This window comes from Elgaria multicarinata, chromosome 7 (assembly GCF_023053635.1).
Source record: "Elgaria multicarinata webbii isolate HBS135686 ecotype San Diego chromosome 7, rElgMul1.1.pri, whole genome shotgun sequence".
Lineage (NCBI taxonomy): Eukaryota > Metazoa > Chordata > Lepidosauria > Squamata > Anguidae > Elgaria > Elgaria multicarinata.
Window position 1 is genome coordinate 28,621,933 of NC_086177.1, and position 144,179 is coordinate 28,766,111.

Sequence of the window (144,179 nt, forward strand, 5' to 3'; positions counted from 1 at the left end):
CATCCTCCAAGCTTCCCTCGGAATAGGCACCCGGAGGAGGACCTTAGATATTGAGCATAGCATATGGGTAGGTTCATGTCAGGAGAGGTGTTCCATCAGGTATTGTGGTCCCAAGCCGTGTAAGGCTTTCTAGGTTAAAACCAGCACCTTGAATCGGGGCTCAGCCAATGCAACCGGGCCAGAGTCAGTCTTATATGTTTGAACCTTCTGGTCCCTGTTACCAATCTGGCCGCTGCATTTTGCACAAGCTGCAGCTTCTGAAACATCTTCAAAGGCAGCCCCACATAGAGTGCATTGCAGTAATCTAATTTGGAGGTTACAAGAGCATAGACGACTGAAGCCAGGTTATCCCTGTCCAAATAGGGTGTAGCTGGGCCACCAACCAAAGTTGGAAGAAGGCACTCCATACCACCGAGGTTACCTGAGACTCACGTGACAGAGATGGTTCTAGGAGAACCCCAAAGCCATGAACCTGCTCCTTCAGGGGAGTGCAACCCCATCCAGAATAGGTTGAACACCCTCCCTCCAGTCAACAGAACCACCCACTAGCAGCGTCTCAGTCTTGTCTGGACTGAGTTTCAGTTTATTAGCTCTCAGCCTGTCAATTGTCGAGGCCAAGCACCAGTTCAGCACATCCACAGCCTCACCTGATGAAAATGAGAAGGAGAAGTAGAGCTGTGTGTCATAAGTGCACTGATGACAACCCACTCCAAAACTATGGATGACCGCACCCAACGGTCTCATGTAGATGTTGAATAGAATGGGAGACAAGACTGACCCCTGCGGAACCCCATACTGGAGAATCCATGGGGCTGAGCAGTGTTCCCCAAGCTGACCCTCTGGAGCCGACCCTCGAAGTAGGAATGGAACCACTGCAATGCAGTAACTCCCCATCCAAACTCAGACAGTCGTCCCAGAAGGATACCATGGTCGATGGTATCGAAAGCCACTGAGAGATCAAAGAAGAATCAACAGAGTCACACTCCCCCTGTTTTTCTCCTGACACAGGTCATCATACAGGGCAACCAAGGCTGTTTCCATGCCAAAACGAGGCCTGAAACCCGACTGAAATGTTACACACCAAGCCCTGTTTTGTGATCACAAAGGGAATGAGTCTATTTGTCTTAATAAACTGCATGATTTTGGAGATTAGATAATCCATATTTAAGAGTGAATATTGCATGGTTGACTGGATTGATTTGTAAGGACTTGATTCAAGAGTGATGACAGTCCTTGCAACAACACAGATGTCATTATGGAACAATTGACCACATTCAGCTCTCTTGCAGCTCTATGGTAAAACCGCTGTGTCAACATGGAGTTTAACAAGCACAACCTCTATGCACAACCTTTATGCCAGTACAACCATACATCGCTTTTGCCAGCAGCCACAAATAAATCTTGAATGCCAAGGCTTATAATCTCTACTTCACAGCCATGCCAGATGAGAAAAGGGAGGGGAATGCATGAACCCAATGGTTTCACGTTATGTATGAATGCAACCAAAGTAAAAGGAAACAATCCTAAAAGACTACAGTAGGGAAGTAATCCATACGATGATTTTTATTGCTTGACCCTAAGCAGTCTCTAGCTCTTTTCTGCTTTTTCCCATGCCCAGAAGCTCTGTGTGAAGACAGGGGCAGAGGAAACACTGTGCTGGCCCTGACTGCAATATCATATAAAGCACTTAGAATTATAGAATTGGGAGGGACCTTGGTTACCACATGTATTGGTGCAGCCAAAGAAATCTGCAATGGGAACCCAATGCACCTGAAATGTGCTCCCACCCCACATGCTATTGCTAGGGTCCCAATCCAGACCATTTCCTCCCATGCCTACCCTATCCTAAAAATGAAGGGTAGGGTGGAAAGGGATAGAATGAAAGTAATGCCCATTTTATCTCTCAATAGGGCTTCTTCTCCTAAGAAGTTGCTGATGAGAATGTAACTTGTACGTTATTTCATGGGTGTAGAAGGCATGACTGACAGGTTATAGGAAATATCACAAATACCTTGACCTTTGCTCATCCATCTTTCCTCATTTGTCCTTATTTTAAAAGACTGATCCAGGCTAACAGTGAAATGAACCTGTTGTTTTTCTGTCTCAGGTATCATCAGTTCCATCATGACTACCCTCATTGATGCAAACAATGAATTTAGTATGGATCTTTTTAAAAAAATCATGAAAGAGTATCATAGGGAAAACATCTTCATCTCCCCACTAAGTGCCTCGGCAGGTTTGGCCATGGTCTTACTTGGTGCCGCAGGTGACACTGCCAAGCAGATGGAGAAGGTAGGAAACCAGCCACAATGGGGCTTATGGAAGGTGTCCTATTATCCTAATTGTATTGTTGTACGGGGCTTAATATTAACCAGCCACAATGGGGCTTATGAAAAGTGTTTTAAGGGACACACATTCTCCTAGCAGTGTGAAAATTACCAGGAAATACATCCAATTGATAGCTTTTCATGTGAGAATCTGAGCTATTGCCCCTGAATATTGTGGAATTTCTCTTGGAAGGACCTCCTCTTCCTGGATCGCCTTTCCAATAAAAATACCTGTATGTGCCTGCACCCCACCTCTGAACAGAGAGAGCTTTCAGGGTTTCCACCTCTCACCCAGGATTCAGTTTCCTTAGAACAGGAGTGCAAAACAGTTTGGCTGTGTGGGCAACATCTCTTGTTGGCGGGACCCCGGGAGATGCACATGAGTGCATGCACACGCCGTCACCCATGCACATATGGTTGGGGGAAGGCTTTAACCTTGCCCCAATTGCATCAGTCCTGCACAAATTCACTGGGATAGGAGTGAGGGGCTGCTTTTTCGGGGAGCCAGAGGCTTTTCACAGCTGCCCTGATTGGCATCACTGCTTCATGCTGCCAGTAAAGTACAAAAATGAAAAACATGACTCTGAAGCTCATCCATTGCAATTTCTGTACAAGCAGAGAAATGTGTCTTGGGAAGGGGAGGAGAATGGCCCTAAGCCCCAAGCTCAGTAAAACAGAGCAGTACTATGGTGTGTTTTTAAACCTTGTGTTCTGGAGGACTCAGTAAATGTCTCAGTGGCTTTAGAAGTATTGACTTAGGATAAGAGACCGTCACAACTACACAGGTCACAACACTTGTCTCTCATTCCATATTCTGTATTGCAGGTCCTTCACTTCAATGAGATCACTGGATCTGGAGGCCCTAAGGACTTGCCTGTAAGAAGATGATCCAACATATCCCATCTACATCATTCATTTAATTGGGGAGGGAACATAAAGGCCTTGTCAAATTATCCTTCCAAAATGTTAGATAATCCCAAACTGTAATTGTTTCCAATAGTGAGGTTCACTTATCTTGTAACTCACCCAGCTTGGTGTAGCATAGTGAAGAAAAATCTGAGTCACCAAGTCCAATCTAAGATCCAAATCTCCCCTTGGTTAAGAACACCAAAACTCAAGAATGCCCCTAAATCATTTTCTTTTCCTAAACTTTATATTCCAAACTAAATTTGGATGGGCATAAAATATATGACAAAACTCAAGGATGCTCCTAAATCTTTTTCTTTCCCTTCTATCTAGCAACCCTTCTTTAGGTTTAGTCATTTTACAAACAGTTTCTTGTCCAAAGCACTGAGGCATACAGGGCAATGGAAGGAAAAGTTTGTCCCCCAGAATCATGTCTGAGCTCCTGTTCTAGCTCCCTTTGCTGTATTTATAAGAATATATGTCTTATAAACTATGAATGGTTTAACGCTCTGTGCTGTTTGAAGGTTTCAGGGACTCAATGCGATAAACCTGGAGGACCTCAAGCCCAGTTCAAGGCACTCTTATCAGCCATCAACCATCATACCAAAAATTATGCACTGAGTGTTGCCAGTAGGCTGTATGGTTCAGACCAATATGAATTCCATCAGGTGAGAAGTAATGCTTTTATTTGTTTTATTTATTGAAAATATTTTTCTCTGCTTTTAGGACAGAAGCCTTCCTGAGGGAGCTCACAAAAAATAAAATGCATAAAAAGAGTAAAAATATTTAAGGCAATAAAAACATAAACACAATAAAATAGCAACAAAAACCATAATCCATGACTGACACACTATTCAAGCAAATGGGCAATTTAGTCACAACTGACTTGTTCTGTTGGCATAAAAGGGAAATTAATTTTACCTGGATTGGTGTTTTGATGTTCAAGATTGCAGATGATCAAGAGTCAACATCTTACCTTTCCCCCATTTGTTTTTAATTCTGGGCAGCAATATTTACAATGCACAAAAGAGCTCTACAATGCTGAGTTGGAAAGAGTTGACTTTTTGCACGCAGCTGAGGAAGCCAGAAAGAAGATTAATTCCTGGGTTGAAAGCCAGACAAATGGTAAGGGGACATCGGTTAATTCCCACTTTGTTTCCAAGTTATCAGCTAGGAATAATCAAAGATTTCAATGGAAAGGTTTCAGGCTATACTGTACAATATTCGCCTTACAGTTACACAGAGATAAAAGGCATGAGCATCTACTCTTTTGTAGTTTACTGCTAATTATGTATTGTTTTCATGTTTTCTGTGCTCTTCTTTAATACTGTTCAACATTACAGTACAGAACTAATTGAAAATGCAGAGCCATCTCAACGTACATTTTCCCTTGAATTCATTTTTGAAAAGGTAAAATCAAGGACCTGTTTCCTAGCAAGTCTCTTGATCCATCAGCCATCTTGGTCCTAGTGAATGCTATATACTTCAAAGGAAAATGGCAGCTGAAATTTAAAGAAGACTACACCCATGAAGCACCTTTTTATACTGACCAGGTACTGTACATCTAAAACCTTGTGGGTATGGAAAGTTATCTACAACAGCCACCAATCCATCCAAAAAACCCAACTGCCCTCTTGTACATGGTGGGACACACATCATTTTTCCTGGCTTGGCAGAAGGTGGTCTGGACTAACAACTTAAAACATTGGTAACTGTAGAAACTGGCCAACCACACTCAACACCTGCCAAAGTCTTTCTCTAGCCAACCGGAACAGAGTGCTGTCTCTGAGCCCACAGAAGCCTTGAGGCATCACAGAAATTTAAACTGCCTTACCATGGTGGCAACATAACCATGGTTTAAACATAATCACTAACCATTTGCTGCAAAAGGTTTTGCAGTCTAAGCATGGCTTAGCATGTTGTCTCAACAGGGCTATAGAGTATATTGCCACTTTTTCTTGTAACACTGCTATTTTACATTTGACTGCTCCTCTATTTATTACAGATTCACTTCAAAAATGTAGAACTGATGTTTCAGGAGGGTGAATTTAAACTGGCTAAAATACCAAGCCTCCCAATGCAAGTCCTTGAGCTTCCATATGACAACGATGAGATAAGTATGATAATCCTTCTGCCAGAACTGAAAGGACCTTTATGCCAGGTAATTTGGTTCAATTTCTGAAATATTTAACAGAGAGATTTAAATGAACTGTTAAAACTTTGCAAGTAATAATATATATGTTTCTGTTAATCTGTTCACTGAGGAGAAGAATGGGGTAAATCATTCAATTGATCCTCTCTCAACTGCCCCAGCTTTAAAAAAATAATAATACTGTAAACCCCTAGAGATGTTTGAACATTAGTTCCTGTTATTAAATGGGTCTTGAATATCGATTCGGTTTTAGTTTTATTGTACTACTAATGATACTGCAGGTGTTAAAAGTATCTAGGGCATTTTTCATTGACCCTCAGTTTCTTCTTGCTGCGTTCACATGCCACTGTAACAAGTACCATGAATGAACTACAGCAGGAATGAACCAAAGATCGCCTCGGGTTCACACACTGTGTGGCATCTTCCTTCTTATTCCCATCATGCTAAACTATTGTCTAGCATGACCTGAAAATTCAGCCATTGTGTTTTAAAAGATTTTCATTTGCAAATGCAAATAATAATAATAATGGCGGAATTTGCTATTGAACATTTTTTGAAATAAGTCGTATTTCCACAGATAAACCTAGTAATACTGTGTTTTGCAAGCAACAGTTTGTTGCAAATGATTTTGCAGCTATGGAGAAATATCATTGTCTTTTCATTAATGAATGAATCTTCCTCTTTCTCTCTCACGATATACCTTTCACTCACATTGGCACTGATTTCTCTGTTTTTACTTGCCAGCTTGAAAGGGAACTCACCTATGCAAAATTAAAAGAATGGACCAGTTCTGCAAACATGCGAAAACAAAAAGTGAGGGTTTTTCTACCAAAGTTCAAGCTGGAAGAGAAGTATCAACTCAAACCAGCTTTAAGTGATCTTGGGATGACAGACGTGTTTACTCAAGGAAAGGCTGATTTATCTGGCATGTCAGGAAGCCGTGACCTGGTAGTGTCCAAGGTCATTCATCAATCTTATATCGAAGTCGATGAAGAAGGCACAGAGGCAGCAGCTGCCACTGGTGTGGGAATACGTATAACGAGCATGCCGCTTCTTTCTGAGTTTAGAGCTGATCACTCATTCCTGTTCTTTATAAGACATAATGAAACAGGCAGCATCCTCTTCAGTGGCAAATATTTCTCACCACAATAGGTGTTTAAAAAATAACAAGCAACTTAATATTAGTTGTGAACCCAAGATGTTACAGTCTTGAAAAAAACAAATATATAATTAGTTCTATTTTAATCTACGCCAAGCAGGAAATTGCACCATGAAAGTGGTACAAAAGCAGTATATAAAAGGCAGGAGCCACACTACTGCTTTATAGCGGTATTGAAGTACAATGACAATTGATGGGGGCCACTGATACATGCCATACACCACTTTCATACTGCTCTATCTCTGCTTGGTGTGGCTCCTGCCTTTTATATACCACTTTCATACTGCTTTCGTAGTGCAGTGTTCTGCTTGTTGTAGATTAGGCTTCCATCTTCTATTTGGCTAACATTTCTGCTTTTTGCCCTCTTAAAAAAAGCACAAAATCCCAAGATTGATCTCTCTTTTGCTTACCTAGGCAAACTCACTAACAAACTAACTCCTTTGTGGGCCTGTCTTCTTCTCTGCAGTGAGAAGGGAATTGTTGCGCACAATAAAGCATTCCCCACTCTCCTCAGAGAAGAGAAGACTTTGTACATCTGGGCTTTAATCAGAATAACTGGAGTGAAGAGAGGAGTGGGCAGCACCAATTCTAAACCCCCTCAAAAAACAAACAAACAACACCCTTCCAAAATAGGGGTGGTTGAAGAAAATGGTGTGATTGATTTAAGAAATTGCTCCAATTTTCTCTTGTTACGCACAACGTGTTTCAAGTAAACCAAAATTTCATCATTCACACTAGTCACCCTTGGTCTCCTGAGGGAGGAATTCCTCCTTGTAGCATCTTAAAGAAAACCATACCATTGTCTCCAGTACCTTCTGAGGCTGTCTCATTACTACAATTATTGTTATTATGCTTAGCCGGAAGGCAACCATTGTCTAAATCTAGGGTGGGAAACTGGCCGTCTGGGGTTTACCCAGTTGGCCCCATCCCTTTTCCTCCACCACCAACTCCTTGGTCTACACCTTCCTCTCTTTTGTGCAGTTTCTCCCTCATTCTAAAGAATTGAAACGCCTCTCGTACGGCTTTGTTCCTGCCAGTAAGAGCTTCAACATGCTATTTTTGATGTTTCTGACTGTATCTTCCAAACCTCTGGTTGTTTAATGGATTTCTAGTTTTTATGCATATTTACTTCATTCTAATGGTTTGAAATGCCTCTCCTGAAACTTAATGACCGTCACTAAAAGCATTAAGCTAAAATGTTCTGGCATGTTTGGCCCTCGTTCCTTTTTGTCTTTGGCCCAACCCACCATTGAAATTAGGCCCTGGACAGCTTTCGCCACATTTGGCCCTCAGACCTAAATAGGCTCAACACTACTGTTTTCAGGAATCTGGTTGGGAATTACTAGACTCTGCTATGATCCCACAAGGCCCCTTTCATGTGCTGCTGGATATGCAATATCCCTCCTGCAATGCCTCCACCCCTTCTGCTACCTCAGCACCTGTGAAGTGAAACATTTTCTGTTTCTGAAAGTCTGGAATGAGATGAGATTAACATACTTTGGCAATGGCTCTGAAGATCACAGTAACGAAAAGTGTATCCCCAGACTTTCTGAGCTGCATGTCATGCAGAGGCTTCTGTTGATATTCCAAGTTCGTCTGCATATGCTTCCTTTTCAGTCTTTGGTTTCATGTCCCTAAAGATGTTTTGTGAAGTTGCCGAGCCTAATCGGTTCTGTGAAAAGTCTTGAAAGCTGCAATATCGCAATAACAGGACATTAAAATAAAGCAGGACATTAAAATACTGGTGTTTGTATTGATTAACACTCAAGAAGTGAATTCCTAGAAGTAGAGTACAATTTGCATCCTTTTCAGCCAAAGGACAGCAAAAATTACAATGGGTGATTAACCCACCACCACCACCCATTTTCCCTTGGTGGTGTATCAAGTAGAATTTGACTTTCAGTTTCTTTCTGCTTCTTGCACTGGGGTAGAGAAACCATTTTCTATAGGGGGAATTGACTCACAGAGGAGTGGGGAATCAATCTTTTGTGGATGTAATAGAAGGTAGTCTTGAAGGTTCACTTAAAGAGGGTTCTGCAGCCATGACATGTTTTTTTTCCTTCCCTTGCCCTAGGCCAGATCTACACCTTCCGTCAAATCATTACAATTCCATCATGGCAATGCTACATCTCCCTTGTGCATTTACACACAGTAACAGAATGGCAATGTTGTGGCATTTTGGATAATTTTTGATAGGAAACTATGAAAGCGGTCTATGGAATGTGGATTGTGCCCCAACAGTTATCAGTGCACTTCAATACTGCTATAAAGTAGTAGTGTAGATCTAGCCATGGTCTGGAGGCCTCTTTCCTTCCTGCTCCACTTCCCGGCTTATTGAGAATGGAAAGTTAGGCTGGGCTGCAGGTTGCCTTCACACATTCTGCATCACCTGTTCAAAGAAAAAAATGAGGAGGGGGTTCTTGTGAAGAGTGGTTTTTCTTGCGATGTGCATGAACTGATTTGGGGTCATGGATTTATGCAGCATTCAGTTTATTGTAAACATGTGCAATGAATTATGGCAATGAAAGGTTTTACTGACGTGTGCCTTGCCTCAACGAAGTCAGCTTCTGACATCCTACCATTCACCTTCCCCCACTCTCCCCCATTCTCTTCTCTGTTTGGGTGGGGGTTTTGTCCACATTTTCTTGTTGTGGAAGTGTTTTGTAATGATGCAATCAAATCCTATGACTGGATGGGTCTTCCTTTCTGATTTGTTTCCTGTCTCACCAGAACTTCATGGGAAGTCTAACCTTCTAATCGATGTGTAAGTTCAGCTGTTATAAGTGTTTCTAACAGTGCTGGAGGCTTCGAAGCTGCAATGCTTTTTATGGTTTTAACTTTTGTTTATTTGTTTTTAAAGTTCACTGTTTTTAACTTTTGTTAACCACCCAGAGAGTTTTGGCTACGGGGCGGTATATAAATGTAATAAATAAAAGCAGCTGGACCAAACCTAGATACCAGCAGGTGTTGCACTTTTTTGTATCTGGTCACTATAGTACAGAGGTAGTTCCACCAGGTGCTGCATGCATATAAATGTCACCTACTAAAATTCCCCTTTCTATACAACTGTTAAAGATACAGGAGCCCTGTCCGCCTTTCCATATGGTCACCCTAATTACATGACATGACATTGATAAAATTATGCATTTCACATCGATAAAATCATGCATTTAGTAGCCCAGTGTGGCTAAATTAAATGCTAAGAGGTGGGGTGGGAGAGGTGTACCAGAATTTGTTTGCTGAGTTGATTGTACTGAGTGAACACAGAGAGAATCTGTGAACTGGCAATGTCCCAACTGATCACTCAGGTTTTTAACCACTCAGAGCGTTTTCACCCTCCAGTTATGATTCCAGTGAAAATCATGCACAATAAGGCTGCTTTTAGGCTTAGGAAGGGAAATCCATTCATGCAGAAGAGCAGGGTAGCACCTGGGGAAGTTAAATCTCCTCTATTTGTACATTGCTGTCCCTCCAGCCTGTTGTTAATTCAAAGTAAACGAACAGCTCATACAGTTTCTAATGGTGCATTTAGTATCACATGTAATTCGGCCATCAGGCAGAACTTTGTGCCTTGAAAACAAAACCAAGGAGAGATACTTAGTATTACCATTTTGGACATATATTAGTCTTTTATAAATGTACAAACACCTATATATTGGCCATGACACAGATCTAGTTCTACATGACTAGTCATAGTCAATTCCTAGAAGCCACAGATGCAGACACCTAGACTGAGTGGCATATTAAATATTAAAAAAGCAGGATCTATCACTACTAGATGGTGCTGCCTCAGTATAAGGGAGGGGAAGTATTCAATTCAAACCAGACAGGTTTTGCATATTTCTAATATTCCACCCATCCACCAATACACTGAATAATCACTTTATGTTTTCATTTAAATATGCATGCATATATTGGCTTTCATTATCCAATCATGGTACCTTCATTATCCTGGTTATGCTTTTATATTGTATTTTATACCATGGTTTTATACTGTTGTTTTATACTTTGAATGGTTTTAATTTTTGTGAACCGCCCAGAGAGCTTCGGCTATTGGGCAGTATAAAAATTGGAATCAATCAATAAATAAAACCACAAAAATTATAATCAAGGGAAAGTTTGTCTTTAAAAAATGTGTTTTCAGGAGGCGTTTGAAAGGTTATATTTTCTGCCTCCCAAACTGCACAGGGTTTTCCAGAGGGTGGGTGCTGATACAGAGAAGGCCCCCGGTCGAGGTTCTTCATGATGACATTCTGTTCATCTTGGAATGACGAGCAGGACCTTCTCTGATGATCGTAAATGTCATCTGGGTGTGTATAAGGGAAGGCAGTCTTCTAGGTATCCTGGTCCCAAGTTGTTTAGGGCTTTATAGGATAATAACATAACTTTGTACATGGCTCGGTAGCTAACAGGCAGCCAGTGCAGTTCTTTTAGTACAGGGTTTATGTGGACAGACCTAGGTATCCCGGTGAGTACCCTAGCTGCTGCATTCTGCACAAGCTGCAGCTTCTGAACCACCCACAAGGGTAGCCCCACATAGAGCACATTACAGTAGTCTAATTGTGAGGTTACCAGTGTATAAATGACAGTGGCTAGGCTATCCCTATCCAGGAATGGACATAACGGCCATACCAACCGAAGTTGATTCTGATCTACAGTCCTTCCCAGACTGAAGGTCCAGGATAGGTAATTACGTTATAAACATCACATTAAAATATAATTCAGCTGCCTGGGAAACTGCTACCTGGCACCTTCTGCATACAAGACGTGTACTCTACCGCTGAGCAATGGCCACACCCTGCGAGTCAAAGATTCTGAGCCATGTAATACATGGCTCCTGTAGATATATTGTTTGTATTATTCATGCTATACATTGCTTTTTCATATGCTTCCAAGCATCAGATTCAATTCATAACTTTATTTTGACTAAACGTACCCTATACCTATTCTCACCATTTAAATACTGCAGAAGGTGAGAAGTACTCCCTGCAAAGTAATTGCTGAATCACAGTGAGCCAATCCAAAAAAACCTGACTCAGGAAGTTTATTCTCGTACAGTGAGAGTGATACAGAGCGTGGCCTGGAATATAATTACTTTCATTGATGAAGTATTGAAACATACAACACAATCCAGAGTTGTCGTCTATTATTTACTGAGCAGCTCTGTACTTATTTATTTATTTATTGCATTTTTATACCGCCCAATAGCCGAAGCTGTCGGGGCGGGTCACAAAAATATAAAAGTATAAAAACATGATATAAAGTACAATATAAAAGCACAACCAGGATAAAATCAGCATCAGTGCAGAAATACAAATTTAGAATACAAATTTAAAACAGCAAATTTAAAATTAATTTATAGACTGTTAAAATACTGAGAGAATAAAAAGGTCTTCACCTGGCGTCTGAAAGAATACAGTGTAGGTGCAAACCAACTTAGGGAGCTCATTCCACAGCCAGGGTACCACAGCAGAGAAAGCCCTTCTCCTGGTAGCCACCTGCCTCACTTCCTTTGGCAGGGGCTCACGGAGAAGGACCCCTGAGGATGTGACCTTAGGGTCTGGGCAGGTACATATGGGAGGAGGCATTCCTTCAGATAGCCTGGCCCCAAGCCGTTTAGGGCTTTAAATGTTAATACCAGCACTTTGAATTGGGCCCGGACCTGGACTGCAGCCAATGAAGCTGGAAGCGGACTGGCGTGATGTGGTCTCATTGGCCAGTCCCTGTTAGTAAACATAGTGCCCTTTTTTTTTTTGTAACAGTTAAACTTTCTGGACCGTTTTCAAAAGCAGCCCCTGTAAACTTATAACAATTAATTGCAGTGTTGTAATCAATTTTCTTTCCACAACATTTGGGCTTATCATATGCCCATTTGTATATCCTCAGCTGTGTTCATACTAGGGATGTTCTCCGCTTCTAATCGGACCGGAGAAGCAGTAGCGGAGCGGGGGGCTTCGCCTGCCCTTAAGGCGGAGGCGAAGAGGATTGGGGGGCCGGCGGAGCGTGGCGAAGAGGATCGAGGTGAAGGCGGATCCTTCGCCTCGATCCAGAGCTCTGCCGGAAAGGTAAGTGGGGTTTACCGGGCCCTGCCGCTGTCGCTGTCACCCATGCGGCGACAGCAGCAGGGCCCGGTAACGCCCCCCGCCCTCCTCTCCCTTACCTGCCTCCGTCCGCGGTCCGTCAGCATCTCCAATTGAGCCCGTGGTTCCAGCAGGAAGTCTGGGCCGCACTTGCGGCCCAGACTTCCTGGTGGAACCACGGGCTCAATTGAAGACGGTGACGGACCGCGGACGGAGGCAGGTAAGGCCCCCCTCCCCCTTGGTCCCTTACCGGGCTCTGCCGCTGTCGCCGCATGGGCGGCAATGGCGGCAGAGCCCGGTAACCCCCCCGCCCTCCTCTCCCTTACCTGCCTCCGTCCGCGGTCCGTCAGCATCTCCAATTGAGCCCGTGGTTCCAGCAGCAAGTGCGGCCCAGACTTCCTGGTGGAACCACGGGCTCAATTGAAGACGGCGACGGACCACGGATGGAGGCAGGTAAGGCCCCCCTCCTCCTTACCGGGCTCTGCCGCCGTCGCCGCATGGGCGGCGATGGTGGCAGGGCCCGGTACCCCCCCCCTATGGGGGGGGACCGGAGCTCCGATCCGGATCCAGAGCTCCGAGCGGAGCGGAGTGGGCACAGGCGGAGTGGGGGCGGGGCGGAGCAGGCCGATCCGAAAATGGCGGATCTTAAAGTGAAGCGGAGTGGGGGGTCCGTGCACACCCCTAGTTCATACTGCTCATTATTTTGTTTATTCAGAATATAAGATAGTATCAACTGCATTCATACTGTTCATTATTTTGTATATCTTTTATATTGTGTAACCCATAGGGCACATTTATTAAGTAAGCAAGTGTGCACAGCATTTAGCTTTCATTGCACAATGTTCCAGCTCTATTCAGTTGGGTAATTACTCAGAGGTCCTCTTCTGTTTGTTTGCTTCAACAATACCAAAACATATAGACATGCTATGGTGTTACCTCACAATTGATTATCTTGTATATTTTTAGATTAGTATGTCTGGTAAGGATGGACTGTTAGAACTGAGTGGGTGTGGTTTATGATGTCATAGATGGGGAGGAAGGAGTATATGAGGAGAGTGTTGGGAATTCGTGAGGTGTTTGAATGTGTGAGGAGAGTTGTTTAGTTGTTGAGTAAGAAGAGATTGGATTCTAGGGACTTAGGATTGGTGTGAAGAGGGTGAGGTGGTTGGTTTGTGAAGACTTTAGATCAGGCAGGACTGAAAGTATTATATTTTGATTTAAAGCTTTTAACAATAAACTTATTTTTATTTTGTTAGCTACCAAATACTACATGTCAGCTTGGCATTATTTACCTGCCTTACAGTTATTAAACACCCACACCAGTGTATTCCCACATCCTATATTAAACCTGTTTCCCTCAGAGCTAGGGGAAAGGTTTTATTTAACCTTCCTTCAGGTTTTCAGGTGGTGGTGCTTGGCCTGAGTTTATGTGATGGGCCTAGTGTAAGGGGCTGGTGACGTCACACAGGCTCTTATGCTGCCTTTTTATCTTCATTTTAAAAACTGATTCACCAAACTCAGCATAGTCATGGTAGGAAACTGTGAGTGTGTTTCATTGATTAGACTGCTTCCAGTAGTCAAGCAAGCAAGAGCAAATCTACCACATTTATCTCTAGAGAAATTGCACAGCTTTGCTATACCTACCCAACCCAACAAACATGTTTAGCAAACTAGACCTCTGGCGGTTTTCAGGCATCTGCTTTTTAGTTCATGGAAAGTAATACACAAAATAGGTGAGCGCAAGGTCTCTACTGCAAATGGCTGCATTTTGATGATCGTATTGTGGCTTAAGAAGCTGATAGATGAATGAGCTTTTACCCTTGTACATAGACCCTTCTCTTCCCTTCTCATGATACACTTCCAGTAACCAGGAAGTCTCTAATGTGCCATCTGAACTGGGAAATTACGTTTACCAGCTATGTAACAAGTCAGGACATTAAACCACAGATTGAAGATGGTTTAAGATAGTGGCTGTTCTGAAGCTGGTAATCAGAGTTTCCTGGTTTGGATGTAATGAGAAACTATAGTTAAATAAATATGTCTTGGTTTAGCAAGGCACATTGTGTGGGCATTGCACGTATACAATGTTTAAAATACCAAAATATCAGTGCTGAAAATTTGTGTGTGTGTGCGTGTGTGTGTGTTTCTTAGTAGTGCATTTACATGGTTCATCATGGCTCCCAGGTCCATGTGTTTTACCACTATGGCCTTAGCTAGACCAGGCTATATCCTGAGGCGAACCCTGGGATTGTCCCTGTGCGTCCACATGATGCACAGGGGATCCCAGGATCAGGGAGGGATCATCCTTCCCTTGTCCCGGGATACAGCCCTACAGTTTGGGCCCGCTTTTTGAGCCCGGGGCTGTGGAATGTGTGGCCTGTTGCCGCGGCTTGATCCAGCTCCGTGCAATTACTCACTCAGAGCTGCACCCATCAGTGTTGGGGGGGGGGGAGCGGGGAAACCAAATTAAATTTTTAAAAAACTTACCTTCAGCGCACGAGCGTTCGTGCACTGCTGTCGCTTTAAAAATAAAAACAAATGGTGGGCGCGACATCTCTCTTCCTGAGGTCATCGTGCCTTATGTGTAAATGGGGGAGAGATCTCGCGTTAATCCCAACGCTAGATCTCCCCTCCTCTCTCCTGAAACAAAAGGTAGGTCTAGCTAAGGCCTAAATCTTCTTTCTCCTCACTTTAAGCAATATGAGATCAGAAACGCTTGTGTAAATGCAGCAAATGTGCTGCATCCTGTATGGATTGTCGTTGGAGTCCCGAAATAATCTGACTGCCCTTCATGAGCATTTGCTTGACAGAACCAAAGTTCTTCACAATGCATAAGAAGATATATTGGAAACCGTTCTTAATAAACAAGGGATTTCTGTTTGGAGATTAGGCAGATTGCAAGTTCTTGTGCAAGACAAGGTTGCATATGTACATGCCCTCATGTTACACACTGTGTCCCGTTTTGTGCTCACAAACGGAACTAGAGTAATTGTTTTAATACGCTGCAAGATTTCGGAGATTAGGAAATTCTTTTGGAAAAGGAAGTTGCACATCCTCACCTTATAAACAATATCCTGGATTGTGCACACATCTGTTGTGACAGATGAAGAGATGGAAACCACAGGTCAAAACAAGTTTCAAAATATCAATATTTCTAGATCCACAGTAGTTCCAATATGTTCATGTGAAGGATGTTGTTTATATATTGACAGGGTGGAAAGCTCGCCTCACATTTTTCATTATTTCAAAATCAACAAGGTCAGCTCTGTTAAGGCCACCTTGCTTATGAGGGTTCTGCAACTGTGTTTTTCCTTCTCTTGCCATGATCTGTAGACTCCTGGGCAGGATCTACACTATTCATTGCACCGTTGTTTAAGTGCATTGTTGCATCCTCCCTTGCTACGTTACAAAATGCAACTTGAGCCCAGTCAATCGAAATACCTTTTCTTCTATCGTTTTACCCCGGCACACTCTTCTTTAGAATGTTCTTCATTATGCTCATACTGGCTCTGAAGTAAACCTCCTTCTTCCGGTGACTCTGAGCTAGACCTGCCGGGATAAGCCGGCAGGGAGGCGGGGCGATGCGTAGGGACGAGGGAAGCCCTGCAGCGTCTTAAAGGGGCCACGTGCGCCCCGAAAGATAAGCAGTTTTTTTAAAAAATTAAGCCTCTGTCCCCTCTTTCACCGCCCTCCCTCCCCCTCCCCCTCCCCCTCATCGCGTTGTGCCAGCTCTCCCTCCCCTCGTCTAGAAAAGCCCTCACTTGTCCTAATCAGGAAGCAAAGACCATGGTCACGAGACATGACTTTGAAAGACGGCATTGAAAACAACGAAAGGTTGGGGCACATTGTTAGTTTTAAAACGATTTTAACAGAAAGTGGAACGGTTTTAAAAGTCAGAAGAAACGTAACAACAACAGCATCACGTGACTGCTGACGTCATCTCTGCCAACTTGTTACGTTTCATCTAGACAAGTGTAGACGGGCCCCTGCTCTACTTCCTTGCTTATTGAGAATGAAAAAGTGACTTACTACATGCTATTCCTCTGGGCTGCAGGTTGCCTTCATACAGTCTTGCATCACCTATTCCTTTTTTCTCAGAAGAGTGGGTGGTTGTTGTGAAGGGTGAGTTTTGTTGTGATGCTCATGAACTTATTTTGAGTCATGGACTTAGGTTGTGTTCAGTTAACTATTGATCTTTATTATAATTAATTATAGTGAATTACTGCAATCAAAGATTTTGTTGTGACATGAGCTCTTTCCTCTTGTGACCTCCTTCCCTCTCCCATTTTCTTCCCTGTTTGGGTGGGGTTCGTATCTATGTTTTCATGTTGCGGAAGTTTCTATCAACGGAGAAGCTAATCTGTTCCTGTTGGGCCAGAAGTTCGTGGGAAGTCTAATTTTCTGTTTGCTCCACAGAAGGAAGTAGAAGTGCAGATCAAAGAGATGGGGGTGGGGGGTCACTGGGCTGGTAATGGGGGCTGGTAAGCCACCCACTTGCAGAGGACTTGGCCCACCATCAGTCCCATCTCTCTTTGCACCTTAGAGTTACCTTAGTACCACTCTTGCTAGTCAAGGAAGTGGAGGTGGCAGCAATAGATGTATGAAGGCAAAGTGTTCATGGGGTCTTGAATCTGGTTCTGCTATGAGGGAAGGAGCAGTGAGTTTCTTTGAGAAGCAGGAATAGTAGAAGGCTTATTTGAGCTTAGCTGCTTTTGATTGTCAGAGTCATGCCGGAGTGACATTGAAATTGTCTCCAAAGTTTTTTCCTGAACTGGCTCTACTCTTTCTTATCTGCCACGTACCTATCTGGATCATGACCTCAGCTCCTTGCCTCCTGCAACTTGCTACTTGCTGCATTGTTGGCCAAGGGTGGGCAGCTTGTGGCTCTCCAGATGTTTTGGCTTACAACTCCTGTCATTCCTTGCCATTGGCTAAGCTGGCTAGGACTGATGGGAGTTGTAGGCCAAAACATCTGGAGTGCAAAAGTTATACGCACCTTTTCTAAATGTTCAAATAGAGGAGGAGCTATGTGTGCTACTTTGATTTACTCTCCTACAATTACACATGGTCCCTATTTGGAGTGGGGCTGTGATACTTCAGGAGAGGAGGCTCAATGTTTCCTCACCCCACCCCGTTTTCATCCCAGGGAGTGGAAAATGTGTGTGCACATGCAGGATGTGTTAAAGCCTCCTCTTCTGAAATGCCACAGTCCCAGTTCAAATTGGGGGAACACATACTTGCAGGAGCATAAATAAAAGTTGAAACATTTAGATTGAGGGAGATTTAGGAACGTTTTTGGCCCTTAGAGGAACAAAGGGACATTTAGTTTGGCCCTTAAAGAGCTCAATGGTCAGGAAACTCAAAAAGAATGTTATTGTATTTCTCAAACAAAAACAGAATAGCAACAAGAACTCCTGCTTGTACCTAGCTAGAACTAGTCCAGTGCCATGTAGTGCCTAAAAGTATATAATGACATTGTGCGTGCACATACAGGGCCTGTTCAGATGACACCTCAGGCTCTGTGGTTAGAGAAACTGTGGTTCTCTGCACACAACACTTTAAGCCACAGTTAGAGCCACTAACCCTGCAGCAGGCAGTCTGACTGTGGTTAGTGAGTGAGCAAAACGCCTCACACAAGACACCTTAAACCCTACTGCTTGACCAAAAGCCTTAATGAGCACAGTTTAAGGCGTCTTCTGAACAGGCCTATTGTGTTGCATCTTCTGGAACATTCTTTTTATCACCTTTCCTGCATGGTTGCAAAGGGGAAAAGCCAATACACAATGTTTGAAATATTTAAAATGTGGATTCCTTGAAATTTGATCACACATGAGTTTTGTTTTTCTTTTTTAATTGGGGGAATGCCCTATTTAAAGGGAAGTTTCTTCATGAGATAATTACGGTTTCTCTGACCTCAGACTGTAAGCTTCCAAAACAGATACCTGTGCCTGCTAGTCACTGCTGCTAGTTCTGAAACAAAAGAGGAGCCTTCACGACTGGTTAAAGCAAACAAACAGAAGAGGATGTGTGAATAAATTAGCCTACTGAATAGAGCTGGAACATTGTGCAATGAAAGCTGAATGCTGTACATACTTTCTTACTTATAAATGTGCCCTATAAGTTTCATAACATAAAAGATATACAAAATAATGAGCAGTATGAACACAATTTCTGTCTAAATGGGCATATGATAAACCCAATTGTTGTAGAAAGAAAACTGATTACAACACTGCAATTAATTGTTTTAAGTTTACAGATAGTGTAGCTGACTAAATAGCAGGGCAGTTCTTACGGAGGTTCAATAAAGCTGTAACCATATTAACAAGATCCAATATGTGAGGGCATAGAATTGGCTGATAGACTTAAACAATTAACACGGTAGAACGACGCATTGAAAATTTACAACAGGGTATTAATTACTTGCCTAAGTGTACTTGTTAACAACAAAATCACAACACACACACACACACACACACACACACACACACACACATATATATATATATATATATATATATATATATATATATATATATGGAATTTATACCATAAATTTAAAGAATCGAAAGGAAACAAATTCTTTATAGAGTGTTTACAGAAAAGGTGATAGATCTAATTTGTCATTGAGATGACTTGGAGACTATTTATTTAATTTATATATCCAGAAAGCATCCGTCTTGGACAAAACTTCTGAGAGCATGATGTGTTTGAATGGCATCTGTTGTATGTGTTCCGGTACTTTTTTAAAAAATGAGTCACATGGATAGTGAAATTGTAGGAAATGTGTAGTCAATGGAGTTTCCATGGGCATGTCTACACCTTAAGAGTGTAGAGGGAGGGGGGAGGATCACAGACTTACCTGCTTCCATGATCCTCCCCCAGTATCTTGATGGCTGCACAACATCCCGGAAGGAAAGATGGATGTTGTGGCTGCCTTTTTTTTTTCTTTAAAGATGAGCTGTACATGTAAAGTGAAAAACAAAAGTTTAAAAATACCCAAACCCATGCCCAAACCCTCCCCGCCATCCCTGGAATGGCAAATTTGCTGTGCCTCCACCCCCAGCAGCATGGAGCCACCACGCATGACTCCGTTCCCATTTCAGGCCCTGGGAGCATGCAGTACATGAGCTGCGGTTCTCAGAATGGTCTTGGGATAACAGGGCAACCAGTTATCCCAGGAAAATGCAGGGGGTCATCCCTGCCTGCCCCCGGGATCCCTGTCATTTGGATGCACAGGGACAACTGCAGAAAACAGGCCTGGGGTAGACATGCCCCATGTTTAGGGTGCGTATTCTACTCTTGTGTTCAGAAATTCTTATCCTGAGTGGTCTGAAGGTTTGATCCACATATCATTTTAGACACAGACACTTTATGATATAAATCACATTTTGTGTGCCACAATTAGTAAATGATCTTAATTGGCATTTCTTGTTGTCGACAGGATTATAATTCCTTGCTTTGAAGGGATTGTGGACAACAAGTACAAGGACTACAGTTGTGATGGCCAGTGATTTGCATACCAGGCTGCAACAGTCTCCCCATGGTGGGGTTACGCAGGACTCCAACCCTGGGCGATAAATTGGTCCATACGGATGTTCTTCAAAGCAATTTTTCTACTCTACAAATCACTGGCCATCACAAATGTGATCATTGTACTTGTTGTCCACAATCCTTTCAAATCAAGGAATGTTATAATCCTGTCGACAAGAAATATCAATTAAGATCGTTCACTAATTGTGGCACACAAAATATCATTTATATCATTAAGTGCCCATGTCCAAAATGATATGTGGGTTAAACCTCAAGACCACTCAGGATAAGAATTTCTGAACACAAGAGTAGAATTCGCACCCTAAACATGGAAGCTCCATTGACTACCCATTTCCTACAATTTCACCATCCAGCTGTCTCATAATTTTGTGTGTGTAATGGAACACATACAACACATGCCATGGAAATACATGGGCGCAAAAGAGACAAGCTCTGGTGCTAAGAGAATTCTTATACATATATTTTAATTTGTATCCAAAGGTGCTCAAAGTTTCAGACTGGGAGTCCTTCGTCAGGAGCTGGAAAAAAGATAATTAACTGCCAAGAAGCTACTGTAGTGCAAAGTTTTACAGATTGTGGTCTGCAGTTTCTAATACTGTAGTTTTCAGGACCTTGACTTGCCAACATGGCTCTTTAAAATTTACAAATGCAGCTCCAGCACAGAATGCTGAAATCTACAGTATTAGAAACTGCTGACCGCAATCTGTAAAACCTTGCACTACAGTAGCTTCTTGGCAGTTCATTATCTTTTTCCAGCTCCTGACGAAGGATTCCCAGTCTAAAACGTTGAGCACCTTTGGATATATAAAAAAATTTATATACGAATTCTCTTAGCACCAGAGCTTGTCTCTTTTGCACCCACGCTATTTGGTGCATTTCCCCCCTCACAGAACCAGCATTTAAATGCATCATGTCAGAAGTTCTGTCTGGATACATAAGTTAAATAATAAATAAATTAAATACATTGTTCCCAATGACAAATTAGATCTATCACCTTTTCTACTAATTAGTTGGCACCTCTAACACAGCTGCTTTCATTATATATAAACTTTTGAGCTCCATCACACGTCATTTTCCCCCTGCTTTCCCTCCGCTTTTTTTTTTTTTACCTCCAATGCATAAGTGTGTCAAGTTTATGGTCCCTTTCACCTGAATACGCTGCTCTTTGGATTGTTTGCTCTTCCACTCCACCCCATCCTGCCCCTTCCCTTTCTCCCTCCAGTTCACTGGTTGCTCCTCCCCACTTTCAGAAGACATATACAAACAGGTCCTGTCATATGAGTGCTTCTACCAGACCACCTTTCTGCCGAGCAAAAATGGGACGGCCCTTTGGTCTGGCTCTCTGGGGGCACCGAGGGAGTACAATCCTGTCTCTGCAGAAATTCAGACTTTGTGTGTTTTTAAAAAATGCTTTCGAACCTGGGATGGAGGGTTTGGGTTTTATATTGAGGCTTGGAGCCGGCTGCTGGGAGAGATTACTTTTCCCTGCCAGGACCTGATGCAATCCATTCAAGCCAACATCAAGTCTCCCATCACAGCACATGCCCCCAACAAAGGAAAACATGAGTACAGCACTACATGGAGGCTTAAGGGCACATTAGGGAAATAATCCAGACTTTAGGTGTTCTAGGAAAGGCTGGGGAAGAGGCAGGGTGTCAGCATGGCGTCATGTGAGTACCATGCTGCAAATCTGCACACCAGGCATGGTGAGAGTGCACTAAATCGCTGGTGTGATGGAGCTCTTTATCTATTGGCATTTTTCATGCTCGAGCCATATCATTCCTCCAGATGTTAGACACTGAATAGGATAGCATAAGGAGGTCTTTGAAGTTTTACAGGCAAGTAAGCTATTTATTGTTTATTGGTATATGTTCATAACTTTATTTTGACTAAACATAGCCTATACCTATTCTCATCATTTAAATATTGTAGAAGGTGAGAAGTACTCCCTGCAAAGTAATTGCTGAGGCATGGTGAGACAATCCAAAAAATTCCTGACTCAGGAAGGTAACACCATCATTTACCTCATTAATTTTTTAAAAAATTGTAATTTGTGCAGAAGCATTTATCTCCCTCCGCTCTTTATTTTATAGTTTATTCTCCTACATCAATGTGGAGCGAGAGTGATACACAGCATGGCCTGGAATATAATTAGTTTCACTGATGAAGTATTGAAACACACAACACAATCCGGAGTTGTCATCTATATCAAACTTATCAAAATTAATAGCAGTGTTGTAATCAGTTTTCTTTCTACAACAATTGGGTTTATCATATGCCCATTTAGTTCATACTGTCTTTTATTTTGTTTATTCAGAATATAAGGTAGGATCAACTCTGTTCATACTGCTCATTATTTTGTATATCTTTTATATTGTGTAACATAGAGGGCACATTTATTAAGTAATGAAACGTGTACAGAATTTACACAATGTTTCAGCTCTATTCAGTTGGCTAATTTACTCACAGGTCCTCTTCTGTTAGTTATGAAACAATGACAGACATCAATTAAGGGTTGTCACTTGATCTCACCATAGAGCATTGGATTTTCCATCATGATAGAGACTTTGTCTGATGATCAACAGCTCGCAAAATTAATAATAAGTAATTTTAAAATATAACCGTCTTCCACATTTGAAAAAGAGATTTGCTGAAGCCTTTGATTCTAGTTAGAAATGTATTGCTGGAATACAAACAACCAGCGAGTGCCAAAGTCATACAACTACTGTAATATACAATATTCCAAATACTAAACAATATTAACAAAGGGAGCGATAGAAACTCTCAATAATGTTTTTTTTTAATTTGACATAAACTTCTCATAAACTTCTTTGTTTAAAAAACAAAAAATATATTGAGATTTTCTATCGCCCCCTTTATTAATATTGTTTAGTATTTAGAATATTGTATATTATTGCACAATATTTTGCACTCGTAGGTTGCTATTATTCACATCAACTACTGCCTTCTCTAATTTTGTGCATGTTGCTGGAATACAGACATATTTCATTCAGCTGTGCCAGAATTCCAGACTACATTGCAGAAGCCAGAATGGAATCCGCTTTGAGCCTGTGTAGCAAGACCTCTCTCGTGTATCTTCACCTGGTGTACTCTAGATGTTATCTCGCTCATAAATTTATTGCCAATTCATGAACCTGGTTTTTGTAACTTCGTTCTGTTATGTATACATGCACACTGACGTCATAGTGATATGATGTTGCATGTTTCTTTTGAAATCTTATAAATTATCAGTTCTTTTATCTCAGTGTTTTGCTTGTCATCCTGATTATTGTACAGTTGTGTGATATTTAGCATTGTTCTGCTGGGTGTCTTCCTTTTCCTACAGTCCTTTTACCTCAGGACGATACAGGCTGAGGGGCATCCTGTATAGTGACCATATGAAAAGGAGGACAGGGATCCTGTATCTTTAACAGTTGCACAGAAAAAGGAATTTCAGCAGGTGTCATTTGTATGCATGCAGCACCTGGTGAAATTCCCTCTTCGTCACAACAGTTAAAGCTGCAGGAGCCCTGCCCTCTTTTGTATCTGGCCACTCTAGTACAGAGGGAATTTCTAGTATAGCAGCCCTGTCCTCTTTTTCATATGGTCACACTATTTCTGACAAGATGGTAATGGTGAGAGGTGTAGGACTTTTTTTCTGTCTAAACATGCATAGGATTGCACCCTAATGTATTAATTCTGTCCTGGTCTACACATGCAACTGAATACACTGGCAGAGCCCTGCATCGGTAGCACAGATTATTCAATTTCATAATGGAACGGGGAAGAGAGGGTGTCACATTTTTGAATGCTCTGCTATAAAAGAAAAACACTCCAGATAGGAATTTGACTATACTATTATCCCAGCTGGATTGAGCCTTGATAGCTGAGAACCCCATGTCTACCCTACAAAACTATTACTTCTGACAGAACCTTGAACCCTGTTTCCATGGAGAAAAGTTGAGCCTACCAAAGCAATGCATCTGTATCTGCTGTCCACACATGAAACAAGAGATTCTTGTGACATATGAAATGATGGAAACCACAACTTAAAACCCATTTCAAAAGTCACACTGTCAACATGTTCTATTGCTAATATTTCCAGTAGGATAGTGCAAACTGATTGGAATTCCACATCAACTGTGCACATTAAAATGTGCTTCAGCATGGATGGGAGCATGTGCCTTCAAATTATGAGTAATGCTAAGTCACCAGAATCTATTATTTTCAGGAATTGCTTTTTAAACTTAGTAATAGGCATGGACTCCAGCAAAGGAGATTGTTACCTTGTCGTGGTGCTGGAGCTTGAGCACCTCAAGGATGCCATGAGCTAAACCGTGAAGGGACACCCAAGACGGGAAGGTCATGGTAGAGAGGTCAGACTAAATACGATCCCTGGGGAAGGTAATGGCAACCCACCCCAGTATTCTTGCCATGAAAACTAAATGGATCAGTACAACCAGAGATATGTCGGTATACCATTGGAAGATAGGACCCCCAGGTTGGAAGATGGTCAAAATGCTACTGGGGAGGAACAGAGGATAAGTTCAACTAGCCCCAGACGTGATGACGCAGCTAGCTCAAAGCCGAAAGGACGGCTAGCGGCCGATGGTGCTGGTGGTGAACGACGAATCCGATGTTCTAAAGGTCAACACACCATAGGAACCTGGAATGTAAGATCTATGAGCCAGGGCAAATTGGACGTGGTTATTGGCGAGATGTCAAAATTAAATATAGATATATTGGGTGTCAGTGAACTGAAATGGACCGGAATGGGCCACTTCACATCAGATCAGCACCAGATCTACTACTGTGGACAAGAGGATCACAGAAGAAATGGAGTAGCCTTCATAATTAACAATAAAGTGGCTAAAGCAGTGCTTGGATACAATCCAAAAAACGATAGAATGATCTCAATTCGAATTCAGGGTAAGCCATTTAACATCACAGTGATCCAAATATATGCCCCAACCACAGATGCTGAAGAAGCAGAAGTAGATCAGTTCTATGAGGATCTGCAGCACCTACTGGATAATACACCAAAAAGAGATGTTATTTTCGTTACAGGAGACTGGAACGCTAAGGTGGGCAGTCAAATGACATCTGGAATTACAGGTAAGCATGGTCTAGGAGAACAAAATGAAGCGGGACATAGGCTGATAAAATTCTGCCAGGACAACTCACTGTGCATAACAAACACTCTCTTCCAACAACCAAAAAGACGGCTTTATACATGGACTTCACCAGATGGCCGACACCGAAATCAGATTGACTACATCCTTTGCAGCCAAAGGTGGCGGACATCTATACAGACAGTAAAAACAAGACCTGGAGCTGACTGTAGTTCAGACCACGAACTTCTTATTGCACAATTAAGAATCAAACTAAAGAGAATAGGGAAGACCTACAGATCAGTTAGATATGAGCTCACTAATATTCCTAATGAATATGCAGTGGAAGTGAAGAACAGATTTAAGGGACTAGATTTAGTAGATAGGGTCCCGGAAGAACTATGGACAGAAGTTCGCAACATTGTCCAAGAGGTGGCAACAAAAAACATCCCAAAGAAAAAGAAAACCAAGAAGGCAAGATGGCTGTCTGCTGAGACACTGGAAGTAGCCCAAGAAAGAAGGAAAGCAAAAGGCAACAGTGATAGGGGGAGATATGCGCAATTAAATGCAAAATTCCAGTGGTTAGCCAGAAGAGATAAGGAATTATTTTTAAACAAGCAATGTGCGGAAGTGGAAGAAGACAATAGAATAGGAAGGACAAGAGACCTCTTCCAGAAAATTAGAAACATCGGTGGTAAATTCCAGGCAAAAATGGGTATGATCAAAAACAAAGATGGCAAGGACCTAACAGAAACAGAAGAGATCAAGAAAAGGTGGCAAGAATATACGGAAGATCTGTATAGGAAGGATAATAATATCGGGGATAGCTCAGACGGTGTGGTCAGTGAGTTAGAGCCAGACATCCTGAAGAGTGAGGTTGAATGGGCCTTAAGAAGCATTGCCAATAACAAGGCAGCAGGAGACGATGGTATCCCAGCTGAACTGTTTAAAATATTGCAAGATGATGCTGTCAAGGTGATGCATGCCATATGCCAGCAAATTTGGAAAACACAAGAATGGCCATCGGACTGGAAAAAATCAACTTATATCCCCATACCAAAAAAGGGAAACACTAAAGAATGTTCAAACTATCGGACAGTGGCACTTATTTCACATGCCAGCAAGGTAATGCTCAAGATCCTGCAAGGTAGACTCCAGCAATTCATGGAGCGAGAATTGCCAGATGTTCAAGCTGGGTTTAGAAAAGGCAGAGGAACTAGAGACCAAATTGCCAATATCCGCTGGATAATGGAGAAAGCCAGGGAGTTCCAGAAAAACATCTATTTCTGTTTTATTGACTACTCTAAAGCCTTTGACTGTGTGGATCATAACAAACTGTGGCAAGTTCTTGGTGGTATGGGGATACCAAGTCATCTGGTCTGCCTCCTGAGGAATCTGTATAACGAACAAGTAGCAACGGTAAGAACAGACCGCGGAACAATGGACTGGTTTAAGATTGGGAAAGGAGTATGGCAGGGTTGTATACTCTCACCTTATCTATTCAACTTGTATGCAGAACACATCATGCGACGTGCTGGGCTTGACGAATCCAAGGCTGGAGTTAAAATTGCAGGAAGAAACATTAACAATCTCAGATATGCAGATGACACCACTTTGATGGCTGAAAGCGAGGAGGAGCTGAGGAGCCTTATGACAAAGGTGAAAGAAGAAAGTGCAAAAGCCGGGTTGCAGTTAAACCTCAAAAAAACCAAGATTATGGCAACTAGCTTGATTGATAACTGGCAAATAGAGGGAGAAAACGTGGAGGCAGTGACAGACTTTGTATTTCTGGGCGCAAAGATTACTGCAGACGCTGACTGCAGCCAGGAAATCAGAAGACGTTTACTTCTTGGGAGGAGAGCAATGACAAATCTTGATAAAATAGTTAAGAGCAGAGACACCACACTGACAACAAAGGTCCGCATAGTTAAAGCAATGGTATTCCCCGTAGTAACCTATGGCTGCGAGAGCTGGACCATAAGGAAAGCTGAGCGAAGGAAGAGAGATGCTTTTGAACTGTGGTGCTGGAGGAAAATTCTGAGAGTGCCTTGGACTGCAAGAAGATCAAACCAGTCCATACTCCAGGAAATAAAGCCAGACTGCTCACTTGAGGGAATGGTATTAAAGGCAAAACTGAAGTACTTGGGCCACATAATGAGAAGACGGGATACCCTGGAGAAGAGGCTGATGCTAGCGAAAGTGGAAGGCAAAAGGAAGAGGGGCCGACCAAGGGCAAGATGGATGGATGATATTCTGGAGGTGACAGACTTGACCTTGGGGGAGCTAGGGGTGGCGACAGCCGACAGAAAGCTCTGGCGTGGGCTGGTCCATGAAGTCACGAAGAGTCGGAAACGACTGAACGAATAAACAACAACAATAGGCATGGAAGACTCCAGTTTTAATCAGAACTGTGCAGGATGGGGTGATTTAACCCTCCCCTCCCCAGTGATGATTACAACAAAAAGCACATGCATGCATGCACATACACACACACTGCTTTTAGTTTTAAGAGGGAAAATCCATTGGTGCAGGGGGAGCACCTGGCGAAGTTTAATTTCCTCTCCTTCAACATCCCTCCAGCCTACTCTTAATTCAAATGAAACAAACAGCTCAGTTTCTAATTTAGTATCCTATGTAATTTGGCCATCAGGCAGAACCTCATGCCTTGAAAACAAAACCATGGAGAGCTCCTTAGCGGTATTACCTTTAGGATGTATATTAATCTTCTATGAGTGTGCAAACATAAATATGAGCCCTGACACAGCTCTAGTTGTGCATGGCTCGCCGTGGTTAGTTACAAGCAGCCGCAGATGTGGACGCCTATCCCGATTGGCATCAAAGGCACCTCTAGTCAGTTCACTTGGGATCAGAAGAGCACTGCAACGTGAATCTGCTGTACTAGACTGCTCTCCCTTGCAATAGAAGGCTAAGTAGATTTTGCGTATTTCTGATGTTCATTTGGCATTTTAGTAACACTCTCTCCCACCCACCAAAACAGTGAATTATAATTTGATTTATTTATTTAAATTATGTATATATTGGCCTTCATTATCCAATCACTGGGGGACGTACAAAATGCACAAAAACAATAAAGGCCCTGCCACTCTGGATTTTGCCACCAATGCTGATTATTTAGTTCCAGCTAGTCCACTATATAGATTAGCAGGGAATAGTGATAGATAGATGGCCAATACTGGGGAGAGAATTGGATGCACGAATCAGTGGATTTGTGCTTCAAGAACAACAAAAACATATGGGCATGCAATTATGTTGCCCTTTTAACCCTCATTTACAAAATTTGTTCAACCAACTCAGCATAGAGATAACAGGAAACCGTGAGTATGTTTCATTGATCAGACTGCCTGCTATGATTAAGCCAGCAAGAATGGGTCTATCACCTGTATCCCTGCAGAAATTGCACAACTGCAAGGTCCCTTCTCCAAATGGCTGCATTTTGACAATCATATTTTGGCTTACAAAGACAAGAGATGAATGAGCTTTTGGCCATTGCATATAACCCCTTCACTCTTCTTTTCGTGATGCACCTCCATTAGCCAGGAAGTCTCTAATTCACCATAGATTCCTGCACTACATTTTCAAGCTGTATAAGTCAGGACCTTAAACTATACTTTAAGATGCTGGCTGTTCTGAAGCTGGTAATCTTAGTTTCCTGGTTTTGATAGAATTAGAAGCTAAAGTTAACTAAACAAGCCTTGGCTTAGCAAGGCATGTTGTGAGGGCATTGCATGGTATACAGTGTTTAAAATATTAAAATATCAGCGCTGAAAGCAAGTGTGTGTGTGTTTCTTAGTAGTGCATTTACATTGTTCATCATGGCTCCTATGTCCATGTGTTTTATCGGTATATCTCCTTTTCCCACACTGTAAGGAATATGCAACTGGAAACGCTTGTGTCAATGCAGAAAATGCATTGCATCCTGCATGGATTGTCATCAGAGTCCTGAAATAATCAGACTGCCATCCATGAGCATTTGCTTGACAGAACCATAGTTCTTCACAATGCATAAGAGATGCATTGGAAGCAGTTCTTAATAAACAAGGGATTTCTATATGGAGATTAGGCAGCTTACACGTTCTTGTGCAAGACAAGGTTGCATATGTACATGCCCTCATGTTACACACCACTTCCTGTGCTGTCCTCAAACAGGGAACTAGAGTAACTGTCTGAATAAGCTGCATAATTTCTGTTTTGGAGGTTAGCTAATTTGTTTGGCTAATGAAGTTGCACATCCTCACCTTACAAACAATATCCTGGATTTTGCATACATCTGTTATGACAGATGAAGAGATGGAAACCACATGTAATGATCAGAGGCATGGGTGGCAGGAATCTAAGGCTAGGCTGCCAGGACCTGGGAGAGCTAGGTGTAACAGAGCTCCACACCTGCAAGGTAATCTGGAAAGGTCTTACTTTTAATAACACAAACAAGATATGGCAGGGCAAAAGCAACACTCCTGGAGGAAGTAAGGTTCAGGGCTCACACTCCAAGCAGGGCCAGAGGCTAAGGCAAAGTCCAGGGACAGGCAGGAGTCAGAGTCCAAAAGCAAACCTAAGTCTGAGTGGGGCCAGAGGCAGGAGACATGGTCTAACGATAAGCAGGGTCCAGGATCCAAAAGCAGCAAGGTTCCAACAGGGCCAGAGTCAAGGGACATAGTCACAGCAAAGATCCAGGCAAGGCAGGGGCCAGGAAGTACCAGGAGCAGGCTACAGCAGATCCAGAAGACCATGTTGCTGTGGCAAAGGCTGGAGCAGAAATGCTGGTCTTACATAGCCCTTACCCTAGCTGCTCCCAGCTGATCCACATTAGCCCACCCTGGAGTGCTGCTGGCAAGGGGTCTGAGTCCTGCGAGCACTCTGAAGCAGAACAGCCCCTGACCGTAGACCTGGGTCCTGCGAATACTCAGCACCGGCACAGATCCTGACACCACAGGCCAAAACAAGTTTCAAACTATCAACATTTCTAGATTCACAGTAGTTCCAGTATCTTCATTGAAGGATGCTGATTATATTTAGATTGAGTGGAAATCTAATGTGACACTGAAAGTCCAGAGTTACCCATTCTTGAAGATGGTAGTTTTTTCCATAGAGCAGCAGAGCAAGACCATTTCTTTCACCTGCGACATCAGTTTTACAAGGAGCTGTGCTTTGAGTTGGGAACATAGGATCTGCCTCAAATTGAATCAAACCACCAGTCCATCTAACCCAATATTGTCAACAATGACTAGCAGTGGCTCTCCATGTTTTCAGTCAAGATTCTTTCATAGCCCAACCTGGAGTTGGCAGGGATTGAACCTGGGACCTTCTGCATGCAAAGCAAGTTCCCTACCACTGAGTTACGCTTCTTCCTCATAAAATCAAAGGGTTACAGTATACTTCTTGGTTCTGAGTACAGCCAGCTCAAAGCAAGAGAAGATAATCCACATTTAAGAGCCTTCATTATCCTATCACAGGGGGTGTACAAAATGCATAAAAACACTTAATATAAAATGACAGTAATGCTAGGTATTCTATTCAGCAAATGCCTGAATATACAGAAACATTTTTAGAAGCTGGGGCACCTACTGGGAGGAGAAAATTCCAAAAGTGGCGTGCCACAACAGTAAAGGCCCTGCCACACATGGATTTTGCCATCCATGCTGATCATTTAGTTCCAAAAAAAAAAAGAGCAAAGGCAGAGCCCTCACACTGGTTAAAGCAAACAAATGGAAGAGGGCCTCTGAGTAACTGAATAGAGCTGGAATGTTGTGCAATGAAAGGGAAATGCTGTACACACTTTATTACTAAGTAAATGTGCCCTATGGGTTACACAATATAAAAGATATATAAATTAATGAAGAGTCTGAACACATCTGATTCTATCTTATATTCTGTATAAACAAAATAATGAGCAGTATGGACACAGAAGAAAGAAAACTGATTACAACACTGCAATTAATTAGGAGTTTACAGATAGTGCTCTATAAGTAATAGACAACAACTCCAAATTGTATTGTGTATTTCAATACTTCATCAGTGAAACTAATTATGTTCCAGGCCACACTCTGTATCAATTTCATTCCAAACTGATGTAGGAGAATAAACTATAAAATAAAGAGTGAAGGGGATAAATGCTTCTGCTCAAATTACAGATTTTTTTTTAATTAATGAGGTAAATCAGGGTGTTAACTTTCAGAGTCAGGAGTACTTTGGATTGTGCCTCAGCAATTACTTTGCAGGGAGTACTTCTCACCTTCTACAATATTTAAATGGTGAGAATAGGTATAGGCTAGGTTTAGTTAAAATAAAGTTATGAACATATACCAATAAACAATATATAGCTTACTTGCCTGTAAAACTTCAAAGACCCGCTTATGCTATCCTATTCAATGTCCAATGTGTGGAAGGAAGGGTATAGTTCAAGTGTGAAAGACGCTGGGAGATAAGCTTTATATAATGAAGGCAGCTGTGTTAGTGTAGCTGACTAACTAGTGGGGCTGTTCTAACAGAGGTTCAATACAGCTGTAACTGTCTTAACAAGGTCCAATATGTGAGGGCATAGAATTGGCTGACAGATATAAACGTTTAACACAGTAGAACAACGCGTTGAAAATCTGCAATAGGGTATTAATGAATTGCCTTAAAAAGTGTACCTTTGATTACAATATCGCAATATATATATATATATATATATATATATATATATATATATGAGGTAGCAATTTATACCATAAATTTAAGGAGTGGAGAGGAAACAAATACTTCATAGAATGTTTACAGAAAAAGTGATAGATCTAATTTGTCATTGAGACCACTTGGGGGCAATGTATGTAACTTATACGTATATCCAGAAAGCATCTCTCTTGGACAAAACTTCTGACATCATGATGCATTTAAATGGCACCTGTTGTACGTGTGCCAGTACATTTTTTTTTAAATGAGTCAGATGGATGGTGAAATTGTAGGAAATGGGTAATCAATGGAACCTTCTACAAGTATATGAAAGTGGTCCATGCCATCCTCCCCTGACTGGGAGTTGGCAGGATCACCTTATAGTTCAGGGCCACCACCCAAGTGGGAAATGCCACCTTCACTGCTCACTCTGGGAATCCAGCCAGACCACCTACTCACCATCCCAGGCCAATGCTGGAGGGGATCTACACTACTACATGAAACGTTGTTTTTACAGACATTGAACGTTTTGTTTTTGAACAATTTAAAACGTAGCAGTTTTTAAAACGTTTACCTTCTTTTCTCTTTCCATGGGAATGCATTCCTTTTGGCCACACTAAGAAAAGAAATCCATTTGTTCTTTTTCCCCATCTGCCAATTTCCCCTCCCACTTCCTCTTCTCTCCACTGGCAAACAAACCAGGAAGCAGCCTCTCGAAACTGAAACTAAAAAAAATGTCTGCAAAAAAGAGGCTTAAAAAAAAACACGACTCCAACTTTGGGCATGGAAATTACATAAACAGCCGTTGGGAGCAGTCATTAGGGGATTTGGAGCTAAATGCCATCAATATGCTGATGACACGCAGCTCTATCTCCCTGTGACAACTGAATCAGGTGAGGCTGTGCAGGTCCTGGACCAGTGCCTAGACTCAGTAATGGGCTGGATGAGGGCCAATAAACTGAGACTGAATCTTGGCAAGACGGAAGCCCTGTGAGTGAGTGGTTCCCGAGTCCGGGAGACAGGCTCATTGCCTGTTCTGGATGGGGTTGCACTGCCTCTGAAAGAACAGGTTCGTAGTTTGGGGGTACTCTTAGACCCATTTCTGTCATTGGAGGCTCAAGTAGCTGCCATGGCTTTTACAGTGCCTTTTACCATCTTTGGTTGGTTCGCCAACTCTCCTGGACAGGGATAGCTTGACCACGGTTATACAGGCATTGGTAACCTCAAGATTGGATTACTGCAATGTGCTCTATGTGGGGCTGCCCTTGAAGCTGCTCCGGAAGCTGGAGCTAGTGCAGAATGCTGCAGCTCGGCTGTTGTCTGGAGCTGCCCCTTTCCAGCATGTAACTCCTCTGCTGAGGGAACTGCACTGGCTGCCTATTCGCTACCGGGCGAGGTTTAAGGTTCTTGTACTTGTGTACAAAGCCCTAAACAACTTGGGACCAGGATACCTGAGAGAGCGCCTTCTCCCTTACCAACCTGCCCGGTCACTGAGGTCATCCGAGGGCCTGCTTCTGGTGGTTCCACCTAGATCCATCCTCCGATTGGAATCCACCAGGGGAAGAGCCTTCAGCGTGGTGGCGCCCCTCCTGTGGAATTCCCTGCCTCTGGAGGTCAGGCAGGTGCCAACCTTGTACTCCTTTCGGCGCCTCCTGAAAACATCTTTATTCCAAGAAGCCTTTCTTTAACATGCAGCCTTGGATTTCTGTTTTTGCTTCTTTTTAAATTTTTGTTTTAACTGTTTTATTCTGTTTTTATTTTCATTTTACCTTGTACACCGCTCTGAAATTTTTCAATGAGGAGCGGTATATAAATATTCTAAATTAATAAATAAATAATAAACATGCCCCTAGGAATGCGATTGGCTAATTAAGAACTATAGGAAACCCATTTAATACGATGAAATCGGCCACATCATACCAAATAGAATGACTTATTTCAGAGAAGTTCAACATAAAAACCGGAAAACAGACAACAATAAAACGTCTCAAACTGAATGTCATGTGGCGAAATACTACCAAATGCACACTTAAAAACGGTAAGACATGTTCTAACTTGACTAGTGTAGATCCCCTCCTGGTGAGTCTCTTGGAAACAGCAAAATTCTGTAACTCCCAGATAGTTGCAACTTGCAGGCCACATAGCAAGGGACTCCACATGAGGAGTGGGGGAGGGTTGGCAGCCTGAAATCAATTTGTGGGGAAATTAGGGTCCCTGTCCAACCATGCCATAATTTTGAGTTCACCTGAAATATTATGTAAACCCATGTCCCAGGACAAAATTCCAGAGTTTACCAGGGATTACGTAGGTGGAAAAGCTTCACTTGAGACTGCGCCCCAACAGACACCTCCCTGTTCTTAAACAATGCCCAGGCTGTCCCACCCACCCGGGATCATTCAGGCAAAAGCCTCTGTTGTGTGGCTGCATCTTCATGTACTACTGCTCCCACATAAGACCCAGGCTGCCATCTTGCAGGTAAATTGCGAGAAAATTCTCTTTTATGAGATGGTATTTTCTGGCACTACCACCCCCAAAACTTGGTCCAAGAGGCCAGAGCGGCACCTTGCTAGCGACAGCCACATTTGTGAGACCCACACTGAAAGACAACAAAAGGTCTATGGGAATAGGCCAATACTGCATTAATATCTGCCCCCTGGAGGCATGGTTGCCTGCTTATTTAAAGTCAGGGGGCCTGGTGCTGGTGGCTTCAGCTCACAATTTCCCCTCTTGCTCCTGGCTGGTCTCTGGATATGCCCTTACCTGTGGAGGGAGGCACACAAACCCTTGTACAGGCTGTTGCAACCCGGCATTGCCACGTTAAATAAAGCCAGTCTTTTATATAACAACCAGATGCTATCCTGCAAGAAAAAATGTCATCATCCTTGCCTGAACTGTTACAATTGTCGCAGCAAAATACCCAACAAAATCAGAGGACTGGTTTCTGTGTAGTTAAAGCTGCAACTAAGAGAAACTCCAAATGAAGGAGGCCCCTCTGCATCCTTGCAAAGTTTAGATGCCAAAGCATAATGCCCTTAGAAAACTCCTGGCGGCTGTGCAATCAGGCCACCATGATGCACACCAAACACTAAGACCACACACCCTTGAATGCCAGCCAATTGCATCAAGGAGGCGGAAACTCCATCTAAAATATGTTATCCTAATCCTAGATGTGACCGCCCCAAGTCTAAAATGATAAAAACAAACAATATCATCAACATCTAACAGAATGTGGAGTTTGACCCTGTGAGTACAATAAATGTGGTTTAAACCTTAAAATGAGAGATTAACACTGTGTGGTCAGCTGTAGTGGTTAATTGTATCAGCCCTGTAATTAGCTTACCACTAGTGAATAATACTGCTAGAACCTGTAGGTTGAAGGCCCCAAAGATTTCTGCATTATCATAGAGATGATGCTTGGACTGGATTCTAAAACTGAGAAAACCTTGTTCCAGGTAAATAAATCACTATGTTCTAGTCACTCCATAAAAGTTAAACTATTAACTTTTCTCTGGGCCCTCTACCAGGGCCCGGAGTTTGCTGACGACCTTCAAATTAAGCATGAAAATAAATGGGGCCAGACAGCTGAGACTCTAGGCTGACATTGCCAAGTTATATGACAGTTGGCAAGGCTTGCAATATGAGGGATTTCCTTTAAGCAAACTGAATCTTTGTCACCCTGATGAATGAGTGAAGCCTGAGGGAGGAAGCTAATGGGTGCATCAAAATTAAGGTGAGTAGAAGTGCTCAGGATGCATGCCGCAACTGCCCAACCATTATAAATTTGTGTATCGGTCAATCCAAGCTGTTACCCAGACGGCCCTCTGTCCAACCCAGCGAAACACGTATGGGTTCATGACCAGACAGATATCCCAATCCATGGTAATGTTGTTCGCTGTTCTAAAGCTGGTTATGTGACCCAAATGAAAATGGTGATCTACTACCTGCAAGTGGTTGTGTTACCATAATCACAGCCATCGTGCAAGCAGAATTCTGGGAAGCTTCCACTGTGTGCAAGTAGGCTTGCGATTCCGCAAAATCTCGAAGCAATGTCTTTGGATATCTGATCCTGGGTCCAAACACCTGGTGCCTCCTGGTTCTGTATAACTGCCTTTCCCTAATGTAACAAACTCCCAGGCCACAGCTAGACCTAAGGTTTCTCCTGGGATCATCCAGGGTTCGCCCCTGCCTGAGCACTGGATCCCCTGTGTGTCACCTAGATGAACAGGTTTGACCCCTGGACGATCCAGGGATAAACCTTAGGTCTAGCTATGGCCCTCAAGACCTAAAATTTCAGCAAGGTATGCTGAAACAGACAACAATATCATGCCACTTGCCCCCTCTTAGCACTGTGGCAGAGTATACACTTTCTTGAGGTTCTGATTTGGTGGGGGTTATCTGTATTATTATTCTCAACCGCCTTTGGTCTGGCTAGTATTAAGGATAAATCAGGATTCACCACATCATCTGAGGATGATACCAGTCAGCAAGACTGCCTTATTGGTGAGGATCAGGGAGATTAAACCACTCTTCCTTCTTTGCATCAAACTGGCTGAACAAATGTAGCTGCAGCAGGCAGCACTGAAATATGTGCCCCCGGTTTGACTGTTGATGCAGACAGAATGAACACTACTGCAGTTTTGTAAAAAATATCTAGAAGATTTTAAATTTATAATTACGTCAAAAAGTAATTTATTTCGTTGTACAGCTCCTGACGAAGGATCTCCGGATCCAAAACGATGAGAGTTGTACAAGTTTGATTGAAAGTTGTTTTGAACATTTTTGAATTTTTATATTTCTGATAAAAATAATGACATTTCTTTTGACATTTCTTAGCACCTGAGCTACTAGCCCCTTTTTCTCATAGTACATATTATTAACCAGCCACACTGGTGTTAATGAAAAGTGTTTTAAGGGACACACATTCTCCCAACATTGTTTTCTTTTCGGCACCAGGTCAAAACTTTTCTCTTCTCCCAGGCAGTTAACAACATATGCTGAGTTTTAAACTGACTCCAGAATAGTTGTTTTAAATGGATATTATCTGTTTTAATGCTTTTTATGGTTTTAAATTTTTATATTTGTTTTTAATATTCACTATTTTTAAACCTTGCAAACTGCCTAGAGAGCTTCGGCTATGGGGTTACATTTATTACTAAATGTAATAAATAAATAAATACCCTGAAAGCCCATGGGTTCTAGGTCGCTTGTCATCCACCCTAATAACCCCTCCTTGCTGGAGTCACATATAATGGAAAGTCACAGCAGTGAGGGCTTGGATTGGCAACCCGGCAACCCTGTTCGACACAACTCGCTAATAAGCCACAATGGGCTGCAGTGATCAGGTCTCTGTGTCTCCCTGCGATCCACACTAAAACAGGCTAAAAAGAACCATGATAAATAATACAGTAAAGAACATCTAAATAAAGAGGTCTAAAATCTCCATTAACTTTGAAAAGCAGGAAGACTGACTTTGGAGAACTCATATTTAGGATGAGGGCATTCATGTGAAACGTACCACTATTTCTCTTTGAGAAATCTAACTTGTGGGACAAAGCTTGCAGTGCCTCCTGCCCCGCACTTTGCTCCCTCCAGGTCATCCTCGATGTGTTGTTGTTTTTCCTGGTGCCACCACTGCCATGTTCATTAGCGATGCTTCTTCTGGGATGTGCCTAGAAGTCCCCATAAAGCAGCCCTTTCCAGAAACTGGGAGGAAGGTCTGCTTCATTTTTAATCACAACTTACAACATGTGTCTGTCAGCGGTTGTAGGTGTCTGCAATAACTGGAAGTGGCTTGACTTGCTCTTGCACAAATTCCTTAGCATCATCACAATCGTGAAAACAAACTCCAGGAACTTCCGGAGTTGCAAATGTGTGCAACACACTAAACTGTATGCATATTTACAGCTTTAAATATCAGTGACTCAGTAGGACGGCACCATATCAGAAATACTTGTCAAGCAGTGTTAGAATCGCTTTCACAGGAGAAAAGGTATGTTTCATATAAGTGTTGCTCTCTTGAATAAATGGGGAAGGTTTCTTTTTTCTTTTCTTTTTTAATGTTTTCCATTTGGTTTAGCAACTTGTAAAGCAGTAGTAGTAGTAGCAGTAACAAAGCTTTATTGTTCCAACCCATGGTTACAACAAGTACAATAAAAACAATACGAAAACAAATCATACATATAAGGTCAGAAATTTTGCTCTACACATTTGAGCTGCCAGAGCGAAGTTGGCCAATGCCAATATGACAGTCTTGTTGTCGCATGTAAACAGAAAGTGTATTCTTTTTGAATCAGACCAGCTGGACTTTTTCTCAAAAAAACCAATCTAAATATTTAGAATGAATTTGAGAATAGATAGGGCAGCAGAACAAATAGTAAGGCAGATCCTCCACTTTGCCACTATGGCAAGGGCAAAGTCCCGAGGCATACGGGATTTTATTACAACGCCCTTCTAACACTGCTGTTTTCATTTGTTGCATTGTTGATCGTGGGAGGGCGAGAGCAGAAGTATTCAAATGTAACATCAAGTGGTGGCTGCGTATCCTGGCCAAATTGTTTGACCAACTTGTAAAGTAGGACATTGTGTTTCCAGAAAATAGGGCCTTTTACAAATACTATAGAACAATTGTGTTTATAATGAAGATTGGCATAATAGACAGAATATTCTACAATGTAGGTGTATCATGCGAAAAGCCCCAGCTGAAATGAATGGGTCTTGCACTTGAAGAGCGTTCTGTTGATGGCACTTAAACTTCACATCTATGGATGCCTTCCTTTTCCTGCAGTCCTTTTACCTGAGAAAGACACAGGATGACGGGCATCCAGTCAGGTTTCAGTGGTGGTGAACAAGATTCTCAGCAAAAGTTTAAAACTTTTTTCTTGCATTCACTCAGGATTCAGTGTATATAAAATGGACTTATAGCTTATAAATCTATGGCAGTTTTATCAATACAGGACAAAAAAGTCATACTTAAGAAACAGATAAATGGATTTATTTCTTTGACACAAATACATAGCACAGGCTGATTTAGGCAGGATCTACACTACTGCTTTGTAATGATATAAATGTGCACTGACAACTGTTTTCAAACCGCTTTCATAGTTTTATATCCTGATTGGTGTAGATCTGGCTGTAACCTTTTATAACAATCGAAACACTGAATTGCTAAAATCTATAGATACTTCTGAGGAGCCATCATGTAAAGTCTCATGATGTACATGAGGAGGGCATAACCACCCCCTCCTTCGTCCCGTGCACAGGTTGGCTACTAGTCATTTCCTACAGAAGACTGTGTGTAAAGACATTAAAATTTGAGCCTGCCAGTGCTTTTCTTGCGCAAGGCAATGCATTTGTAACTGCCGTCCGCATATGAAACAAGAGCCTTTTGTGACATATTGAAAGATGGAAACCACAACTTAAAACCCATTTCAAAAGTCACACTGTGAACAATTTCTCTTGCTAATATTTCCAGCAGGATCATGCAAACTGATTGGAATTCTGCATCTGCAACAACTGTGCACATTGAAATGTGCTTCGGTGTGGATTGGGGCATATGCCTTCAAGCTCAGGGGGAAATTCCATGTGACGCTAAATAAGTCACTAGAATATACTGTTTTCAGGAATTACTTTTTAAACTTAGTAATAGGCATAGAAGATGCCAGTTTTAATCAGAACTGCAATGTGCAAGGTGGGGTGATGTAACCTTTCCCTCCCCAGTTATGATTCCAACAAAAATCACACACACACACACACACACATATGTTGCTTTTAGCCTTAGGAGGGGAAACACATTCAGGGGGAGCGGAAGGATGGGGGGCACCTGGCGAAATTAAATCTCCTCTCCTTTCAGGACTCCTTCATATGTCTAACCCAGTATTGTTGACACTGACTGGCAGTGGCTTTCCAGGGTTTCAGGCAGTATTCTTTCCTAGCCGGCAGGGATTGAACCTGGTGCCTTCCTCATGCAATGCAGGGGCTCTACCACTGAGGTGTGCCTCTTCCGTATATACTAATGGGTTATATCTCTTGGTTCTGAGCACAGCCAACTCAAAGCAAGAGAAGATAACCCACATTTAAATGTGAATATTGCTTCATTGACTGGATGAACTTGTAAGGATTTGATTCAAAAGGGATGACAGTCCTTGCAGCAACCCAGATGTAGGGAAGTAATCCATTGGTTTTTTTATTTGTTCGGATGAGTTTTATTGCTTGACCCTAAACAGCCTGTAGCTCTTTTCTGCTTTTCCCCATGCCCAGAAGCTCTGTGTGAAGACAGGGGCAGAGGGACCACTGTGCTGTCCCTGTCCCCAATATCATATAAAGCGCTTAGGATTATAGAATTGGGAGGGACCTTGGTTACCATCTGTTCTAAGCCAATGCTAAATACAGGTTTTGAAGTGCAGCTACAGCCTCCCTGACAGAAGTCTGACAGGTTATTAGGAAATAACACAAATACCTCCCAATCCTTGACCTGATATTAAAGGCACACAATACCGTCCAACTTTCCTCATTTGTCTTTATTTTAAAAGACTGAGCAGGGTAACAGAGGAATGATTCTGTCATTTTTTGTCTCAGGTATCATCAGTTCCATCATGACTACCCTCATTGATGCAATCAATGAATTTGGTTTGGATTTAATTAAAAAAATCATGAAAGAGGATCATAGGGAAAACCTCTTCATCTCCCCACTAAGTGTCGCGGCAGCTTTGGCCATGGTCTTATATGGAGCCGCAGGTAACACTGCTCAGCAGTTGGAGAAGGTAGGAAACCAGCCACAATGGGGCTTATGTCCTATTATCCTAATCGTATTGTTGTATGGGTCATATTATTAACCAGCCAAGATAGGTTTTATGAAAAGTGTTTTAAGGGACACACATTCTCCCAGCAGTGTGAAATTACCAGGAAATATATTCAATTGATAGCTTTTCATGCGAGCATCTGAGCTATTGCCCCTGAATATTGTGGAATCTCTCCTTGGAAGGACCTCCTCTTCCTGGATCGCCTTTCCAATAAAAATTCCAGGATGTGCCTGCACTCCACCTCTGCGCAGAGAGAGTTTTCAGAGTTTCCACCTCTTACCCAGAATTCAGTTTCCTTAGAACAGGAGTGCAAAGCCATTTTGGCTGTGTGGGCAACATCTGTTGGCCGGGACCAAGGGAGACGTACATTTGTGTATTCACACACCCTCACCCATGCACATAAGATTGGGGAAAGGCTTTAACCTCACCCCAATTGTAGCAATCCTGCACTAATTCACTGGGATAGGGTGGATGGGCCTGTTTTACGGGGAGGCAGATGCTTTTCCCAGCTGCCCTGATTGGCATCACTGCTGCCATTAATATGCAAAACTGAAAGACAAGACTTTGAGGTATATCAATGGCATATGCTGTACAAGCAGAGAAAAGTGTCTTGGGAATTGCAGGAGAATGGCCCTAATCCCAAAGTTCAGCAAAACAGAGTAGTGATATGATGTGGTTTAAAATGTTGTGTTCTGTGGCATTCATTAAAAGTCTCAGTAAAAATGAATAGCTTTAGCAGTATTGAGTTAAGATGAAAGGGGACGTCCCAATTACACAGGTCTCTCATTCCATCTTTTGTATTGCAGGTCCTTCACTTCAATGAGATCACTGGATATGGAGGCCCTAAAGACTTGCCTGTAAGAAGACGATCCAACTTATCCCACATCATTTATTCAATTGGGGAGGGAGCATAAAGGCCTTGTCAAATTACCCTTCCAAAATGTTAGATATTCCCAAGCCATAATAATTTCCAATAGTGAGGTTCAATTATCTTGTAACTCACCCAGCTTGGTGTAGCACAGTGAAGAAGAATCTGTGTCACCAAATCCAAAGTCCAATCTGAGGTCCAAATCTCCCCTCCGTAAAGAACCAAAGATGTGTCTAAGGCCCCCAGCCATTCTCCCCCCAACCCCAATTGCCCCTATGTGCAATACTAACTGACCTCACAAGGCAGCTGGTGGCATTCCTGAAATAATGTATGCATAGTACCTGGGGCATATGAAATGGGCCACACAAAAGCTAGATAGCAGTGAAGAGTTTATTTCCCAGTTTTAAATGACTTGGCATTCTAGGGTGACCATATTTTGGAAACCAAAAAGGAGGACAACATGGTCGCCATGTTAAAATTATTTTAAAAAAATAATTTTAAAACCTCAAACTTTAAAAAAATCCTAAAACTCAATGGATGGACAGATCTGTTTAAAACTTGGCATAGATAAAGTCCTTGTTAAGAGCAATCATGGCTCTTAAAGCTAAAGCTCTACCTAAAAGCTATCATGGTGCCAACTTTCATCTCTTTACCTTTAAAAATGGCGATTTTAAAAATAATAATTTTAAAACCTCAATTTTAAAAAATTCCTTAAAAATCAGTGGATGAACTGATCTGCTTCAAATTTGGTATGACTAAAGCCCTTCCTAAGAGCTACCATCGTGCCAAGTTTCATGTCTTTATCTTAAAAAATGATGGAGTTATAAGCATTTTTGTTAATTCCCGTTAGAGCTGCCCTCTGGAAAAATCCGGATTTTCCCTCCCCTCCCTGATTTGTCACCAAAAAACTCAGACAAATCTGGGCAAATCCGGTCATATGGTCACCTAAACTTTATATTCTAAGCTAAATATGTATGGGCATAAAATATACACCAAAACTCAAGGATGCCCCTAAATCTCCCCCACCCCTTCTATCTAGCAACCCTTCTTTAGATTTTGTTACTTTACAACCAGTTTGTTGAGACAGTTCTAAAAAGAAATAGTTTCTTGCCCAAAGCACTGAGGCATACAGGGCAATAGAAGGGAAAGTTTGTCCCCAGAATCATGTCTGAGCTCCTGTTCTAGCTGCCTATGCCGTACTTACAAGAATGTACGTGTTTATTATTATTATTATTATTATTTATTTATTTATTTATTTATTTATTTATTTATATAGCACCATCAATGTACATGACTGGTTTAATCTTCTTTGCTATTTGAAGGTTTCAGGGACTCAATGCGATAAACCCGGAGGACCTCATGCCCAGTTCAGGGCACTCTTATCAGCCATCAACCAGCATACCAAAAATTATGCACTGAGTATTGCCAATAGGCTGTATGGGTCAGATCAATATGAATTCCATCAGGTGAGAAGTAATGCTTTCATTTGTTTTATTCATTTGAAATATTTTTTCTCTGCTTTTCAGGGCAGAAGCCCTCCTAAGTCTGCTCACAACGATAAAATACATAAAAAGAATTAAAACATTTAAAGCAATAAAAACATGAGCACAATAAAGTAGCAATAAAGCAATAATAAAAGCCAACAATAAACCAGCAGCAGCAACAATAACAATGGCAATAACAGCAGCAACAGCAGTCATATCCAAAGGAAGCCGCAGTAAAATAATATGATTTCAATGCCTTTTTAAAAGCCTGCAATGATGCATCAGTTGCTGGGGAACATGGGTGGGAGGGTGCTGTTGCACCATGTCCTGCTTGTTCATCCCTGGCCGATGGCTGGTTGGCCACTGTGTGAACAGAGTGCTGCACTAGATGGACCCTTGGTCTGATCCAGCATCAGGGCACTTCTTATGTTCTTATGGAGAATGGCGCACCTCTGAGGGCAACTTATTCCAAAAGTGAGGGGCCACTGTTGAGAAGGCCCTGTCATCCACCTAACTGCTCTCATGGGCGGCAAATGAGAACGGCCTCCCTTTATGATCTTAAAGCCAGTGAGGCTGATATGGGTGAAGTTGTCCTTTAGCTAACTTGACCCAAAATCATTTAAGGCTTTAAAAGTCAAAACCAGCACATTGAATCAGGCCCGAAAATGCACCAGTGCAGCTGGCGCATGTAGGCGTTATGTGAATGAAATCGGCTCGCCTTCACCAATACTCAGGCAACCACCTTTGGAACCAACTGAAGTTTTGAACCATCCTCAAATGCAGCCCCACATATAACAAATTACAGTAGTCCAGTATGGACGTGACTAGTGCATAGTTAATTGAGGCAAGGTCCATCCTCATGAGAAAGGGCTACAGCTGGCTTCCGCCGTTAGCCCCGAGTCCAGGAGGACTCCCAGACTGCATACTTGGTATTTTAGGGGGTGAAGGTAACCCAATCTACGATACTGGATCAAGACTTCCACAGCCTCCCTGGGATGTGCAGATGGAAACGAGAGGTAGAGCTGAGTATCATCCACATACTGATGACACTTCAGCCCAAACTGCCAGATGATGTCCCCCACCGGTTTCATGTAGCTGTGAAAAAGCATCGGGGACAAGACAGAACCATGCGGCACCCCACAGTCTAATGGCCATGGGTGGAGCACCACCTTCAGAACCACTCTTCCAGAAAGGACTGGAATGAATTTAAAACTGTGCCTTGCAGGTCTATTATTATTATTATTATTATTATTATTATTATTATTATTATTATTATTAATTTATTTATTTATTTATTTATATAGCACCATCAATGTACATGGTGCTGTACAGATAACACAGTATCTAATTAAACAGGTCTAATTAAAAAAGATACCATGGTTGATGGTATCAAAAGGTTTTCACACCTCTTCCCATCACATGAACAGCTTGGACCACATCAATTTAGAAATGCTGTTTCCCGTAATAGTCAATGGTCCCGATCCAGTGTTCCTGATCCATGACTGACATGTCATTAGACCAAAAAGACATTTTTTTTATTTATTTAAAGCATTTTTATAGCGCCGCCTCACCATTTCTGGCATCGAGGTGCTTTACAATAACATATAGAACAATTCCATTAAAACCCTCAACCCACATTAAAACAATTCCATTAAAACCCTCAACCTCAAACCATTAAAAGCCCTCAACCCCCAATTTAAACCACCCCCTCATAACTGTCTTGTTCTGTTGGTTTAAGTGGGACTTAGTGAAAATAATTTCATTGGTTTAGAGCCTTTTTGTTCTACTTTACAGCTGATCAAGAGCTAATGTATTATCTTTCCCCCCTCTCTTTTTAATTCTTGGCAGCGATATTTACAATGCACAAAAGAGCTGTACAATGCTGAGTTGGAAAGAGTTGACTTTTTGCATGCGACTGAGGAAGCCAGAAAGAAGATTAATTCCTGGGTTGAAAGCCAGACAAATGGTAAGGGGACATGGAAAGGTTGCAGACAGTACTGTCTACGCCTTACAGTGTAGAAAGATAAAAGACATAAACTTCTACTCTTTGGTTGTTTGCTGCTAATTCTGGATTCGTTTGACTTTTCTGTTCACCTCTTTATTTATTTATTTATTTATTACACTTATACACTGCCCCCATAGCCAGGGCTCTCTGGGTGGTACTGTTCAACATTACAGAACAAAAATAAGTAACTAATTGAAAATGCAGACCCATCTCAAGGTAATATTTTCCCTTGAACTCCTTTTTGAAAAGGTAAAATCAAGGAACTATTTCCTAATGGATCAATTAGTCCATCAGCCATCTTGGTCCTAGTGAATGCTATATACTTCAAAGGGAAGTGGCAACAGAATTTTAAAGAAGAAGACACCCGTGAAGCACCTTTTTATACTGATGAGGTACTGTATATCTACAACCTTGGGGGGTATGGGAAGTTATATACACCAGCTGTCACTCCATCCAAAAATCCTAGCTGCCTTCTTGTACATGGTGGGGCATACATCATTTTCCTGGCATGGCAGAAAGTGGTCTGGACTCTCTCTCGTGCAAGCACTGAGTCATTACTGACTCTTGGAGGGACGCCAGCTTTCACTGACGTTTTCTTGGCAGGCCTTATAGCGGGGTGGTTTGCCGTTGCCTTCCCCGGCCGTTATTACCTTTCCCCCAGCTAGCTGGGTACTCATTTTACCGACCTCGGGAGGATGGAAGGCTGAGTCCACCCGAGCCGGCTGCCTGAAACCAGCTTCCGCTGGGATCGAACTCAGGCCATGGGGAGAGTTTCAGCTGCAGAAACTGCTGCTTTACCGCACTGCACCACACGAGGCCTTGGTCTGGACCAAGAACTTAAAACATTGGTAATTTTTGCAACTGGCCAACCACATTGTTTTGCCAATGTTTTTCTCTAGCAAACTGGGACAGAGTGCTGTCTCTGAGCCCACAGAGGCCTTGAAGCATCACAGAGATTTAAGCTGGCAGAGGTGGTTCTTGAGGAACTCCCTGCCACTAGACATCAAGCAGGCACCAACGTTTTATTGTTTTCGGTGCCTCCTGGAACTATTGTTCCAAGAAGCTTTCCCGGAATGACCAGCCGTGGTTTAATCTGCACCTGTTCTTTTAAAATTAATATTTTAATTTTTTAATTATTCTTTTACCTCATTTGTTTACTGCTCTGAAAACCCTATATAGGGAGCAGTATAGAATTATTGTAAATAAATACATAAATAAATATTTGATAGAACCTGCTCTGAAGACACACTAAGCCACAGTGCTTAAGCACTTTGAGCTAAACATTTCTCTTATTCCTTACCAAGGTGGCAACATAACCAGGGTTTAAACATGTTCAACAACCATTTGCTGCAAAAGGGTTAGTGGCCTAAGCAAGGCTTAGCGCATTGTCACAACAGGGCTATAGAGCAGGCTGCTATTTTTTCTGGTAACACTGCTACTTTACCTTTAACTGCTGCTTCGTTTATTACAGACTCACAGCAAAAATGTACAAATGATGTTTCAGCAGGGTAAATTTAAACTGGCTAAAATAACAAACCCAGCAATGCAAATCCTTGAGCTTCCCTATGACAACGATGAGCTAAGTATGATAATCCTTCTGCCAGATGTCAAAGGACCTCTGTGCCAGGTAATTTGGTTCAATTTCTGAAATAGTTAACAAAGGAATTTAAATGAACTGTTAAAACTTTGTCTGTTCACCAAGAAGAAAAATGGGATATATCATTCAATTGATCCTCTCTCAACTGCCCCAGCTTTAAAAAACAACTTCACTGTAAACTCCTAGGGCCTTGCTAGACCTGCCGGCTTAACGTTAGCGCGCCTCCCGCAGGCTACCACACGGCGTACGCGTAGGGACGTCGCGTCCCTGCGCCGTCCGCCATTTTTTTTTTTTTTTAAAGGGGCTGGGTGCAGCCCGAAGACGGCGGACAAGGTAAGTGGTTTTTTTTTTTTACGGGGGGGGGGCGAAGGATGACAGGGTGGGTGGCAGGGTGGGTGGCACGGGGAGAGGGCTGGTGCGATCGCGCCGCGCACCGCCCGAGCCCGGGCAATGCCTGGCATGGGGCGGCATTGCCCGGGCAAGCGCCGCCCCATGCCAGGCAATGCCCGGGCGGCGCACGGCGCGATCGCACCCGGCCTCCCCCCGTGCCACCCACCCTGTCATCCTTCCCCCCCCCCCCCGCCGATGGGCACAGCGCTCCTATGAGCGCTGTGCCAGGTCCGCAGCTTTTCGCGGTTCCTCGCGAGTAAGCGAGGAGCTGCGAAAAGCCGCAGAACTCTCCACACTTTCCCCAGCCCCGGCCTGAGGCCAGAGCTGGGAAAAAAGCGCGCCATAAGCGCATTGGCTTATGGCGCGTTGGAGGAGGCCTCAGCGCGGCCTGTCTCCGGATTCCCCTGTGCGTCATCTGGACGCACAGCAGGGAAGCCGGGTCAGAAGGCACGCTAAGGCCTCGTCTAGGAAGGCCCCTAGAGATATTTGAACAGTAGTTTCTATTATTAAATGGCTCTTGAATATCAATTTGGGTTTAGTTTTATAATGTTAACATTCGGCACAGTAATCCTATAGGCCCAGTATGCCAGTATCTGTTAAGGCTGGCATATCTTTGGATGCAGGTAGTAAAAGTGGATTGTACTACTAAAGATACTGCAGATGTTAAAAATATGTAGTGCATTTTTCAATCACCCAGAGTTTCTTCTTGCTGCATTCACATGTGACTGTAATAAGTATCATGAATAAACTACAGTAGGAATGAACTACAGATCGCCTCGGGTTCACACACTGTGGCATCTTCCTTCTCATTCCCATCATGCTAAACTATGGTCCCACATGACCTGCAAATGCAGCCATTATGTTTTAAAGCATTTTCATTTACAAATGCAAATACAAAGAGAAAGAGAGAGAGAGAGAGAGAGAGAGAGAAGTGGGGGGCCTTGGTATTGAATATTTTTGACAAAATCATATTTCCCCAGAAAAACCTAGTGATACAGCGTTTTACAAGCAAAAGTTTGTTGCAAATGATTTTGCAGTTTTGGAGAATTATGATTGGCCTTACTTTAATGAATGAATCTTCCTCTTTGTCTCACACAATATACCTTTCACTGACGTTGACATTGGTTTCTCTGTTTTTCCCTGCCAGCTCCAAAGGGAGCTCACCTATGCAAAATTAAAAGAATGGACCAGTTCAGCAAACATGCGACAACAAACAGTGAGGCTTTTTCTACCAAAGTTCAAGCTGGAAGAAAAGTATGAGCTCATAGAAGCTTTAAGTGATCTTGGAATAACTGACCTGTTTACTCGAGGAAAGGCTGATTTATCTGGCATGTCAGGAAGCCCTGACCTGGTTGTGTCCACAGTCATTCAAAAGTCTTATATTGAAGTCACTGAGGAAGGCACAGAGGCAGCAGCTGCCACTGGTGTGGAAATAGTTCCTACGAGCATGCCGCTTCTTCTTGAGTTTAGAGCTGATCACTCATTCCTGTTCTTTATAAGAGATAATAAAACAGGCTGCTTCCCCTTCAGTGGCAAATATTTCTCACCACAATAGGTGTTTAAATAACAACAAGCACCTTAATATTTGCTGTGAACCCAAGATGTTACAGAAATCTTAATTTTACTTGGCTAATGGTTCCACTTTTTGCCCTCTTAAGAAAAAGCACAAAATCCCAAGATTGATCTCTCTTTTGCTTACCTAGACAAACTCACTAGCACATGAAGGCTTTGTGGGCCTGTCTTCTTCTCGGCAGTGAGGAGGGGAGCATTGTTGTGCACAGTAAAGCATTCCCCACTGGAGACAATGAAGCTCTTCTCCGCAGAGAAGAGAAGACCTTGTGCATCTGGGCTTTAACCAGAATAAATGTCTGTGAGGGGAGGAGAGGGCAACACCAATTCTAACCCCCCTCAAGAAAACAACAAAACCCCACCCCAAATAGGGGGGATGAAGAAAATGGTAGGATTGATTTAAGAAATTGCTCCAATTTTCTCTTCTTATGCACAACGTGATTCAAGTAAACCAAAATTTTATAATGCACACTAGTCAGCCTTGGTCTCCTGAGGGAGGAATTCCTTCTTGTACCATCTTAAAGAAAACCACACCATTGTCTTCAGCACTTCCTGAGGCTGTCTCATCATTACCATTATTGTTATTATGCTTAGACAGAAGGCAACCATTGTCTAAATGTGTGGTGGGGAACCGGCCCTCTGGGGTTTATCCAGTTGGCCCCATCCCTTTTCCTCCACCACCAACTCCTTGGTCTACACCTTCCTCTCTTTTGTGCAGTTCCTCCCTCATTCTAAAGAATTGAAACGCCTCTCGTACGGCTTTGTTCCTGCCAGTAAGAGCTTCAACAATCTGCTATTTTTGATGTTTCTGACTGTATCTTCCAAACCTCTGGTTGTTTAATGGGTTTCTAGTTTTTATGCATATTTACTCCATTCTAATGGTTTGAAATGCCTCTCCTGAACTTTAATGACCAGCACTAAAAACTTTAAGCTAAAATGTTCTGGGATTTTTGGCCCCCGTTCCTTTTTGCCTTTGGCCCAACCCACCACTGAAATGAGGCCCTTGAGAGCTTTCCCCACATTTAGCCCTCAGACCTAAATAGGCTCAACACTGCTGTTTTTGGGAATCTGGTTGGGAATTACTAGACTCTGCTATGATCCCAAATGGCCCCTTTCATGTGCTGCTGGATTTGCAAGTTCCCTCCTGCAATGCCTCCACCCCTTCTGCTGCCTCAGCACCCATGAAGCGAAACATTTTCTGTTCATGGAAGTCTGCAATGAGATGAGATTAACATGCTTTGGCAATGGCTCTGAACATCACTGTAACTAAAAATGTATCCCCAGACTTTCTGAGCTGCATGTCATGCAGACGGTTCTGTTGACATTCCAAGTTCGTCTAAATATGCTTCCTTTTCAGTCTTTGGTTTAATGTCCCTAAAGATGTTTTGTGAGTTTGCCGAGTTTAATGTGAAAATTCTTGAAAGCTGCAATATAGCAACAACAGTATCTCAATAAAGCAGGACATTAAAATACTGGTGTTTGTATTGATTAACACACAAAAACAATTCAATTTGCATCCTTTTCAGCTGCACCCTTTACAATGGGTGATTTCCCAACTCCCCCATTTTCCCATGGTGATGAACCGAGTGGATGTTGACTTTCTGCTTCTTTCTGGTTCATGCACAGGGGTGAAAACCCATTTAATATCAGAGAGAATTGACCCACAAGGTGGGGTGGGGGAGGAATCAATCTAATATAATAGAAAGTGTTCTTGAAGTATGTTCTTCTACTTTGGGCGAGTTCTCTTCAGCTTCCATCTGATTGGCTTGGAAATGCACAGTGGTATTTAGCCCAAAATCAGTAAGTACTGAACCAATTCTGAATGACACTTAGCAAATCCCAAAAAATGTTTCCCTCCTGCCAATTTTCAAAAGGTGAGCTCTTAAACCTACCGAACAAGCAAAACAATACTGTTTCTCTTGCTTTGCTAGGACTCTGGTATGAAGAGCTGCCCATGGGAGAAATGGAGAAGGGGGAACTGTCCACTCCCCAATGGGGGACCCTTGGGCTATGAATAACCCTTGTGGGTGTGGGCCTTTGCCTCCAGCTCCAGTTTTCCTAGGAGATGGTCTGCAGCAAAGAAGACTTTTCTAGCTCTGATATTAATCAAGCTGGAGAATTCAGTGATTTCTAAGGCTTGCCCATCCCTTAATCCGATCCTGATTTAGTGTTCATCCCTAACTTAAACTCTGTTTTCCATAGGACAGAGGGGATTGTCCTTCTTGACTTCTCACCCAAACTATGGAACAAAATTAGGATCTATTTACAATGATCTGGGGAGAACAGACACTGGCAGCTTTTCAGTGTTGTAAAGGGCAGCTGCCAGGGGCAATGGGATAAACAGCCCCATCATTAGTGTATGGGTCCTGCTCAATGGATACTCCTGGGCAGGATGGAATGCAGAGGAGCTTCCTTTTTCATTAAAGCCTTGCTTGAGGAACAGGATCTTTGAGAGTTCTCAACTCTTCCTGTATCTTTTGGTCCTGTCATATGGCTTCCTTCTCATTCCTGCCTCCTGATTGGTGATGATTGGATCACCTCAAAACATCTGACCATGCTTCAGCCATGATGCATGGAGTGTCGTTCATCCATAGGGATCATTGCTCACTTGGTACATGGACCAACTATTTCTGCAGCTCTGCCACATTTGAGCACATTTGTAGGCCGCTACTTGTACCCCTCTCTCCACATTTTTACGTTATTTCAAAATCAACAAGGTCAGCTCTTTGAAGGCCTTCTTCCTTATGAGGGTCCTGCAACTGTGACATCATCATCATCATCATCATCATCATCATCATCATCATCATCATATATTTATTACCCACCTCTCCCTCTGGATCGAGGGGGGCAACAATACTAAATACAATATAATACATAAAATTAGTTAAAAGAGCATATAAAACCAATACAATATTAAAATAAGAATTACAGCATCTTAAAATTCTTAGGTTTAAAATTCATCGGGATAGGCCTGCCGGCTAGTCTTTACAGCTCTCTTAAACTCAGAGACAGCATTAAGCTGACAAATCTCCTCCAGTAGGCCATTCCACTGTCTGGGGGCAGCAGAAGAAAAGGTCCTCTGGGTAACAGTTGCCACGCTTGTTGTGGCTGACTGGAGTAAACCCTTCCCAGAGAACCTGAGTGTGCAGGGTGAAGGCGGTCCTGGACTCAAACCATGTAGGGCTTTAATGGTAATAACCAAGACTTTATACTTCGTCTGGAAACTAATTGGCAGCCAGTGAAGTGATTTTAAAGTTGGTATAATATGCTCAACCCTAGGTGTACTGGTGACCAACCTATTTTGAACTAGTTGAAGTTTCTTGACTAGGCACAAAGGTAGCCCTATGTAGGGGGCATTACAGAAGTTGAGCCTCAACATTTCCAGTGCGTGCACTACCATCTTTAGGTCTTCTAATTCTAGGAAGGGGTGCAGCTAATGTGTTGGCTGAAGCTGATAGTGGTCACTCCTGGCCATCACATCTATCTGGGCTGTCATTTGGAGTGACAGATCCAGAAACACCCCAAAGCTGCAAATGCAGTCTTTCAGGGAGAGTGTAACCTCATCCATAACTAGTTGACACACCTCCAAACCCAGGTTAGGGCCCTTGAGAGTATGCACCTCCATCTTGTCTGGATTCAGCTTCAGTTTGTTTTTCTTCAGAGGAAACACACTATCCTTCGCTGACACTGTTGTCAAAGGCACAGAGAAATATATTTGGGTGTCGTCAGCACACTGATAGCACCCCGCCCCATGCCTCCGGATGATCTCTCCCAGCGGTTCCATGTAATTATTAAATAGCATTAGGGAAAGGATGGCACCATGTGGTACACCCACATAGCAGCTCCTTCTTTGAGGAGCAGCTATCCCCAAGCATCACCATCTGGAACCTGCCCAAGAGGTAGGACTGGAACCACTGAAGCACAGTGACCCTGATTCCCAGTTCCCTCAGGCAATCCAGAAGGATACCATGGTCGATGGTATCGAAAGCTACTGAGAGGTCCAAAAGTACCAGCAGGGACACACTCAGGCGTAGATCATCCGCTAAGGTGACTGTAGATGTCTCAACTCCATATCCTGCTCTGAAGTCAGTTTGAAATGGGTCTAGAAAATCTGTATCATCCAAGACTGCTTGATGTTGGAAGGCAACTACCCTCTCGATCACTTTGCCCAAAAATGGAAGATTTTATACTGGTCTGTAATTATTAAGGTCCAGGGTGTCCAGAGAAGGCTTTTTAAAAAGTGGCCGTAGGACCACCTCTTTTCAGCATGATGGAAAACTCCCCTCTCTGAGAGATGCATTAATAATATGCTGTAGCTGTTGTCTAACTGCATCTCCGCCCTGGACGACCAGCCATGAAGGACAGGGATCGAGAGGGCAAGTTGTCCTCACTCATCCTCAGTACTCACCAACTGAAACTGATCCAGTGTAATCCTATTCGTGGAGTTGCTGGACACTCCATTGTCAGTTTCTGCTATAATGATAGTATCTAAGTTGGCTCTTATCTGAGAGATTTTATCTGTGAAATGATCATTAAAGACATCACAGCGAACTACCGAAGGCTCTAAAATCGGTTTCAGGGAAGAAGGTGTCTGAGTTAGACCTCTCACCACCCTGCTGGACACAAATTCACAGATGCAATGTGTGCAGAGAAGAAAGCTTTCTTCGCTGAATGTATTGCTACCATATAGGAATGAAGATGTTCTCTATGTTGTGTCTTGTCAGATATGAGTTGAGATTTCCACCATCGGCGCTCTAGTTGTCGTTCTTCCCACTTCACCTCCCTGAGATCTTCTGTATACCAAGGTGCCCGGTTAGAAGCAGGTCGGAGAGGATGTTTGGGGGAGATCGTGTTGATAGCTCCAATTAGGTCTTGAGTATGCACCTCCATCTTGTCTGGATTCAGCTTCAGTTTGTTTTTCCTCATCCAGCCCATTACCGCCTCTAAGCATTCATTTAGCGGAAACACACTATCCTTAGCTGACGCTGTTGTTGAAGGCACAGAGAAATATATTTGGGTGTCGTCAGCATACTGATAGCACCCCGCCCCATGCCTCCGGATGATCTATCCCAGCGGTTTCATGTACTTATTAAATAGCATTAGGGAAAGGATGGCACCATGTGGTACATCCACACAGCAGCTCCTTCTTTGAGGAGCAGCTATCCCCAAGCATCACCAACTGGAACCTGCCCGAGAGGTAGGACTGGAACCACTGAAGCACAATGACCCTAATTCCCAGTTCCTTCAGGTGTTCCAGAAGGATACCATGGTTGATGGTATTGAAAGCCACTGAGAGGTCCAAAAGTACCAGCAGGGACCCACTTCCCCTGTCAATACCCAGGCGTAGATCATCCGCTGAGGCGATCATAGTGGTCTCAACTCCATATCCTGCTCTGAAGTCAGTTCGAAATGGGTCTAGAAAATCTGTATCCTCCAAGACTGCTTGGAGCTGGGAGGAAATTGCCCTCTCAATCACTTTGCCCCAAAATGGAATATATCATACTGGTCTGTAATTATTAAGGTCCAGGGTGTCCAGGGAGGGCTTTTTTAAAAGTGGCTGTACTACCACCTCTTTGAAGCATGATGGAAAACTCCCCTCTCTAAGAGATGCATTAATAATATGCTATAGTTGTTGTCTAACTGCATCTCCTCCCTTGACGACCAGCCATGAAGGACAGGGATCGAGAGGGCAAGTTATCCTCCTCACTCGTCTAAGCAGCTTGTCCACATCTTCGGTATTCCCAAACTGAAACTGATCCAGTGTAATCCTACTCACAGAGTTGTTGGACACTCCATTGTCAGCTTCTGTTATAATGACGACATCTAAGTTGGCTCTTATCCGAGAGATTTTATCTGTGAAATGATCGTTAAAGACAGACTGGCACAAATTAACAAGACTTTGACACCCTCACGCTGGAGAGGGTGTAAGGAAAATGGAACTCACATACATATGTGGTGGGATTGTGGGAAAGTAAAGACATTTGGGGTTAGGGTCTTCAGGGAAATGGAGAAAATTACGGATCAAAAATATATAAAAAGCCAGAGTTGGCATTATTGAATATTTTTGCCAAAGAAAATAAAGAGATAAAAGAAAAACCTCTAATAGGTTATATGCTGACAGCCGCAAGACAATGAATAGCAAGCAATTGGAAAACTGCAAAGATGCTGACAGTAGCTGATCGGAAAAGGAAAATTTGGGAAATAGCAATTAGTGAAAAATTGACACAGAAATTACAAGTACAAAGAGGAATAAAACAAAAAGACAACTTTAAGAGAGATTGGCAAAAATATATTGAATCCATGAAGAAAGGAACGAATAGAACAACTATGGCAGAGGCTTATAAGATGCTCTGGGACTCATAAAAAAGAAGTAGAGTTTTAGGAAAATAACAAAGGAAAAGACAAATAGAAGTGATATAACATGCCAGAAGAAGAGATGGAAAAATCTGTGAGAAAGTCTTCCAGGTGGGGGAGGAGGAGCGAAGAGGTAAAAAAGGGTTAAAAGTTAAAACTTGAAATGAAAAGTAATTATTTTTATAAATTTAGGAGGAGAAAAGGGTTGCTGTATAATGAACATGTACCTATTTATGAATATTTGTTTAAATGTATATAGTGGAAAAATAAATAAAGCAATTTATTTATTTATTTATTTATTTAAAATATTTATATCCCACCCTATATCACTAAGATCTCAGGGCAGCATACAGTATTAAACAATAAATATAAGTTAAAAACAAATTAAACCATGATCCAAGTTAAAACAATATATAATTTAAAAGCAATGGATACAGTTAAAACAGTTATAATTTATAAAACAATCATAAATTTATAAAACAATTATAATTTATAAACAATTTATAAACCCCACCCCCCAAAAGACATCACAGGGAACTACCGAAGGCTCTAAAATCGGTTTCAGGGGGGAAGGTGTCTGAGTTAGACCTCTCACCACCCTGAACAGTTCTGCTGGATGCAAATTTGCAGATGCAATGCGTGCAAAGAAGAAAGCTTTCTTCGCTGAATGTATTGCCACCTCATAGGAACGAAGATGTTCTCTATGTTGTGTCTTGTCAGATATGAGTTGAGATTTCCACCATCGGTGCTCTAGTCGTCGTCCTTCCTGCTTCAACTTCCTGAGATCTTCTGTATACCAAGGTACCCAGTTAGAAGCAGATTGTAGAGGATGTTTGGGGGCGATCATGTCAATAGCTCTTGTTAGGTCTTGATTCCATCTATTAGCCAGAGCTTCAACAGGATCATCAATGCTACCAGCCATAGAACCCTCTAAGGCTATCTGGAATCCAAGAGGATCCATCAGCCTTCGAGGGCGGACCATCTTAATAGGTCCGCCACCCCTGCAGGGATGGATAGTAGCTGTGATGCTAACCCTAACCAATCAATTTACTGAAGGCAACCAAATACAGGTTTTAGCCAATTACATATACAAAATTATACACAGAGTATAAAAGTGTGTCATATACAAAAAAATAGATAAAATGTTATAAAATGTTAAAACGTACATGCACATAGAACTAAAACTTTACATGTTAAAATATTAAAACAGACATGTGCATACAACTAAAACCTTACATCTCAAGGCAGGCCACATGACTTTGTCTAAGCTGAGCAGCCTTCACAGCAAATTTGGCTGTGCTAAATATTACAAACCTGTCTCTACTGGACAGTAGATATTTGACCTTGGCAGGATCTACACTACTGCTTATAACAGTTTATAATGGTTATTATGACAACTGTTCAGGCCCAGGACACATTACATGTACTGTTTTCAAAACGTTTTTAAAGTGTTGTATCCTGCTTGGTGTAGATTGGTGTGGATTATCCATATCACTGAGGGTAGAAATGTCCCTTAAGAGCGTCTCTAAATATTTTCCCCTAGGTGTTTCATACAGTTTACAGTGTAGCATATAGTGTATGGTGTCCTCTACCCATTGGTTGCCACAGATGCATAGGCGCTGATCTCTAACTAGAAAATGATCTGTCCTTGACAGATCACCTCCACCCACAGATCCATCTGTTCGGAGCTGAAAACAACATCGAGGGTGTGATCTGTGGAATCTGCGGACATGTTTCCCCTTCCCTGCCCTGATTTGGAGACTCTTGCTCCACTTCCTCGCTTATTTGAGAATAGGATGTTAGACTTACCATGAGCCGTTCCTCTGGGCTGCAGGTTGCCTTCTTACATTCTTGCATCACCTATTTGATTTTATCTCGTAAGTGTGGGATGTGATGAAGGGTAAGTTTTGTTGTAATGCTTATCCTATCCTATGACTGGGTGGATCTTCCTTTCTTGGAAGAACATTTCATTTATTTTTGGCCCTGCTTTCTACCAACAGAGAAACTAATTGCTTCCTGTCTGAGCAGAAGTTCGTGGTAAGTCTATTTTTTATTTTATTTTTTTGCTCCACAGAACGAAGTAGAAGTGCAAATCAAAGAGAAGGGAATGAGGGGTCACTGGGGGTGGTAAATGGGGGCTGGTAATTCATGCAGTGGCAAAGGACAGGTCTTGGCCCATCTTCAGTCCCTTCTCTCTTTCCACCTTAGAGTTCACATAATACCACTCTTTGCTAGTCAAGGAAATGGGGTTGCACCAATAGAAAAATGAAGGCAAGATGTCCATGGGATCTTAAATCCGGCTCTGCTAAGAGGGAAGGAGCAGTGAGTTTCTTTGAGAAGCAGGAATAGTTGAAGGCTTATTTGAGCCTTGCTGCTTCTGATTGTCGGAGTCATGCCAGAGTGACACTGAAATTGTCTCCAATTTTTTTCCAGGAACTGGTTCTACTCTTTCTTATCTGCCACATACCTATCTGGATCATGTCCTCAGCTCCTTTCCTCCTGCAACTTGCTGCCATGAGCAAAAACATCAGAGAACTGTATGTGTTACATATGTGATTCCACTTTCCCTAACTGTAACCGAGTACAGTGATGGTGGGAACCATGTATTCATGCACTGCTGGGATGGATGAGGCGGAAAAGTGCTAGCTTAAAAATAGTGTGTGGTGCTTCCAGGGCACCAGGTCCTCATTTCTCTAAGGGTGATAGGGAGAAAACCAGTGAGAAACTTACTGGACAAGAACTGGAATTTATTTCATAGGAGGAAAAGATGGGTGATGGAAGTAAAAGAACATTCAAATTATAAAGACTTTATCCTAAAGCCAGGGGTCTATAAGCCAGGGGTGGCTCTCCAGATGTTTTGGCTAACAACTCCTGTCATTCTTTGCCATTGGCTAAGCTAGCTAGGACTGATGGGAGTTGTAGGCCAAAACATCTGGAGTGCAAAAAGTTATACACACCTTTTCTAAATGTTCAAATAGAGGAGGAGCTATGTGTGCTACTTTGATTTACTCTCCTACAATTACACATGGTCCCTATTTGGAGTGGGGCTGTGATACTTCAAGAGAGGAGGCTCAATGTTTCCTCACCCCACCCCGTTTTCATCCCAGGGAGTGGAAAATGTGTGTGTGTGCGCGGGGTGTGTGTTAAAGCCTCCTCTTCTGAAATGCCACAGTCGTGGTTCAAATTGGAACACATAACTGCAGGAGAGTAAATAAAAGTTGAATCATTTAGTTTGAGGAAGATTTAGGAACGTTTTGGCCCTTAGAGGAACAAAGGAACATTTAGTTTGGCCCTTAAAGAGCTCAATGGTCAGGAAACTCAAAAAGAATGTTATTTTATTTCTCAAACAAAAACAGAATAGCAACAGGAACTCCTGCTTGTACCTAGCTAGAACTAGTCCAGCGCCATGTAGTGTCTAAAGTATGTAATGACACTGTGCGTGCACATACAGGGCCTGTTCAGATGACACCTCAGGCTCTGTGGTTAGAGAAACTGTGGTTCTCTGCACACAACACTTTAAGCCACAGTTAGAGCCACTAACCCTGCAGCAAGCAGTCTGACTGTGGTTAGTGAGTGAGCAAAATGCCTCACACAAGACACCTTAAACCCTACTGCTTGACTAAAAGCCTTAACCAGCAGGGTTTAAGGCTTCTTCTGAACAGGCCTATTGTGTTGCATCCTCTGGGACATTCTTGTTATCACCTGTCCTGCATGGTTGCAAAGGGGAAAAGCCGATGCACATTGTGGAGTGTAGGTGGATAAATAACGAGACAGACAGCATAGCTGGGTTTAAAAAGGGCCACTTATTTATTTAGCGATCTGCAAAAGGGGGTTGCAACCTATCGGGCATCCATTTTGGTCTGTTTACAGGCCACTTCAATCGGGTGAGTCATTCATGGCCCGTGGACAGGCGCTACGCCAGTCGTCTCCCCACGGGCCTCCCCTCGCAGGGTAGGGGAGCCTTCCTTTGTCACCCCCAACTCAGACCACCCGGTTCAGAGTGGGTGAGTAGGGTTGGCCCCAAAGGTCGGCCTTATCTCCCTACCTAGGCCGCTGGGCTCAAAACTGGGAGCCTCGGACTTACCAATAACTTTAAAGAGCGCCCGTAAATGCTCACCAATTCAGAATCCTTATGGATGCCCATACCTAGCGCCAAATAAATGTGACCAAATTAGCAAAATAACCTATTTAAACTCCCAAACTGTCTTACAGTGCGAAGTAGGCGAAAAAACTCATATACAGTTCAGTATATGAGTAAAAAATTCCTACTAGGCCCCCAACAAGGCAACCAGCAAGCCCACACTGTTTACAGGGAGGGAGGGAGGGAGGGAGGGAGCTGCGCAGCAAAAGAGGAGGTGGGAGGGGGTAGACTACCACATATAGCCACTGCACTCTCTCCCACCAAGGCCCGGATGTGTCCATCAATAGGAGATGGGCACGCCCTTGTGGAGTGTAGGTGGATAAATAAGGAGACAGACAACATAGCTGGGTTTAAACAGGGCCACTTATTTATTTAGTGATCTGCAAAAGGGGGTTGCAACCTATCGGGCATCCATTTTGGCCTGTTTACAGGCCGCTTCAATCGGGCGAGTCATTCATGGCCCGTGGACAGGCACTACACCAGTCGTCTCCCCACGGGCCTCCCCTCGCAGGGTAGGGGAGCCTTCCTTTGTCACCCCCAACTCAGATCGCCCGGTTCAGAGTGGGTGAGTAGGGTTGGCTCCAAAGGTAGGTCTTATCTCCCTACCTAAGCCGCTGGGCTCAAAACTGGGAGCCTCGGACTTACCAATAACTTTAAAGAGTGCCCATAAATGCTCACTAATTCGGAATCCCTATGGATGCCCGTACCAAGCGCCACAGGGTGCGACAAGCCACTTGAATAGTCTCTGCCCCCCCCTAGCCGAAATTGCACTAGTGATACCCTCTTGCAGATCTTTCAAGAATATGTCATTCCCTATATCGGATAAGTGTACCCCATCCTGTCTGTATAGCTCCCTCCGGCTCAAATCAATTGAAAGGTGCTGAATGCTGATATCTCCGTGCTTGCACAGTTCTCTGTAAATTTCTGTATTAACTTTTTTGCAGGCTCTTTCCATGGCCCTGTGGTCGTGAGCATTCCGCCAGACGAATCTGGGGAGTATGCAAGACCATATGATCACCACCCCGGGCCAATGCTGCCTGATAACACGGAAATCAGCAATGGCTTGCCAAATGAGAGCCTTACCCTTGACCAGCCCCAAATCATTCCCTCCCAGGTGTAACAGCAGCACCTGCGGGGATGGACCAACCATCTCCTGAAACAAAGTGGGCAGGAGGCACTCCCACCGCATTCCATGTCAGCCCCACCATTGTAGGTTGGTGCAATGACTCATGCCCACCTGGGTTCCAAAAGAAGAATGAGACGCCCTCCTGCTGGCCCAGACAGGACTCCTGCTTGTACCTAGCTAGAACTAGTCCAGCGCCATGTAGTGTCGAAAGTATATAATGACACTGTGCATGCATATACAGGGCCTGTTCAGATGACACTTCAGGCTCTGTGGTTAGAGAAACTGTGGTTCTCTGCACACAACACTTTAAGCCACAGTTAGAGCCACTAACCCTGCAGCAAGCAGTCTGACTGTGGTTCGTGAGTGAGCAAAATGCCTCACACAAGACACCTTAAACCCTACTGCTTGACTAAAAGCCTTAACCAGCAGGTTTTAAGGCTTCTTCTGAACAGGCCTATTGTGTTGCATTCTCTGGGACATTCTTGTTATCACCTGTCCTGCATGGTTGCAAAGGAGGAAAGCCGATACACACTGTTTGAAATATTTAAAATGTGGATTCCTTGAAATTTTATCACACATGAGTTTTGTTTTTTAATTGGGGGAATGCCCTATTTAAAGGGAAGTTTTTTCATGAGATAATTACGGTTTCTCTGACCTCAGGCTGTGAGCTTCTGAAACAGACACACTGCTGCTAGTTCTGAAACAAAGGAGGAGCCCTCACAACTGGTTAGAGTAAACAGACAGAAGGGGACATGTGAGTAAATTAGCCTACTGAATAGAGCTGGAACATTGTGTAATGAAAGCTAAATGCTGTACACGCTTTCTTACTTGTAAATGTGCCCTATAGGTTACACAATATAAAAGATATGCAAAATAAATGCTCTAAATGTTAAAATAGAAAGAAATGGATTCCAAATATTATATTAGCTACACGTGTGGGCTTTTCATTTAACACCTGTTCTCTGGTTATGCAGTCCGGGCCTGTAGGCCTCAGTCCCTGACCCTTGCTTGTATAACTGTGAAGGGTAACTGTGGGCGGGCAGAATTATTATTATTATTAATAATAATATTTATTTTTAAAGCGCCATCAATTTTCATGACTCTGTACAGAATAAAACAAAACAAGACAATCTGCCATATGGCTTACAATCTAAAATCACCGTAACACACAAGGGAGGGAGGGGAAAAACCAATAGGGGTAGGGGACATTAAAACTAAATTTAGACAAGTATGACCACGCTATGGTTAGAAAGCTTTCAAGAAAAGAAATGTTTTCAAGTGAGATTTAAAAACAGAAATTGACGTCGTGGTCCGCACATGCACTGGAAGAGAGTTCCAGGCATAGGGGGCAGCGAGTGAGAATGGTCGAAGACGAGCGAGAGATGTGGAAACTCTTGGGCAGGTAAGAGACATGGTGTTATTGGAGCGGAGGGCACGAGCAGGGTGATGAAGTGAAATAAGGGACGAAAGATAGGGAGGAGTCAGATTATGACAGGCTTTAAAAGTAAGAAGAAGAAGCTTGTGTTGGATTCTATAAGAGACTGGGGTGACATGATCAAAACGACCAGCCAAGAAAATAATCCTACCGCCGAATGATGAATGGAGACCAGTGGAGACAAATGAGAAGAGGGAAGACCGGTCAACAAAAGATTACAATAATCCAGGCTAGAAATAACCAAAGCATGAACAAGGGGCTTGGCGGAAGAGACTGATAAGAATGGTCGAATTCTAGTGATGTTATACAAGAACAAACGACAAGACTTAGCTACAGCCTTGATATGTGACGAAAAGGAAAGTGAAGAATTAAAAATAAAACCAAGGCTATGAGCTTCCTCAACAGGATGGAGCATAACATTATTAATGGTGATGGAGAAGGAAGAGATTTAGGAGGAAAAACTAGCAATTCTGTTATGATACCGCTGCTGACACTCCCCTTGCCTGTCTTCTCTCAGCACACCTCAGATTTATCCTCTCTGCCTCTGTGTCTCTCACCCTCTTCAGAACTCCCTCCTTTAAAGAGCACAATGATCAGGAAACTAGAAAAGAATGTGTTTGTCTCTCTCAAACAAAAACAGAATAGCAACAGGAACTCTTGCATCTACCTAGCTAGAACTAGTCCAATACCATGCAGTGCCTAAAGTATAGAAGGACACTGTGTGCGTGCCCATGTGTGCACACACAAACACACACACATGGCCCGTTCAGACAACACTTCAGGTTCTGTGGTTAGCGAAGTTGTGGTTCTCTGAGGTTAGCACTAACCATAAGTGTTGCTGTCACACGCAACACATTAAGCCACAGTTAACCTGCTGCAGATGGTCTGACTGTGGTTAGTGAGTGAGCAGGGTTTAGCAAAATGCATCACACAAGGCACCTTAAACCCTGCTGCTTAACCAAAAGCCTTAACAAGCAGGGTTTAAGGTGTCTTCTGAACAGGCCTATTGTGTAGCATCCTCTGGGACATTCTTTGTATCACCTGTCCCTTCATGATTGAAAAGGGCAAAAGCTGATGCACAAGGTTTGAAATATTTGAAGTGTGAATTCCTTGAAATTAGATCACACATGATTTTTTTTAAAGAAAGGATTGGGGAAATGCCCTATTTAAGGGGACATTTCTTCATAGGATAATTCTGTTTTCTCTGACCTCAGACTGTAAACTTCCAGAACAAAGACCTGTGCCTTCTAGTCACTGCTGGCAGTTCTGAAACAATGACAGACAGTAATTAAGGGTTGTCATAGAATCATAGAATAGCAGAGTTGGAAGGGGCCTATAAGGCCATCGAGTTCAACCCCCTGCTCAATGCAGGAATCCACCCTAAAGCATACTTGACAGATGTTTGTCCAGCTGCCTCTTGAATGCCTCTAGTGTGGGAGAGCCCACAACCTCCCTAGGTAACTGGTTCCATTGTCCAGCCGAAATCTGGCTTCCTGTAACTTCAGCCCATTATTCCATGTCCTGCACTCTGGGATGATCAAGAAGAGTTCCTGGCCCTCCTCTGTGTGACAACCTTTTAAGTATTTGAAGAGTGCTACCATGTCTCCCCTCAATCTTCTCTTCTCAGGCTAAACATGCCCAGTTGTTTCAGTCTCTCTTTATAGGACTTTGTTTCCAGACCCCTGATCATCCTGGTTGCCCTCCTCTGAACATGCTCCAACTTGTCTGAATCCTTCTTGAATGATGGAACCCAGAATTCAAGAAGGACACAGACAAGCTGGAGCATGTTCAGAGGAGGGCAACCAGGATGATCTCACCATGGAACACTGGATTTTCCATCATGAGAGAGACTTTGTCTGATGATCACAAAATTAATAATGAATAAATAGCAATTTTAAAATCTAACACTCTTCCACAGTTGAAAAAGAGATGAGCAGAACCCTTTGATTCCAGTTAGAATTGTATTGCTGGAATACAGACATATTTCATTCAGCTGTGCCAAAATTCCAGACTACTGTACATTGCAGAAGCCAGAATGCAATCTGCTTTGAGCCTGTGTAGCGAGGCCTCTCTCATGCCTTTGGCTGCCAACAATACAAAGTGTGGCCTAGAATACAAGATGTAGCTCTGGGGGTAATGTCGCCCATCTGGCACAGTGGAGGCCTCACATCTAGGGCTGTGCATGGACCCCCGATTCAGACCTTCTGAACTGGGCCCAATTTGATTTGGGTTGATTTGGACCTCCCCGATTTGGTTTGGATCCAAATCCGAAGTGAGATTTGTGTGTCCGAATCTTTCCCATTGACTTGCACTGGAAAAATAAATGCCTATAACTTTTTTTATTTTTTAAGATAGAAATGTGAAACTTGGTGAGCTTACAGATAGCATTGAGCTAGTCATGTGTTCCAAATTTCAGACACATATGTCCAGCAGTTTTCTCGCAATGAATTTTTAAAAATGTGATTTTTCAGGCAATCCAGTCAATTCAACGGGCTATAACTTTCTCATTTTTCATGAGATGGACATGTATTTTTGTCAACTTACATATGCCCTAATTATCATCATGTGTTGAAAATTTCAGACACATATGTCCAGTGGTTTTCTCACAATGAATTTTTAAAAATGTGATTTTTCAAGGAAACAAAGCAGCCACTCGCAAAAAGCAATTTCAGAAGGTGTCTATCTAATCAACAATCAGCACACACTGTCCCTTCCCTAATCTCTGTGTGTTTTGAAGTGCAAATCTCACCTACTTGTGAAGCTAACACATCTGGCTCTTCCCATTCAAATAAGAAACAGGGAAATGTTACCTGCAATACACACACTACCTGGCTGGGAGCAATATGGGGAGAGGAATGGTTGAGGGGGAGATATTTTTAAAAAATCCTAAAAATAGGGGATGAACCGATATGCTTCAAACTTGGCAAGCCTAAAGCCCTACATAGGTGCTATCATGTTGCCAAGTTATATGTCTTTATCTTTTAAAATGATAGCGTATTTTAAATAAATAATTTTAAAACCTCAAAATTATGTGTCTTTGGCCTGGTTCACATGTAATAATAAGCCAATGTAGGAGAATTTCTCCATAAGAGTTCTCATTGAGGTAGCCCCTGTGATGTCCTGCCTTCACCTGTGTCATCTTGGCTTCACTTGAGACACTCACAATCTACCTGTCAGGACTATCCATTCCACTAGCACTTAGGACCACTTCAATCCCCCCTGTGCTAATGATGTGAGTGAGTGTTTTGGCCTACTGCTGCTGCTCCTGCTTCACGTTTACTCTTTAGGCCCCACAGCTCCACAGCCTAGAAACCTAGCCCTCAGTTTCCCATTCCGTCACCACAAGTATTATTTTTCTCCACAGACCACACCAGTTGTTTTTAAATGTAATTAGAATTTATTAACTTAAGTAAGTACATGTACATAAGCTTATTGGTTTCCTCAGTTCAAATTAGGGGTGTGCACGGACCCCCCGCTCCGCTTCACTTGCAGATCCGCCATTTTCCGGATCGGGCCACTCCACCCCGCCCCCGCCCCGCCCACTTCCGCTCCGCTCCGCTCGGAGCTCCGGATCCAGATCCGGAGCTCCGTTCCCCCCCCCCATAGGCTTGCATTGAAAGCTAAAAAATTATACAACTTTTTTTCTGTTCAAGTTAGAAACCTCACGTTTGGCACCATGACACCTCATGGGGGTATACACACGCACGCCAAGTTTCAAAGCAATCCCATCATCCCCTGATTTTTGGGGAATTTTTGAAAATCGGGCACCCCATTCACACCCCTTTCCATAGCTCCATCAATTTGCACGTTAGAAACCTCAAACACGCCACCTTGAAAGCTTATCCAGGGATACATACGCACGCCCAGACTCAAGGCAGTCCCATCATCCCCTGATTTTGGGGGAATTTATGAAAATTCAACACCCCTTTCCATAGCTCCGTCAATTTTGCACGTTAAAAAAAAACCTCAAACTCACCACCATGACAGCTTATCCAAGGCAGTCCCATCATCCCCTGTTTTTTGGCGGGGCTTAAACCTGCAAAATTTGGAACTTCCAAAACTCCAAGTGAGCGCAGGAAGGACTTCTCCCCTGAGTCAAAGCCACACACACACAACATCCCTGCGAGGTGGGCAGGGGAGGAGGGAGGGAAGGCAGGCAGGCATGCAGCTGGCATTTCTGGGGGCATAAGGAAGTGAGCCAAGGATAAGCCAGTAATGCATATAAAATGGAATAAATCAATAAATAATCAAAGGAGGGGTGGAATTAAAAGCAGCAGTGTTGCTCAATAAACAGCAAGAAGAATTTTTTTAAAAAGGCTATATCTGTCTTTTACCAGCAATAGGGGGACGTGCCCGGGGGAGGGGGAAGTAGCTGCCAGTTCAACTCAAGACAGCCATTGCTTCACCACGAGAGCTCTAAGAAGCAAACGCTCACTTCAACTCATAACAGGCATCGCTCCACCACTAAGAAATGAACGCTCACTTCGACTCATGATAGGCATTGCTCCACCGTTTTACTCTCTTTGGAAGGCTCTAATGGCCTTCCAGTGCAGGAGAGAGTGGGGGCACGTCCACGATGAGATGCCCTAGGGGAGCTCATCCCCTTGCACCACATCTTTTCAGTTGTTCCCCAAAGTTAGGGTGGGTAGCAGTGCTGTGTTTCTATCTCTTATTCTTGGCTTAGTATATGATTTCAGGTTGTGTTTGTGCATTTGGTGGGGCTACTGTTTTAAAAAACACTGGGAAAAGCCCGTTCAGATGAAGAAAGAGAAGTTTCCCAGAATCCCAAGTTACCTGTTTTGCCTATGCCCTCCTCTAACTTTGGGATCATCATGACCGGGAGCTGACTCTGCCCCTCAGCCCTTTGAAAAAGGTATTTTTCCCGCCGATTTTTTAAAAACTTCTAGCGCGCGACCCGCACGACGCAGAAAGTTGAGAGTAGTCTCAAAATGACCCCCATCCACGACTCTCTGTGCACAAGAATTTTTGGAACGATAGCTTAAAAACCAACCCAGTTATGCCCGAGTCTTTCCCTCAATGCAATCCTATGGGCGAAAAGCCGAAAACGCCGTTTGAGCCGCGCGGTTGACCCGATTTTCAAACAAATATAGCACGCGACCCGCACGTCGCAGAGAGGTGAGAGTGGTCTCAAAATGACCCCCATCCACGACTCTCTGAGCACAAGAATTTCCAGAACGATAGCTTCAAAAAGAACATAGTTATCCGCGATTATTTGCCACAATGCAATCCTATGGCGAAATGTTTTCAAGATGGCGACCGGAGCGCTCCACCTGAACTCGGAGCTCCGAAAAATGGTCGCTTCTCTTCGCCTTGCTTCTAGGGGGTCCACGGTCCGCTCCTACTCCGCCTCTGGGTAAGGCGGAGCAGGCCAATCCGCTACTGCTTCTACGCTCCTAATCGGAGCGGATCACACCCCTAGTTCAAATGCGTATGGTTACAAGGTTCCTAAGCGAATTGGTTTCTGTCAGTTTGATCTCATACAAGATCGAACTGTATTAAAAAAAATTGCTCGACGCTACTATAATGTGCCCTATGAGAATTCAATTATGACCGTTATAGAGATAATGAATACAAACACTCATTCTCCCATAAAAGTCTGTAAAGCGTTGTGTCCATTAGGAGTGCTACATAAATAATGAATAAGCGAAGGCTTCCAGATCTTTGGGGGCTGGACATGTTGGTGGACACGCTCCCTTGGGGGTGGCCATGTTGTCCTCCTTTTTGGTTTCCAAAATATGGTCAAAATAAGGGGAGGGGCAGCAGGAGTGTGACTTTCTCAAACATTTGAAGGGAGTTTAAAATCTCCCCCTGGAACCCAGTTGGGGGGCAGGATTTCTGGACCTGGTTGGGCACAACCGGACATTTGGTCACCTATCTGTAGCTTCTAGTTACTATATGTGTGAACTGGGCAAGGATGAGTTGTTGGAGTGGTTGGCAACCCACTGACAACCCTGAAAGCCCATGGGTTCTGGGTCGCTTGTCATCCACCCTAATAACCCCTCCTTGCTGGAGTCACATATAATGAGAAGTCACAGCAGTGAGGGCTTGGATTGGCAACCTGGCACCCCTGTTCGACGCAACTCGCTAATAAGCCACAATGGGCTGCAGTGATCAGGTTTCTTGTCTCCCTGTGATATACAATAGAACGGACTAATAAGAACCATGATAAATAATACAGTAAAGAACTTCTAAATAAAGAAGTCTAAAGTCTCCATTGACTTTGAAAAGCAGGAAGACTGACTTTGGAGAACTCATATTTAGGATGAGGGCATTCATGTGAAATGTACCACTATTTCTCTTTGAGAAATCTAACTTGTGGGACAAAGCTTGCAGTGCCTCCTGCCCCGCACTTTGCTCCCTCCAGGTCATCCTCGATGTGTTGTTGTTTTTCCTGGTGCCACTACTGCCATGTTCATTAGCGATGGTACTTCTGGGATGTACCTGGAAGTCCCACAAAGCAACCCACTCCAGAAACTGGGAGGAAAGTCTGCCTCATTTTTAATCACAACTTACAACATGTGTCAGTCAGCTGTTGTAGGTGTCTGCAATAACTGAAAGTGGCTTGACTTGCTCTTGCACAAATTCCTTAGCATCTCCACGATCATGAATGCAGGTCCCAGGAAGTTCCGGAATTGCACATGTATGCAAAACACTAAACTGTATGCAAATTTACAGCTTTAAATATCAGTGACTCGGTAGGATGGCACCATATCAGAAATACCTGTCAAGCATCGCTTCCACAGGGGAAAAGGTATGTTTCATATAAGTGTTGCTCTCTTGAGTAAAATGAAGGTTTCTTTTTTTTTAATGTTTTTCATTTGGTTTAGCAACTTGTAAAGTAGGACATTGTGTTTCCAGAAAATAGGGCCTTTTACAAATACTATAGAACAATTGTATTTATAAAGAAGATTGACATAATAGATAGAATATTCTACAATGTAGGTGTATCATGCAAAAAGCCCCAGCTGAAATGAATGGGTCTTGCACTTGAAGAGCGTTGCCAGAGGAGAAGAGAGAGGGGAGAGCATGAGCCCAATGGTTTCGGGTTATGTGTGAATGCAACCAAAGTAAAAGGAAACAATCCTAAGACCACAGTAGGGAAGTAATCCATAGGATGAGTTTTATTGCTTGACCCTAAACAGCCTGTAGCTCTTTTCTGCTTTTCCCCATGCCCAGAAGCTCTGTGTGAAGACAGGGGCAGAGGGACCACTGTGCTGTCCCTGTCCCCAATGTCATATATAGCACTTATGATTATAGAATTGGGAGGGACCTTGGTTACCATCTGTTCTAAGCCAATGCTAAATACAGGCTTTGAAGTGCAGCTACAGCCTCCCTGACAGAAGTCTGACAGGTTATTAGGAAATAACACAAATACCTCCCAATCCTTGACCTGATATTGAAGGCACACAATACCGTCCAACTTTCCTCATTTGTCTTTATTTTAAAAGACTGAGCAGGGTAACAGAGGAATGATTCTGTCATTTTTTGTCTCAGGTATCATCAGTTCCATCATGACTACCCTCATTGATGCAATCAATGAATTTGGTTTGGATTTAATTAAAAAAATCATGAAAGAGGACCATAGGGAAAACCTCTTCATCTCCCCACTAAGTGTCGCGGCAGCTTTGGCCATGGTCTCATATGGAGCCGCAGGTGACACTGCTCAGCAGTTGGAGAAGGTAGGAAACCAGCCACAATGGGGCTTATGGAAAGTGTCCTATTATCCTAATCGTATTGTTGTATGGGTCATATTATTAACCAGCCAAGATAGGTTTTATGAAAAGTGTTTTAAGGGACACACATTCTCCCAGCAGTGTGAAATTACCAGGAAATATATTCAATTGATAGCTTTTCATGCGAGCATCTGAGCTATTGCTCCTGAATATTGTGGAATCTCTCCTAGGAAGGACCTCCTCTTCCTGGATCACCTTTCCAATAAAAATTCCAGGATGTGCCTGCACTCCACCTCTGCGCAGAGAGAGCTTTCAGTGTTTCCACCTCTCACCCAGGATTCAGTTTCCTTCGAACAGGAGTGCAAAGCCATTTTGGCTGTGCGGGCAACATCTGTTGGCTGGGACCAAGGGAGACGTACATTTGTGTATTCACACACCCTCACCCATGCACATAAGATTGGGGAAAGGCTTTAACCTCACCCCAATTGCAGCAATCCTGCACTAATACGCTGGGATAGGGGTGAGGGCCCCGTTTTGTGGGGAGAAAGATGCTTCACTGCTTCATGCTGCAAGTAATGTGCAAAACTGAAAGACAAGACTCTGAGGCACATCCATTGCAAATCCTGTACAAGCAAAGAAAAGTGTCTTGGGAATTGCAGGAGAATGGCCCTAAGCCCCAAGTTCAGCAAAACAGAGTAGTGGTATGATGTGGTTTAAAATGTTGTGTTCTGTGGCATTCATTAAAAGTCTCAGTAAAAATGAACAGCTTTAGCAGTATTGAGTTAAGATGAAAGAGGACGTCCCAATTACACAGGTAACAACACTAGTCTCTCATTCCATCTTTTGTATTGCAGGCCCTTCACTTCAATAAGATCACTGGATATGGAGGCCCTAAAGACTTGCCCGTAAGAAGACGATCCAACTTATCCCACCTACATCATTCATTCAATTGGGGAGGGAGCATAAAGGCCTTGTCAAATTACCCTTCCAAAATATTAGATATTCCCAAGCCATAATCATTTCCAATAGTGAGGTTCAATTATCTTGTAACTCACCGAGCTTGGTGTAGCACAGTGAAGAAGAATCTGAGTCACCAAATCCAAAGTCCAAACTGAGGTCCAAATCTCCCCTGGTAAAGAACCAAAGATGTGGCTCAGCCTCCCAGCCATTCTCCCCCCAACCCCAATTGACCCTATGTGCAATACTAACTGACCTCACAAGGCAGCTGGAGGCATTCCTGAAATAATGTATGCAAAGTACCTGGGGCATATGAAATGGGCCACACAAAAGCTAGATAGCAGTGAAGAGTTTATTTCCAAGTTTTAAATGATTTGACATTCTAAACTTTATATTCTAACCTAAATAAGGATGGGCATAAAATATTAGGGCTGTGCACGGACACCCCCGATCCTCTTCTCTTCCCAATTCGCAACTTCTGGATCGGGCCCACTCTGCCCCGCCTTGCTCCGCCTAGGGCCTGCTCCACTGCGGAGCTCCGGCTCCGAATCGGAGCTCCGCAGTGGCGGGGGGTGGTGCCAGGTAAGGCTAACCTCCACCTTACCTGGTTCCATCCTGGCCCATTGCCAGCTTCACTAGAGCCCGTGGCTCAACCAGAAAATGTAGGCCCCACTTGCAGCCTACACTTCCAGGTTGAGCCGTGGGCTCTAGTGAAAACGGCGACAGGCCAGGATGGATGCAGGTAAGACCCCCCTCCCCTTGCCCCCTTACCTGGCTCTGCCACTGTCGCCGCACGGGCGGCGGCAGTGGCAGAGCCAGGTAAACCTTCCTCCCTCCTCCCCCTTACCTCCGTCCATCCGTGGTCCCACGGCTGCTTCAACTGAGCCCGAGGACTCAAACAGGAAGTCTGGACCGCAGTTGAGTGCTGGTCTTCCTTTTTGAGTCCTCGGGCTCAATTGACGCAGCCGTGAGACTGCGGACGGATGCAAGTAAGAACACCCCTCTCCCTTGCCCCCTTACCTGGCTCTGCCGCTTTCACCGCAAGGGCGGTGGCGGCGGCAGGGCCAGGTAACCCCCCTTACCTTTTTTGCAGAGCTCCGGATCGAGGCGAAGGATCCGCCTTCACCTTGATCTGCTCTGCGATGCTCCACTGCTAACCCGATCCTCTTTGCCTCTGCCTTAAGGGGAGGTGAAGCCCCCCCAATCCTCTTCTGCTTCTCCGGTCTGAGGGTGAGGGCCCCGTTTTGCGGGGAGGAAGGTGCTTCACTGCTTCATGCTGAAAGTAATGTGGAAAACTGAAAGCCAAGACTCTGAGGCGCATCCATTGCAAATCCTGTACAAGCAGAGAGAAGTGTCTTGGGAATTGCAGGAGAATGGCCCTAAGCCCCAAATTCAGCAAAACAGAGCAGTGGTATGATGTGGTTTAAAATGTTGTGTTCTGTGGCATTCATTAAAAATCTCAGTAAAAATGAATAGCTTTAGCAGTATTAAGTTAAGATGAAAGGGGACGTCCCAATTACACAGGTAACAACACTAGTCTCTCATTCCATCTTTTGTATTGCAGGTCCTTCACTTCAATGAGATCAATGGAACTGGAGCCCCTACGCACTTGCCTGTAAGAAGACGATCCAACTTATCCCACCTACATCATTAATTCAATTGGGAGGGAGCATAAAGGCCTTGTCAAATTACCCTTCCAAAATGTTAGATATTCCCAAGCCATAATCATTTCCAAGAGTGAGGTTCAATTATCTTGTAACTCACCCAGCTTGGTGTAGCACAGTGAAGAAGAATCTGAGTCACCAAATCCAAAGTCCAATCTGAGGTCCAAATCTGCCCTCGGTAAAGAACTAAAGATGTGTCTAAGGCCCCCAGCCATTCTCCCCCCAACCCCAATTGCCCCTATGTGCAATACTAACTGACCTCACAAGACAGCTGGAGGCATTCCTGAAATAATGTATGCAAAGTACCTGGGGCATATGAAATGGGCCAAACAAAAGCTAGATAGAGTTTATTTCCAAGTTTTAAATTATTTGACATTCTAAACTTTATATTCTTAGCTAAATATGGATGGGCATAAAATATTAGGGCTGTGCATGGAACCCCCCCCCCCCCCCCGTTCCTCTTCTCTTCCTGATTCGCAACTTCCGGATCGGGCCCACTCCGCCCCGCCTTGCTTCCCCTAGGCTCCGCTCCGCTGCGGAGCTCCGGCTCCGAATCGGAGCTCCACAGCGGCGTGGGGAGGCGCCAGGTAATGCTCCCCTCCCTCTTCCCCCTTACCTGTGTCCGTCCCGGCACGTTGCCAGCTTCACTAGAGCCCGCGGCTCAACCCGAAAGTGTAGGCCCCGCTTGCATTCTACACTTCTGGGTTGAGCCGCGAGCTCTAGTGAAGCCAGTGACAGGCCGGGATGGACGCAGGTAAGACCCCCTCCCCCTTGCCCCCTTACCTGGCTCTGCCACCGTCGCCGCATGGACCAGGTAAACCCTCCTCCCTCCTCCCCCTTACCTGCAACCGTCCGCGGTCCCACGGCTGCTTCAACTTCGCCCGAGGACTCAAACAGGAAGTCTGGGCCCTGTCTTCCTGTTTGAGTCCTCGGGCTCAACTGAAGCAGCCGCGGGACCACAGACGAATGCAGGTAAGACCCCCCCTTGTCCCCTTACCTAGGGTTACCTAGCAACCCTTCCTTAGATTTAGATCCTCCTGTTCTAGCTGCCTATGCTGTACTTACAAGAATGTACGTTTTTAACCATGACTGGTTTAACTTTCTTTGCTATTTGAAGGTTTCAGGGACTCAGTGTGATAAACCCGGAGGACATCATGCCCAGTTCAAGGCACTCTTATCAGCCATCAACCAGCATACCAAAAATTATGCACTGAGTATTGCCAATAGGTTGTTTGTGTCAGACAGATATGTATTCCATCAGGTAAGAAGTAATGCTTTCATATGTTTTATTTATTTGTAAAAAAAAAAGTCTGCTTTTCAGGGCTGACACCCTCCTAAGGTCAGCTCACAACAATAAAATACATAAAAAGAGTTAAAAATTTAAAGCAATAAAAACATGAGCACAATAAAATAACAACAAAGCAATAATAAAAGCCAACAATAAACCACCACCAGCAACAATAACAATGGCAATAACAGCAGCAACAGCAGTCATATCCAAAGAAAGCCGCAGTAAAATAATATGATTTCAATGCCTTTTTAAAAGCTTGCAATGATGCATCAGTTGCTGGGGAACATGGGTGGGAGGGTGCTGTTGCACCATGTCCTGCTTGTTCATCCCTGGCCGATGGCTGGTTGGCCACTGTGTGAGCAGAGTGCTGCACTAGATGGACCCTTGGTCTGATCCAGCAGGGCACTTCTTATGTTCTTATGGAGAATGGCGCACCTCTGAGGGCAACTTATTCCAAAAGTGAGGGGCCACTGTTGAGAAGGCCCTGTCATGTGTGATCACCCACCTAACTGCTCTTATGGGCGCGCAAATGAGAAAGGCCTCCCTTTATGATCTTAAAGCCAGGGAGGCTGATGATATGGGTGAAGACATCCTTCAAGTAACTTGGCCCCAAACCATTTAAGGCTTTAAAAGTCAAAACCAGCACATTGAATCAGGCCCGAAAATGCACCAGTGCAGCTGGCGCATGTAGGCGTTATGTGAATGAAATCGGCTCGCCTTCACCAATACTCAGGCAACCACCTTTGGAACCAACTGAAGTTTTGAACCATCCTCAAATGCAGCCCCACATATAACAAATTACAGTAGTCCAGTATGGACGTGACTAGTGCATAGTTAATTGAGGCAAGGTCCTTCCTCTCCAGGTAGGGCTACAGCTGGCATATCAGCCTAAGCTGGTAGAATGCTCTCCTTGACACCTCAGCCACCTGGGCTTCTACCGTTAGCCCCGAGTCCAGGAGGACTCCCAGACTGCACACTTGGTATTTTAGGGGGTGAAGGTAACCCACTCTACGATACTGGATCAAGACTTCCACAGCCTCCCTGGGAAGTGAAGATGAAAACGAGAGGTAGAGCTGAGTATCATTCACATACTGATGACACTTCAGCCCAAACTGCCTGATGATGTCCCCCACCGGTTTCATGTAGCTGTGAAAAAGCATCGGGGACAAGACAGAACCATGCGGCACCCCACAGTCTAATGGCCATGGGTGAAGCACCACCTTCAGAACCACTCTTCTTCTTCTTCTTGACTTTTAATACTTTTATTATTTTCTACAAAAGCAAAACACATACGGAAGGGAGGAAACAATACAGAATACGTAACAACTTATACAATACATCTAATAAAAAACCATATATATACATAAGGCTATATTCCATTTGAAGCGATCTTCATATCAGACGATGACCATAAATTATTTCAATTCAGCCAGCGCAAAATTACATAAAAAAGAAATAATGAAATAAAGGGGGAAAATAAAAAAAAGAAAGAAAGAAAGAAGAAAAAAACACCAATTAAATATAAAATTCACATACAAAGAAATAATTCTTTTTCAGTTTTTGTATATACTCAATCCAAAGTTTCCAGTCCTTTACAAATGAAGTTATTGATTTTTCATTTATTAGCACCGTTAATTTCGCCAGCTCCGCCAGCTACAACACCTTGAGAAGCCGTTCTTCCATTGTTGGTACTTGGGTTTTCTTCCAGAATTGAGCATATAGTAATCTCGCCGCTACTGCCATATATTGAAGTAGTAGACTTTTTTCTTTTAATTGATCATCCATAAGTCCAAGCAAAAATACTTCTGGTTTCATTTTTTTATTTGTCTTTAAGATTTTTTGCATTAATGAGTGTATTTTAACCCAATAGGTTTTTGCTTTTTTACAAGACCATCACATGTGGTAAAAGGTTCCTTCTTGTTCTTCACATTTCCAACACTTCATCCCAAACCGCCTGATGATGTCCCCCAACAGTTTCATGTAGCCATGAAAAAGCATCGGGGACAAGACAGAACCATGCGGCACCCCACAGTCTAATGGCCGTAGGTGGAGTACCACCTTCAGAACCACTCTTCTAGAAAGGACTGGAACGAATTTAACACTGTGCCTCCCAGGCCTAATCAAAAAGATACCCTGGTTGATGGTATCAAAAGCTTTTCACACCTCTTCCCATCACATGAACAGCTTGGACCACATCAATTTAGAAATGCTGTTTCCCCTAATAATCAATGGTTCCAATCCAGTGTCCCTGATCCACGACTGACATGTCATTAGACCAAAAAGACATTTTAGTGACAACTGGCTTGTTCTGTTGGTTTAAATGGGACTTAGTGAAAATAATTTCATCTGGTTTGGTGCTTTTTTGTTCTACATTACAGCTGATCAAGAGCTAATATATTATATTTCCCCCCTTTCTTTTTAATTCTGGGCAGCGATATTTACAATGCACAAAAGAGCTGTACAATGCTGAGTTGGAAAGAGTTGACTTTTTGCATGCAACTGAGGAAGCCAGTAAGAAGATTCATTCCTGGGTTGAAAGCCAGACAAATGGTAAGGGGACATAGAAAGGTTGCAGACAGTACTGTCTACGCCTTACAGTGTAGAAAGATAAAAGACATAAACTTCTACTCTTTGGTTGTTTGCTGCTAATTCTGGATTAGTTTGACATTTTCTGTGCACCTTTCTAACTCTGTTCAACATTACAGTACAAAAATCAGTAACTAATTGAAAATGCAGACCCATCTCAAGGTAATATTTTCCCTTGAATTCATTTTTGAAAAGGTAAAATCAAACCTCATCGATCATTTAGTCCATCAGACGTCTTGGTCCTAGTGAATGCTATATACTTCAAAGGGAAGTGGCAGCAGGGATTTAAAGAAGAAGACACATGTGAAGCACCTTTTTATACTGATGAGGTACTGTATATCTACAACCTGGGGGGGGGGGATATGGGAAGTTAAATACACGAGCCGTCAGTCCATCCAAAAATCCCAGCTGCCTTCTTGTACATGGTGGGGCACACATCATTTTTCCTGGCATGGCAGAAAGTGGTCTGGACTAAGAACTTAAAACATTGGTATTTTTTGCAACTGGCCAACCACATTGTTTTGCCAACATTTTTCTCTAGCAAACTGGGACAGAGTGCTGTCTCTAAGCCCACAGAGGCCTTGAGGCATCACAAAGATTTGAACTGCCCTGCTAATGGTGGGTGTTCCTGGAAGAGGTGTCCCCAAAGGGGGGCGCCCCATCGGTATGCCCCTTTGGGATGCCATGAGGGCGAGGATGTTTCTTTCTCTCTCTTCCTGGGGCTGTTTTACTCCTTGCTTGTTTATTGATCAGCTGGTTAGTGTGAGGGAGGTGTCCCTGAGTGGGAGCTGGGACCTCCTCCCAGCAGATTTATTTACTTCTATTGATTACCCCTCCAGAGTGAGAGGTTCATGGGTTAGAGCTGCCTCATCTGCCCAGGGTGGGAGCCTTTGATGGTTGAAGTAGGGGCTTCCCTTGAGTAAGGGCTAGGGGGAAAAGTATGTTTACACTCCAGGTGGCAACTGGAATGAGCATGAACTAACTGGAAGGAGAGTGTTGGCTGGGAAACAAGCACTTTATCTATTCTTTCTGTTACTTGCTTGGTTGGCAGGCCTGATGTCCCAGATGTGAACAGCAGCTGGTTAAACACAAGCTACAACTGTCACAGTGTTAGTTTGACTAGTGGGTGACTGTTGGATGAGTAGAGTGTATGTGTTGAATGGTTGACGATACATTTGAATAGTGAGTGGGTGTTGAGAATTTATGGTTCTAGTGTGGTAAGGATGTTCCTGGGAAATCCTGATGGAGGGAGTGCCTCTATTCCAGTGACATGTGGTAGAAGGAGATATGGCAGGAGGAAGGGGTTGTGACATCAAAGTAGACCACAGGTGTCTTTGCACTGGTCCCCTTCTACCACCTCCTTAAATTCTCATCTACCTGGTAGCTCATCCACTGAGCCCTCCTGTCTTGCGGTGCTGCTGTTTAACGCCAGATCAGTCTGCAATAAGACCCCACTTGTTCATGATCTAATCCTAGATGAGAAGGCTGACCTAGTGTGCCTTACTGAGATTTGGGTGCGTGAGCTGGCCGGGGTTCATCTGACACAGCTCTGCCCACCTGGGTTCTCAGTGCAGCACCAACATAGATTGGAGGGCCAGGAAGGGTAGAGGTGACCATGATTCACAGAACCTCCATCTCTATCACCAGGAAACCACTTTACCTTGGAGCAGGCCTGGAGGGGTGGTACCCGCTATTGGGCCATACGGGCAGATTAGGGATGCTGCTGGTGTACCACCCACTCTGATGCCCAGCATCCTCCCTGACCAAGCTGGCAGAGGTGGTTCTTGAGGAACTCCCTGCCATTAGACATCAAGCAGGCACCAATGTTTTATTGTTTTCGGCACCTCCTGAAAACATTATTGTTCCAAGAAGCCTTCCTAGAATGACCAGCCGTGGTTTAATCTGCACCTGTTCTTTTAAAATTAATATTTTAATTTTTGATTATTCTTTTACCTCATTTGTTCACTGCTCCGAAAACCCAGGATAGGGAGCTGTATAGAAATACTGTAAGTAAATAATTAAATAAATATTTCATCTGAAGACATGGTAAGCCACAGTGCTTAAGCACTTTGAGCTAAACATTTTTATTATTCCTTACCATGGTGGCAACATAACCAGGGTTTAAACATGTTCAACAACCATTTGCTGCAAAAGGGTTAGTGGCCTAAGCAAGGCTTAGCGCATTGTCACAACAGGTCTATACTGCCACTTTTTTTGTAACACTGCTACTTTACCTTTAACTGCTGCTTCATTTATTACAGACACACAGCAAAAATGTACGAATGATGTTTCAGCAGGGTAAATTTAAACTGGCTAAAATAACAAACCCAGCAATGCAAATCCTTGACCTTCCATATGACAATGGTGTGCTAAGTATGATAATCCTTCTGCCAGATGTCAAAGGACCTCTGTGCCAGGTAATTTGGTTCAATATCTGAAATAGTTAACAAAGGAATTTAAATGAACTGTTAAAACTTTGTCTGTTCACCAAGAAGAAAAATGGGATAAATCATTCAAAATATCCTCTCTCATCTACCCCATCTTCAAAAAAAAAAAAAAAAAAAAAAAACCATTGTAAACTCCTAGGGATATCTGAACAATAGTTTCTATTATTAAATGGCTCTTGAATATCAATTTGGGTTTAGTTTTATAATTTTAACATTCGGCACAGTAATCCTATAGGTCCAGTACGCCAGTACCTGTTAAGGCTGGCATATCTTTGGATGCAGGTAGTAAAAGTGGATTGTACTACTAAAGATACTGCAGATGTTAAAAATATTTAGTGCATTTTTCAATCATCCGGAGTTTCTTCTTGCTGCATTCACATGTGACTGTAACAAGTATCATGAATGAACTACAGCAGGAATGAACCACAGATCGCCTCAGGTTCACACACTGTATGGCATCTTCCTTCTCATTCCCATCATGCTAAACTATGGTCCCACATGTCCTGCAAATGCAGCCATTATGTTTTAAAGCATTTTCATTTACAAATGCAAATACAAAGAGAGAGAGAGAGAGAGAGAGAGAGAGAGAGAGAGAGAGAGAAGTGGGGGGGGGGGCTTGGTATTGAATATTTTTGACAAAATCATATTTCCCCAGAAAAACCTAGTGATACAGCATTTTACAAGCAAAAGTTTGTTGCAAATTATTTTGCAGCTTTGGAGAATTATGATTGGCCTTACTGTAATGAATGAATCTTCCTCTTTGTCTCACACAATATACCTTTCACTGACGTTGACATTGGTTTCTCTGTTTTTCCCTGCCAGCTCCAAAGGGAGCTCACCTATGCAAAATTAAAAGAATGGACCAGTTCAGCAAACATGCGACAACAAACAGTGAGGCTTTTTCTACCAAAGTTCAAGCTGGAAGAAAAGTATGAGCTCATAGAAGCTTTAAGTGATCTTGGGATGACTGACCTGTTTACTCGAGGAAAGGCTGATTTATCTGGCATGTCAGGAAGCCCTGACCTGTTTGCATCCATGGCCATTCAAACGTCTTGTATTGAAGTCACTGAGGAAGGCACAGGGGCAACAGCTGCCTCTGGTGTGGGAATAGTTACAATGAGCGTGCCGCTTCCTTCTGAGTTTAGAGGTGATCACTCATTTCTATTCTTTATAAGACACAATCCAACAGGCTGCTTCCTCTTCACTGGCAAATATTTCTCACCAAAATAGGTGTTCAAATAACAACAAGCACCTTAATATTTGCTGTGAACCCAAGATGTTACAGAATTGAAAGAAATGAATATGTTCTTAATTCAATCTTCTATCTGGCTTATGTTACCACTTTCTGCCCTCTTAAGAAAAAGCACAAAATCCCAAGATTGATCTCTCTTTTGCTTACCTCGGAAAACTCACTAACACACGAGTCCTTTGTGGGTCAGTCTTCTTCTGCTCTGCAGTGAGAAGGGAAAGACCATGTACATCTGGGCTTTAACCAGATGAACACATCTGTGAGGGGAGGAGAGAGCAGCACCAATTCTAACCCCACCCTTAAAAAAGAACAGAAAAAACACCCCAAATAAGAGAGTTGAAGAAAATGGTGTGATTGATTTAAGAAATTGCTCCAGTTTTCTCTTCTTATGCACAACATGTTTCAAGTAAACCAAAATTTCATCATTCACACTAGTCAGCCTTGGTCTCCTGAGCGAGGAATTCCTCCTTGTAGCACCTTAAAGAAAACCATACCATTGTCTTCAGCACTTTCTGAGGCTGTCTCATTATTACCATTATTGTTATTATGCTTAGCTGGAAGGCAACCATTGTCTAAATCTGGGGTGGGGAACTGGCGTTCTGGGGTTTACCCAATTGGCCCCATGCCTTTTCCTCCACCATCAACTCCTTGGTGCTTTCCTCTCTTTTGAGCAGTTTCTCTCTCTTCTAAAGAATTGAAACGCCTCTCGTACGGCTTTGTACAGTTGCCAAGTCTAATGTGAAAATTCTTGAAAGCTGCAATATAGCAACAACAGTATCTCAATAAAGCAGAACATTAAAAAAAACTGGTGTTTGTATTGATTAACATACAAGAACAATTCAATTTGCATCCTTTTCAGCTGAAGGACTGCAAAAAATACAATGGGTGATACAATGGGATCAATCTAATATCATAGAAAGTGGTCTTGAAGTATTTTCTGCTACTCTGGACAAGTTCTCTTCAACTTCCATTTGATTGGTTTAGAATTGCACAGTACTATTTACCCCCAAATCGGTAAGTAGCTTGGTTCATTGCTGAACCAATTGTGGATGACATCTAGCAAACCCCACAGAACTTTTCCCACTCACCAATTTTCAAAAGGTGATCTCTTAAACCCACCGAACAAGCAAAACAATACTGTTTCTCTTGCTTTGCTAGGACTCTGGTATGAAGAGCTGCCCATAGGGAAAATGCAGATGTGGTTATTGTCCACTCCCCAATAGGGGACCCTTGGGCTATGAGTATCCCTTGTGTGTGTGTGCCTTTGCCTCCAGCCCCGGTTTTCCTAGGAGATGGTCTGCAGCAAAGAAGACTTCTCTAGCTCTGATATTAATCAAGCTGGAGAATTCAGTGATTTCTAAGGCTTGCCCATCCCTTAATCCGATCCTGATGTAGTGTTCATCCCTAACTTAAACTCTGTTTTCCATAGGTCCGAGGGGATGGTCCTTCTTGACTTCTCACCCAATCCTTCTCACTCTAGGGAGAAGCTATGAAACAAAATTAGGATCTATTTACAATGCTTTGGGGAGAGCAGACACTCACATCTTTTCAGTGTTGTAAAGGGCAGCTGCCAAGGGCAATAGGATAAACAGCCCCATCATTAGTGTATGGGTCCTGCTCAATGGATCCTCCTGAACAGGATGGAATGTAGAGGAGCTTCCTTTTTCATTAAAGCCTTGCTTGAGAAACAGGATCTTTGAGAGTTCTCAACTCTTTCTGTATCTTTTGGTCCTGACATATGGCTTCCTTCTCATTCTTGCCTCCTGATTGGTCCTGACTTGCTCACCTCAAAACATCTCCCCATGCTTCACCTATGATGCATGAGTGTCACCCATTCATAGGAATCATTGCTCACTTGGTACATGGACCAGCTATTTCTGCAGTCCTGCCACATTTGAGCACATTTGTAGGCTGCTACTTGTACCCCTCTCTCCACATTTTTACATTATTTCAAAATCAACAAGGTCAGCTCTTTGAAGGCCTTCTTCCGTATGAGGGTCCTGCAAATGTGACATCATCATCATCATCATCATCATCATCATCATCATCATCAACATATATTTATTACCCGCCTTTCAGGAAGAGGCTAGACTTTATGGCTCTCTTAAAGTCGGAGAGAGCATTAAGCTGACAAATCTCCTCCAGTAGGCCATTCCACAGTCTGGGGGTGGCAGAAGAAAAGGTCCTCTGGGTAACAGTTGCCAGGCTAGTTGTGGCTGACTAGAGTAAACCCTTGCCAGAGGACATGAATGTGCAGGGCAGATTGTATGGGAGAAGGCGATCCTGCAGGTAACCTGGACTCAAACCATGTAGGGCTTTAATGGTAATAACCAACACTTTATACTTCGCCTAAAAATTAATTGGCAGCCAGTGAAATGATTTTAAAGTTGGTGTAATATGGTCATCCAAGGTGTACTGGTGACCAACCTATTTTGAACTAGTTGAAGTTTCTGGACTAGGTACGAAGGTAGCTCTATGTAGAGCACATTGCAGAAGTTGAGCCTCAAAGTTACCAGTGCATGCACTACCGTCTTTAGGTCCTCCAACTCTAGGAAGGGGTGCAGCTGGTGTATTGGCCGAAGCTGAGAGTAGGCACTCCTGGACATCACATCTATCTGGGCTGTTATTTGGAGTGACAGATCCAGAAGCACCCCCAAACTGCAAATGCAGTCTTTCAGGGAGAGTGTAACCTCATCCATAACTGATTGACACACCGCTAAACACAGGTTAGGGCCCTTGAGATTATGCACCTCCGTCTTGTCTGGATTCAGCTTCAGTTTGTTTTTCCCCATCCAGCCCATTACCACCTCTAAGCATTCATTCAGAGGAAACACACTATCCTTTGCTGACGCTGTTGTCGAAGGTACAGAGAAATATATTTGGGTGTCGTCAGCATACTGATAGCACCCCGCCCCATGCCTCCGGATGATCTATCCCAGCGGTTTCATGTAATTATTAAATAGCATTAGGGAAAGGATGGCACCATGTGGTACACCCACACAGCAGCTCCTTCTTTGAGGAGCAGCTATCCCCAAGCATCACCATTTGGAATCTGCCTGAGAGGTAGGACTGGAACCACTGAAGCATAGTGACCCTGATTCCCAGTTCCCTCAGGCAATCCAGAAGGATACCATGGTCGATGGTATCGAAAGCCACTGAGAGGTCCAAAAGTACCAGCAGGGACACACTCAGGTGTAGATCATCTGCTAATGTGACTGTAGTTGTCTCAACTCCATATCCTGCTCTGAAGTCGGTTTGAAATGGGTCTAGAAAATCTGTATCACCCAAGACTGCTTGGAGTTGGAAGGCAATTGCCTTCTCGATCACTTTGCCCAAAACTGGAAGATTTTATACTGGTCTGTAATTATTAAGGTCCAGGGTGTCCAGAGAAGGCTTTTTAAAAAGTGGTCATACTACCGCCTCTTTTAAGCATGATGGAAAACTCCCCTCTCTAAGAGATGCATTAATAATATGTTGTAATTGTTGTCTAACTGCATCTTCTTCCTGGACGACCAGCCATGAAGGATAGGGAACAAGAGGGCAAGTTCTCTTCACTCCTACAAGCAGCTTGTCCACATCCTTGGTACTCACCAACTGAAACTGATCTAGTGTAATCCTACTTGCGGAGTTGCTGGACACTCCATTGTCAACTTCTGCTATAATGATGGCATCTATGTTGGTTCTTATCCAAGAGATTTTATCTGTGAAATGATCATTAAAGACATCACAGCAAACTACCGAAGGCTCTAAAATTGGTTTCAGGGGGGAAGGTGTCTGAGTTAGACCTCTCACCACCCTGAACAGTCCTGCTGGATGCAAATTCACAGATGCAATGTGTGCAGAGGAGAAAGCTTTCTTTGCTGAATTTATTGGCACCACATAGGAACGAAGATGTTTTCTATGTTGTGTCTTGTCAGATATGAGTCGAGATTTCCACCATCGGCACTCTAGTCATCATCCTTCCCGCTTCAACTCTCTGAGATCTTCTGTATACCAGGGTGCCCAGTTAGAAGTGGATTGTAGAGGATGTTTGAGGATGTTAGCTCTAGTTAGGTCTTGATTCCATCTATTGACCAGAGCTTCAACAGTTATACGCACCTTTTCTAAATGTTCAAATAGAGGAGGAGCTATGTGTTCTACTTTGATTTATTCTCCTACAATTACACATTGATCCTATTTAGAGTGGGGCTGTGATACTTCAGGAGAGAAGGCTTGATGTTTCCTCACTCCACCCCATTCTCATCTCAGGGAGTGGAATTTTGGAATGAAAATGTGTGTGTGTGCGTGTGCGGGGTGTGTGTTAAAGCCTCCTTTTCTGAAATGCCACAGTCCTGGTTCAATCTGGGGGAACACATCCTTGTAGGAGACTAAATAAAAGTTGAAACATTTAGATTGAGGAAGATTTAGGAACGTTTTTGGCCCTTAGAGGAACAAAGGGACATTTAGTTTGGCCCTTAAAGAGCTCATTGGTCAGGAAACTCAAAAAGAATGTTATTGTCAAACAAAAACAGAATAGCAACAGGAACTCCTGCTTGTACCTAGCTAGAACTAGTCTAGTACCATGTAGTGCCTAAAGTATATACTGACACTGTGCATGCACATACAGGGCCTGTTCAGATGACACTTCAGGCTCTGTGGTTAGCAAAACTGTGGTTCTCTGCACACAACACTTTAAGCCACAGTTATAGCCACTAACCCTGCAGCAGGTAGTCTGACTGTGGTTAGTGAGTGAGCAAAACGCCTTGCACAAGACACCTTAAACCCTACTGCTTGATTAAAAGCCTTAACCAGCAGGGTTTAAGGCATCTTCTGTACAGGCCTATTGTGTTGCATCCTCTGGGACATTCTTGTTATCACCTGTCCTGCATGATTGCAAAGGGGGAAAGCCGATACACACTGTTTGAAATATTTAAAATGTGAATTCCTTGAAATCTGATCACACATGAGTTTTGTTTTTTAATTGGGGGAATGCCCTATTTAAAGGGAAGTTTCTTCGTGAGATAATTCTGGTTTCTCTGACCTCAGGCTGTGAGCTTCCGAAACAGACACACTGCTGCTAGTTCTGAAACAAAGGAGGAGCCCTCACAACTGGTTAGAGCAAACAAACAAAAGAGGACGTGTGAGTAAATTAGCCTACTGAATAGAGCTGGAACATTGTGTAATGAAAGCTAAAAGCTGTACATGCTTTCTTACTTGTAAATGTGCCCTATAGGTTACACAATATAAAAGATATGCAAAATAAATGCTCTAAATGTTAAAATAGAAAGAAATGGATTCCAAATATTATATGAGCCACATGTGTGGGCTTCTCATTTAACACTTATTTTCTGGTTATGCAGTCCGGGCCTGTAGGCCTCAGTCCCTGACCCTTGATGGTGGAGCACCTGCTGAAGGGTAACTGTGGGCAGGCAGAATGATACCGCTGCTGACACTCCCCTTGCCTGTCTTCTCTCAGCACACCTCAGATTTATCCTCTCTGCTTCTGTGTCTGTCTCCCTCTTCAGAACTCCCTCCTTTAAACAGCACAATGGTCAGGAATCTAGAAAAGAATGTGTTTGTCTCTCTCAAACAAAAACAGAACAGCAACAGGAACTCTTGCAACTACCTAGCTAGAACTAGTCCAATATCACGCAGTGCCTAAAGTATATAAGGAAACTGTGCGTGCCCGTGCATGAACACACAAACACACACACCGGGCCTGTTCAGGCGACATTTCAGGCTCTGTGGTTAGCGAAACTGTGGTTCTCTGGGGTTAGCACTTAACCACAAGACTTGCTGTCACATGCAACACTTTAAGCCACAGTTAGAGCCGCTAACCCTGCTGCAGATCATCTGACTGTGGTTAGTGAGTGAGCAGGGTTTAGCAAAATGCATCGAACAAAACACCTTAAACCCTTCTGCTTAACCAAAACCAACAGGGTTTAAGGTGTGTTCTGAACAGGGCCATTGTGTAGCATCCCCTAGGACATTCTTTTTATCACCTGTCCCTACATGATTGAAAAGGGCAAAAGCTGCACAGTGTTTGAAATATGTGAATTCCTTGAAATTAGATCACACATGAAAATTATTTTTTAAAAAAAGGATTGGGGGAATGCCCTATTTAAGGGGATGTTTCTTCATAGGATAATTCTGTTTCTCTGACCTCAGGCTGTAAACTTCCGGAACAAAGATGTGTGCCTGCTAGTCACTGCTGGCAGTTCTGAAGCAATGACAGACAATAATTAAGGATTGTCACCTGATCTCACCACAGAGCATGGGTTTTTCCATCATGAGAGAGACTTTGTCTGATGAACAACAGCTTGCAAAATTAATAATGAATAAATAGCAATTTTAAAATCTAACCCTCTTCCACAGTTGAAAAAGAGAAGAGCAGAACCCTTTGATTCCAGTTAGAATTGTATTGCTGGAATACAGGCATATTTCATTCAGCTGTGCCAGAATTCCAGAGTACTGTACATTGTAGAAGCCAGAATGGAATCTGCTTCGAGCCTGTGTAGCAAGGCCTAACTCATGTATCTTCACCTGGCCTTTGGCTGCCAACAATACAAAGTGTGGCCTACAAAGTGTAGCTCTGGGGATAATGTCGCCCATTTGGCACAGTGGAGGCCTCACATCTAGAGCTGTGCATGGACCCCTCATTTCGGTTCGGACCTTGATTTGGACCTTCCAAATTGGGCCAATTTGGTTCAAGTCGATTTGGTTTGGATATGAATCCGAAGCGAGATTCATATGTTCAAATCTTTCCCCCTGACTTGCATTGGAAAAAATAAACGCCTATAACTTTTTTAGTTTTCAAGATAGAAATGTGAAACTTGGTTAGCTTACAGATGGCATTGAGCTAGTCATGTGTTCCAAATTTCAGACACATATGTCCAGCGGTTGTCTCGCAATGAATTTTTTAAAATGTGATTTTTCAGGCAATCCAGTCAATTCAAAGGGCTATAACTTTCTCATTTTTCATGAGACAAACATGTATTTTTGTCAACTTACATATGCCCTAATGATCATCATGTGTTGAAAATTTCAGACACATATGTCCAGTGGTTTTCTCGCAATGAATTTTTAAAAATGTTGTTTTTCAAGGAAACAAAGCAGCCACTCGCAAAAAGCAATTTCAGAAGATGTCTATCTAATCAACAATCAGCACACACTGTCCCTTCCCTAGTCTCTGTGTGTTTTGAAGTGCAAATCTCCCCTACTTGAGTCTTGTGAAGCTCACACATCTGGCCCTTCTCATTCAAATAAGAAACAGGGTAATAAAACCTACGGGATATCTGGGTTCTAGTCCCCACTCAGCCATGGAAACCCACTGGGTGACTTTGGGCCAGTCACACACTCTTAGCCCAACCCACCTCACAGGGTTATTATTTATTAGATTGTAAGCCTATGCGGCAGGGTCTTGCTATTTACTGTGTAATCTGTACAGCACCATGTACATTGATGGTGCTATATAAATAAATAATAATAATAATAATTGTGAAGATAAAATGGAGATGTACACCGCCTTGGGTTCCTTGGAGGAAAAAAAGGTGGGATATAAATGCAATAATAATAATAATAATAATAATAATAATAATAATAATAATAATAATTCTGTAACTGCTGTCCACGTATGAAACAAGAACCTGTTGTGCCATATGAAAAGATGGAAACCACAACTTAAAACCCATTTCAAAAGTCACACTGTGAACATTTTATTTCCAGTAGGATCGTGCAAACTGATTGGAATTCTGCATCTGCAACAACCGTGCACATTAAAATGTGCTTCAGTGTGGATTGGGCCAAATTTATTTATTTATTACATTTTTATACTGCCCATCAGCCAAAGCTCTCTGGGCTGTGCACATATTTTTAAAATTAAGAAGTTTAAAAAGCAGTATAAAACCAGCTACATTAAAGGCCAGGGAAAGCCTGTGTAAAAAGATATGTCTTCAGGAGACATTTAAAATATATTATGTATTCCGCCTCCTTAACCGCACGAGGGAGGGTCCCCCAGAGGGTATGTTATGTGGGTGTTGCATGGTACGCAATGTTTAAAATATGAAAATATCAGTGCTGAAAGCAAGTGTGTGTGTGCGTGCGTGCGTGTGTGCATTTGTGTGTTTCTTAGCAGTGCAGTTACATTGTTCATCATGGCTTCCAGGTCCATGTGTATCTCCTTTCTCCACCTTTTAAGGTACATGCAACTGGAAATTATTGTGTGAATGCAGCAAATGAGTGGCAGCCTGTATGAATTGTTGTTGGAGAACCTGAAATAATCTGACTGTCCTTCATGAGCATTTGCTTGACAGAACCATAGTTCTTCAGAATCTATAAGAGATGTATTGGAAACTGTTCTTAGTAAACAAGGGATTTCTCTTTGGCCATTAGGCAGCTGACACAGGTTCTTGTGCAAGACAAGGTTGCATATGTACATGCCCTCATATTACACACCACGCCCTGTGCTGTGCTCACACGGGGAACTAGTGTAACTGTCTGAATAAGCTGCATAATTTCTGTTTTGGAGATTAGCTAATTCCTTTGTCAAACGAAGTTGCACATCCTCACCTTACAAACAATATCCTGGATTATGCATACATCTGTTAAGACAGATGAAGAGATAGTGTCCACAGGGCAAAACAAGTTCCAAACTATCAATATTTCTAGATCCACAGTAGTTCCAGCCTGTTCATGTGAAGGATGCTGATTATATATTGGCAGAGTGGAAAAATAACATGACACTGAAAGTCCAGAGACATCCATTCTTGAAGAGGGGAAGCTTGCTTTTTTCCATGGACCTATTGCAGTGGAGCAAGACCATTTCTTTCACCTGTGTCATCAGTTTTACAAAGAACAGTGCTTAGGCTCAAGAACACAAGACCTGCTTTAAATTGAGTCAGACCACCAGTCCATCTAACCCAGTATTGTTGACACTGACTGGAAGTGGCTCTCCAGGGTTTCAGGCAGGATACTTTCCCATCCCGACCTGGAGTTGGCAGGGGTTGAACTTGGTACCTTCCTCATGCAATGCAGGGGCTCTACCACTGAGCTGTGCCTCTTCCTTATACTCTCAGCCCAACCTACCTCACAGGGTTGTTGTTTTGAGGATAACGTGGAGAGGAGGAAGATTATGGAGGTGTACGCCGCTTTGGGTTCCTTGGAGGAAAAAGGGATATAAATGTAATAAAATAAATGAATAAATATCTCTTGGCTGAGGGTACTGCCAACTCAAAGCAAAAGAAGATAACCCACATTTATATGTGAATATTGCATAATTGACTGGATGGACTTGTAAGGGTTTGATTCAAAAGGGATGACAGTCCTTGCAGCAACCCTGATGTCATTCTGGAACAATTGGCCACATTCAGCCCTTTGTAGCCCTGTGTTAAAACTGTTTGTCAACATGGTGTGTAACTACTACAACTTCTGTGCCAGTAAAATTATGCATTGCTTTTGCCAGCAGCAGCAGCAAATAAATCAGAAAGCCAAGGCTTATGATCTCCCCTTCACAGCCATGCCAGAGGAGAAGAGAGAGGGGAGTGCATGAGCCCAATGGTTTTGTGTTATGTGTGAATGCAACCAAAGTAAAAGGAAACTGTCCTAAAAGACTACAGTAGGGAAGTAATCCATAGGATGAGTTTTACTGCTTGACCCTAAACAGCCTCTAGCTCTTTTCTACTTTTCCCCATGCCCAGAAGCTCTGAGTGAAGAGCGTGGCAGAGGAACCACTGTGCTGTCCCTGTCCCCAATATTAAGGCTTCGGATCAGAGTAGCGATAGCAAGGTGGCCTAATTCACCTCCGACAAAGGCGGAGACGGATCGGGTCGGGGAGCTGTGGATCGAGACAAAGTGGATCCTTCACCTTGATCTGGAGCTCCAAAAAAAAAGTAAGTGGGGGCTTACCTGGCACTGCCGCAGTCTGTGCAGTGATGGCGGCAGAGCCAGGTAAGGGGGCAGGGGGAGGGCGGCTTACCTGGCTCCATCGCAGTCTGGCAGTGGCTTCAACTGAGGCCGAGGATTCAAACCAGAAGACCAGGCCGCGACTATGGCCTGGTCTTCCTGTTTGAGTCCTTGGCCTCAGTTGAAGCCACCGCCTGACCATGATGGAGGCAGGTAAGTTGTGAGAGGGTAGGGGAGCCTTACCTGCCACCGCCACGGAGCTCTGATTCAGATCCTGAGCTCCGCAGCTGAGCGGACCATAGGCAGATTGACGCAGGGTGGAGCAGACCCGATCCGGAAGTTGCGGATCGGGGGTCCGTGCACAGCCCTACCCAATATCATATAAAGCACTTAGAATTATAGAATTGGGAGGGACCTTGTTTATCACATAGTCTAACCCACTGCTAATTGCAGGATTTGAAGTGCAGCTACAGCCTCCCTGACAGAAGTCAGTCTGCTTAAATGCCTCCACTAAAGAAGACCCCTCCACCTCCCAAGGCAGGCTGTCCCCTAGCCAAACAGCCCTCAATAATAGGAGATCTGCTTCCCTTCAACTTCCAGACACTGGTTCCACTTTTTGCATGACAGCCTCTCTGATATCCTTTTTAAAATGTGGCCCATAATCTAAATTGAGGCAGTACAGAGCAGACTATTACTTCTCATGATTTCCTAAGCCTAAGATTGCATTACACTACTGGTTCATATTCAGCTTGGGATGAACTAAGAAGACCTAGGCCCTTTTTACATGTGCAGCTGCAAGCCAGTTTTCCCTTTGATTTCTTTTTGCCTAACTGCAAAAATTGTCTTCTCCCCTGGGTGTTCATGTGTTGGTGCAGCCACAGCAATCAGCAATGGGAAGCCAATGCCCCTGGGACACGCTCCCACCCAACATGCTAGGGTCCCAATCCAGACCACGTCCTCCCATGCTTTAGGGTGGATTCCTGCATTAAGCAGGGGGTTGGACTAGATGGCCTTATAGGCACCTTCTAACTCTACTATTCTATGATTCTATGCCTACTCTATCCTAAAAATGAAGGGGAGGATGGAAAGGGACAGAATGAAAGTAATGTCCACTTTAGCTCTTAATACAGCTTCTGTTCCTAAGAAATTGTTGAGGAGAATGAAAGTTGTATGTTACTTCACGTGTGTAGAAGGCATACCTGACAGGTTATTAGGAAATATCACAAATACCCCCCAATCCTTGACCTGATATTAAAGGCACACAACCGTCCAACTTTCCTTATTTGTCCTTATTTTAAAAGACTGAGCAGGGTAACAGAGGAATGATTCTGTCATTTTTTGTCTCAGGTATCATCAGTTCCATCATGACTACCCTCATTGATGCAATGAGACATAATTTAGTTGTGTCTAATGTATTTTAAAAGACAGAGCCAGGCTAACAGATGAATGAATCTGGGTGGTGGTGGTTGTTTTTTGTAGTAGTCATCAGTTTCATCATTGATGCAATCAATGCATTTGGTTTGGATCTAATAAAAAAAAACCATGAAAGAGGATCATAGGGAAAACCTCTTAATCTCCTGACTAAGTGCATCGGCAGCTTTGGGCATGGTCTTATTTGGAGCTGCAGGTGCCACTGCTCAGCAGATGCAGAAGGTAGTAAACAGCCACAATGGGGCTTATGGAAGGTGTCCTATTATCCTAATCGTATTGTTGTATGTATTATGTGTGTTTGTATGATGTGTGGTGTTTGTTCAGATGTTGTTGGAAAAAATAAAAATGATGAATGACACACACAAAAAGTACCCTTCCCAGCAGCCAACCTACAAGACCAAAAAAATATAAGAATTACCTACCTGCTATGCATTACATTGGAATATCTTGTTCCAAATCCTCACCACAGATCTCAAAAATAGATGTTTTAGATGTAATTAATGTAGGCAAGCCCTGTCAGAATCCCTAACGCCGTGAGTCAGGTACACCTACTGTGAGTTAGTTACACCTACTCTGTCGGGAAGCTCATCCCAGAGGATGGGAGTGTTCTGTTATTATTATTATGAAAATACTTATTTCTGCCTACCATCATGAGGTGTTGAAAGTAAATCAAAACAAAGACATGGGCCCTTCCCTCAAGCTTAAAAAATGAGGCACATAAGGGAAGGGGAGTGGAAAGTAATCCTAGAGGTGAAAGTGCAAGAATGCCAGAATAAGAGGTGGCCCAATTCGTGCCAGACTGATCTGAGAAAGAGGTGACATCGGTCCTCTGGCCAGGGACCGGAGCCATAGTGCCCTTCCCCATACTTCTTCAGTTGTAGGACAAGTGACAGGTTGAAGCACAATTATTTCTTGATCCCTTGTAGACTAGGAGTAGACAGGCGGGTAAAAAGTGCTAGCAGCGACTAGGAGATTTGTCATTTTAACACAAACAATATTTATCCACAAAACTTTATGTAGCAGAACCTTGTCAAAAGCTATACCAGCACAGAATACCAGCACACAATCTGCAGCTGGCAGTAAATGGAATCAGACAAGTCAACAGACAAGAGTGGTAGAGGCAATGAATAAAGCCTAAAGGCCTAAAGACGCACACTCAGATATATAGTATCCAACGTTACGGCAATGTAGAGTAGCCCATTAAACGAGTAAGACTTACATTAGACACAACTAAATTATGTCTCATTCATTTGAATGGGTCTACTCTACAGAGGAATAACATGCATATGACTAAACAGCAGGATGGCCAGTGGTCCTACTTTACAGAGGACAGTCCTCTATTTGATGAGCTGCCAGAGGATAGTGGTCTATTTGAAGGTGTCCTAAATTTGAAGGGCTGTCCAGTTTAAAGGTAAAGAACCATCAGAATGGAGAGCAAGCAAGACCTTGAAGTTGCATCATGACAACAAACTGAGTGCCTGTCTACTTAAGTTCATTTAACCAGCATCCTGGCTTGCATGGAGAGCCTCCACAGATGGAGGAGGCTCTCCTCTTTAAACCAGTATTGTCCATGAGTAGTGCGTGACGAATACAATGACAGAAAGGGGCAGAGCTGTAGTGCTCTCCCTCCTTGCATGGTTGATCTATCCCAGGAGAGAATGCCTGAATAGGGCTGGGTTCGCTATGTATGATTGGGTGCACTCTAGCCTAGGGTGACCATATGAAAAGGAGGGCAGGGCTCCTGTATCTTTAACAGTTGTATTGAAAAGGAAATTTCAGCAGGTGTCATTTGTATATATGGAGAACCTGGTGAAATTTCCTCTTCATCACAACAGTTAAAGCTGCACGTGCCCTGCCCTCTTTTAAATCTGGTTACTCTAATATAGCTCCTGCACTTTAACTGTTGTGATGAAGAGAGAATTTTACCAGGTTCTCCATATATACAAATGACACCTGCTGAAATTCCCTTTTCTATGCAACTGTTAAAGATACAGGAGCCCTGTCCTTTTCATATGGTCACCCTACCCTAGTGTGAGGCCCAATCCCTGCACATCCTTTCCAGACCACACAGAACTGAGCCCTCATACTATATTTCTACCTTCAGAATGGCAGCACAAAGACCCCAATCCCCACATTTCCTTTTCCCACCACATGCGGGGGGGGGGGGGGGAGCACGGATTGGAGTCTTTGTATAGCATTCCTACTTTCAGAAAGGTAATGTGAGGCCCTGTTTCTTCTGTTTCCCACACTGTGCATTCAGTGCCTCTTCTCCAACTTCCTGAAGTTCAAAGCACATGTTATTTTAATTATTTTAACTGACTTCCTTAAGATTAAGAAGTACAAGCCTACAAGGAAGAGAGTCACGCTTCAAATTATATGATTTGTGTCTTCTCATAAAGATAAAATGACTGTTGGCAGAACAGCAAAAAACTGGAAAAACCTGAGCTGTGGGGAATCCTACCTGAAGGAGTACACTCTGCCCTGGATAAATCACCCTGGAAACTCTGGATCAAAGAAATAATAAAGCTTGCATTTATTGCAGGAAATACATGTTGTAGAGAAAGGTCCCTATTTCTGGCTAACTAAAATTTCTTAACTCATGATGGAAGGAGAACCAAAATCTCCTCTCTGAGAGGTAAAAGCAAGAATTAGAAAGAAGTAGGGAGGTCAGCAACCCTAAGAGAATCTATCTAGCAGCAAAAGGAAAGGTCAAAACAGATTAGAGGACAGTCTAGGAAGCTTGGCGTTCCTCTCACTATCTATTCTCTCTCCATGCAGACAAATCAGCCTTTTTTTCCTTCTCTTTTTGTAGCTAGCTGAGTTGCACCCACATTTCCAAAAGAATTTTCATTCTGAGATGTCCTAAGTGTTGCTTGTCATGACAGGAATTATAGCTAGATTATGCCACCATAGGCCTATCATAGTTGATGGATAGAAATGAAAGGGCCTAGAAAGAAAGAGAAGAAGAGAAAGGAGCAAAAATGATTATGGACCTACACTGAACTTGTTGGAGAAGAAAGATGTCCAGATCTAGAGCACATTAATCAAACTTAGGTAACATTGATATCAATTATAGCAGGTGGACACGTGGGATTGGTTCAGGAGGATTACATGACTCAAGTACCCTGCTGGCATTTGCTGTGTAGTGTCATGGTTCCTCTTGAGGAATTTTCGTCTGAGGAGGAAACGGACTTACCAGAGGCTATAGACTCTCCTTCCTCTGAGGACATACCAGAGGCAGAGTTGCAGGGAGAAAGGGGCCGTACAGCTGAGGAGGATGCAGGCCCCTTGGAAGAGCTCCATGAAGGCCATACTTCCCCCCCCTCCCCCCGTCTCCAGCGAAGCAGATTCTGAGCCTGAAGTAAGTCATCCACCCAGCCCTCAGGAACGAAGAAAATTGAAGCGTGCAGTACAAGTCCGGCCAGAAAGAAGAAGTCTGCGTCTACAAAAACGTAACTCTGTGAACGTTGCACTTAAATAACTGGCTGAGACGGAAGGCTCAGTAATGAGCCACAGCTCTTTGGACTTTGATGCTGCATCTCTGCTGCCAGGATTCGCTTATCTCTGCCTGTTCCTCCTGGTAGCAAGGAGTTTTGCTGCTGGCCGGCTTCCCAGACAGTCCTGATAAAGACTCTGTATTTGTAAATACGACAGATAGTGTTTGTATTCTGACATAAAATGCATGCAGTTTCTTTCAACTGCCTCTTCTATTTCCCTCACTGCAAGGGAACTACATGATCTCCAGGGCTCCCAATGAGTTCTGCAGTGTCTTACAGACCTACCATGAGACTGGAATGCCCTTAGCATATAGTGGCAAATGATTAGCAGAGGCACCAGTGCTTCAACTTTGTAGTACAGCAGGTAGCCTGGGTTTGTTAATCCATGCCCATCTATGTTTACTACTTATGACAATACAGCTCTGTGTGTGTGTGTGTTTTCTTTCTTTTTCTGGAAGGCATATTAGTCTTTTGATCTTACTAAGAAAGGCTGTCTTTAAGGTGTGCATGTGGTATTTACATTAATTTACACTCTTTAGTGTTATTATGTATGCTGTAGCTGGAGTAACCCCCAAGCTAAATCATTGGACATAATGTTATAAGTTAACTATGTCAAAATTTAATTTAATTAATGCTTAGTTTTGGTAATAGTAAAGACTTTATATGACAACACCCCACAAACTGCACCACATCAAAGACAGCTACACACTAGTAAAATCTGCTCCAAATTAGTTAAAACACCTGCACAGTCTTTCATGCATCAATAGCCTGGAGGCTTGCAAACCATGGCTGCTCGCAAAGGCTTCTGGGTGAATGGCTGCTTCTGCTTCTAAGCTAGCAAACTGTTATTTTCCTTCTGTACCAGTCAGCAACAATCCTTTGTGTTATGGGAAAGATGGGTCAAAAGCAGAATTACAGTGATCTCATGAGAACATCAGGTGTCTTATCTATGTAGCCTGGTACTGTATCTGGAGGCTCTAACAAGCTAACATTCCAGTCTTGCCATCCAATTAGTAAGTACACCTGGGTGAAGGAGATGCTTATGTGTGCCAAAGAAATGCCAAGAAATGCCTTGTTTATCAACAACAATGTAGACTTACGCTATAGATTCTTTTGATGAGAAGAGCTGCTTTGTTATTAATTCCATGCAATTAATCACTTGCTTAACTTGGCAACAATGCTAAATTCAGTTATGCTATAATTGTTCTTGTGCCCAGAGGTAGGTGGGAGGGTGGTCCAGATTTTGCTGAAGGGTCTTTTCTGCAGGAAGCTTTTGCAGTCTAGTCCACTTTATTGGGATATGCCTAAATATGCTGAAATATGCCAATAAATTAGACTCCTTGTAAGCAAACCTGTGAGTTTGGCTACTTTTGTCTCCTTGGTAACCCTGAAAACAACCTGAAGCTCACAGCTGGAGCTGGAAGGATTGAAACCATTAGTGTCATTATTAGAGGCTAGGATTGGCAAACTCATTCAGGTCTGCCTTGTCGGATGCTAGCCCTGGTGTCACCGCCGTCTGCCCCCGCTCATCAGCCATGCAAGCATTTGGCAGCCATCCACCCTTGCTGTGGAAATTGCGCAATTCCTCCCGCTGCAGCAATGGAGCCTTTAAGGCTGCCATAAATGCAGCAGAGGGAAATGCGCAACTTGCAGAGCCTCCATTATGTGCCCTCTTCATCACAGAATCTGTTTTAGCTATGCATATCTTGGCTGTTGTAAATGCAAGTGTGTATTATTTATCACACTAAAGGCATAAAATGTATCCCTAAGAATGAAACTACATATGATGCTCAGATCTATGATTGTTTCTCTCAAATGACTCTCTCTTTTTTACCCTTAAGAAGCTACAATCTAGATGGGAAAGAGCATTTTAGTTTTTTATCAGGTCCTGGTGGTTTTATTGTTAATTGGTTTTTACTTGTTTTTAAACTGTTTTAAATTCTGGGGCATGGCTAGACAGAGCAATATGCCGGGGATCACCCTGGGATCATCTCTGTGCGTCCACATGATGCACGGGGGATCCCAGGAGGGATGATCCCTCCCTATCCCCAGGATATTGCCCTACCCTTCTGTCCCAACTTTTCCTACAGTCCCAGGATGATCCTGAGACCAGGGGATGTGTGGCCGGGCATCCCGTTTTCATCCCGACTTCTTGCGAGTAAACACGAGGAGCCGGAAATGGGGCACGGAGCTCTGCAAGCACTCCATGCCCATTGGGGTTGGGGGGAGCGGGGTTGGGGGTTCTTCTTTTTTTAAAAAAACTTACCTTTGCACTAGTGGCTCCAGCTCCTATTCCTTTAAAAAAAATGGTGGGCGTGACATCCTCTTCCTCCTGGGACATGTCGTGGAAATTAAACTGGTTCTTTTGCCTAATGCCCACAGATATAAGAAACTAGCTTTATAACACATACATCATAAAGTTTATATCTTCTTGCTTAATTAAAACCTATTTTTTTATTGTTACACTTGCTGTACTAGCTGATGTTGAAACATGTCGTAAGGTAGTTAAACAGTTAAGACATATTTCTTAAGGCAAGCTAACCACAACTAGGAAAAAGATGGAGATGTAGTTCCTGTAGCTATTACAATACCCATTATGGTATTTTAGTCAGCGAAGTACCTGAACTCTGTATATGCCTAGGTGCTTTGCTATTTCATTGGTTGTTGTGTTGCTAAGCTGTATGATTTGATGTATTATGATTGGTAGGAAGGTTCTGCCATTGTATCTGAAGGGACCTATAAAAATGTTAACCTTTCCTGAAATTGTTGGGCAGTTCCTCAAGTCTTCTGAGACTGTCACCTTGCAGCACTGCAGGCTGCTCGTAATAAACCTTCTAAGGAAAGAGAAATTGTGTCTTGAGAGTCTTTGACCACCACTCAGCGAACCACAGGAACCCGTGGTTTTGGGTTCCACCACAGACATCGCACACCGCGTGTAGACGAGGGGGATGATCTCATGATCATTATATCACGAGATTATCCCCCTCCACTCCCCTCATCTAGCCATGACCTTAGAACGTTAAAGGTTTTATGTGATGTTTTATCACAGTGTAGCTATTGGGTGGTATAGAAATACAATGAATGAATGAATGAAGAGTTTGTGCAGGAGCAGAGAAGGTGCTGTTTTTCTTATCAGAACTGCCTTAAGTCCGATTTTTACCTCAAAAAGAAAAGAATAAAGATACTTCTATCTTTTGCCCAAGGGCAAAAAGCAACTTCGAGGAGGTTAATTTTTGTTTAAAAGAATCTGCACAGAAAGGGTTGAGCACTTGCCTCTCCTTTGCATGTATAACCACTCTACAATGTGGCTGTTGGCAGCTGCTTTTTTGGGTTCAAAACAAAACAAAACTTAGGGAAAACATTCAGTTTCCATGACTGACTTGCATTCATGACCAAATGTCACATGTAACATCATTCTGAGGCACATACAGAATATTCTAGTGTTTTACAATCAATTGTTTTCAGACCTTAATTAATACATAGCATTTCTATAGAGCATCTGACTGGTTAAAAATAAGTCTGTTCTCAAATGTATCTCCACCCATCTCAGTTTCATGACCTGATTTTCGGGGGGGGGGGGCATTCTGGTAATTTCAAAAGCATGTAAGGGGAGGACAACTGTCGAGAGCTCAGTTTTTATGATAGCTACCATTTTATTTTCTCTAGAATATTCTGTTCAGAAGGGGAAAAATAGCAGCCCACAGCCATTCGGAACTGTGAGGAGCTCTGCTGTGTTCCCTCCAACACTACACAACCCATAAGACCAGCTCCATAATTAGGCAAAGTGGGACAGCCATCTCAGGTGGCAAATGCTGAGGTGCAGTGATAGCAGCCCCCTGGCCTTTTCCCTCCTTTGGAGGTCACAGCTCTGTGTGCCACATGGACTGTGCTGGATCATGTAAACTAGCCTGTTGCCCTTGGATGAGGCTCCAATCCCATTGCCAGTATCAAGTGCCAATCCAGATGGCTTCTGTACATGGAATGGAAGGGGGTGCCATCTTGTCCTTATGCAGCAAAATGCCCTGGGCCTGACAAACCACACCTCAAAATGAAAAAATGGGGAGGTGGTTTTATACACACACACACACACACACACACACACTTCCCCTGAACCCTTCAAATTCTGGCTGAATTTTCAATCTATCAAAAATTTGGCCCAATCCTAGTTTGGAGTGCTTCACATGTATTATCTCAATCATCAATATACCAGCCATATAAAGTTGATCAGTATTTTATCCCTGTACTTCTTATGCTTAGAGAAGAGTAGTTTGCTAATGCAACCAAGTGCATTCATGACTAAAACAAGATTTGAACTGCAGAATTCCATACTACAAACACACATTCTTCGGGCTCATCTATACCTGCAGCCCTTTGGGGAGTGGGGAGGGACGAGTGTGGAGTTTTCCACTTCTGGGATCATCCTTTAGGGGCCACACACCAGCAAGTTATCCCGGAAGTAAAGAGGGATGTTCCAGGGCAACATTTTTTAAAGCTTTTTTTAAAAAAGATATTTGCGCAGGCACGATCCTGCATGAAGGAACATTTTAAAAAGGACACACACACAACAAACTCGGTGCTGGAAGACGGTGAGCGCCATCCCAAAGATGGCAAAATTGCTCACCCCTGATGCTCACGGACTCCCCCCCCCCACAGCTCTGTGCCCATTTCCTGAGCCCCACTACTCATAGGGAAGAGGGAGGACCCTAGGAAGGAGAGCCACACCACCTGCGGAGCTCAGGGTGGTCCTGAAATGACAGAAAAAATGGGGAAAAGATGTCCCAGCTACCCCGAGAGAACTGAGTGCTCATCCCTGGTTCACCCCGGGATCAGCTGTGCAACATCTGGACACGCAGGGATGACCTTGTGACCACGCTGGGACAAATGGCACTTGTAAACAGGCCCTTAGCTACTACACCATATGTAGAAAGGTGTTTTGTTTTGTTTTTTTACTCTGTTGCCTTGAAGAAATGAAGTGGGCAGGATTCTGTTTCTGACTTTCTTAAAAATATCTATCTGGCGCAACTGAATTGCATCATTTTGAATATATTATATTTAATCATATGTATGCAAGATAAAATAAGATTCATGAATTACTTAATCTAGTTAGGGGAGATCACACCCATAATTGAATCTTATGCTTGGAAGCATATGAAAAAACTATGTATAGAATGAGTAATACAAACAATATGTCTACAGGAGCCATGTAGTACATGGCTCAGAATCTTTGACTCGCAGGGTGTGGCCATTGCTCAGCGGTAGAGCACACGTCTTGTATGCAGAAGGTGCCAGGTAGCAGTTTCCAAGGCAGCTGAATTATATTTTAATGTGATGTTTATAACGTGATTACCTATCCTGGACCTTCAGTCTGGGAAGGACTGTAGATCAGAATCAACTTCGGTTGGTATGGCAGTTATGTCCATTCCTGGATAGAGATAGCCTAGCCTCTGTCATTTATGCACTGGTAACCTCACAATTAGACTACTGTAATGTGCTCTATGTGGGGCTACCCTTGGGGGTGGTTCGGAAGCTGCAGCTTGTGCAGAATGCAGCAGCTAGAGTACTCACCGGGATACCTAGGTCTGCCCACATAAACCCTGTACTAAAAGAACTGCACTGGCTGCCTGTTAGCTACCGAGCCATGTACAAAGTTATGTTATGATCCTATAAAACCCTAAATGACTTGGAACCAGGATACCTAGAAGACTGCCTTCCCTTATACACACCCAGATGACATTTACGATCATCAGAGAAGGTCCTGCTCGTCATTCCAAGATGAACAGAATGTCATCATGAAGAACCTCGACCGGGGGCCTTCTCTGTATCAGCACCCACCCTCTGGAAAACCCTGTGCGGTTTGGGAGGCAGAAAATGTAACCTTTCAAACACCTCCTGAAAACACATCTTTTAAGGCAAGCATTCCCTAGATTATAACTTTTTGTGGTTTTATTTATTTATTTATTACATTTTTATACAGCCCAATAGCTGAAGCTCTCTGGGCGGTTCACAAAAATTAAAACCATTCAAAGTATAAAACAAACAGTATAAAAACATAATATAAAATACAATATAAAGGCACAACCAGGATAAAATCAGCAGCAATGCAGAAATACAAATTTAAAATACAAATTTAAAAACATTCAATTTTAAATGTGACATTTTAAAAATTATTATAGTTTTAAACTTTGACCTCTCTATATTATGGTTTTAATTGTAAACTGCCCAGACATCCTCAGCTATTGGGCAGTATAAATATGTAATACATTTATTTATTTATTTTATTACATTTATATCCCACCTTTTTTCCTTCAAGGAACCCAAGGCAGCGTACATAACCCTCCTCTTCTCCATGTTATCTTCACAACAACAACCCTGTGAGGTAGGCTCAGCTGAGAGTCTGTGACTGGCCCAAAGTCACCCAGTGAGTTTCCATGGCTGAGTGGGGACTAGAACCCGGATCTCTCGACTCCTAGTCCAACATCTCAGCCACTACACCACACATACCCACCAGATACAAGACTATATGGGAAAACATTTGTGAGAAGTGGCTACTCCTACAGGAACAGGAACACAGTGGAATATCTAGACTTTAAAATCCTGTCAGGTATCAGGCTCAATCCTGTCAGGTATTGGAACACTTAAAATATGTTACATTGGTGTTCTTTAGAACAAGGAGAAGGAGAGGCTGGCATGGAAGGGGAGATAAAACACAGAGTGCCCTTCCCTAACCTGGTGCCCTCCATATGCTTTGGACTTCAACTCCCATTTAGCCCCAGACAGCATAGCCAATAGTCAGGAAAGTAGGGAGATATAGTCCAAAACAACTGGAGGGCACCAGGTTGGAAAAGGCTGGGGTAGAGGATATCTGGTTTCGTAGTGGCACAGTGGCCCCTGGTGGCCAAATTTGAGTGGCAGTGAGGCAGTTCCGAAAAATCAAGTATTGTGGAGATGAGGGGGGGAGAGCAGCAAAGGAATTCACGAACAGGTTTATATCCCCATTTCAAATTGAGGCAGGATGGCATCAGCATACAAAGGAACAAATTACTCCATGAGAAAAACTAGACCTAGGCATGATCTACACTACTGCTTTAAAATGGTTTATAACAGTAGTGACAACTGTTGGGGCCGAGGACACACTCCATATACAGCTTTCAAACTGGTTTCAAAGTGGCATATCCTGCTTGGTGTAGATCTGGCCCTAATTTGAATAACACTCCCATTCCACATTTAAATTACTGTAATGGGGACATGAGAGACAGTTCCTTGAAAAGCAGGTCTTACCCACACCATCCTATTCCTGTCAATGTGGAAGATTTGCCCAATTAATATGTGCTCTGGTGTTATCTGTTGTCAGTGCAGTGAGATTAGATTTCAGGAAAGATCTTGGTACAAATTGCAGGGGCCAGCATATTTCTATGCTGCTTCTCCCAATTTGCAGTGGACATGCCCAAGAGACCAACTGATACTCCCTCCCACTTAAAAACATCTTTGTCCTTGAACTGAGCTTTTCTCCTCTCTATTCTCTTGAGACATCACCATTGGTCCCATATGTTGCCATCATCATAAGGGAAGAATGAGACAATCCTCATAGGTACGCAGGACCATTGACAAAGTGGTGTGACAGCAAATAAACTTTCAGTATTCTGTACAGGATTAAACACCAGAAACAATTCCAGAACAAGATCTGCTTTCAGATGAAAAGTCAATACTATATAAAGAGCTCCATCAGATGAGCGTTTTATTGCACGCTTGTTACTGGGCACTCATGGATTTTCGCGGTCCCTCTTACAATGTTGTCCGCCTCCCGCGCATCTCCTGCCCCTTCTAGCCTTCTTCGCGCCACAAAAAAACACCCCAGTAAACTTATTTTTAATGACGGAAGTTGCCGCTATCACCTGTTGTGTGCAGGAGAAGCAGTAGGATCAAAACAGCCCACTGAATTGGCCACGTGCATGTTGTTTACTTCCTCTTTCAAAAGAGGAAGTAATGAGGGACAAACACATGGGCAGAGAAGCGACGGTAAGGAAACACCAGTTTCACCTGCATTATTTATTTATTTATTTATTTATTACATTTCTATACCGCCCAAAAGCCGAAGCTCTCTGGGCGGTGATGATGCTCTGAGAGTTTATTTCTGCTACCCAGATGCTAAAATTATTTACCTGGAATAAGCACCATACTGCTGAGGAGGAGGAGGAGGAAAAAATAATAGCATGAGCATCTGTAGCCATATATCAAAAATAAGAAGAAAGGATCCTGTAGCAAGTAGTGCCAGAAAGAGCAGACAACACTGAGCTAGATGGACAAATAATCTGAGCTGGTATAAACAGCTTCCTAAGGGAAGGAACAAAGAAAAAGGGCACTGTTCCCGTGTTATGTATTTGAACCCATGGTGGTGGACCACTGGCTTTCCCATGTTAAGCAGGAAGGTCTGAAAGGGGATTCTTTGTGTGCCCAAGTGAACAGTCGGGAACCCCAGCCAGAAACCCCAGATGACTGAGGATGTGGATTCTAAACATGCTCAGCTGAGTGTGTGAAGAATCCCACTTCACACCCTCCCACTCAATTCCTACATTGCAGCAAGAGAGAATTAGCTGAGAGAGAATTAACACAGAGAGAGAGAGACAGAGAGAGGATGAGGAGGAGGAGAAGAAGGAGAAGAAGGAGAAGAAGAAGAACAACAACAACTCTAGTTGGCTTGGACTGGTAGAGTTGGAAGAGCAGGAGTGTTTGGCAATGATATATTGAGATGTGTGGGTCAGTTGAGATCTTTAAAGGTAAGAATGAGAAAGTGGGCTAAATGCAGAAGAAGTTGGGACGCTAGAAATTCAAGCAGGAAAACTATATGATCTGAATAACAAAATGAGTATGATTTGGGGCATTTTCCTTAGAGCTTGAAAATGAAATCACCTATAAGTAGTTGACAAAATTGATATATTTCATGATAACTACATCGGGGTGAATGTGTCTCTATCATGAATGAAGATTCTTGGGGAGCGGGGGACTTGCAGAGGTTGTAAGAGAATAGGGCATATGAATATGGTGTGACCACTGTAGGAAGACTCACATCCTCAAAAGTCATAAGTCTTAGCAATGTAGATGTCATCAAAGATAGCACTGAGGGCAGGTGCTAGTGAAGATTTTGGACCGCTCAGGGCTGTTCTAAAACATGATGTGTTCAAAGCTGAGCATCATTTCCTCCTTCTCATTCTTTACATAAAACCCAGTCCCATTCTCTTTTTGGCAGATTCTCTTCTTAATCATTAGTGCATTTACAGCACCATCAAATAACCCTGTAGAGAGGTTTCTCTGCCTGGCTCTTCTCCTTGTGCTCCTTGGGACTTGCTTTGTTGACAGATAAAATTCATTGAGAAAGATTAAATAAAAGTGCTAACATTAATCAGGCAAATCAGCCACCAGAGGTCTCCAGCCCTGTTTGTAGAACTAGAATTTAACCATCTCTGCCTCTAATATCTTTTTAAACACTTCCTTTATTTCTTGCTTAATGATATAACAAGCCACTTTAAGTGTGGTGTGGGCTGCGATATTCGGCACTGATCCAGAGGTGCTGTAACATTACTTCTTATTGTTTGCTGCAACACACTAACACAGTTACCACTCCAGAATTTATCTTTCTAGGCTGATGTTTCTGAATGTGCCTGTGAAATTAGTTCAGTTCCCACTGAAGAGTCCCCTTTCTGACAGTCAGCTGGAGCTGGCAGCCAAGAAAGAGGGCTCTCTAAAACACATACAAACACATCAGCAACAAAACATTAGAAGAATTTCTCTCCTCACAACACATCTCATCTCCCAGTTCCTGTTTCCCTTTTGACTTTCACAAGGTCAGCAGCTGAGGACTAATTTAGAGGTCACACAAGTGTGAAGTTCCATCATGTGGTTGGTATCATATATAAACTAGTTTGCTGGTACCTGCATCATTAACACACATGGGATCCATGGCCCCGGAGTATGTATAGAAAGCAGCAACCTGGGTCCCGACTTGACGGTGGTGTGTTGGCACTGCAAGGCCTCGGCTACCGCATTTGCATCTGCACGGGAAGGAGTGTGAATGTGGAGTTGCCACCACCACCACCACTGGCGAGCATGGGGGGGGGGGAACGAGGCAGCCAGAGGGGGAGGAAGTGAGGGATGCGTGGTGCCCGAACCAGCTCTCCTCCCTCTGACCTCCCTCTGGCTGCCCTGTTCCTCTCCCCCACACCCATTTACTTTTTTTTAATCTGTAAATAAAAATAAATTTAAAATGGGGGGAGAGGAAAGGGCCCCATTTCCCCCCTCCATTTTTATTTTTTAAAATCTGTAAATGTGAAACTTTGCATTTACAGATAAAATAAAAAATATAAAATTTGGGGAAGGAATGGGCCCCTTTTCTCTCTCACCCTGTTTTGTCTGCCCCCTTCCCTGTCCAGCCAATGTTGACCACAGCAAAAAAAAGTCAGGGTTAGCGCCCAACGTTTTAAAAGCGGAGCTTCGGGGCTTTGCCACTGGATGGCTTTGTGATGGTGGCTGCGTCATATAGATGACCTGCTGCCACTGGGGATCCACCCTAGAGCAAACCCCTCATCAAGACAGGTCCCTGGTTTATAAGTGAACCCGCATGTATAAATAGAGAAGGCAGTAGCTGATACAACCGAATACAGACAAACTAGTGCCCAAAACACACAACTACTATAGTAAAAATGTTAAAGTCAAAAACGGGGTGAACAGTTATAACGAACCAAAAGTGAACCCTGCATGGGTAAGTTGGGTTAAAGAAAGAATAATGCCTGGCATTAAATTTAGAACAGGTATGGGGGAAAGTAGCAGTTCATAATAAGGGACATTCATGAGCCAAATGGAAGACAGCCTACTGGCTCCCAGTGGCTACTCTAGGGCCAGGGTCGGATGACACACTAATCAACGTGTGTGTGTGTGTGTGTAATAGGAACAGAATGGGAAACAACCATTGATTAGTGTGTCATCCAAACTCAGCCTAGGACTTGCATATAAGTTAGGAGTTTGGCAGGTATGGCATCTCCTGTCTTTACAGTGGTGCAGTCCAACTAGTTTACATTGTTTTCTTGATTCATCCTGAGCTATTTGCTCTTCCAAGTGCTGGGGTGTACCTGTTCTCTGCATGTGGCACTCTGAGGGCCTTACTGTGTAAGGGCACCGGTGGAAAATGGTCCAGCTTGTTAATTAGATGACTTTGGGGTTTATTCTAAATTTTAAGCTGACTGGAAAATTCTCTACCGTACACAACTGCTAAAGGCATACAGATCATTTCTCATATGAGCTGTCCAATTATATGCAAGTTTTTCTTGGAAATGCCCCACAGTATTCAGTGGGGATCCCTCTTGCCAGTCACATCCTTGCCTAGGAGTAATTCCCACTAAGCACAGTGGAGCTTCCTTCCGAATAGACACATACAGATTTGCACTGTAAATCTTTTTTTTTTAAAGCTTCCTGAGACCTCATTTCCCAAGCAAGTGCTGAGCGCAACAAAACATCTGATACCAATCTATCGTTCTTTTTCAGGCCAAAGGACAGGCAGAATAAAATAAAAGGGAGTGTGAGAAGGCCTGTATATAAAACCTTCACATGTCATATAAGGGACTCAACTGTCTTTCAAAGAAAGAGAAGAAACAAAGCATTAGTCTTTATTGCCTCTTCCTCAGCAATTGCATATATCTCTTTTAGGAGTTTGCTTTCTCATTCTGAAAGTCAAGGTCTTGAGAAAAAAAAAGGTAAAAATTATTGCTATGCTGTCTAACAGGACTCACCGTGACTGGACCAAGTCATTATCCTTCTCTTCCTGAAAACACCCAGGCAGAGAGTAGCTGGGTATGAGTATAAAGCTTAAATAGAGCACTGCCTGGGGATGGCTCAGGCTGATAGCACAGCACAGCTATGGGAGAGTGAAACCTCAGCAGCAACATCTGGACCTCATCAAGATGGTGCTATAAAGCCCTGGAAAGGAGCAGAACAAGGGAAGACAGGCTAGTGAGAGGGTCTCAAAAGAATGCAGGCAGATGCTGGCTGAGTTCGGATGACACACTAATCAACCGTGTGTGTGTGTGTGTGTGTGTGTGTGTGTGTGTGTGTGTGTGTGTGTGTGTGTGTGTGTGTAATAGGAACCGAATGGGAAACAACCATTGATTTAGTGTGCTGTCTGAACTCAGCCTCTCTCTGCTAAGGCAAGTACTGGAGGAGTACCTTTCCTGCAACCATCACCCAGGATGTCTTTGGCTGGGAAACCTGGAAATTCCCATTTGGCAGCCACAGGAAGACCTCAGGCATATCAAAGCATGGGCTTAGCATCTTTCTCAGAGGCACCTTAAAAGCTCCACCTGCTGCTTGGTCTGAAGAGCTACTTCCATAGGAATGGACAACCACTGGTGAGGAAAAGCTATGAAGGGTTGTTATCTGAAAGGCCAGCACTGCAAAAGGGGAGAGTTGGACATTTTTTGAATTTAAAGCCAGGAATGGGGGGAGGAAAGACTGATTCTTGACTCTGAGTTGTAGGTCTAGATGCTTGCTTGTTCTCAGTGCTGTAACTAGAGGCAAAGCCTTATAAATTAAAGTTGTCTGCTCATGCTGGTTGGCTCTTGTAACTAGGGCTGTGCACCCCCTCCCCGAACTGATTCGGATCCCATTCCGGACCTTCCGAGATCTGAAGGTCAGGTTCGATATTTGGGCCCCATTTTGCCCCCCTCTTCCCCACTTACTTGCCTTTGCAGTGGGCGGCGGAGGCAGGTAAGTGGGAAAGGGGGGACAAAATGGGGCCCGAATTAGACCCCCTTCCCCCTGGCTCCACTGCCATCGTCGCACGGACTGTGGTGGCACCACCAGGTAAGCCCCTCCCCTCCCCACTTACCTGGCTCCATCACGGTCTGGGCGGCAGCTTCAACTGAGGCCCCCTCCCCCCCCCACTTACCTGGTTCCAGAACTTTGGAATAGTCCAAATCACTTTGGACTGTTCCGATCCGATCCACGCCAATCCGGACCTCCCCTGATCCACTCCGGAACTGGGTTTGGAGGTCTGGATCGGCCCACTCCGGATCCATAATGGAGCGGAGCACAGCCCTACTTGTAACTATGGAGGCTATGGAAGAGGGTGGGTTTAATGTACCCCTTCTGGAGGACCTGTGTACATGCTGCAATACTGCTGTTCTTCCATTTTACACATATTGTTTCACCTGACAAATCCAACAGCATCAATTTTGGCTTTCTTTGACCCACAAGTGACATTATCTATTGGCAAACAGGAACTTGCAGCACAATGCATGAACAACAAGTAATCTAGTTAGTTTTTCTTCACTTTCCTGTTGCTTTGAGTAGTCATCAAACTGGGGAACAACAAGGAGTACAGAAGTAGTAGCTGCATGGTCAACAAGAGGTCAAAAGGAGTAAAGCAAATGAACTGAACTCCATAATTGTGTCATTATGGAGCCTCTGGGGCTCTGCTGGTGCAGACAGGTCAGAGAAAGTGCGCACTGCCTCCAATCTGGATGACACTTCACAACACATTCCTTTTCAAGGGAACTTCCCTATGTTTCAGGTAATTAACATCACCACTGTTCATTACTGATGTTTTTCTGGTTTAAAATGTCACTCAATTAAAGTGAGAGACAACATTCCCCAACTTGCATATCCTGGATGTTGGCCCATATTGATCTTGTTGTGTCTAGGTGTGTCTCCATATTCCAGTGGAATTTTAGGATGTTTTAACAATGTATATTATGTTCTTAATTCAGTTTTATGTATTTTATATTTACTGTTGTTCCCTGCCTAGATCAAAATGGAGAGGCGGGTAAGAAATACGTAGTAGTAGTAGTAGTAGTAGTATACTGTGGAATTGTCATGCTTAATTCACTCAATTTCTATGGGACAACAACATGACATTGTCATCCAATCTTTTGGCCTTGGTTCTTCTGTGTTTTCTTAGACTGCATGAAGTCCTTTTTTTCCTTTTTAGAAAAACAGGAGATTAGTGCGGTCTCTGAGATATAGGCAGCCTTTGCACTACTCTTCTGCTTTCTTAAATGGGCAAGGTTTTGGTGTGTGCAGTGTTATATCAGACCATTAAAGCCACTGCCACTTACCACACCTCCAACATTACCCTCCCAGTTTCTGCTATTTTATCACTCTGTTGTTACTTTTTTTAACCAGCCTTTTAATTAGCGCTAAAATGCTGAAGCCAATGAAGCACTTGGGAATATAGTTAAAGTAGTGATCAAGGAGGACAGGAATGAATACCAAAAATGTGGGCTCATCTTAGAGTTTATTCTATGGCAATGACAGTGGTGAAGAAATTGCATATAAGGGGACATTTTTCTGTGGTGAAGAAAGTACCTAGTTAGGCAAAGCTAGATGGACCTGATTTTATCTTACGGATTTTTCTGGTGTTTAAAAGCTGAATTTTATCCACTGTTAGTTGATTTTCCCCCCTTTGTAATATAGGGGTTTATGGTTCTATTATAACAGTATATTTTATTGTAATTTACTTTAGGAGCTACAGCTGGGAAGTGGAAGATCCTTTTATATGAATAAACATCACAATGAGTTTGGCTATCCGATGACTGTGAATGGGTCTATCACTCTGGCTATGCCTGAAGTGTCACCTGATTGTGTCAGTGACTTAATGAAAGAACTGTAATGTTCCTTTAGTAACTGTGGTTGTTCTAACCAGACAATCCAGCTGCAGAGATGGGATCTCAGACTGGTGCTGGTGCAGAAACAGGCCAGTTGACCTCTCACAGAAAAGGTTCCATGAGATTAAAGGGTAGTGGGGCTGTTCCCCTGGCTCTGCCCCCCTGACCATTGCATGTTGAGTGAAGGTCTGAAAGAGGAGCCATGGTCCGTTTCTACACCTGCCTCCCCTCCCCCCGGATCATCCCTGTGCATCCAATTGACACACAGGGAACCTATGAGTAGGCAGGGATGATCCCTCCATTTTCCTGGGGTAATCCTTAGTTAAAGCAATGGTATTCCCCGTAGTAACCTATGGCTGCGAGAGCTGGACCATAAGGAAAGCTGAACGAAGGAAGATAGATGCTTTTGAACTGTGGTGTTGGAGGAAAATTCTGAGAGTGCCTTGGACTGCAAGAAGATCAAACCAGTCCATACTCCAGGAAATAAAGCCAGACTGCTCACTTGAGGGAATGGTATTAAAGGCAAAACTGAAGTACTTTGGCCACATAATGAGAAGACAGGATACCCTGGAGAAGAGGCTGATGCTAGCGAAAGTGGAAGGCAAAAGGAAGAGGGGCCGACCAAGGGCAAGATGGATGGATGATATTCTGGAGGTGACAGACTTGACCTTGGGGGAGCTAGGGGTGGCGACAGCCGACAGAAAGCTCTGGCATGGGCTGGTCCATGAAGTCACGAAGAGTTGGAAACGACTGAACGAATAAACAACAAATCCTTATGTGTAGAAAGGGCCCTAGAGGCTTCTGATCATGTGAATAAGCCTCCATGAGAACAGTCAGCTCCCCTTTTAGAACATGTAGAAGTTGGGGGTTGGCAGAGCCAGGCAATCAAGCCCAATGTCAGGGCAAGTCCAGTAGATAATGCATAACAAAATGAGAGTTTTGAGCAGGAGTTAGCAGCAAAATGGAGTGCAGCCTTGGAAAAATGGAGTGCAGCCTTGGAAAGCGAGGAGAGGGTGTGCAAGTTGCTTTCTCAGAAAAATGCTACCTGCTGAAATGGTGTCTGCTTCCTATGTGCTCTGATGGTATATATTTGTTTGTATTATTGTTTTAATTGCTGTTTTATTGCTTTTAATATTTTATTGCTTTTAATATTTTATGTGTTTTATTGTAAGCTGCCTTGTGAGGGCTTTGCCCTGAAAGGCGGCCAAGAAATATTTTAAATAAATATTACAAAAACCTCCAGTGCACTCTCATTCAAAGGAGACTAAACTCTGTCCCTGGAACCTCTACTCATTTTTCCCAAGTGGTGAGTGTATAAGAATAGTAATCTGGGTTCATAATGAAACCAGTGCGTTGACTTGTTCTCTCTGTGCTACCAAAAGGTTAAAAAAAATGGGGAAGGGAGCAGCAACTCAGTGAATCAGCTCTTGACAGATCAAAACTAAGCCTTATTCACATGACGCCACACCTACTAAAGTATTTGTTAAGGTTGCTGAACTTTTGAGGCATATATCTAGGCTTCTGTGTAAGCATGAATCATAGAGAAACGCTGTGAAAGGGTTTTAGAAATCCAAAGTGTCCATGCTTTTAAGCCTGAGGTGTTCAAAATGAAAGTCAACTGTATTCTATCATGTTTGACCAAGAGAGGGAAAGGGTGTGGTCTGGCAGATACTTACAAGGAGATATATTATACATGAAATGGAATGTAGGCTTTATTGCCACTTGTTACCTAGAAACAGGTAAACAAACATGCTTCATGTGAAAATCTGATTACATGATAATTGTTCATGCCAAATTATAGTAATCGTATTTGAAAATAATAAGGAACAGGCTTGATTAAATGGAGATTTTTTTCCGGATATTTCACTATAGAGCTGCAGAGGAAGGCTCCCCTACCCCACAAGGGGAGGCCCATGGGAAGACAATTGGTGCAGCGCCTGCCAACGGACCATGAATGTCTCGTTCAACCTGAGGGGCCTGTAAGCAGGCCATACTGGATGCCTGATAGGTTTTCAACCCCCTTTGCAGATCGCTAAATAAATATGTGGCCTTGTTTTAACCCAGCTATTGTTATCTGTCTCGTTATTTATCCACTAAGGGGGGATCTACACTACTGCTTTAAAGCGCTTTATAACAGTTTTGACAACTGTTGGGGCCCAGGACACACTGCATATAGTTTTCAAAACGTTTTCAAAGTGCTTTAAAGCGCTTTAAAAGCAGTAGTGTAGACCTCCCCCACTCCACTCCACAAATGCTGTAAGTTGTTATCCCTAAAAATTTGTAAAGTGCATTGGGGAAGGCTGACATAGAAGGTCAATTCAGGCCAGACTTCTATTTCCAGGATTGGCTAGCTATATTACTTCTGGGACCTCAGAAATGGTATTGGTATTTCAAGGTGTCCTATATTTGAAGGGCCATCCTGTCCACCGAGTGTGTTTAAAGAGAAAGAACCATAAGAGCAAGCAACTTGCTCATCCACCAGCACTTGGACAACAGACTGAGCAGGTTAGTCTTCCCCACTTTGGTGGGGGCAACCAGTTAGTCTGTAGTCCTATGAACTCTTGCAAGGGAGTAAATCCCATTGAACACAGTGGGACTTACCTCTGAGTAAACATGCATACGATTGTGCTGCTTATTTCACATCTGGCCTAAATTATAAATGCTTTATGAATGACTATGATTATGGTACCAGGGGAGAGTTGTATAGATTCTCAAAGATATATTTATGACTGAGGAAGTCCTCCACACTTATTTGACACAGTAAGTGACAGTTTCTCTCTTTAGTATTTGCCTATGTTCCTTTTTCATGAGCATATCTATTTTCTCTGGGAGATGTTTATTTGTTGTGTGCGTCTACTTATTCACAGGAAAGCTGTGGAGTATTGTCTTAATATATAAAAAGTGACAAGCTCATGTTTTTTTTCCACATTTCACATGAAAACATTGCTTTAAAAGCTCTTGTTTGAGCATTCAGTGATTCATTCTGTAGCAATTATACAGCATAGCAGAGCTTAACCTTAGATATTTTTGTTATTATGTCATTTCTTCATTCCCTTTTAAAGTTACTCACCTAGGATGCTTCAATTCTTCCATAGGGACATAACCTTTGGGCAAAACTACATTGCATCACACATTGAGAAATGAAGAAAGTTTCCCTGGGAGTGGTGAGAAACCTATATAATTGGACTGACTTGCACTTGGGTTTACATTAACGTGAAGAGAGTGTCTGCTTTATTCACTGGATTAAACGTGGTATGTAAAACTTCACATTTTAATTTCATGTTTTGTTTCTGGATTTTACTGCCATATCAAGTGTAATTAATTTGTTAATAGGATGGTGGGAGCAGTGAGTTATATGTTTTAATATTGATTTACATAAGAGACAAAATGTTAGCTTACAGTCTAATCATGTGCATGTTTATTCAGAAGTCCCACTAAGTTCAAAGGGACCTACTCCCAAGGCTTTAGACAGGGAACGAGTTTAATTCTCATTGCTGGCCACAAAACTGAAACAAACAAGACAGGCAGATGGTTTCTGTGGTCCAAGTAACTGATCAATGTTTCCGGAAAGTTTTATCGTTCAGGCCAGTTGCCTGTTTATCAGACGTTTCTTCAGTAGGAAAGGAGCTTGAGTGATGGTCTCCAAAGAGCTTATAAACAAAGAGTTTGAAATGAATGTTTGTCTCTTCTTACTAGGCTTAAATCGCAATGGAGGCTCTGAGTACAGCAAACAGTGTTTTTTCAATTGATCTTTTCAAACACGTGTGCAACGTTCAAAGCAACAGAAATGTCCTACTTTCACCATGGAGTATTTCATTGGTTATGGCCAATGTGTACCTAGGGGCCAAAGGCCGTACTGCGGAGCAGATAGCAGAGGTAAGTTCTGTGCTATTCATAACTTCAGTGTTTGAAGAGAAGGCTGCCACTACTGTGTATATAAGACAGTCTGTATAGAAAGATCTCCATCTGATTGTAGAGCTGTCTTTGTCAAACTTTCAATAACTAGGGAACATAGATTTTATTTTGTTTTGTTTTACTTTTGGATTAAAATTGGAAGCTCACTTCACTCAGTACTGAAAGGTAGCATTTTTCTCCCTGTTTTCAGAGCTGGTTGAACTAGTATTCAAACTTGTTAGAATGCCGATAAATAAAAGTACAGGATGGGGAATCAATGTGCCCTTATCCTTTTATGCCACATTGTGAAATACAGGCGTGAGAGTAATTAATAACTTGAAAAGTAACTGTGGCCTAATTTTAATATGATGCTGGGAGGATCAAAATAACTAACCCATGCAGTGTTGCACACGCCCAGCACCTCATTTAAATCAAAGCTCCATTGCACTCTTGGTGCAATGTTAACATGGGCTATGGATCCCCAGTGTGCTCTTTCATGTACAGGTGAGTGCCTAATAATAATGCATTTGAAACCAGTGCACACTTGTAATGCCCACACCTCCTTTTTCCATTTAAAAAAATAGACAGGAAGGCCTTGCCTGTTTAATTGGTTGACTGATTGGGATCCTTCAATATCCAAAACAACTGGCAGTCATGTTCTGGCTTCTGCCCCATTCTGCCTGTCTGCCCAGAGAGCCTACATGCCTACTCAATCTCTTTTTCTGAGGACTCTCCCTAAGTGAGAGATTTATTGGGTGGGTGGGTGGGTGGGCTCTCTTGAAAGCTGCCCAGATCCAAATACCATACTTTGAGGGGCCCTTCATTAAAGTGAGATATTCTCTGTGAGGTGGCTCTGAAGATCACCTGTGCTGCCATGGTACAAGCAATCTGCAGTGTTAGCTCATGCAGAGAATTCCTCACTTTAAGGAAGAGTCTCTCAAAGATTCTTTGCAAGTGGCAGGACTAGTAAAGGAGAGGAGGAGGTTGGTGGCTGCTGAAGAAGAGGTTGGAGCGAGGATGGGGGAGTTGGGAGAGGGAAGAAGGGGGCACAGCCAAGGGATGAGGGAAGAGAAGAGAGGGACAGTAATGGTGGCATGTCCACTGTGGAGCCAAAATACCACTCTGCCTAGAATTTATTTATTTATTTTATTACATTTATATGCTGCCCCACAGCCGAAGCTCTCTGGGCGGTTTACAACAATTTAAAATAGTAAACGTTAAAAGTATACAATTTTTTTAAAAAAACATAAAAACAGTATAAAAACAACAGTATCCATTTAAAAACAACAATGCCAAAATAACTGGAGTCAGGCCTGCTCTGAGTGATTATTATGGTGTATGTTCCTCTCTCCTGTTGTTTCACTTGCTATTCTGTTGGCTCCCCCTGCTTAAGGACCTTTGGAATTTGTTGTTCCTGAGAGAGTAAGTCACATAGGGTGGCACACTTCTCTCCTGTGGAAGCTCTCTCCTTCTTACTCTGCGTTCTAGAGAAGCACATGGGTCAGGAGCTCACGATTCAAAATAATGTTTCTTCTCTTGGCTCCAGCTAATCTTAAAATGGCTGGATACCCTATACAGGAAAATACCTTTGCATGGACAAGATTAAGAATGATGCACTGTTGTCTATGATGGTGGGCTTGCATTTTGGTGGATCCTTGGTAAAGTCAAGTCAGCTTTATTTATACAGAATTTCTGCAATTACCCTGAGTTTGCTCACAACAGGTATATAAATCTGTTCAATAAAAACCCATTCCCACCCCCACTCTTGGACCCTAGTTTGACTGAGATGCTCAGTGTGTGTGCCTACAGTATATTTTGCTTCTTGCTGCCACATTGCAGATAGTTTTAACACACCACAAACTATGGCTTCCCCTGCCCCATGATTCCCTTACACATCTAGGGTTGAATCCAGATTTAGTCATACCCAGAGTAGACTTGTTAAAATCAATGGGACTTAGGTTTTCCATGACAAACATGAGGATTTATTTATTTATTACATTTTTATACCGCCCAATAGTCAAAACTCTCTGGGCGATTCACAAACATTAAAACCATAATAAAACAACCAACAGTTTAAAAAACACAAATACAAAATACAGTAGAAAAGCACAACCAGAATAAAACCACGCAGCAAAAATGATATAAGATTAAAATACAGAGTTAGAACAGTAAAATTTAAATTTAAGTTAACATTAAGTGTTAAAATACTGAGAAAATAAAAAGGTCTTCAGCTGGCGACAAAAGGAATACAGTGTAGGTGCCAGCAGGACCTCTCTGGGGAGCTCATTCTACAGCCAGGGTGCCACAGCGGAGAAAGCCCTCCTCCTAGGAGCCACATGTCTCACTTCCTTTGGCAGGGGCTCATGGAGAAGGGCTCCTGTAAATGATCTTAAGGTCCAGGCAGGTACATATGGGAGTACCTGTGACACTCAAGGTGGAGAAATAATAATAGTTCACTGGAAATATTCAAACCCTTGAATGTGGCCAAACTAGCACTTTGGATTTCAGTTGGGATATATGTCATGAGGAAATCCGGCCCTGTTAGGGCCTGTTGGACTTCATGGCGCACCCAACTTAGCTTGCTCTTGCAAGTCAACCTATGAGGCTTCCCCAAATTCCAGGGACTTTTAATGCACTGGGGCGTGGGGTTGTTGTGGCTGTAATTTGTGCAAACTGAGATTTGTGCAAATCACAGCAACAAAATGTGCAAATTAGCTAACTTTGTGCAAATTATGTGGATTTGCACAATTTACAGCTAAAATGTTCTTTACAATAAATAAATAAATAATGGAAATTTTGCCAGCTGGCCTGACATGGGCCAGATCTACACCATGCAGGATATGCTACTTTGAAAACGTTTTGAAAATGGTATGTGGAATGTGACCTGGGCCCCAACCGTTGTCTCTACTATTATAAACCATTGTAAAGCAGTAGTGTAGATCCTGCCTTGGAACGCACCAATTCAGGAAAGCTGTCAGAAGATGGAATGGAGTCTGCAGGGGGGTGAGCAAGCTAATGGAAGCTTGTCAAGCTCCACTCACCACTAAATTCCTCCCTAGATTCCAAAGATTGTTTGGAGACCTCATTTTACAAAGTTAATAAGCTAGTAAGTTAACTGAAGAAACACTGAAACTTAGAAAAAGGTGAGCATTCCCTTATGTTGGTTTGGATCCATCTTAGTTAACAAGCCTAAGATCACACAGCAAATCAGTAGAGGTCAAAAAGAATAGCAAGAGCTCAGGTGAGAAGCTTTTTCCTTTGTCCCAACTTGGCTAGATCATCCTCTTATTTTCCATTTAAAGGGCAGAGTGGCTGCCATTGTATGAACTTCCTGAACTGAGTTGGAGTGAGAGTGGGGAGTTATAGTACCAGAGCAATAGTCAAGTCAAAGGCTTCGGTGATTATATCTTGGGATAAATTCCATTCCCTTCATTCCTAATATAGCAATAGCGACAGAAGCCATAACCAAATGATAAGACATGGCCCATAGGTGTGTGGGTGGGTGGGTGTTGTGGCTGTTTTAAAGTTTCCTTCAGTTTACAATCAGTTGTGAGAGAAAGCATGACTTCATACGCTTAAATAATGACTTTACATACCTAAGATCTGTCTTCGCATGTATTCTAATTGCAGATACTTCACTTTAATAAAGCTGGGGTTGCGGAGACTGCTCATACTACGAGACATCCACGAGTCTATTCCAAAATTGAGGAGCTTTTAAATAACTCTTGCATCTCTGTTCAGAAGGTAACTTCTTCAAAACAAATATTGAATGCCTGTAAGATGAATGTATGCTTCCCTGGTTTTACCCTGTTCTACCTGTTCTACCCTCTAGTCAGGCTATCGCTGTTTTATTTGTATATTTTGTACAGCACCAAGTACATTGTTGGTGCTATATAACTAACTAAATAAATAATAATACAAGGTTTTAGAGATTGGCGGTAACCTCTTCCTTGAGCATATTTTGATGTGACTCTCCTCCATTAAGGACTTAATCCTATGCATGTTTAGACAGGGAAAAAAACTCCTGCAACTTCTGGCATTCTCCAACAAACACAGCAATTAGCCTGAGGAAAAAGTGGGGAGCTGCCACTGGCATTGAGGGAGCTTCTGTTCCTACAGCTAATTGCCGCAGGGAAAGTTTGCAGCTGGGGAGGGAAGGGTTACATCTCCCCTCCTCCCACACTGCAGTCCCAATGAAAATCGGGGCTGTAATTAAATAAAGAAAAATAATCAAGATAGTTGCTAGCAATGGATTTGGGACTCATCTACACCAAGCAGGATATTGCAGTATGGAAGTGGTATATAAAAGGCAGGAGCCACACTACTGCTTTGTAGCAGTATTGAAGTGCTCTGACAACTGTTGGGCCCCATTGACACAGACCATATAATGCTTTCATACCACTATAATCCTGCTTGGCATGGCCCCTGCCTTTTATGTACTGCTTTCATACTGCAATATCCTGCTTGGTGTAGATAAGGCCTTAGTGTAAAATGTATTTTGATCCTTAGAAAGACAGGCAGACCTGACCACCGAAGTGGGGAGAGGGAAAATAGCAAAGGAGGCGTAACATTTTGACAAAGAGATTTTCTACGTGAGGCTGTTAATTGGCTTTGAACCCACTGTAACTATTTTCAGTTTTATTGCAGAATTGAGATCCGAACACCACATGAGGATCCTGCGTTTCCGCTACATAACCTCTAGCCCTGTGGCATAGAGGAAAATACAAATACACAATAGGAAATCATGCTTGCTTTTGCTTTCTCAATTAAATGCCACATTTTCCAGGCTTTTTTACATGAAGCATTTATCATGTGCTTGTCATTCCCTACTGTTTACAGCTTCTCTAGAACATTCAGCAAATTTTTTTAGAGCAGGGGAAATATGTGTTTAATTGTGAAATCAAAAGGAAGTATGATTTCCTCTTGTGTATTTGTGCTATGATGCTATACCAGGATGCCAACTGGAGATTATGTAGTGGAAAAGAAGGAAAGGAAATGCTTCTCATGTAGCGCTCGAATCTCAGTTCTGCACCCAAACTGATACAATGGATTAACAGCGAATTAACAGCCTCATGTAGAAAAACTCACCCTGCTCTTAAAAAACAAAAACTCACCTAAAGTGCTGTCTAATAAACCTGTAAACAAGCACATGATAGAAAACTTATCATGTAGAAAAGCCCATAGCCAGAATGAATTGGTTAGTTGTTACCACGAATGTATCATCTAAGAAGTACAAATGAGAGACAACGAGAGATAAAACAAAATGCCAATATGTGGGGCTAATAAATGCTGCATTTCTTTTTCAAGCCCCTCCTTGAGACATCAGGCAACATCCATTTAAGATTCCAGGCACTTTGCCAAGAAATCAACCAACCCACAAAACATTTTCTGCTCAGAAGTGTCAGTCAACTATATGGAGACAAATCGGTGCCTTTCCAAAAAGTGAGTAGAGCTTTTGATTTTTGTTTTCAGACTGCCAGCCAACACTACTTACTATTGCAGAAAGTTGTATATAAATATGCTAGAGATATACATAATGAGTTGTGTAATCCTCTGGTTATAAATTGAATAATCCAGGAGACAGTCATGATTGATAGTGTAGAGAGTAAGATTTATGCCTATGCCTTGCTGCTGGAGTCATGGGATAGAGTCCTGCCTTTTAAGATGGTGTTTGGGGCCCTTCAGCGGAACTCTGTGCTTGAAATATTCCCCCAGACTGAAAATACAGGGCTGTATCATAGGGCATGGCTAGACGAGGGGTTGGATGGGGATGATCTTGCGATTTTATGATTGCGAGATCATCCCCCTCATCTACATGTGGCACACACTGTCCCGCGAGGACGGAGGATGTGGCGTCCGCCATTTTGTTTGATTTTTAAATCGAGACAGAGTGCAGGAGCGCACCTACAAAAAAGTAAGTTTTTATTTTTTTAAAAAAAGACCCTGCTCCTCCCCCCCCCCCCCACAATGGGCACGGAGCTCCTGCAGAGCTCTGTGCCCGGATCCCAGGTCCTCCTGGTTACTCGAGATTAAAGGGTAGAGCGATATCCCAGGGAAAGAGAGGGATCATCCCTCCCTGCTTTCTGGATCCCCTGTGCATCATGTGGATGCACAGGGATGATCCGGGATGATCCCTGGGATATCATCCCGTGTAGACATACCCTTAGCGATTATATCTCCTCTTGCATATTAAATCTTTATGGAGTACGCAGGATTACATTTTTAACACATGAAGAATCATGATTTGGGGAATAAAAACTGGCAGAAATCACCTATAGGATTGTATTGCAATTTTAATTTGCTTCGATGTAGGATGCTGTCATTTTGTATATGGTAAAACTTTTGTTCCTGTTTGGTGCTCATTGGCATACACATATGGCTAAACAGCATAACATTGCACTTTTATCTTTAAGGAATTCTTACAGTCAATGAAGAAATACTATAATGCAGAGCCACAAACAGTAAACTTTCAAGAATCTGCAGAAGATGTCAGAAAAGAGATCAATTCCTGGGTTGAACAACAAACAGAAGGTGAGCTCAAAATGGTTGCTCTATCATTTGGGAAGAAGACAGAGCCTTCCCTGTCCTTCTTTCTTTCCTGCTTTAAAACATCTCTGTGTTCTCTTGTGGTGCTTTCATATCATTCATATTCATATGAGCATTATACAACACTAACCTCCTTTTCTTGAAACCCACTTAAAATTGAAAATAATCTCGTGTTTGTTATTTGGGGATCATGTATAAGTCCATTTGCTCATTCTCATATATCTCACATGAGGCTTTTATTGTGCAATTGCACTGTCTTGTTAATGGTATTTATGGGGAGATTCCAGATGTAGCCATGCGCTCGCATTTTCCCACTGCTTCTTTCATCTCTTCTCTTAACAGAAAAAAAATCTGCTTAGGAAGAAGAAGATAGAATAGCTGCACAATTCTTTTTGATTGTTAGTGCTAGGAGCCTTCGGGCATGTCTACAACTATGGGTGTAGAGGGCCAGAGGGGGGGGCGATCCTGGACTTACCTACTTCCAGGATTGTCGCCCTCTGTCTTCATGCAGTGCATGACATCCCAGGAGGATGGAGGCCGATGCGCCCACCATTTTGTTTATATATTTTTTAATCGAAAAATTAAAAGAAACTCTGACTATCAGTTGCTACGGAACATAAGCAGGAGGGTGCTACTGCACTCATGTCCTGCTTGTGAGCTTCCCAGAGGCATCTGGTTGGCCACTGTAGGAACAGAATGCTGGGCTCTGATCTGATCCAGCATGGTTTTTATTTTCTTATGGGTGGGCCAAGGGCATAGAAAAAAGATAAAGGTAATAATCTCAAAACCTTCAGTTATATTTCTTCAGTTGATGAGTAAAGCTGCAAAAACATATGACTTCTTTTCCCTTCCTCCCTCCCTGAAAAGGCAAAATACACAACCTGTTGAATGAGGGATCTATAGATTCACTTACCCAAGTTATCTTGGTTAATGCCCTGTACTTCAAAGGAAACTGGTCAAAGACATTTAAGAAAAAGGACACAACGGATCAGACTTTCAGGCTGAACAAGGTAAAAAAAAAAGTAATGTTGAATGAACAAAAGGAAGTAAGACTGCAATCCTATACCTGGGAATAAGCCAATAGAATCTACTTCTGTGTAGACTTGCATAGGATTGCACTGTAAGACACTTTAGTCCACCATTGTCAAATCTGTGATGGTGTAATCTACATGGCTCTAATACAAAATAATATTTAAAAAAGATTCTGTCCCAGAGAACATGCACAAAACATTTATTTTAGAAAAAGTTTGTTCCACTATGTGGTCTAAGATTCATAAAAATAAAAGGTATGTTTGTTGTTTTTCAGAGCACAAGTAAGCCAGTGAAGATGATGTTTCAACATGATAAATTTAATTGGAACTATATAAATGAAGTACATACTCAGATTCTTGAGCTCCCGTATGTTAATAATGACCTCAGCATGTTTATACTACTCCCTGATGACATCAATGATGACAGCACTGGTCTGGAAATGGTAAATAAAGTATTTGTAGAATTTAGAGTACTTTTTTAAGATGGAGATCTGGGCAGGATCTACACTACTGCTTTAAAATGGTTTATTACAGTAGTGACAATCGTTGGGGCCCAGGACACACTCCATATACAGTTTTCAACATGTTTTCAAAGTTTTATATCCTGCTTGGTGTAGATCTGGTCCTGGTTTCTCCAGATTTTCAGTGTTTGTATATCTTGTGGTAGAAATGACTGAACTGGAAAGAGCAATTTGTAAATACTGTATATCTAAACCGAAAGTGACCCTTGATGTATTTGACCCATCAAAAGGTTTTCATGCATACTCACCTTGTCACATAAGGGCCCTCCCACTGAAATTCATGTCTCCCTCCAAAAATGTCAATGTGTCAACCCTGGAATTTTTTTTAAACATTTTTTTACTGTCAGCACTGTGTGGAATCCAGGTATGGGCAGGGGGACAGCCCATAGTAGGGGTGATCCAGTGAAGCCAAAATGGCCCCCGGATTTCCCAAAGTTGCCCACTCCTGACCACCCATGTGGGCAGGAGCCAACTGTATGTGTCTTCCTGTCCACAGACCCACCTTGCTGAGAGGAGGTTATGTGTGTTGATTTCCATGGGAAAGACTTATATAATCAGCTCCTCCCTACATGGCTTGGTTGGACCATTACCTCCACTATATAAAGCTTATGCCAGAATGTGTTGGTCTTTTTCTGAGGTGCCATGTGACTTTTTGTTACATTAGACTAATACAGCTATAGACCACTTCATTAGATGCATGAAGTGTTCCTGAGAGTTTCAGGAGTGTATATATAGTGCATATGATGTGTATGTGTGGGTGATTGTAAACAGGGGGTGGGGTGATCGTAAACAGTGACATCAGGAGAAAATTAAATGCAGAAAGTACTGTCACTGACATGCGTACATCTAATTTAGTAAACCTCGATGCCTTTTCCGACAGACCATTTATCTGATTTTCTTCATTTGTCTTTTAAAAAACAACTGTAGCTCGAAAAAAAGTTAACCTATAAAGCCTTATCCAAGTGGACTAGCCCAGAGGAAATGGAAGAAGTTGACGCAAATGTGTACCTCCCTAGGATCCAATTAGAAGACGGCTATGAGCTGAAGTCAACTTTGGGCAGCATGGGAATAACAGATGCCTTCAGCACGGGCCAAGCTGATTTCACTGGGATGTCTGAGAAAAGCAAGCTTGTTCTGTCCCAAGTTTTTCACAAGTGCTCTGTTGACATTAACGAGGAGGGCACGGAGGCTGCCGCTTCCAGTGGTGCTAATATAGATGGACGAAGTGACCAGGGTGCAGTTTTGTTTGCAGCCGATCACCCTTTCCTCTTTTTCATCATTCATAACAAAACCAAAAGCATCCTCTTTTTCGGAAAGTTCTGTTCCCCCTAAACTATTTCAACTTTCTGTTACCAAACAGGAAGCATCTTGCTTCAGTAGAAACATTTACAACATGGGAACCGTTTGCCAACATATGTCTAAATATAATGTGTTCCCCCCCACCCAACCCTCTCCGTTTTCCTGTATGTTTGGGAAATGACAAAGACTGCATATGGTTAGAGCTGATAAATTCAGCAAGATGTGAAGCCACTTTTGTGGGGAGGGGAAATGCTTCAAAACCACACATGAGATGGTCAGTTGTTACGGTTGTGTTTTGCCTCTCTGTAAATAGCATATTTAATACATATATGAACTAGTGCAAATAGGCTTTTCAGAAATGGACTCAATTGTGTTTTTAAAAAAGTAGTCCAAGGAAGTCAACGGATGTATGCCAGCATCCTAATAATGTCCTTAAACAAAGTATTTGTGACATAGCATTACATTTGGTAACATAAATGTTGCATTGTATTTATATAGTATGTGCAAATTCCTTGGTAGCTTCTTATATGTTGCAGCAGGTAAATGCAGTGTGTGTGAGTAGCATGTTAACATAGCAAATAAAATTAATTTTACACAGTCAAGCATGCAGAAAGCCTTATGGCTGCTGGTAGCCACTGGAGCTTAAAGAAAATGGGGTCCCAGCTGGCAACTTGGGCGCTGAAGGAGAGCCTGGCCACTTCTCAACAGAGTACTGCCTGAAAGGAGGACAGGGGGTGTGTGCAAAATGAAACAGAACACAGAGCTTCACCACACCTACCCATTTCCCTCAAATTATCCCATAGTGTAGGAAAGCTGTCATTGTTGTTGCTCCATCACACTGACATTATATATCCACCTCCGCCCTGCTCCGGTGCATGCCCCGGGTGGAGGAGGATGGGGAGGGAGAGGAAGGAGACTTTGTGCTGGCAAGACTATCTCTTTTACTGGGAGCGTGGGGGTGACAAGGGAGAGACGCTCCCTCCGCTTTTTCTGTGCGTGTTTTTCCTTGAGAATAAGCACACACACACACACACACACACACACACTATCAAATGCAACTTCAAAAGAGCTTACTATTTCAGTGTCTGTCAGGGATAAGATTGAGCTGTTAGCATCTTTACTCGAAAGTAAGCGCCTTCCTGAGGGCTCCACTACGTTGGCTTGGGGGTTTCCAAGGGCAGCGGCTGGGCGACTCTGCTCTCATCATCCTTCTGTGCCCCCAGTGGCCACTTGGAGAACAACAAAAGAATCGCACTTAAAGTGGTCCCAAATACATCGCTTTTTTGGGGGATAAAGCGCAATCAAAGCAGGACACATGGGAGTGCTTCATAACAGCAGATTATAAGGTAGAAAACATTAGAGTCCTCTGCATGCAATTCACAATGATTGCACAGTATAACACTGGTGTGATAGAGCTCACGCTCACACGCACACACACACACACACACACACAAGAACAGGACCCCTTCTCTTTCCCTTTCTTCTGTTTGGCTCCTAGACAGTCCTGCTGGCTGGTAAGCCCACGATATTTATCTGTAGTAACTTGGGTCTGGATTTCATTTTCTTGAAATGATAGGTAAAATAAATACTTGATTGGCAGATTTATGATATTAACCATTGGATTTATTTTACTTAATATGTCTTAACCATATCTTTTCCTGCACTTAATGCAAGCTTAAACTCAATTTTAAAACCAAACTCCCAAATCCAAATAGCAATAAAATATGAATACATAGAGCAATAATAAAACAAAAAAATTCCAATACGTTTTCAAGAGCAGCCCCATGTAGAACGCGTTGCACTAATCTAGCTGGAGTGTAACCAAGGCACGAGTTACAATAGCATGATTCTCCTTACCCTGGAGGGTGCTATTTCTATATATTAAGGAGGAGACACAGTTGCTAAAAGTTACCCCCCCCCCCCGAGACACACACACAAACATTGCGCCCCATCCAGAACAGGTTGTACACCCACATTCAAATCCCCCAACCATCAACACTTCCATCTCTGTCATATTTAGCTTGTTTGCTCTCATCCAGTCCATTCATCCAGTCCAGTTTCTCAGCTGCTTGCTACTGTGAAACTGGAAAAGAGGGGGAGAGAGAGAGAGAGAGAGATCGAAATAGATCCCTGGAGGACCCCTCCCAGTAGTGTGTCATCGTGCAGATATTAAATGTGAGAGACAAGATGGACCTTCTCATGCAACTACCTGTGTATGAAACAATTCTGAAATTCTTTGAATGCAGCTAGGGATGTTGGAGAAATCTGCAATGGATTCAAATGAGTTTGGATTTCTATGAATTCCACATCAGACTGGCTTTTACCAAGCCTTTATCTTGATGGTGGCGCATTGGCGCTTTGAGGCCTTGAGCTCCCGCATTTGTGCTCCTTCCCAGCATCTGCACAGGAAGGAATGCAAGTGCAGAGTTGCTGCTACCTCTGCTGCCATGCTGAGCACTGGGGGGGATGGGGGCAGCCAGAGGGGGTCACATGGCACCCAAACCACTTCTCTTCCCTCTGACTGACTGCTTCTCCCCCCCCATTTTTTATTTTTTTATCTGCAACTGTGAAGCTTCACAGTTACACATAATTTTTTAAAAAATGGGGGGGAGGAACGGATCCCGTTCCTCTCCCACCATATTTTTAAATTTTATTTACAGGGATGCATGGGGCCACGTTCCTCTCTCCCCCCCCCCAATTTTTATTATTATTTACAGGGACATGCGGGGCTCTCCTGAGCTCCGCCCCCTTCCCTGTCCAGCCCATGGCAACCAATCAGGGGGCACCACCAGCTGTGACACACCTCCACTGTTAAAAAAGTCGGGGTAAGTGCCTGACTTTTTTTCAGCAGAGTTTATGGGGTTTGCCCCTGGATGGCTTTGCAATGGCGGCTGCATCATATAGATGACCTGCCATTACTGCAAATCCACCCTGGGGCAAACCCTTCATCAAGACAAGCCCCAAGTCACGTGGATTCTACGGACTTTTTTTAAAAAAAACTTTGTGATGATTTGTGCTAATGTGCGTTTGCACACTTGCGCTACTGCACATTTGAAAACAGGAATGAAATTCTTGTTCATCCTTTTAAAATGCCATCAATACATGTACAATAAAATGGAAGACGCCTGACAATTCACAAAACACAGACGAAATGGATTTAACAAAATCTGCATCCCTAAATGCAGCTATAGTTTCTTCTATGAAGTGTATGCACAAAGAAAGCATCAAGTTTTGTTTTTTTCATATAGAAGCTGTTTCCACTTGAAGAAAAGGAACTTGACTCATACCTTTTAAAAGGATGTTATTTCAGGGTTCTTACATCCATCCTTGGGCAGTAAAATGGTCCAGGGGCAGCTTTGCAGCACTGAATTCCTTGTAGAACAGCCTTCTTTAACCGGATGCCCTTCAATTCCCATCATTCCCAGTCAACGTAAAACCAACTCTTGCACAATGTAATTAGTGAAATGGGAAAAAGCATTTTGCCACTGAAAAGAATTGGGACAGAAATATGGCAGCAAAAAAGAGCATGGCCTTTTTCTTTCTTTCTTTTCTTTTTTTGGAAGAAAACCTGAGCATTTGGGGTTTTTTTTGCCCCCACACTATTGAATTTCAATAGCAAAAAGCAGTGGCCATCAGAGCTATTTATCAAGACTCTTTTGTCCACCTTTATAACAACCAACCAGAGACAGGTCTTTTTAGTATTCAAAGAGCATGGGTTTCCCCCCACCTTTTTCTATTGTGAATATCAACAAAACAGAACAGAAACTACATTGTGTAAAGAAAAAAAAGCATTACATATATAGGAATATCGTTATTTTTCATCATGTGTACTGTTCATTCAAAAAAAGAAGGGGGAGAGTTACACATAGGTTTCAAGAAAAGCAGACCATATAGCCATGTATTTATCCACTTGCAAGTTGCGCCTATATAACACCCATTCAAAAGTTGATAGCGTTATTAGGTCTCAGTCCACTGTATTATGGGAGGTGAGCATTTGTCCTTCCAAAGTGATAGTATAAGTTTTTTGGCTGTGGTAAGGGCCCTGAAGATCCATCTGTGCTGACCATATGTTAACTTCCAAGAAGCTGGTAGGTAATTTAGGAGGACATGCAGATTTGTTTCAATACAAAGTTTATCCTTATTATAACCTAGTGACAGAATCCAAAATCATTCTGATGTTTTCATTTATTGGACCAAGCAATAGTAAACAAGCTTTGAACTGTCTATACTACCTCCACAGCTGATCCAACATCTGAACAATACTGGAGACTAGGGCTGTGCATCACCTCAGGCAGAGGCCCTGAATCTGAGTCAGGCTGAGTCGGCCTGCCTCGCCTCGGTTCTGAGGCGGTTCTACCTCAGCCTGAGGTGCCCCGAAGCCAATCGGCTTCGGGGCTCGTTGGGGCATTTCAGAGTGGCACAGCCCTAGGCCTTACCTACTGCCATCACTGGTGATCCCTCCGCATGTAAGAAGAACCAGGTCGCGCGTGATTTTAAGATATCGCGGGTGGCCATAGAGGTACTAATCACTCACAGCCCCCGCGATATCGTAAAATTGTGCACAGCCTGGTTCTTCTTACATGTGGAGGCAGCAGCAGGTAAGCGGGGAGAGCGGGGAAAGGGAGGCTTTTCTGGGTGCCAGCTGTGCAGCTGGCACCTAGAAAATGCCAAGTCGCCTTGGAGGGCCCAAATCTCACCTCGGCTTCGGCACCGAGGAAAGGTGAGCAACCCCCGAAGCACCCTGAGGTGAACCAGATTGCTTCGGGGGCTCCAAAATGGCCTCCGAGGCAAATCGGGTGTGTGTGTCCCTGCACAGCCCTACTGGAGACTTCTCTTTGGGGCTAGCACAATAACTCTTTGGGAAGATATATTAAAATGTATCTCAACAATTTAGATAATATATCTGACAGTTTTGCAGCAGACTGTAGAAATAGAGGATGGGCAGGATGTTGATATATAAGGATATAAATAAGGGGAAGTATTTGCTGCTTGATATTTCTACAGAATTATTTCTTCACAAACGTATGCAAACTGACTGAGGAAGCATCTTCATCCCAGCAGCTCCAGGTAGTGTAAAATATCAAGCATGTATAACTTATCACACTGGGAGTTTTACTGGTAGAAGGCAAGAAAGCTATCTATTAAGCATGAGAAGACAAGGTTATGTGTGTCAAACATTGCTTATTATTCTTAAAAAGAAAGAGCAGGGTTTGATTTAATGAAAATTAACAAATGGATGGCATCAAGATTTTAATTTCTTTGTTAAGATATTGCTGGAAAGTGTACAGGATGACCAGGATGCTTTGGGCATTATACATAGAAAGGCAGGCTATATATTTAACAAATACATCATAAATAGTGTGTATGAGGTGGGGGAGAAGCTTTTGAATCTCTACAATCATGACTTGTACTGCAGAAGTGAAGAAAAAAAACTATCTTCTGAAATATGTCTTCCACACAAATACTAATGGACACAGATCCAAACAGATCTATACCACAGAACCATGGGGCTTTCTTTTTCTTAACTGCTTCAGGATTTGTTTCAAATGAGAAGGAGCTATAAATATTGTTGTTGATAATGAAGATATCAATATGATGATGATCATCATCATCATCTAAACTGTTTTAATTCTTGTTTGCTCTACACAGAGTAACCTGACAACTGGAGTCCTGTGAGAGAGACTAGGGATTGCTTCAGATAATTTTCAGCACCCTCCGCAAACAACAGTTTGTAGAATTCTTTTCAGTAAACCACAACAGTTAGTGCCAGTACAAGTTTGTAATGCAGATAAACCCTAGAAGTACAGACATATTACACCTGGTCACCCTACTGAGAGATGCAGAATCCGTAGCCCATGGCTTTGGGTGGCCCTATCCAGTTTTCTCTACAGCCCAGCTGATGCAAGAGTGGAGAATCCCTGCTATTAACAGTACTTAAAAAGGGGGGGATGGACTGTCTTCAGGGGAGTTAGCAGGAAAGCTCAGGTATTTAAAGTATAGATGTTTTTACATTGCTTTCATGTTCGGTCACATAAGAACAGGTTTCCCGGCTTATCCCCGAAGAAAGACTTTTCCCCTCTCTCCCAGTACTGCTAATAGCAGGGTTTCTCCTCTGCTGCACCCTGCAGCCCAGCTGGGTTGTGGGGGGAAATGGACAGGCTGCACAACCCCAAGCCAGGAGCCCCATCCCATACTATAAACTGCTTTTGAAACTTTCCTTATTCTCACATTCAGTTTATCAAGTGACTTGTGGGATTGCTCCCATTCAAGAAATGCAAACCCAAAGACCCCTTAAGCTCATGGAACTAACCACAAGGTTCATTGGATCCTTCTGGCAATGTCTAACATGATAGCTTATCCATGCTGCAACCATAATGGATAGTGCCACTAACTTTATTATTATTATTTATTTATTTATTTATATAGCACCATCAATGTACATGGTGCTGTACTTATCATATGGATTGTTCACAGTCTCCATACCAGCAGCAGAAATTGCTGGTGACTGCTGAGATATAACACAGTATCACTAAGTGTATTTTTTATCAATGCCAAGAATTCTAATACAAAGCAAAACAAATATTCCTTCAGAAATTCCTTCAGAACCTCCTCAGTGGTATCTTAATGAGCAAGCACTGGGATTCTGAATATCAAATGGCAAGACATATTGCTCTCCTCTGAACGTTATTTTAGCAAATTGCCAGCACAACGCATACAAATTCATAGGGGCTGCAGTTCTAAACAAGATTATCATGGAGCATGTCCAGTTGAAGCTAGCTGAATTTCCTTCCCTACATGGGCACTTTACCCCGAGGTAGCTTCGGAGTGGCGGCAGGTGGTCTACATGATGCAGCTGTCACTCCGAAGGGATCCAAGGGCAAAGCCCCGAAGCGCCACGCTAAAAAAGTTGGGTACTTACTCCGACTTGTTTAGCTTGAAGCCAGGCTCTGTGCCTTTGCAGAGCCTTTTTAAGCGGAGGGAACTAAAGGGGGTGTTGGAAAGGGGGGACAGGGAGCTCCGGGCTCCACACTGCAAATAAATGGTCTTTTTTAAAAAAAAACTGGGGTGGGGGAGAGGAACGGGGCAGCAGGGAGGCTGCCGCCACTGCCAGGACAAGCACCGGGGAGGGGGAGGAAGGGAGCAGCTGGCTCTCCTCCCTCAGAGCTCACTCTGGCTGCCCCATTCCTCTCCCCCCCCCCGTTTTTTAATTTTTAATCTTTAGATGTGAACCTGTTCCTCCCCTTTGTTCGGTTTTGCCAGCAGCGGCAGCGGCAACTCCAATTTGGCACTCCTTTCCATGCAGATGCTGAGAAGCAGCTTCAATTCGGCAGCCCAGGGCCTCGGGGCGCAGATGGGGGTGGGGGCTGTTAACATGCACAGGAAGGCTGCAATATAATACATATTTCTGTTGAACTCAGTGAGACTTAGCTTCATCACACCAGGGTTGTACTGTGCAATCACTGCGAATTGCGTGCAAAGGACTCCAAAGTTTTCCAGCTTGTAATCTGCTTTGACTGTGAAGCGCTCCCATGCATCCTGCTTTAATTGTGCTATAAAGCCAAAAGACCCAGCCTATTTTGCTACCTGTTTAGGAGCTAATCATTTGTTGTTTTCCGAGCGGCCACTGGGGGCGCAGGAGCAGGATTTGATACCTTTAAGCTTCAAATTAAACAAATGCTCACATCTGCATAAGTTTTAAAGATAAAGACATCAAAATTGGCACAGTAATAGATATTAAGGAGAGCTTTAAGCATACCAAATTTGAATCAGATTGGGTCATCCGTTGATTTCTTATGATTTTTTACATTTCCCCCCCTTAAATCCTTTCCTGGTATGCAAAGAATCTTAGGAGTGGTGCCGCCTGGGGTGTGATTTAGCTAACAACAGCAGCAGCTTTACACTGTAGGGGATAATTTGAGGGAAACAGGTACGTGGGATGAAGCCTTTATTTCCCAGTGAGCATGGTTAGGATTGTGTTGCTATTTATGTACATGTTAAGTCCCCATCACCCTGTGGGGAAGAAGATGCGAGGGAGACTGGAGCAGGCAGGCACCATCAGAGCCTGATTCAGTTGGAACACACACACCCCACAGGGCTAACTGCCATCTTCACCCTGTGGGGAAGAAGATGCGAGGGAGACTGGAGCAGGCAGGCACCATCACAGCCTGCTTCAGTTGGACCCCTCCCCTACAGGGTTAACATCTTCACCTTGTGGGGAAGAAGGAGCTGTTGGTTTGCCCCTCCATTGGGAGATGAGAGGACAGAGCAGGGCCTTCCCACCAGCCTAAACAGTCTCCTTAATTTCTTTTTATTTTCTCCCTCTTCCCTCCCCATCCACTTTTCCTTGTGTGTCATGTCTTTTTTTAGAATGTAAGCCTGAGGGTAGGGACTGTCTTCTTTATTGATACATTGTAAGCCGCTCCAAGAGCCTTTTGGCTGAGGTGCGGGATAAAAATACTCTAAATAAATAAATAAATAATTAATTAAATAAATAAATAAATAAATAAATGTAGAACAATCAAGGAACTATTCACTTGGCAGTCTACCCCATTGAGTTTAATGGGTTCACTCCTTCATAAGTGTGCTGGGCAGCTTCAATGAGAAATGTACTTCCTATGCAATGGGTTGTTAATGAGGCGACTGCATTTATCCCACCCACATTGGGGGGGGGGCAATACTCTGACAGCTGTGGAAGAACAGAAAATGGCACTGGCCACTGTTCTTTCAAAGATATTATAATCCTGTCTGTCATATTTGTTATAGGTTCGAGCAATGGACTTCTCAGCATCCAATGGCAAATTTACCCTGGATCTATTCAAAAAGTTGGATCAGTCATCTCAAGGAGGAAATCTTTTCTTTTCCCCCTTTAGTATTTCATGTTGTTTGGGCATGGTCTTTATGGGAGCAAGAAATAACACTGCTATCCAGATAGCTGAGGTAGGTTCTTCAATTTTGCTACGATGATAGTTGCACATTTCAATCTTGCCCCTAGTTCATAGGTGTAATACAAGAATGTGCTAACTACTCTCGCATAGGACATCCTTAAAAGAACGTGTGAGCTTCCAACAAGAAGCTAGTTCGCCATTGTGTGAACAGCATGCTGAACTAGATGGATCTTGGTCTGATCCAGCACGGCTCTTCTTATGTTCTTAGCATGTTGTTGCAAATGAATGGGAAAACATGGGTAATGGAAAAGTCCAATGATCAACTTGCCACTTCTTTATTTATTTGTAGTATATTGGGTTGGATCCAGGGTCTTCCTTCCATGAGCAGAAGGGCTTTGATTACAGAAGGTGCCTCCACCCAATTTTCAGGGATTCCCTAACACACACACCCTCACATGCACACTACAGCTCATGCCATTCAGCAGGGTCCTCCAACATTTTCAGGGGCTAAAGCAGCTGCGATGGGGTGAAGAGGTCAACTTCAGCCAGTCCAGTTGGATGCACGTAAATCTGGATCTAACATTATAATAAACATGAATGTACGAACTAGCCCAAGGAAGCATAGCTATAAAAACTAATTAAACTATACCTTTAATGAGAGGTTTCAGGACTGAAGGCAAAATAGCTTAAATACCTGCTAGGTTAGCATTTTTAGCTGATCATTGTCTTGGATGCTGAGTAATTTTTTTAAAATTCCCATTTTAATTACTGGGACACCAATAATTACATCTATAGTTATTAACTTTATTACTATACTTACAGGTGCTTCATCACAACACAGCAGAAGAAACTGAAAGTTCTTCACAGGTAGTATAATCTTATATTAGGGCAAAAATGGGATGGGGTAATATAGTATTATTGGCATACAGAAAAACCAAACCAAAACATGGTTATTTGGAAGTAAGTACATCCTGTTGGCTTCAATGTGATTTACTAGCAAGACTGTAATACTACAGAAAATTACAAGAAATGCAGAGCTTGAACTCAGTGGGAGTTACTTCTTAGTAAACATGTCTAGGGTCCTCTTGCATGTATGTACACTTAGAAGTACATTCTTAGAAAAAGAAGGCCATCCTAAGCCACTTATTTGGAGTAAGCCTATGTTTCTAGGTAATATTACCCTAAAATAAAAAGAATATCATGCTTATATCTTCCTCAGGACAGATAATGTAAGTTTCTGACCAGATTAGTAACAGTTACAAATCTGATTCCGCACGCTGAAATCTGCGGAAAAATTTCACTTAAATTACTGTGCATATATCCTTGCTGCCTGCCTTGTATAGTAGCTGGATTGGTCTGTAGAATCACTGCCACAAATTAAACCCATGCATTCAAATGTGTCATGGCAATACATGATTTCCTCCTTGCAACTTTTTTCAACTGTACTAATGTTTAAAATTTCTTCTATCTATACATACGTGCACAACCACACATCGACACTAAAATGCCACTGAGATTTTGATACACAATGCTGTTTCCCTGTAAAGGAACCACTTCTGGGCAAAGGTGAAATCATCCACCGTGAGTTCCAGAAACTGATCTCTGAACTCAACCAACCCAGCCATGCCTACTTGATTAAAACTGCAAACAGACTCTACGGAGAAAAAACTTTCAATTTCATTAACGTAAGTAGAGAATATCTGTACCAGGCTATAATGTTTAGTTTGAAAGTCGTTTTTAATACAATAACCTCAAAGATTACTAAATGTAGTATAATTGGGTAATAAGGAGCTAAGTAGAACTGAAGCTGTTGTATGCAATGACTTATGCAATAATACTAAGCTGGTGGATGAATATGGGGAACTTGCAGCCCTCCAGATGTCGTTGCACTGCAACTTTCATCATGCCTCATCACACTGGCTTGGACTGATGGGAATTGCAGTCCAACAACATCTGGATGGCCACAAGTCAGTCACCCCTCATCTACAAACCTCTGAAAATTGTTTGTGTTTTGCAATTTTTGGCACATTTACAAAAAATCACCCTGCAACAAGTTCACAAAAGTTAGCATTACTTGTATTATTTTTAGATTGATAAATTTAAAATCAAAGCTGAAACAAAATAGAGGTGTGCAAAAAAACCAAAAAAAGACAAGACACATTTGAGAGGAAAGAAAAAAGGAGGATCAATTGGAAAAAGTAAGGGAAAGCGATATGTTACATTTCAAGATATGCCTTGAATGTAATCACAGAAGAATAAATTTAGATGTCGGATGGAAGGATATTCCAGTGCTAAGAATCTGCAATGAAAAGGGAACACAGGAAAGAAAACTAGAATAACCACTAGGTTTAACTCTGACAGTGCAATTCTATACATGTCGTCTCAGAAGTCAGTCCTATTTAATTGAATGGGACTTACACAGAGCGAAGTGAGTAATTGCAGCCTAAAACCAAAGGTTCTAAGGAACATGCAGAGAAAGAAAAAATGGGAAGGGATCCAACCTAAAGCCAGCACCAGCTCCAGGTTTGAAGGACTCTGGCAAAGGGCTCCTTGATATGCCCCTTCCTATGACAGTCTCCACTGGTTTACCTGGAGACAACAACAGACAGCTGGGCCCATCAGCCACCATTCTAACTTCCCATATGCCCCCAACATAGTATCATTCCGGGGCACTGTGGGGAGCCAGAACGGCTGCTCCTGGACCCAGATACTTTTTCAAAGGGGGAATTCAGAGCAGGCATCTGTGGTGGTTGCTTTGAGGTTTTAGGGCGCTGACAGCTGCGTAAGTATGGACCTGCCTGTAGTATTTGTACTAACCTATCTGTCTGCATCATCCTGTAAGTCATGGATGGCTTGAAGAAGAAGAAAATAACCAACTTCTCTAAAGCTTCCCTACTTGGCTCCTATTCCCTGAAATGGGATTCTTAATTGCATGATGTGATTATTTGGCTGGTGCAAGTGTTTTGTAAGACTTGCAGCAGATGTTCTTCTTTGACAGGCGTAATTTCATAATAGGATAATTCATGAAATATGAAAGGTAGACAGTGGAAGTCTCTTTAAAATTCTGATACTAATTAAACTATTAAGGTATTTGAAACATAATGTGGAATTTATAATAATTTAGAAGAATTGATAAATTTAAAAATGCAATTGCATCACGGGGCAAATCACAAACTGACAAATAGAAAAATGGTACTTTCTCCAAGCAGTGATGATGGGAGCTCAAAGAAGAAGCTGTTAGCCATGGGAAACACAGAATTGCATTGCAAGATTGACTGGTATTATTATTTTATGGTGTGAATGTAAACAAATATAACTTTGCCCTTATGCCTTTTAGGAATATCTGCAGCTTGCTAAGAAATATTATCAGTCAGAGCCTCAAGCAGTTGATTTTTTGAGGGCTGCTGAACAAGTAAGAAGTCAGATCAACTCTTGGGTTGAAGAACAAACAGACAGTAAGCCAATTCATCCAGTCATTGCAGAAATATGTTTAGAGGAAAAAAATGAGTAGATTGTACCAGTGCAAAAGGAGGGAGACGCTGGCTCTGGTGCTGGTGAGAAGATCCTTTATTTTTTATTTTTCTTGTTAAAAAGTTTTTTTAAGAAAACTTCACAAATAGCCCAACATTTCAGATGGTGACAATTCTTCTTCAGGGGCTGTTTAAAAAAGTTGGCTGATAAGTGTCCACAGTGAAGTATTCTGCCATTTCTGCTGGCAAGTATTCTGCTGGCGATTTCTTTCAAGGGAGTTGCCTCTCCAAGCTGCAGTGTCGATGCTTATCAGCCAACTTTTCTAAACAGCCCCTGAAGAAGGATGGTCACCATCCGAAACGTAACCTTTTAAACAAGAAAAATAAAAAATAAAGAATCTCCTCACCAGCACCAGAGCCCGTGTCTCCCTCCTTTTGCACATACTTTTGGTGCTTCTCCCTCCAACCTATTTTAGCTTGCACCTGTGCCATAAAAATCATGGGCTCTAGCCACCCAGAAGGACATGGGGACTTTCAGCCATGCAACAGGGGAGAAGCAACATGTCATGTGGGGAGTACTGTCAAAACTCTCCATTGTCTAATATGTCATCCGAACGTGGCCATACTTTCCCCTCACAGCATCCGGTGCCCTAACCCAGTGGTTCCCAATTGGTGGTTTGCAGAGCCCAGGGGGTCTGCATAACCCACCCAGGGGGTCTGTGGCACAATTCAACATTCATTTCTGGAGTCCACTGATGACAAATTCCTACCAGAAGTAAAATATAACATCACTGAGCATCCGTGTGATTTAGCGACTAGCTTCAGAGATTACTTCACTGCACCTAATTCTGAAAACTCGTGGATAAGGAATTCTTTTGAATGTGGTGATGTACAACTAACAACCCTATCTGCAGAAGAGCAAGATGCACTTGTTGACGTGGCTTGTGAAGGTTCATTGAAATCATTTTTCAAAGAATATAGACTGGACCAATTCTGGGTGAAGGTTTTTCCTGATTATAAGAAGTTAGGTGAAAAAGCTTTGAAACATCTAGTTCTCTTTTGTTCCACATATCTTTGTGAACAAACATTTTCAACATTTTGTTATATGAAGAACAAGCATAGAAATTGGCTCGATGTTGATCCAGATTTGAGATTAAAAGTAGGAAATACCAAACCGGATGTGGAAGGGATTGTTCTGGACAAAAAGAGGCATGATTTCTCCCAATCACATTTAGGTTTAGTAGCTGCTAGACATGTCATAATTTGTTCAATTGTAAACTAGACGTTAGTAAAATTAAATTCATCTTTATATTCCTAACTAAATCATTGTCATTTTTGCGTGGTAATATCACAAATATCACAAATTTTATGGTCTGTTTTTTAGTGTATCTAAAAAAAATTGCTTATTAGGAGCTACACCTTATTTTCTCCAAAAAATTGCTTCGCACAGGTAACTACCATAGAGATAACAAATAGAGATAATTTAAAAGGAGGGGGTCCATTTTGAAAAACAAGGGGTCCGCAATACTTAGCTAATTGGGAACTACTGCCCTAACCCAAAGCTTGTAGGAGGCAATCCATGGCATCTTAGGTTTAAAAGCAGCCCTAGCAAGCTGCTCCTAGTCAGAAGGAAACCCTAGGCTTGATGAACCAATGATCTAAGTAGAACCCAGTTTGTTATCAAGCCATGCCTTATTTGTACTGCTGCCCTGGAATACCAATACTAATAATAGCCTTCTCTTTCCCAAAGAAAAAATCAAAAACCTGTTGCCTAAAGATGCTGTTGATTCTCGAACTGCATTGGTCCTAATAAATGCCATTTACTTCAAAGGAAAGTGGGAGAAAAGATTTCAGGAAGAAAATACTTCTGAGAAGCCTTTTAGATTGAGCAAAGTATGTGCATGGTAATTTTTAAAAAGTGTATATTTTTAAATATGGACTATTTTACTGATATTAATTCATTGTAGAAATGATTAATAACTCCACACATAATCTTCCAAAACACGTTAAAAGAAAAAAATCAGTTTTATTAAACATGAGTTTTAAGATGTTGTTGGTTTTGTTTTTCTTAGCTGCAAGCTGACCTATTGGAAAGCTAATCTTTTTTAACTTCCCAAGGAACTACTACATTGAACTCTGCTTTAATCTAGCAGGACAAGTCTGGCAGAGTTTGCCTTAATTATAGCTATTTGTGATGGACCTTTGTTGAAGAAGTAAACGTGTTGCAATAATATTGTAAATTAAAGTATCCAGAAGGAAAGCAAACTATAAGGAAGTAAATATGATTAAACCATAGGAGAAATGAACTTCAGCTAATAATATAAATAGTGGGTTATCCAAGGAACCACCTGCTCAAGTTGCAGACCTGGTGTAACCTATTTTACTATACTTTTACTGGCCTCCTCTGAATTAACACACAGCTGCATTTCTCTGGCCTTTCAGTGCTGCCCCCTGGTGAGGAGATATAGTTCCTACGTTGCTCCCGTTCTCATCACAATCCTCAAAACTCACAAGAGTGATGCTCAAACTTTGGTTCCCTATTCTTTCACACTTGGGTGTATCTGAGAGAGAAAAGCCATGTATTTAATTTCAACATGTAAAGCTTCTATATGGCCCTTGCCAAGCCTGAAAAGTAGTTCATTTCAGTGGGAAAATAATGTGTCTTTTAAAAAAATGATTCCAGATCCAATCGAAGCCAGTACAAATGATGTTTCTAAAGGATACATTTCCAATTTTCTATGTCGACACGCTGAACGTCTTCATTCTTGAGCTCCCATATGTTAACAATGAACTCAGCATGTTCATCTTGCTTCCAGGTGACATTATGGATGAATCTACAGGTTTGGAAATGGTAAAATATTTCTTTTCATATTTCCAGGGGACTTAGCAGACATTTCATTCTATTTATATAAACAGAAGTAGATTATTAAAATTTTGTCTTAGTTTTCCCATTTGACTTGGAAAAGATTTAGGGAGCCAAAAAAACTACAGGCTAGCATAACACTCTGACAATGCAATCCTATGAATGTACTCAGAAGTAAGGGAACAAAGATGAGAAACAGAATTTAAACATAACAATCTCAGAGGAGCGATGGAATGATGTCTATTCAATATTTGTAGGAATGTATTAGAAGTGACTTCTAGAGAAACCTTCTATCAATTTATATATAGATATTATACACCAGCCAAGATGTCTAGGATGTTTCTAGCAGCAACAAATAGGTGATGGAGGTGTAACAGTAGAGGGGCTTTTACCCATATATGGTGACATTGTAATCCTGTTAAAGAATATTGGAAGAAGAACAGCATCAGAGAAATTACAGGGTATGAATTGCAATTAACCTCAACCTAAAGTATACTCCTGGATGATATTAAATATCAGATCCTGAGAGACTTAGTGGTGATGGTGAGTTATAAGTTAATAGCTGCAAGGATTGTCTTAGCAAAAACCTTGGTGATGAATATACATACTGTTACTGGTACAGCGGAAAAAGAAGACTTAGACTGCTATAGTGATGAATAAAGTAATAATAAGTTGCTATGAGAGGGAAGAATGAACTCCATCCAGACTTTCTCAAAAGGTTGGGTACCATTTATCAACTATTTGAACAGTTCTGCCTAGGGAATCTAGCAACTAGGGAATCTAGGTGGCTACCAGGAGGAGGGCCTTCTCTGCTGTGGCACCCCTGCTGTGGAATGAGCTCCTTAAGGAGGTTCGCTTGGCACCTACATTATATGCTTTTAGACGCCAGTTGAAGACCTTTTTATTCTCCCAGTATTTTAACTGTCTATAAATAAATTTTAACTTGGTGTTTTAAATTTGTAATTTTGCATTGCTGCTGTTTTTATCTGGTTGAGCTTTTATATTGTATTTTATATTATGGTTTTATACTGTTTTATACTTTGAATGTTTTTAATTTTTGTGAACCGCCCAGAGAGCTCCGGCTATTGGGCGGTATAGAAATGTAATAAATAAATAAATAAATAAACTCTACATATACTATATATATATGTGCTAGGTTGAAGTATAACTGTATTGAATGATTGTATTGGGAAACAAAGTAAAACATGTATTTAATGAAGAAAAAGGTAATAAGTCCCACTGTGTTTAGTCAGGTTTTCCCCCACCCAGGTATATGTGTATAGGATTACAACCTTACTAAAACTTGCACTATACTTCTAGACTTGTCTACTCAGAAGTTAGCCCATGTACATTGATGGTGCTATATAAATAAATAAATAATAATAATAATAATAATAATAATAAGCCCCATTGAGTTCAATGTATGGGACAGGAGGGCAAACTAGAGATTTTGGCATACAACTCCCATCATCCTTCATCACAGACTGTGGTGGCTAGAGGCAATAGTAGTTGAAAGTGAAAACATCTGGAGACCCACAAGTGTTTCACACCTGGTAAAAGATGTCTTTTAAGCAAGGTTATGACCCCTCCCTGCATCTTATTCCCTAGAAAAGTAAACAAGATGTTAGAATCCCCAAGCCCTTACATCTCTGTTTTACATTCTGTAATGAGAGTAACCATAGATTGTGGTACCCCTGCCATTTTTACTTTAGTCACTCTTCCCCACTATTAAAGTTTATTTCTATCTAACTTGCTTTCTTATCTAATTATAGCTGGAAAAAGAACTAACTTATGAGAGATTATCCATATGGACCAGTCCAGAAATGATGGAGAAAACCGAAGTGGAGGTTTACTTGCCTAGGATCAAACTGGAAGAGAATTATGACCTCAGGTCCATCCTAGAGAGCATGGGAATGAAAGATGCCTTCAATCAAAGCCAAGCTGATTTCTCAGGGATGTCAAGGCAAAACAACTTGTTTTTGTCACAGCTGTTTCACAAGTCTTTTGTGGAGGTCAACGAAGAGGGTACTGAGGCAGCAGCTGCCACCGGAGCAGTTATTCTAATGAGATCCTCTCTGCGGCCAGCAAAAATTAAAGCAGACCACCCTTTTCTTTTCTTTATCAGGCATAACAAAAACCGAAACTTCCTTTTTTTTGGCAGATTCTGTTCACCCTAGAATGTTTCATAGCTTCAGGCAGTTTTATTAAGGGCCACCATCCTAAGTGCACTTACTATGATAGGAGTCCTATTGAGCTCAGTGGGATTTACATCTGAGGAAAATGCTTAAAAGCAGTCTGAAAATTTCATGAGCACCAAACCTAGGCATACTGGGTTTTAAGCACAACAATATGTGAAAGTTTTTCTGTCCTGCCATTGAAAAATATTTCTGCACTGCAGTCCAGTCTTCTTCTTTTGTAGATGATAAGAAAATGTGTAGCTCAACATCTTCAATACTTCTCTAGAACATCAGTAAACCTGGTCTGAAAAAAATGTGCATTTTAAAGCAGTGAAGTTTTTTTAAAAAAGGAATTATACTTCTGCCATTACAAAGAGATGCATTTTAAGCTTTCATACTTTTTCTGAATCATTACACCAGGTGCAACCTCATTGGCAACATTCCTACCTATGTTATTATTAAATATTTTATCGACTTCCAATATAGAGTAACTTTCTATCCTAGTTCCTCACCCCCATTCTTGTCTGGCACCTCTCTCCCCATCGAATTTTAAAAATATGCAGGGACTAAAGTGTCTGATTGAGTCTGCAATCCTATACACACTTGCCTGGGAATAGGTTGCATTCCGAGTAAGCATGCATAACCTTGGGTTGGGTAGATTCAAGAAGACTATGGCTGAGTTCAGTTCACACGCTAATCAATGGTTGACTTCCATTTTGTTCCTATTACCCACCCACCCCGTAGATTAGCATGTCGTCCGAACTCAGCCTATATGTAATTAAATTAGTTCTTGTAATTTTCCTATTATATTCACCATGTTCCTGCCAAACAGGCAATAATATTAAATTATTTCTAATCCAATCTATATTCAGCATGCTTAGTTTTATTGTATCAAATGTTTTTTTTTTCCTGTTTTATACTTGTGTGCTTTGTGTTTGTATTGTGATGGCCATTGGCTATAAACAATAAATTCTTGAGCATGTACTTTTGGGTAAGTGTGCACAGGATCTCAGCTTTAAAAGAATTGGTTTTCATCAAATTGCACACATAGCAGGTGAGAGTAATATCCACCACCACCAAGACTTTTACAGGGGTGGGGTGTTACATAGTAAATGAAGGCTGTGCCTAGTCCAGGCATCCTAACACACTTCTACAAACCATCACTCTGTGTACTTTTTCTCCTTTACTGACTCCAAGGAGGTAAGGTGTGGAAGCGGAGAGAGTTCAGTATCCCTTCCTTGCATTCTCCTTTTGTTTAGATAAGATTCTTTTTCATTCTTTCTTTGTGTGTGAACAGAGAAGACATGTGAAAAAGAACCCATGTCTACCATTGTCATGTCTTTGAAAAATAGCTATGGAGAATAACTGAATTATGTACAAAGGTGGTGCACTATCTACTGTATTACTTTTTTTTAATATTGACTTCAGCATTCTCTACTCCTCTGTAATGACTTCATTGGGACTTAACTGACTTGTAATGCAGCCTTACATGATTACTCAAGAGAAATCCTTCTTACTTCTGAGCAAGCATTAACAGGCCAATGGTGTAAGTATATTCTTAATGTTCATATTCCTGCTCAAGGGTGGGCCAATGCTATTTCTAACACTCAAAAGGATATCTAAATTTGCTGAAAAAGCAAAATTCGACTTTCTCAGGCAAAGGAAAAGCCCCTGCCTTTACCCCAGAGCAAGGGCAAGGGCTTCCTTTTCTTCTCCTGGGCATGGACACCCAATTCTGCACTTACTCAGTGAAAATGAAAATCCTCAACACACACACACACACACACCATTTAAAAGTTAAAATAGGTGCAAGGAATAAGCAAAACAGGAGGAAGAAATGAGCAAGACCTTTGCTACAAAGAAGATACTCAATGGAGAGCTCTTGTAAACACAGTGGATGCTGTTTTGTATTCATTAACATGTGCCCACAAAGCAGGAATTGCATTTCAGCAAAATACGAGTGTACTGGACTGTTGATGCAAATGAAAGAAGACATTTCAGCTTGAAAGGAGGGAAGGCTTTCTGTTTCTCAAATGCTCTAGAGTCACCACTGAACCCTCAACTGTATATATTGGCACAACATGGATCAGGCAAGCATACTCTTCTACTCCTGATCTATGTGCGCTCCTTACAATATCTGTAGCAAGCCCCTACATATAGAGCTGTATGTACTGGTGCTACGTGCATTATGATGAACACACAGAAAGAGGACACAGCCTGTTGCTGTAATGCCACTCTGCCGCACTGGTTACACACAGTGCAGTGTCTATAAAGAGCTACTATATCCCGGAAGCCTAAAATCAATTTGGATTGCTTTGGATTGGGAATGGAAAAGCACAAGCTCAGAAAGTACATAAAACAAACAGTAATTCATACATTCTTGATTGTAGGTAGCTGGGTTTTGTTTTGTTCATTTTTTAAAAGGACACTTAAATTGCTACCTATTCTGTGCTTATCAGTTCAGCCCTCATTTAATTGTGCTTAATGCATACATCTATGGTGCTATAAGTTTCTAAAATATCTATGATTAAAAAGGAGTTATTGTCCTTGTTTCCTTAGACAAAACTAAAGGAGTCAATTAAAACTTTCCACACTTCCCAGCGATTAGATATTTTTCAATACAAGTAAAAAAAAAATACAATTGGGTTACTATTCCACCCCACCCCACCCCACCCCATGCTGAAATAGTAGTTATTTTGTCATAGTAGTAGGTCTCTCTTCTTAATTATACCAGGACGTGCATTAAAAGGTTTCTGGAGACTCTCTGGAAAAGCACCTACGGAAAAACTACCTATGTAAGACTGGAGAATGTGTCAGCCCACCCTTTACAAGTCCCCTCACCCTCTTCTTTATTCTAAGAAGGAAGCACTTCTACCACCTACCATACCAGGGTCACAGTCCACCCTCACTAGGATGTAGCAACCCACAGCATGGCATTTGAACCTGTGCCATTCTCCACAAGGCACCCCACCCTTTTCTACCTCGCAGTGTAATTGACTGACAATTACTTGATATTTAATTGACATTTTACCACCTAGTATAAAGTATCTGCTGCACAACAGACAAGGTCTTTCTTGAAGAGAATAAAATAAGCAGGAGGGAGTTCTAATGCATCTTATTAAGGTAGCAAAGAACAAAAAGGTTTTAGGTATTGTTTCTGCACTCAAAATTTACTATTAAAATCCACTCCTTCTGCACTCCACAACTGGTTAGAGATATGCATTGCAAACTAAAAATATGCCGAACAAGAACATCAATTGGGGTGTGGAGTACTCTTTGTTTCTGTTTTGTGGTGCTCCTATGCTCTAACAGTTGAACAGCGGATACAAACCTGATAGGGATAGGTAAAGCTTTTTCCCAGTGTGGAGACTCAGCAGCCCTGCTCAGAGCACAAATGTGCTGGAGCGGGGGTAGGCTAGGGCAGAAGAGCTCCTCTACTAGTGGAGAGGAACTCAACTAGTAAGGGGTGTGCCAGGCCCTGAGGCTTCATTTCTTCCCCCAGTCCCAGAGATCTGCCATTGACAGTGTTCACATTGGTGGTAGATCTCTAACCAGCTCCTTCTAGATTGGACCCTTCAGCTATACCAGTCTGGAGCCTTTTGTATTTAAAATAAATGGCAACTAGTAACAGCCTAGGCGTAACAGTTGAGGAATGTTTGACTACAGGCTGTTAAACTTGCCACAGCTTGGCCTTATTGAGATGCTTATGGAGATGGTAGGGGAACTACACTGTGGGTACAGATAAGGGAACCACGATATGAACGCCCTTCACATGACTGTAGAACCACACCAAAGATTGTGGGTCTCTTCTTGTCCTCTCGTCCTGTGGCCACATATAGCAATCACCATGGTGGGAACAGGGTCGCGCTGGCTGTTGTAGCCATCAGAAGGTGATCTCTACCATAAGGATTATCTGCACTGGATAGAGTATCGCCAGAAGTTCTGGACACTCTAGGAGGAAGTCTGTATGGTTGGCTATATTTATCAATGGAGAACAGATTTAACTATGGAGAGCCCTCCACATGACAGGGTAAGCCACCAGGGGGGCCTTTACATGTGAACCCAGCCCTTGTCAATAGTTGATACTTCATTACTAGAATTAATTTCCACTGTGTTAAATTGTTTGTGTGTGTAAAGCTAAGGTTAGCAGGTGCCTAGCTTCTCTTATAGTATAGACTAGCTCTCCTACAACAAAATGTTGCCATGTGTTTGCAGCCCTTACTAGGAATGCTCCTAATCAGGGTTCAAGCCAGCAGTGTAGTGTTGCTCAGTGCTTATGGAGTGTGGGCAGAGGTTTCTGGAGAATGGGAAGGGGGGAAATGCCCTTCAACTATCTCATATCTCTCCTTGTATACCTTTGGGAACAGCTCTTCTTTTTTAACCTCATGTCATCCATTTCTCCACCTACTCCCTATCTCCAGGACACTA

The 144,179-nt window shown here is 42.7% G+C and overlaps 4 protein-coding genes across 8 annotated transcripts; all 4 read left to right on the forward strand.

Moving 5' to 3' along the window:
- Positions 1-2,107: 2,107 nt before the first annotated feature.
- On the forward strand, positions 2,108-50,138 carry LOC134401396 (serpin B11-like). Of its 3 annotated transcripts, XM_063130291.1 has the most exons (8): positions 37,889-37,944; positions 40,530-40,714; positions 41,560-41,610; positions 42,944-43,087; positions 44,954-45,071; positions 45,360-45,502; positions 46,582-46,737; positions 48,245-50,138. In XM_063130291.1, exons 2-8 carry the CDS (start codon positions 40,547-40,549, stop codon positions 48,650-48,652), a joined length of 1,188 nt encoding a protein of 395 aa, XP_062986361.1. In that variant the 5' UTR covers positions 37,889-37,944; positions 40,530-40,546; the 3' UTR covers positions 48,653-50,138. The 3 variants fall into 3 exon arrangements, with proteins under 3 accessions (XP_062986362.1, XP_062986363.1, XP_062986361.1); XM_063130292.1 differs by lacking the exons at positions 37,889-37,944; positions 40,530-40,714; positions 41,560-41,610; ... (1 more) ...; positions 44,954-45,071; positions 45,360-45,502 and adding exons at positions 2,108-2,292; positions 3,153-3,203; positions 3,758-3,901; positions 4,241-4,358; positions 4,644-4,786; XM_063130293.1 differs by lacking the exons at positions 37,889-37,944; positions 40,530-40,714; positions 41,560-41,610 and adding exons at positions 2,110-2,292; positions 3,153-3,203.
- An 18,343-nt stretch (positions 50,139-68,481) lies between these two features.
- LOC134401401 (serpin B11-like) lies at positions 68,482-80,343 on the forward strand. The gene is made up of 8 exons (XM_063130303.1): positions 68,482-68,494; positions 69,238-69,422; positions 71,938-71,988; positions 73,155-73,298; positions 75,761-75,878; positions 76,110-76,243; positions 78,176-78,331; positions 79,184-80,343. Exons 2-8 carry the CDS (start codon positions 69,255-69,257, stop codon positions 79,589-79,591), a joined length of 1,179 nt encoding a protein of 392 aa, XP_062986373.1. The 5' UTR covers positions 68,482-68,494; positions 69,238-69,254; the 3' UTR covers positions 79,592-80,343.
- A 31,905-nt stretch (positions 80,344-112,248) lies between these two features.
- Positions 112,249-122,958, forward strand: LOC134401393 (serpin B10-like). 2 transcript variants are annotated; one of them, XM_063130289.1, is made up of 8 exons: positions 112,249-112,317; positions 112,762-112,941; positions 116,590-116,703; positions 118,267-118,401; positions 119,373-119,490; positions 120,373-120,515; positions 120,812-120,979; positions 121,985-122,958. In XM_063130289.1, exons 2-8 carry the CDS (start codon positions 112,774-112,776, stop codon positions 122,387-122,389), a joined length of 1,251 nt encoding a protein of 416 aa, XP_062986359.1. In that variant the 5' UTR covers positions 112,249-112,317; positions 112,762-112,773; the 3' UTR covers positions 122,390-122,958. The 2 variants fall into 2 exon arrangements, with proteins under 2 accessions (XP_062986359.1, XP_062986358.1); XM_063130288.1 differs by lacking the exon at positions 112,249-112,317 and having other exon boundaries at positions 112,693-112,941.
- A 4,406-nt stretch (positions 122,959-127,364) lies between these two features.
- On the forward strand, positions 127,365-140,622 carry LOC134401397 (serpin B10-like). Of its 2 annotated transcripts, XM_063130295.1 has the most exons (9): positions 127,365-127,423; positions 128,006-128,115; positions 131,120-131,293; positions 132,064-132,108; positions 132,789-132,926; positions 134,579-134,696; positions 136,462-136,604; positions 137,395-137,562; positions 139,347-140,622. In XM_063130295.1, the coding sequence occupies exons 3-9, from the start codon at positions 131,129-131,131 to the stop codon at positions 139,749-139,751; spliced, it is 1,182 nt and encodes a 393-aa protein (XP_062986365.1). In that variant the 5' UTR covers positions 127,365-127,423; positions 128,006-128,115; positions 131,120-131,128; the 3' UTR covers positions 139,752-140,622. The 2 variants fall into 2 exon arrangements, with proteins under 2 accessions (XP_062986365.1, XP_062986366.1); XM_063130296.1 differs by lacking the exon at positions 128,006-128,115 and having other exon boundaries at positions 127,394-127,423.
- The last annotated feature ends 3,557 nt before the right edge of the window (positions 140,623-144,179 follow it).

What these genes read in the sequence shown, in the direction of transcription:
- LOC134401396 (XM_063130292.1), top strand. Translation starts at nt 2,125, where the DNA reads ATGACTACCCTCATTGATGCAAACAATGAATTTAGTATGGATCTTTTT. An exon ending in CTGCCAAGCAGATGGAGAAG is followed by an intron (nt 2,293 to 3,152) that starts GTAGGAAACCAG and finishes TCTGTATTGCAG; the next exon opens with GTCCTTCACTTCAATGAGAT. An exon ending in TCAAAGGACCTCTGTGCCAG is followed by an intron (nt 46,738 to 48,244) that starts GTAATTTGGTTC and finishes TTTCCCTGCCAG; the next exon opens with CTCCAAAGGGAGCTCACCTA.
- LOC134401393 (XM_063130289.1), top strand. Translation starts at nt 112,774, where the DNA reads ATGGAGGCTCTGAGTACAGCAAACAGTGTTTTTTCAATTGATCTTTTC. An exon ending in AATCGGTGCCTTTCCAAAAA is followed by an intron (nt 118,402 to 119,372) that starts GTGAGTAGAGCT and finishes TTTATCTTTAAG; the next exon opens with GAATTCTTACAGTCAATGAA. An exon ending in ACAGCACTGGTCTGGAAATG is followed by an intron (nt 120,980 to 121,984) that starts GTAAATAAAGTA and finishes AAACAACTGTAG; the next exon opens with CTCGAAAAAAAGTTAACCTA.
- LOC134401397 (XM_063130295.1), top strand. Translation starts at nt 131,129, where the DNA reads ATGGACTTCTCAGCATCCAATGGCAAATTTACCCTGGATCTATTCAAA. An exon ending in CTGCTATCCAGATAGCTGAG is followed by an intron (nt 131,294 to 132,063) that starts GTAGGTTCTTCA and finishes CTATACTTACAG; the next exon opens with GTGCTTCATCACAACACAGC. An exon ending in AGCCTTTTAGATTGAGCAAA is followed by an intron (nt 136,605 to 137,394) that starts GTATGTGCATGG and finishes AAATGATTCCAG; the next exon opens with ATCCAATCGAAGCCAGTACA.
- LOC134401401 (XM_063130303.1), top strand. Translation starts at nt 69,255, where the DNA reads ATGACTACCCTCATTGATGCAATCAATGAATTTGGTTTGGATTTAATT. An exon ending in ACAGATATGTATTCCATCAG is followed by an intron (nt 73,299 to 75,760) that starts GTAAGAAGTAAT and finishes AATTCTGGGCAG; the next exon opens with CGATATTTACAATGCACAAA. An exon ending in GGTTGAAAGCCAGACAAATG is followed by an intron (nt 75,879 to 76,109) that starts GTAAGGGGACAT and finishes ATTTTTGAAAAG; the next exon opens with GTAAAATCAAACCTCATCGA.